This window comes from Canis lupus, chromosome 30 (assembly GCF_003254725.2).
Source record: "Canis lupus dingo isolate Sandy chromosome 30, ASM325472v2, whole genome shotgun sequence".
Taxonomy (NCBI): Eukaryota; Metazoa; Chordata; class Mammalia; order Carnivora; family Canidae; genus Canis; species Canis lupus.
This window is the reverse complement of record NC_064272.1, coordinates 12,850,392-12,969,149: the sequence shown is the minus strand read 5'-3', so window position 1 is coordinate 12,969,149 and position 118,758 is coordinate 12,850,392. Positions and strand designations below refer to the sequence as shown.

Genomic DNA, 118,758 nt, shown 5'->3' with positions numbered 1-118,758 from the left:
GGAGCCTGATGTGGGACTCAATACCAGGACCCCAGGATGACTACCTGAGCCAAAGGCAGATGCTCAACCACTGAGCCACCCAGGCATCCCCATTGTACATTTCTGCCAGCAAAACGTAAGAGCTCCAGTTGTTCCAGGTTCTTACAATATCAGGGTTGTTAGTCTTTTACTTTTTAGCCATTTTACTGGGTATTTACTAATATGACATTTTTATTTCCATTTCCCTGATATCAATCATGCCAAGCACCTTCTTATATATTTTTTGACCATTTGTGTTACTAATTAACACAATTTGTGATGTATCTTTTCACATCTTTTGTTCATATTTTTATTGGGTTAACATTTATTTTATTATTGAGTCATGGAAATTCTTAGTATATTATGGATACAGTCCTTTGTCAGATACGTTTTATGAATAGATATCTTTTAAAACTTTTCTCTGATATTACAGCTTGCCTATTCATGTTCTTAATGTTTTTAATAATGATAAAAAATATTCTTATATACTATCTTCTAAAAGTTTTAGATTCAATTTTTATGTGCCTATCATTAGGCACAAATTAATTTTTGTGTGTAGTGTGAATTGTTTTTTGTTTCCACATGAATATTCACTTGTCCTGGGACCATTTGTTGAGAAGATTGTTCTTTCTTCATTTAAGTGACTTGGCACCTTCCTTGCAAGTCAGTTTTCTATATTAATATGTGTTCACTTGGATCCTCTATTCCATTCTGCTGATCTATTTGTCTGTCTTTAATGACAATGACATGCTTTCTTGATTAGTATAATTTATAATAAGTCTTGAAGTCTGGTAATGCAAACCTTCCAACTTTTTTTCTTTTTTTTTTTTTTTTTTTTAAAGATTTTATTTATTTTTTTTTTAATTATGATAGTCACAGAGAGAGAGAGAGAGGCAGAGACACAGGCAGATGGAGAAGCAGGCCCCATGCACCGGGAGCCCGATGTGGGATTCGATCCCGGGTCTCCAGGATCGCGCCCTGGGCCAAAGTCAGGCGCCAAACCGCTGCGCCACCCAGGGATCCCCAACTTTTTTTCTTTTTAGTTTTCAAGATCATTTAAAAAATTCTAGGCCCTTTGCATATTCATATAAATTTTAATACAGGATTATCAGTTTCTATAAAAATACCTGTTGGGTTTCTTATTGAGATTAATACAGTCTGTAGATTAATTTGGGGGAAATAGCCTACCATATATTAAAGATATTAGGTCTTGGGGCATCTGGTGGCTTAGTTGGTTAAGCATCTTCCTTTGGCTCAGATTATGATCTCAGGGTCCCAAAATTGAACCTTGAGTTGGACTTCCTTGCTCAGCAGGGAGTCTGCTTCTCCCTCTCTGCCAGCTCCTCCTCCCTGCTTGTGTTCTTGCTCTCTCTCAAAAACATAAATAAAATATTTTAAAAAATATTGGATCTCTCAAGCTATGGGTATGCATCTCCATTTCTCTCAGTAATGTTCTGTGTTTTTAAAAATGGAGGTTTTGCCTGACTTTAAAATTTTATTCCTATGTACTTTATGAATATTTTTATATGAAACAAATTTTGAAATTAACTTGTAGATGGTCTCAATTGTTTTTTGTTTCCATGTGAATATTCACTTGTCTTGGGACCATTTGTAAAGTGAATTTTGAAACTTTTCTTCTCCAATTGTTGGCTCCTAGTATATAATAAATATAATTTTTTGTATATAAATCTTATATCCTCAGGTTTTATGAACCTCACTTATTGGTTTAAGAAGTTGATATTGTTTTTAATTCCTTATTTTTTTTTCCTACCCAAAGTAGTCATGTTATTTCTTAAGAGGGATGGTTTAACTAATTCCATTCCAATCTACATGCATTTTATTTATTTTTTCTTCACTTATTGCAATGGCCAGGTCCTACAATAAAACATTGACTAGAAGTGTTAAGAGCAGACCATACATAAATCCCAATCTTAGGTACAATATTTGGTATGATGTAAGTTGTAGATTTTTCATAGATGCCATTTATCAGGATGAGGAAGTTCTCTCATTCCAAGCTTGCTAAGAGATTTTTTTTTCTGTATCATAAATGGGTTTTATAATTAGTCATATGTTTTGGCTTTATATATTAAAATAATGATATTCAACACATCATAGTGTTTTTCCTCCTTCATTTGGCCCTATAGTGGATTATACTGGTTGAAATTTAAATAATAAAACAATCTTGAGTTACTTGGAAAAATACCATTTGGCCATGATGCATTATCATTTTTAGAAATTGCTGCATTTGCTTTGCTAATGTTTTGTTAAGGATTTTTACACCATGTTTATGCGGGTTATTGCTCCATTGGTAATATTTGTTCTTTGTCAGATTTTCTTATTAGAATTGTGATGTCCTCATCAGATTAGTTAGGAGATATTCTCTCCTCTTTTATTAACTAAAATAATTTAAAATTATTTTTTGGTTTTTGGATTTTTTTTTACTAAATATTTAATAGGATTCATTAGTGGATTTATTAGTGAAATTTTGGTACAGAGAGAGTGGTTCTAGAGAAACAGACTTTTAGGAATGAGTTTTTCTAAATTGGTTCTGGGGTTTCTGGAATTGGCTCTGTAGTCTGATTAAATTTAAAAATGTTAATGACTCTATTCCCAATAGTGAAGAGAGCACTGATAGCCCAAAGTGTTATCTGATAATAGAGATACACAAATACCACCATTGGATACTGCTAATCATCCACCTATAAGAAGCAAGGATCTGGATAGCTGTGCATGTGATACTTTTAAACATTTTGGTCCAACTAACAAATAACAAATATAATGAGATTGTCTTATTGCTCCTAATGTTGTTAGACAAAGCAGAGAAAGAAAAGGATGAAGTCAGAGATTCAAATTCCCAACTCAAGTGCCGTATAAATGACCTAAAAGTTTCTGTGTTCCCTGAAGGAAACCTTTATCTCCTGAGGTTGAAGACTGAAATTGCTGAAAATCAAACCAGAATCTCATCCAGCACCTGGCTAGATTATAATACAAGTGTCTACTATTAAAGTGAGGGCATTGATTGAGAAGGAATGGGAAACTAAGGGTTGTATTGGGGATATATGAGAAGATGCTGATAAAACTGGAAACATTGAACTTCACATTCTGATACATTTTCTTTGCCAGTGGAAATAGCCTTTTCACCCACTCTGAGGGGATTAATTCTGCATTGCCTGAGGAACCAGTAGTGGCTTCCCCTGAGGTAATTCCCATGCAAAATAATGCTAATTCTCCCTGGGATGAACCCTTCTTTGCTTCTAGACCTAACTACACTCAAATCCCAACAGGTCCCTTAAGGTCAAGTACAGAGTGTGACCTGTGAGGAGGTACACTACACTCCAAAAGAACTACTTGAGTTATCTAACTTAAACGCACAAAAATTGGAGTAAATGTGTGAGACTGAGTACTAAAGGTGTGCGATAATGATAGAAGGAACACAAAGTTGGACCAGGGAGAATTTATTAATAGAGGCTCACTAAGCAGAGATTCTGCATCTAATGTTACATCTCAGCGAATTAGAAAGGGTTCTAACAGTTTGGTTTGACTAATACATGGACTAAAAGGTACCCACAGTGAACAAGTTAGAAATGCCAGGCTTGCCTTGGTTTAATGTAGCTGTAGAGATTCAAAAGCTTAGGGAGATTGGAATGTTAGAGTGGATTTGTCATTTGAAACCTATTCATCCACCCTGGGAGGGTATAGAAGACAAACCTTTTACAAGACTATGAGAAATAAATTTGGGAGGGAGTCCCAGCATTTTTGAAGAGCTTTGTGATTCATCTTCTCTGTACAATGCCAACTGTAGTTACTGAATTGTGAATTGTGAAACTTAAATGCTTAAACTTAAATGTTGGGACTAATTAGATCATGGGGTGGCAGCACTCAAACACCAAAGGCAAGGTGGTTGTGCTTATCTTAATGGACAGCAAGGTCAGAGCAGCAATCAGAATAGTCTGACTCATGCAAACTTATGGGGTTGACTAGTCCGTGATGGTGTTACTAGAAGTAAAATAGATAAGAAACCTGCTAAATTCTTACTTGATGTGTATAAGTAGAAAAGTTCTAGGTCAAGTGCATGAAAGTCTAATCAGAATCATAAAAATACAGAGTCATGGCTCCCCAGTCAATTCCCAGATTTGAGCCTTGAATGAAGGGGGGGCCATGTTCCCTTAAGGACAGACAAATTCAGGTACATTGCCAAAAATGTATACTATTACTCTTTCTCCCAGTCTTCCCCAAAGGCACCTAAAGCTTCTCACTGAGGAAATTGAACATTTGAGAAAAGGACATAGGGACTACTGGATGCTGGTTCTGAACTGACATTATTTCTAGGAGACCCAAAATATTACTATGATCTGCCAGTCAGAGTAAGAACTGATGGAGGTCAGGTGATCAATGGATTTTTAGCTTAGGTCCATTTCACAGTGGGTCCAGTGGGTCCATGAACTCATCCTGCAGTTATTTTCCCAGTTCCAGAGTGCATAATTGGAATAGATATGCTCATCAGATGCCAGAATCCCCACAATGGCTCCCTAATTTGTGGAGTGAGGGCTATCATGGGAAAAGCCAAGTGGAAACTCCCAGAATGCCTCTACCTAGGAAAACAGTAACCCAAAAGCAATAGTTTATTTCTAAAAGAAATCAAGGGATTAGTGCCATCATTAGTATAGGGGTGGTAATTCCCACCACATCCTCATTCACCTCACCTATTTGGCCTGTGCAGAAGACAGATGCATTTTGGAGAATAACTGTAGATTATTGTAAGCTTAATCAGATGGTGACTCCACTTACAGCTGCTGCACCAGATGTGATTTTATTTCTTGAACAAATTAACACATCCCCTAGTACCTGATATGTAGCTAATGATCTAGAAAATGCTTTTTTAACCTCATACCTGTTAGTAAAGACCACCAGAAGCAGACTGCTTTCAACTGGCAAGACCAGCAATATGCACTTACTGTCCTACCTTAGGGGTACACCAACTCTTCAGTTTTACATTCATAATTTAGTTCACAAGAATCTTGATTGCTTTTCTCTTCCATAGGATATCACACTGGTCCATTATGTTGATTTGGCTGAGGGAACAAGAAGTGGCAATGACTCTAGACTTATTGGTAAGATACTTGCATGTCAGGGAGTAGGATATAAACCCAACAAAAATTTAGGGGCCTTATATCTCGGTGAAATTCCTTGCTGTGGGGCCTGTCGAGATACTCCTCTCAAGATGAATGATAAGTTGTTGCATCTGGTACTTCCAACAACCACACACACACACAAACACACACACAAAGCACAATGCCTAGTGGGCCCCTTTGGATTTTGGAGGCAACCTATTTCTCATTGAAATGTGGATCCATGCTCCAAACACTGGGTGTCCCCACCATCCTGAAGCAGCCTGGCTTGACAGCATGAAGGAATGGCCTATTGAAGACTCATTTATAGCACCAGCCAGGTGGCAATACCTTGCAGGGCAGGGGCAAGGTTCTCCAAAAGACTGTATATGCTTTGAATCAGTAACCAATATATGGCGCTGTTTCTCCCATAGTAGGACTCATAAGTCCAGGAATTAAATTGGTGATATTTATAAAGAATTGGCTCATGCTATTCTGGTGACTGGCAAATCCCATGATCTGGAGCATAATTGACAGAGAAGACAACTCAGGAGAACTAATGGTTTAGTTCCAGTCAAAGTCAAAGGCCTTAAAATCTTTTTTTTTTTTTTTTTTTTAAAAAAAAAGGCAGCTCCAGGTAACTCAGTGGTTTAGCACCTGCCTTAGGCCCAGGGTGTGATCCTGGAGACCCAAGATCAAGTCCTGCATTGGGCTCCCTGCATGGATCCTGGAGCCTGCTTCTCCCTCTGTCTGTATATCTGCCTCTCTCTGTGTGTGTGTCATGAATAAATAAATAAAATCTTTTAAAAAAAGAAAAGGCCTGAGAACCAGGAGAGTTGATGGTTGTAGTTCATTTCTGAAGGGCAGTAGGCTGAAGACCCAGCAAGAGCTGATATTTCAGTTTAAGTTTGAAGGCAGGAAAATGGCTAAGGTGTGAAGGGAGTTAGGCAGGGAGAATTCTCTCTTATTAAGGGGAGGGTCAGTCTTTTTGTTCTAGTCAAGACTTCAGTTTAAATGGATGAGGCCCACACACTTTAGGAGGACAATCTGCTTCATTCATTCTACAGATTTCATTATTGATCTCATCCAAAAGCACCATCATAGAAACATCCAGAATAATGTTTGACCTATTTTGTTCTAACTGGGCTATCATAACACAAGAATTACAAGGGTCACTAATATTTAATAAAATGCTTGTAGTAAGTGTTTAAGACATATTTAGCAAATCATGAACAACACAGAAAGAGCCCCAGGGACCTAGTCATCTCTCTTTCATGAGTTTTCTTTAATTACAAACAGAAGATACTTTATCTATTATTCTGTGTATTTTTCCCTAGACATTTGACTAAAGAATTAGGACAAATCTGATTTGACTTTTTTCAATTTTGATAGAAAAAGATGATTATGGCCAATGTATGAAATCCTGTCAAACACTAGTTTTTCCCCACTTCTCTCTTTCCCAGGTATAGGGAGCTAAAAGAAACAAGTTTATATAAAATTCAAGTCTGCTATTGTAATCTACAGGAATGACCTATTTCACCACTTTAAGTCCCCCAGTATGTGAAAACTGACATAAAAAGAATTGGGACCAGCTGTTCCTTCTTTGTACTGAGGCCCTAAAAGGAAGAAATAGATAAACTGCTGCATTGGAGATTAAGATCAGCTATATAAAAAAATATTTCTCAATGTTGAAAGTGATTAAGCTCCTCAATGGGTAACCAACTGTGGTGTCTGAGGGAGTTTGTGGGAGTGTGTGTGTATTTGTCTACATGCACATGCACGTGTGTGACATGTGATTGTATCTTTCCTGTGTTTAAAAATGATAGTGTATGCTTTGATCTTTGTGAGTTTTTCATCAAGGCATTGTCATAAAGGGTTGTGTCAAATATTTAAAAGATACCACTTAAAAATTGGCCTCATTTTCCAGAATGTATAAGGAGTACCCAGCATAATAATGTAGCAAGATGCTGCATTTCAATAATTTTGGACTCTGGAGCCCCCAAAAGAAAAAAACAGTAAAGTTCAATTAAGTGTCAATACTACTTAAGATCCTTCTCCCCTTACTCCAAAGCACAATACTTACTAGTCATATTAGTATTTAGTAAGTACTCGAATGCCAGAATTCTCTAAGATTTGTTAAGCCTGTGTGGTGAGAAACTCCATGGGCATCAGGAGAGCTTGTTTCAAGATCCAACTCTACCATAGAAAGGCAGGGCTATTCAAAGGTTATTCTTGGGATGCCTGGGTGGCTCAGCAGTTGAGTGTCTGCCTTTGGCCCAGGGTGTGATCACAGAGTCACAGGATAGAGTCCCACATCGGGCTCCCTGCATGGAGCCTGCTTCTCCCTCTGCCTGTGTCTCTGCCTCTCTCTCTCTCTGTTCTCTCATGAATAAATTAAAATCTTTAAATAAATAAAAGGTTATTCTTCATACTATTACCACACTGAGCCAAACCATGGGTGGACCCAGAGATATCCATGGCTATGGGTTACTACAATATCTAGTAGTTCCTACATTTGAAGAACACTGAATTTCATGCAGATAGTTTTGTAAAACTCACCCTTCTTCTGCTAAGACACTCATCATAGGCTTTCAGCCTTTTTAGTAAATAACCAAGATGAAATTACGTGTGGAAATAGGATCTAGGTCTATGACTTTGACCACTTTCAAGATATGTGTCATAAGGGCATATTAAGACCTGTTTTTATCCTCAATGCAAACTTATTTGAGCCAAATAAACAGGAATGGGCTACACTGAAAATAGCTAATACCTGTGTTTTCACTCTCTGGCTCTTGAATTAGAACAATACCACAGATTGGGTGACTTAAACAATTGAAACTAATTTTCCAACAGTACTAGAGGCTGGAAGTCCAAGATCAAAGTGCCAGTAGGCTTGGTTTCTTCTGAGGTCACCCTGGCTTGCAGATGGCCACTCACTACCTTTTCACATGGTTTTTCCTCTGTGCAGGTTCCTGTGCTTTTGGGGTCTGTCTCTGTGTTCAAATTTCCTTTTCTTAAAAGGTTATCAGTCAGGTTGGATTAGGGTCCACCCTCAGGGCCTCACTTTAACTTAGTCACATCTTTGAAGACTCTGTCTCTGTACAGTCTTATCCTGAGGTTAAGGGTTAGCACTTCAACATGAATTTGGTAGAGGTGTTGGGGGGCACAAGATAGCCTATAACAGGAATGAAACCTATCATTTGCCATTTTGGCATAATCACGAACATAACTAAAGACCTATCAAATAATAAGCACTTATGCAATTGAAACCACTGAGAAACTACACAATAGAATTTATACTTATCATATACCTATCCCCTGCTATATATTCTGAATTTTCTCTGCTCACTCTTTACAAAGGAGAATTTCCAAACCCAAGTCTGCAATATTGGAATGAATGAACAACATCACAGATGACCCAAATGACAGAATGTCATTAGTGTTTAAAAATCAAATAAAAAAATCATGTAGGAAAATGCAAGGAAAACAATATCAACTACAATAAATAGGAGAGAAAGCTTTTTACATATTATACTCCTATTAACTACATCATAAGGTTTATATCAGGATTAAGTTAGCTAATATATTAAAGCACTTAGGAGATTTTGTGGCATGAGGTAAATGTTCCATAGATAACAACTTTTATTATTTTTTATATTATCATGTGGAAGAATTTAAGATTTTCACTGTTCACCTGGTTGCCTTCTTCTGTGCTGCAGTACATGACCTTTTGCTGTCATTCATATTCCAGATTCCCTTGTATAAGCTTCCTCTTTGGTATTCAACGTCTCTATTGAAGCAAGAATGTCACCAGTGAGTCTGATGTTTTAAGTCTAGCCTACTTACCAGACTTGAGAACTTCCTTAGAGGTTACTTGTGATTGAAATTGAGAGAAATACTTTTCTTCAGCAGACATTATTGACCGGTCTGTCAAAAACACATGAGATACAAAGGACTTGAATTACACAATTGTTTGGGGAAGGCTACTGCAGCCTGTACTATCATTAGTCAGTAGGAAGTGGTTCTTGTATTAATCAGGCCCCCTAAGGATGTTGACAAGGATAATAATTCTTTCCCAATGCGTGGATATAATTCTGAATTGTTTCATATTAAAACAAGAGAGGAAAAAGGCTTTGGGAAAGAATACACATTTTTAATAGGAGCTATAATTCTGTATGAAGGGTTATCTGAATAGTTTGCACAAGAAATGAAATTATAGCACTTATTCCACAGATATAGCCATTGAGGGAATGAAGCCAAAGTCTCATCATCCTTTGCAACAGAGATTTTTAAGGACTCAGTTAACCCTATGAAACTTCTGTTCATAAGTTCATGGTCTTTTGCTTTGCTCTGAAAAGAACAAACTGATATTATTAACCTTTGCTTAATCTGACTACATAGCTTTATATAAAAAAATAAAAAGCATTAAAAAGCATCATAGCCACTGAATCCTTCCAGGTATTAACACATATTTAAATTAAATGACAAGTCACAAACATAAAAAGGATATAGCCTCATGGATAACCCTAGCTGTATTGGGTACAGACGGTTAATGATACATCTTAGTATAGTTAATTCTGTTTACTTAGCATCATCTGGGCTCTATGAAATATATAAAATTCTACCCTAGTTTATTTAAGCATATCACAAATGTCCAACTTTCCTGGATAATTTTTAGTCTCTCCATCCTCTAGAAAATTACCAGAGGCTTGAGGAGGGCTGAGGCTTGTTCTAGTTAGAGCCCTCCAGGGAGCAGAACTATATCTCCTTGTTTAACTATAACTTCTTTTGAGTACCTAGCCACTGCTGAATCTCATAGGGAAAATGTAAAATCCCCAATCAATTTAGAAGCAAATTTAGACCCAGAAGATAGCCAATTAATGCATCTCAACTTTTTGGGAAGCCTGAGTACAAGCCAGGAGCTCCCCAGGCCCTAGGTAATGATTGCTATTTCCATCTTCGTCCAGGAGGAAAAAAAAAAAAAGCTGAAAACAGCCTCCATTCCTAGAGTGTTGTGGGCCACTGATTTTTATCACACAGGTAAGAATCATTTGCAATTAACACATAGAGCACTGTCTCTTAGAGCTATAAGGATCCATAGAGAAAACCCAATCTAATGCTTTCATTTTACAGATGAACAGACTGAGGCCTATAGAGGTTTAGGGGTTTGTCTGAGGTCACATGCTTGTTAACAGCTCTTCTGGGATATTGATCAAGTGTTCTAGTTCTTTTTTTTTTTTTTTAAGTGTTCTATTTCTAAAAGACTTAATGGTGCTTGAAAAACAGTTGACTCTCTTAAATAGCATAAACATTTCCCCTTCAAAGGTACTTACACTGTTGTTTGTAGGAAGTACACAATTATATTTTAGCCCAACTCCCACTTGGAATAAATGAAAATGAAAATTAAAACCCAAATATTTTTGTTTAGATTTTGATTCTGCTCTAAGCGAAGCAGGGCTTAAAACACCTCTGTTGGTGAATGTCTCATTGCTTACTTCTAGGGGTAGGAAGGGTAGGAGTAGGCAAACAGATGTTTGCCAAGTTCATGGATAAAAGAGATTGCTGGGTCTTGAGAGTTTATCCCTCAAAGGCAGAGAGAGCCCCTTTCTCATTTTGAAGAGCATTACTATTACTTAGCTTCTTGGACATGGGGGGACTTTCTCCCTAATCTTCTGACTGGTAGATTTGGGAGGCTATGGCTATCACCCAGCATCCTAGCCACTTCTTGTTTGCACTCCTGTTTACATTGGAGAATAGGAAAGAAGCACCGGGATAGGAAAAAAAAAAAAAAAAAAGGTTAACTTGTCTGTTACCACTTAATAAATTACTATGGTATCTGGAGTCATACCAACAAAATATTCAGGCAAAATTAAATATATGTAGATAGAGATTGTAAAAAACAGCATCGCTGACACAGAGCAGAGTTATAAATTAGTTGAGCCATTTTGATTACTGGAGTCATGTTAGTAATAAGACTCGCTGGATATTCTGCAGATTTAGAGGGTGTCGATGAAGTGGGAACCTTATAGAAAATCAATGTGCTACAGAGTAATAGAGGTCTTGGCTTCTCTGTACCGTCCTTAATTGAATTAGGAATTTCATTTGAGAAGGGAGGGCTAGAGTCACAGTCTCACATTTGGTCCCAAGTAAGCATGGAAGCTGGAATATTTGGCAGGTTTTCATCATCATTGTGGCCATTGTCCACTGTCCCTGGAGCACATACTGTCATAGGCCAAAGAGAGAGAAGCTTAACAATGGTGAGAGGTCAGCAGTTTGCAGGGCATGGGGCTGTGTACAGGAGGTGAAAAATTACTACAGCTGTTCCATTGCATTGCTTTCCTGGCTGTAAATGAGGCTTCTCATTAATGAATCATGCATACAGACTGCCAGGGTCTCAGCATTAATTGACACTAATGGGAACATCTTATGGTTGAAGGGAGAGCTATGGGAGCCATTTTCAGTCTGATTTGATTTGGAAGGAAGCTTGGACAATTTACATTTTCCATGAAATGCTAGAGCAGCCTCACACACCACATTTGCACCCCAAACCACAAATAGGTTGCTGAGTATCTGCAGAAAAGTCTATCAAACTCTTCATGAGGGAGAAGCAATATCAACAAGTGCTTCAATGAGATTTTCCTTTTTCTGCCAGGCATGGTACCTACAGAGAATGTTTGAATCTGCTTTTGGCTTGTAGTATGCATGCTAAGGCCTAATGCAGTGTACGTAATTTGCTTTAGTCCTTTGAGATCATTCAGCAGGGACTCAGTGCAAGTTAGCCCTGAGGAAATTTCAGTCAATAATTTTTGTTTAAAAAATGTGTCCTCCCATGATAATGTAACTATATTCCATCAAAACAGGTAGATGCCAAAGTTTAATCTGAGCTGCCTACAATGTTTTACCCCTTAAGTGGAACTGATATAATCATTCCTTTTTTAGCCCCAAAGAGAAATTTCCCTGTAATTAGTTTTTGATACATGTTCAGCATTAGGAAATGGATGTTCATAGTGTTGGTATAGTTCAAACCTTTTCATATCATGGAACATATGGGTGAATTCCGCCTCCCAGAACACCCAAAGCCCATACTACACCTTAGAGTGAATTAGAAAGTCATGCCTGCTTTCAAGTGATGCATCCACACAAAGGCACACTGCTTGCAGCCCCACTTGCTACTTTGGTTTGGCGCTCTTGTGCAGTCAGTGCATAGCCTGTACAAGGTACATAATAACCTTAGTGCTATTCTAGTGAATGTTAACATTTCTCTAAACCAACAATGACTCTGTGGTAGGGTCCTGGAATAAGCAAGTTGATCTTCTAAAGAAAAATATAGGGCTTAGAGAAGAAGATATTGAACAGGCCTATGGGGAAGACACAATAATGACATAATTTTTAGTAGAGGAGAATATAATAATTTGAGATCCACATCTCTAAAAACTGTTTTTATTCTTAGTCAATATGACCTCAGGGTAACTTCTGATCCACTATCAGAAGTAAATATTTTCTTTAGGATCACGTAATTTGTTGCTGAAAAAGGATGTAGGAATCATTGAGTCCTACCCCTTCATTTTAAAGATTTTACTTATTTATTTTATTTGAGAGTGAGAGAGAGTTAGGGAAGGGGCAGAGGGAGAAAATTTCAAGCAGACTCCATGCTCAGTGGGGCTTGGGGCTTGATTCACAACCCCAAAATCAGGACCTGATCTGAAACCCAGAGTCAGACACCTAACTGCCTGAGCCACCCAGGATCTCCCTACCCCTTCATTTTATACATGAGAAGTCTCATGTGCAGCTCAGTGCTATATAGCTAGCTAATAATGTAACCTAGATTTAAATCCAGATCTCATGACAAGAAGTCCAATTCACATTCCATCACTGCCAAGCAAAATGTCACAAGCACACAGCCATCTCTTGGGTTCAAGTACATTTAAGTCTGATATTCTGCTCACAGGAGACTATAACCATGTTTACCATATCCATAGCCTTCCCCTGTTAGTGTTTTTATTTCTTTCCTCTTGGTCTTCATCTTTCAAAATGAGGAATGATTATCTTCTGATGTAGCCTTTTGATGATAGTTGATACTCCCTGAGGACAATGGAAATGGCATTCCATGTGGGTTAAAAAGTTGTGTTAACTGACCTCTAAGTTTCCTTCCATCTTAGGATCTAGTTTTATTAGTATGGCAACCTCTTTCTCGTTTGCTTATTTAGTTACCCTCCCCTTTCTCTACTCTTATGTCTTTCTTGAACGGCAGCACCAAGACCTGTCTGTTAAGGTATGAAAGCAAGATTAAAATAATGTTTCCAGTCTACCACTCTGCTTGGACATCCTTGCCCTTATCCTACTATACACATCATACACACACACACACACACGTGCATGTGCAAGTGAGTGCACATGCACATGCACACATTTTTGGTTACATGTAATATTGTGTTGATACTTTAAATGTAACAGTACATTGGAATTAGTCTACTATGACTCCTTAAATTAAGCCAGTAGATCCAATTAGAATTTAATAAAGTTGTGCTTAAAATTACTCTACTGATGAAGGCTTCATGCTTATCTATGGGAGCAAATTCTATATGTAATTGGACCACTCATAAGATTTTGAGCAATTGCCAGATCCACAGGTCCCTTCTGGGAAAAGCTGCCAAGGCAGATCCTTAGGCAAAAGTAGCTAAGCTTTCTAAAATGTAACTTTAACAATCTGATCACAATTTATTGGACCAAGGATTGTTAGTCAAAAAAATATATTTATAGACTTAATATTAGATTATCAGCCTACAAGATGGCCAATAGGTTTCTCTATATTTGCTAGTGAATCATAAGGTTTTCTGTCTAGAAGGGAGTTAACGCAAGATACATAGGGAGAAAGTATTAGATACAAGTATTAGAGGAAAAACAAAGAAAGCAGCAAAGTCACATAAACAACCTATATGCCACAACTACTTTGTATCCTAGTCATTATGTTAAAGTAGGAACTATTTGGGGTTTCAAGTTAGACAGATATGGATTGAAATCCTTTATTCATTCTTTGAGCCTCAACTCCCTTATTTTAAAAATGGTAATAGTAATACCTGCTTCATAGGATCATTAAAATTATTAAATGAGAAGGTGTTTTAAAATATAGACGGTGTATGTCACATAGGTAAATAACCGACAAATGTCAGCAAAAGAGAATAGCTTGTGAATTTCTTGAAAGGATTAAATTAGGTAATATATGTTATGCTCCAGACACAGCATAGGCATCTATTTATAATAAATGTTCCCTCTGTCCCGTATGATTCCAGAAAATATAAATATTTCCTTTAAATATCTAAGTAGATTTAAATTTGCTGGTCTTCATTTGTTCATGTACTCAAAAAATATTTAGTAAACATCTGTTGTATGCCAGATAAGAAAAGAAAAATAAGTCAGAAAGAGTTCCTGATAACTGAGAATGTGTGGTATGGTTTTCAGAGGGACAGGAAAGTAGATAAATGGCATGTTAGTGTAGTAAGTACTATTATAGGGTGTTATGGAAGCATGCATTATTATCCAAATCCTTGAAGATTTTAATAGATCAAGCAGCATAATTGCCCCTCCTAGAAACCAATCAGAAAGGCATACTATTCCTAGAAATGCCAAATCAGCTACTACATCCAAAAGGTGCATGAATGAAGGCCACAATGTCTGTGAATACAGAGAAGTGAGGAAATGTGTCTTGCTAGCAAAATTCAAAGGAGATGCCCATCAAGAAGAAAACAAAAAGCTTTCCTCTGACACCATCTGGCATAAGAAAGGTCTGAGTTAATAGTAAAATAGCATCTTGTGCATTTTAGCTTTCATTCTGATGTTTCGTATGTTTCCCCTCTTTTTAGATGAGACTGAAATGAGAATATTAGCTGCATTCATCTCTCCATTCATCCAAATCCTCACTCCCTATAAAGCATGCCATATGTGAAAGAAAAGCTTTAAAAATACATAATGCTTCTATTTTCATCTACTTCCATAAATAAGCACTATAAATTATGCCCAGCCACCAAGTAATATTATTGAGCATCTGTTCATGGCATTTAAATGTCTAAAGGGGCTAAGGTTGTTTAGCCGAGAAAGGAGAAAACCAGAAGTAGCGTTTGTGACAGTCTATTATTCAAAGGGCAGTAAACAACTATTTATCATAGCCTCTTAGGGTTGAATAAGAGAAAAGAAGCTCGCCAGTATAAGAACTTCTTGAATTTGAAGTTTCCAATATAATAGTGAAGTAGCTATTTCTACATCTCTAGATTTATATCTATATGCCCATATACATATAAAATTATAGAACCAGGATACCCCAAATTTTATGAGAAGGCAAAAATTTTGGGAGGACAATCAGAAAGCCAAGAACTTGTTACTTTATAAACATATATGTTTAAAAGTTATCTGCAAACTCATTTTCCTTAATCAGAAAATATCCATTGAATAAATAACGTATCAGGCCAAGAGCTTTGAAGAATTACAAAAAGTCTGAATTGTAATGCCTGAATTGGAGTTTATAGTTTGGTTGGGAGACAAAATGAGTGGATAAAGCAGTAGACAATACAATGTTATTCATAATGATATCCCATATTGCTTGTTGTAATGTGGGTGGGACTATTACAGGTGTTCTACAGATAACAGGCTTACACTAGTTTGGAAGTCTTAAATTAGCCTGGGGGCAGAGAAATTTCAACTGATCTTTGAATATCAGATTTTTTAGGAATAAAGGAGGGGAAAAGAAAAAAAGAGAGAACAGTGTGAGAAAAGGCAGTAAAGTAGAAATTAATAAGGTTTTTCATGGAGTCAATAAAAGTATAGACCTAACCCAAGGAGAAGGAATGTGATAGAAGTTAATGGGGAATAAGTTCTAGCAGATAGACTGGGACAACCCACCAAATTACTTTCCATTCATGGCCAGGAGCATGTCTACCTATACTACTTGTCATGTGCCTTCTAGTCATTTGCAGTCCAACTGAACACCCTATCCTAATCAGCCTTCTTACTTACTTTCATTTTTTCAGTACAGCAAACATATCCAGTCAAATGGTCAAGACAAGATGGCACTAGAACAAAATCAGTGCAATTTTCCCACAAGATATGCTTTGTACTCTCAGATTAAGTGCAGATGAGCTCTTTCCAATAGTACATTCCTTCTCATCATTATTGCTTCTCATCTCTGCTTTCTATTTCTTTTCATTGTTTGTTATTCATTTTTTTTCTTTAATTCAACAAACATTATTGAGTTTCTACTCTGCCTCATGCTAGACACTGGGAATACAGAAATATGTAGCATATTGTCTTTATCTGCAAGAAGCCTTTAGTCTAGAGAGAGGTATAGACAAATCCAATAGAGTTGAATGCATGTTATGTATTATAATACATATGATAATATGTATTATAATATTTCACCTAACTCCCTAGGGAAGGTCACCTAAACTGAACCCCCAGGAGGACATGCAGGTTAAGGTAGGTGGAGAAAGAGGTTGGCTCCAGTCAGAAAGAACAGTGTGTGAAACCGCAAGTGAGAAAACACAGCACACAGGGAGGACCACAGAAGTATGACATGGGCTACAACTCAATAGATAAGAGATCAGTGGTGGAGAGGGCACCCTGGAATCTGAGCCCCGTTATCATAAATCCTTAATAATCCCATTCAGTCACTGACTCATTGGGAACACACTTATGAACACTCATGTGTCAGGAATTGTGCTGGAGACAAGACATAGAAGATGTAAGGCACAGAGCTACCTCAGAGGAGCTTCAATCTAGCTGAGATGTCATAGCAATAAACTGACAGTTTATGAGGGTTGGGATGGATGTAGAGAAGAGGATTCATCCCAAACTCATTCTGTAACATTCTCTCTGCCTCTGATGTCTTTTACTTCTCTTCCAAACTAACTTTTTTTTAAAGTATGTGTGAGGTTTGTTCAGTTCTGCTGATTTACTCTTTATTTCATTCTTATTCCTTTCATTGCTTGAACTGAAATGGACATATTCCCATTAATATTCAAAAATATGTTCTTCCAAATAAATCACATAGAAGTATGTGCTGAGATTCATTGTATTCTTAAATTTGCTGAGAAATCTTTATTTTAGCCTAGTTTTTATTTAAACCTTTTATATTTTATATTTATTTTTTAAAAGATTTTATTTATTTATTCATTCATGAGAGACAGAGAGAGAAAGAGAAAGAGAGAGGCAGAGACACAGGCAGAGGGAGAAGCAGGCTCTACGCAGGGAGCCCGACGTGGGACTCGATCCCGGGCCTCCAGCATCACACCCTGGGCCAAAGGCAGGCACTAAACCACTAAGCCACCCAGGGATCCCCTAAACCTTTTATATTTTTTAATAAAATAGAAGCAAGAGTTGGAAATAAATGTGAAAAGTTATATAGCTGTTGTTCCCCTTCTGTCTATATCCGTTCATCTAGCCAAAGTAAAATGTAGAAATATAAAGAAATAAATATGGAATTAAGAAAATAAACTTAATAATAGAAAAAAATCACAAGAGCACAAAAACAGTTTATCTCTATAATCTAATTCAACATTTCTTCAAGGAGACAGGAATTTGTCATTAAGCAAAGTGTCGCTAATGGTTAAGTTCCTAGAGAAAGACGAAGAGCTGACAGAAACAAATAAAACAGTAATAACACAACTGAGAAGAGGTAAATAGGATGTTGGAGCAAACAGTAAAAAAGGAATAAGATAGGGAAGAATAAGTAATCAAAATGCTGAGAAAGCAACGTTTCAGGATTGAACGTAACAAAATTAAACTCAGAGAGAGATAGAGGATAAGAAAGAGAATAAGCACAGTTTTCTATTGCCTGCTTTTCTATCCAAGAGAAATAACTGTCAGATACAGGTCATAAAGTTTTATAGACTAATGACCTCTGACCTCTGACCCTGCGATCTATTTCCTCTGAGCAGATGTGCAACCCCTCCTCTTTCTGAGAATAATTAGGCAACATGGCTGGGTGACTTCTCTCATCCACCAGGCAATGAAATGTGTCTTTGGGTCTCAATTTTCCATCAGTACTCTTGCTCCAGGCCAACTCAAGACTGGTTTACAGACCAATACAAAGAGTAAGCAGACACATTTTATAAAAAGAGAAATACAGACAGACATACACACACATTCAATTTATAAATCCTTTCTACTGAACCACAGAAAGCAGGAAATCCCAATTTAATTAACAGACAAATTACCAAGAGTCAGCAGAACCAGTTCATAATTGGCCAGAGCTGATCTGCACAATTTGCAATAAAGAAAGAAGAAAGAAGAAAGAAAGAAAGAAAGAAAGAAGAAAGAAAGAAAGAAAGAAAGAAAGAAAGAAAGAAAGAAAGAAGAAAAGAGAAAGAAAAAGAAAGAAAGAAAGAAAGAAAGAAGAAAGAAAGAAAGAAAGAAAGAAAGTCCATTCAATGTAAAGGAAGAAGAATTCTATCATTTGCATTGGCCTCTTCTTACTTGGGAAGTAGAGGTATCCTTTTTTAAATGAGCACATTTCCACACAGAGAGCATCAAAAAGGTATTTCCAGAAGGGCAGTGATAATTAAGCAGAGTACACACACCCTCTCTGATGCCATTTGAATCAGCAAGGAGACTGATTGGAGTCAGGGAGGGGACCTGGGTTAAGTTGTTCTTTTATGAAGCCAAGACTGCTGGTAGCCAGAGTTGGCTCTAGCTTTTGGGGGAAAGGACACTGAGTCATCTCCCTTCATGGAACAGATTTGTTGAAAGGGCACAAGAAGTTCCCATGGATTTCATGCTGCTTTGAAATAACCTGCATTTCAAATGGATGAGAAAGGGGTGGGGGAAGTGGGTTTTGTTGCTAGGTCTCCCAAAGCCTTGCCAAAATTTTGCCTGTTTCATTGTGAACCTGGTAACCACCCCAGCTGGGCACCCCATCTTTCTAAACAGGAAATAGATGAATATGCCCATCCTTTTCAGCTTGCAAATGTGCACTAGTAAAGGCAAACATGGCCTTGTTTGTTCTCCCTGGGGAACAAGTCAGGCATGAAGTCCCTTTTGTTAGGCTAAGAACAACTTCCCCTCTTTCCCAAATCCCAGAGGGACTAGCAACTTAATCTGGAAATGTGAAATGAACCTTACCTGGGAAGAGCTGGGCTCTTTGAAGATGCCCAGGAGTTAGGATCTGTCTGAGGCCCCAGGGGACATACAGAATGATTCACAGGAGAGGCCCCCATTAGTAGTGTACAATTCTATAGAGGGATTCTCCTCAGTATACAGAAGAGCATGGAGCTGATCCAGCCATGTCTCTAGTCTTAGTTTACAAAAGGGTTATGAGCTGAAAGACTGAGACATGTCTTAGTTGACATAGGAATATAAAAGTATAGCCATAATTAGTGCATTAGTGTATGTTTCCTGATAAATATATGCAAAGAAAGATAACAGAGGAATGGACATTTCGCTATTCTTCATGGAGTTAGTGAGTATATAAACCTTATGAAATATATATATATCTTATATATATGTATAAATGCAGGTATATATATATCACAACATAAACCTTATGAAATATATATATCTGATATATATATAAATGCAGATATATATATGAGGACATAAGAAAGAGAATAAGCACAGTTTTCTCTCTCTATATTCAATATATATTCTCAATATATATTCTTAATATATATTCAATATATATTACCATATACAAAGGGAGCAATAGCTGGTGCTGAAGTAGCGTGATAACAAAAATAAGTAAGCCATCGTCCTTCAACAAATTTACAGGAAGAGAAAAAAGAGTATAGAGTCATATGATTATAATAAAGGTTGAGTACAGCTTTGTTACTGATGCATACTATATGAGAGAAACAAGAATTGCTGGAGACTTAAGAGTAGGAGAGATCATATTTCATCAGGTGAAATTAGAAAAAGCTTTATGGTGGAGGCAGTCTCTAGATGAATCTTGATGCATGGGACAGCTTCCAACATATGAAGAAAAAGAATGGAAAGGAGGACACTAATGGAGGATAGTGTAATCAAAAGAGCCCAGGAAGAAATATATAGGACTTACTGATGGAATACTGTGGTTTGAATGAAGTATCACATTCTTTTAGGAAAATCGTAAGAAATAAGGATGAAAAGCCAGATTAGGGCCATACTGATGAACGCCTTAAATGTTAGGCTGAGTTAGGTTTTTAACTAAATAGAGAATAGGGAATCTTTAAAGATTGTGAACAAGGAAGGGATATAATTGGAACTACACTTTACAGAAATTAATCTAATAATGGGATAGGTTGGAAGGAGATTAGAGACAAACCCATGAGACTATCTATTTTAGTCTTCTAGTCAAAATGTAACAGATCTTTTATATAAGGATTGTGGAAGTGGGAATAGTAAAAGAGAGAGATTGGAGAGACTTTGAAAAAGTAGAATCCACAGGCTTGACAACTCACTGATGTGGCTGGCAAAGGAAAGAGAGGAGTCAGAGATGATGCCAGGGTTTTGAGCCCAAGGGACTGGAATAATAATAGTGTTGCCATGGAAAGAAAAAAAGTCTAGAGTTTTGAAGGAAGTGGAGTTCAATTTGAGGTGTATTGAAATGAAGGTAGTAGCTGGAAACTGAGTTAGAAATTCTCAGTAGGCAGCTAAATTATAGGAAATAGGCCAGGTTTAATACAGAATTGGCAGTCATTGATTTAGCTAATTGTTATGAGGAACCTGATGTATGCCAGGCACTGTATGAGGCATTGGGGTTTCAGAAATAAACAAGGTCAATGGCTTCTGATATCACAGAGTCTACAGTCCAGTGAGGAAAAGACAGGTAAATGCACAAATCCTCTTCAAATGAGAGCTGTTAAAGGGAAGGTAAAGAAGCAAAGGATGCTATGGCACCCAGAAAAGTTCCAAAACACTTTACCTAGACTTTGGGGGTCAGGGTAAAATCTTAGCAGAAAGTGACCTCTAAGTGACAGGATATTGGGGGCAGGGAATTAAGATAAGCATTTCCATGCAACAGGAAAGTCCAACTTGGAGTGAGAACAAGGTACACGAGAGCAGAAACACAAGACGGAGAAGAGCAAGAGAGGAGGCTGGAAAAATAAGGCCAATTATTTTGGGTGTGAGGGTCACATTAACTTCCTATGAGTATCCAGAGAGTCATAGGAAGCAGCTGATGGATTTTAAGTTGAGGAACTATCAGGTTTTAATTTTTGTAAATATCACTTAGGTAGTCATGTGGTAATAGAGAAAAAAGGAGAAAACAGGGCAGTGAGATTCAGAAGACCTCATCCTAAACAGTATCCATGTGGGTTGAGAACTGCAAATTGATTCCAAAGGTAGAGGTAGAAGATTTATTGAATGGTTTGATGGGATAGAGGAGTGGAAGAGAAGAGGCAAGAAAAATATCCAGATTATTCTTGGCCACAAGGCAGTTAGTACTACCATACACTAAGTGAAAAACACAAAAGGGCCTAAAACAGGTTCCTGAATAATATCAATATTTAAGAGATAGGTGAGAGAAGGAACAACAGTGAAGGCTGAGAAACATTTGCCATAGAAGTAGGAAGAAAACTCAGAAAAGATCTGTGTTTTAGAAAACAAGGGAAGAGTGCATCAACTGTAAGAGGTCAGCTATACTGAAGACCAAATGAAACACTGCGAAGGGGATCCCTGTGTGGTTCAGTGGTTTGGCGCCTGCCTTTGGCCCAGGGCGCGATCCTGGAGTCCTGGGATCGAGTCCCACGTCGGGCTCCCGGCATGGAGCCTGCTTCTCCCTCCTCCTGTGTCTCTGCCTCTCTCTCACTCTCTCTCTCTCTCTCTCTCTATATATATATATATATATATATATATATATCATAAATAAATAAATCTTTAAAAAAAAGAAACACTGCAAAGAAGTCAACTGAGAAAGCATTATTGGATATCATAGAAGGGAGTGATGGGTGTCTCAGGAAAGAGCAGTTTCACTGGAAAGGGGGAACAGAGGTCAAAACATAGTGGGTTGCCGAGCCAAAAATCTGAAATGTATGAGTTGACTAAGCAAGTCAGTGCAATTAATTGGTCTATGCTGGAGACTTGAGTGATGGGAACAGAGGCCAGAGAGCAAGGCTGAGGAATGAGTAAGGTGATGGGGTGGAGGAAGGAGTAGAGGCCACTCATTCTAGAAATTTGTTGAGGAATACACAGATAAAAACCTATAGCTGAAAGGTCTACCAGCCATGTTTGCAGGCAAAGGAGGAAGGTTTAATGAGAACCTGGTTCCTTGCTCCCTCATCCTCACAAAACTACAGGGACAAACGAATCGATGCCAAAGTGTGGTGATGCCCTAGGAGATAGCTCTTTTTTATCTTCTAAATAGATTTTTAGAGAAAAACAAGCAGCAGTGTTCTGCAGAGTAGAAAGGAAGTAGCAGAGAGTTGAGTCTAAAATATGCTCGCATAATATTGCAGCTGGAAAAGCATTAGCAAACACATCTTTGAGAACACACATGTTTCTTTGAAGGGTTAAGATCCTTGGGCTATGAATTATTTACATTTTCGTGTAAATAACATCGGTTCTGATGAAAGAAATTCTTTTGGTGTCTTAGTCTGTTTGGGCTGCTATAACAAAATACCATAGCCTGAGTGGTTTATAAACACCAGAACTTTATTTCTAACAGTCAGAAGACTAGAAATAGGAGATCAGTTTTGCAGCAGAGTTAAGCTCTGGTGAGGACCCTCATTCTGCTTGCCAACTGGCTACTTTTCATTGTAACCTCACAACATGGTGTGACTCTTAGGAAAGCACTAATCCCAAATGTGAAGGCGCCACCCTCATGACCTCAACTAATCCTAATCATTTCCCAAAGGCCCTTCTAATACAATCACATTGTTGGGGAGGGTTTCAAGGTATGAATTTGGGGAGGAACCCAAATATTTTGTTCATAATATTGGGTCATGGTTGTGGGAATGGGGGCCATGGGAGGCAGAAGGGGGATTTAGGAGAAGTGGGAGATGGGTAAAAATGGAAGCAACAGATCAGTGCAGGTCAGGACTGCCTCTCACATGGATGAGCCCCCTCTCCTTCTCAAACTCCTCATGCCTTCTGGTCTCTCTTCCCATTTTCATTGTTGTTAACTGACAAGCACTCAGGTTCTTAGAAACAGTATCTATTTACAACAAGTTTTAAACAGCCTAGTAGCAGAAAGCAGCTCAGCAGCCAGCACCATAAATAGGATCTAACATTGAGATAAGCCTCCCTAAAAGTAGGTAGGACAAGACATTTTATGTAGATCATGGCAAAGCAACCAGAAAGACGCACAGCTCCAAGCTAGTCTCACAGAGTAACTGCCGGGCTTCAGCATGGACATTATGGTGAATAAGGAGGTTAAATACCTTGATTTTTTTTTTCTGGAGAATAAAGGGTACGCCGTTGTCCTTCCTTTGAATATAAATAAATATCTAATTAGTTCTAATGGTTTCTTTTACTCTCATGATTAGTTACAGGGACAAGAAACAAGATATCTAAGTTTTCAGAACCTTTCACAGTTTGAATACTCAGTAAATACTAACAAAGCAATCCAATATGTGAAAATAAAAAGGCAGAATAAATCTGCCTCCTTTCTTGAATGCTGAACCTTTAAGCACTCAACAGGGAGAAAGCATTTTTCCTAATATAGAGATAGAGAGTTATTTGTTACAGAAAGGGGAAAAAATCCAATTAAAAAGTGGGATTTGTGAGTCCTCTGCTTTGGCATGAACCTCATAGCAGAGTTGATACATCAGCTCTAATGCCAAAGGCGTAGATGCCTGATATTGGAGATGATAAGCCAATTTCCAGTCTGTTGACTTTCTCATCATAGAAGGTAGTTTAATGTTCTGATTTCAGTAATAAATATTACTGAATTAAGTAGTAAGGCCTAAACTTCTTTTGCCTTAAATGCTTATGCAAAAATGTTTAAAACTTCCTAAAGTGTTCAACCAAAAAGTGAAAAATTAAGTCATACTGGTTGTTTTATATCTTGCAGAATGAAAATGATCATTTGGCTAAATCATCTACAATTTAAGCCAAAAACCTATTATGTTCAGTAAGACCATTTCCAATGACATTCATGTTGCTCTTTAAGGAAAATGAAATAATGTAATGAATGCTTTTGGAGCAGGTATTATCAGCCCTTTGCTCATTCCCCCTCTGATCCCTTTTCTCTTCTCATGTATACCCACCATTGTAGTGTTCAGGCTCCTCCTTAGGCAGCCAGCACCTGCCTCTCTTTGTTGGAGAGCTGCTCTGAGCTGCTGGTCCTGCTTTGCCTGAAGAAATTGGGACCCCTAAGTACCCTACTAATAATACACAATGTTTACAGAGTGCTTACTACATACTGGTCCTTATATTAAGCGCTTTATCTGAATTACCCCATTAAATTCTCACAGTAACTGTACAAGAGTATAAATGAAGAAATTTTTGACTCAATAATTTTCCTTCTATGAAGTTGTTGCATTAGTATTACTATACTTATGTAATATGTTGTATGTACAAAGATACTTACTATAGGAATGTTTTCTTAAAAAAAAAAAACAAAAACACTGTAAACCTAAATTTTTATCATCAAGAGACTGGTCAAAGAAATGCTGGCACATCCCTATGCATCCAGGCAAAACAATGAGGCAGCTCTGTGTTCACTTTAATGGGACAAATACTAAGACATATTGTTATTAAAAAACTAAGATGCCAAATACTCATATATACATAGATGTGTAGGAGTGTGCATCGATTATTTCTGTAAAGAGAATAAGAAATTGGAAGAATTTAGTAGAAAGATGTACCTCTGGAGAGGAAGACTGGGGGTTTGGGACAGGAGGGACACTTATTTTTGTTTTATACTCTTATTTAACTGTGTACTTATAATACCTTTTTCGTTTGAAAGTAAATAAATCCAAAATTAAGTGGAGAATTTCAGAGAGAGAGGGAAAGGCTGGTAAGTAAGCTCTCTCAACATTTGTTCAGAGATCAAATGTTTCAAAGGCATAGATTTATCAATCTTACCTACAGGATCTCAAAAGTAGGTGTTATTATGTCCATTTGAAGGAAAGGAAACTTACGGAATGAACTAAATTGTTCAAGTACACACAGCTAGTGAATAATAGAGCCAGGATTTGAATTCAAGATGGTTTGATTTCTAAACCATTATTTTTTATTCTATATTATTTTCTTTCAAAATCCAAAATGAAAAAAATTAAAAAAAAAAAAACAAAATCCAAAAATAGATAATTAAACTATTTTAACAACTTTACAAAAATGAAGTAAATTTGATCAATGAAAATATCTCAATTTTAATTTCTTTTTAATTATAAAATTTGCTTGCTTCAAGCAAAGATTTAATAATAATATAAATATAGCCACAGAAAAAAATTTTTCTCTTTAAATACTAGTAAAATTATAATTAATTAATTTCTAATGAAAATATATCATAAATTGACCAGAAATTAATGGAACAGTAGCACAAAAATTTTATATCTATTTTCCCAAAAGAAATAAGAAACTTATTTACCAGATAAAAGAATCCTTTCTCTGAAAGTGAACTATTAGGATTCACTTAGAAACTGTTTATAAAGTCAAGTAGTAAAACCAAAGAGATACAAAAAGACCTAATTAGTGATGCTCTGCAGACACTCATATTGGCTCATGAGAGCCAATCACTAAGTTGATTGTTAAAGGCAGCCATTAATTAACAAATAGTTATATAAACCTATAAGTAATTAAATTATATTAAAAACAGGTAATATACGACTGAAAAGTCGTCACTTCCTAATTAATATTAACTATGTTCTTGAGGTTATCTACATCTAATCAATCTGTACGGTGGAAATACATATAATGGTGCACTGCTGTGACTCTTTTTCCAATTCCTGTTTATTGACATCACACTGGTAGTTGGAAAAGAGCCCTGGAAGGAGTATTACACTATAGAATCAGCAAATGCAAAAAATGGATTTTTTTCTTCCATAAAGCCAATATATTTTTTTAAGATTTTATTTATTTATTCAGGAGAGACAGACACAGAGAGAGAGAGAGAGAGGCAGAGACACAGGCAGAGAGAGAAGCAGGCTCCATGCAGGGAGCCCGACGTCAGACTCGATCCCAGGTCTCCAGGATCAGGCCTGGGGCTAAAGGCAGGCGCTAAACCGCTGAGCCACCCAGGCTGCCCCCATAACGCCAATCTTTAAACACTTAAGAGCACAACCATAGACTGATCTTCAATATTAGCATAAATTTATAAAATTCACAATTTATAGCCTTTTAGGGGGAAAATGGCTTCTACAGTAAAAGATGACCATTAAAACATTTAATGATGAAAATTGGCCATTCACATGGTTGATCCTAGAAACCATCATTTATGAAATGTATGCATCCAGGTTCTTTAAAAAAGACGTAATAAAAGACTATAAAAGGCAAAATATTTCCTTCTTTCAGGAGGAATTTTGGTTCTAGATTCATAATCTCTTCTTTAGAAATTGCATATGGGGTCCACAGAATGGATGGATTTATTCTCTGTTATCCATGTATATAGATTTTTTTAAAATTTAGTGGTGTCCTACTCATAATAAAGACATTTTTTCATATTTTCCGTAACACAATGATAGATAGAGATGCCAAAGATTAAAATGATTTGAAACCCATGAAGCTACAATTATGGAAACCAATCTAAATGGAATTGAAATGAATGTCTGCAAAGACAGTACTCTAAAAGAGGCTGTAATACATGACTGTCATATTTGCAAGGACGTGGGGAAGCTTTCTAATGGGCTACTGGGTAAAGATTTGAGATCTTAAAATATCTTTAAAAGACAAAAAAAATGCCTAAAACTTACTAAAAAAATAAAATCAGTACCTCATAAGTACAAGATAAATGATCTTATGGATAACCATCAGGTTTCAACATTATAGTTAGAATAAAAATGAAGTTTAGTCAGTGGAAAGGCCTGGCTTCCTCTCCATAGAACTAGCTTGCAAATCCTTGCCACTAAGTCATTTGTTTTAAGAGGGAAGTGTTACATATACATACTTATATATATTTTAAACCATTTTGACTTTTCACACACACAAAAAGAGAATTCTAGTAAAGGTATTTGAGGGCTCTCCAAGGACAATAATATGTCTTGAGAAGCATAATTAGAAGATACTAGAATAAGTTATCTAAGGATAACTCCCTTATCACACACTTTCTAGAAGTTATTCTACTGACTAGGGCTCAATGATCTCCTTATTAAACAGAATTTTAACTTCTTTATTTGTAAGACAACTTAAAGGGAGCAGAACTGAAGCTTTTTAATTGGAAAAAGCACTTGTTTACTATTACGAGGCAGGCCCGCTTAAGATCCATTAGCTTTGTCCTAGGTATACAAAACCTGCTTCCACCATCTCAGCAGTATAGGTAGCCAACCATATTATGTGGCTATAAGGAACCCAAAAGAGTCCCCTTGTTTAAAAAAAAAAAAAAAAAAAACGTGTTACATACTTTAGCCTGTTATTCCCAAAACCCCACTGTTTAAATTACGGCATTGGATGAATCATTGCCTCCAGGGGAAAGTTTTGATGACCAAAGAGAGCAAAGCCTTAAATGCATATTTAAGAAAGAAAAAATAAAGGAAGCCTGGAAAAACTGAGTTCAGAAATCACATTAAGAAACTGGAGAATCAAAAAAAAAAAAAAAAGAAACTGGAGAATCGGGCTCCCGGTGCATGGAGCCTGCTTCTCCCTCTGCCTGTGTCTCTGACTCTCTCTCTCTCATTCTGTGTGACTATCATAAATAAATAAATAAAAAAAAAAAAAAGAAACTGGAGAAAATAGGGATCGCTGGATGGCTCAGCGGCTTAGTGCCTGCTTCGGCCCAGGGCGCCATCCTGGAGTCGGGGATCGAGTCCCGCGCGGGCTCCCGGCATGGGGCCTGCTTCTCCCTATGCCTGTGTCTCTGCCTCTCTCTCTTTCTCTCTATGTCTATCATAAATAAATGAATAAATAAAATCTAAAAAAAAAAAGGAAAAAAAAAGAAACTGAAAAAAATAGGAAAAAGGGTTAAACATAAATAAAATAGCAAAGTTACAAATAGAACAGCAAAAATTAATGAGAAGAAAAGATTGGAGAGAAAAAAAGATTAGAGAGACACTGTCACCAAAGCATAAAAAGAACATATGATAAGCTGAAAAAAATATTTGGAACTCATATCACAACGGGCTTATTGGCAATCAGCAAAGTGCAAATTAAAACAAAAAATTGAGTTACCACTTCACATCTTTCACATTGACAAAATTTAAAAACCTGATAACAAGTTTTGGTGAGGATGTGGGATAACATGAAGTTTCATATACCATGATTTAAATTATATGAACACAATGGAAAGCAATTTGATGATCTCCGAAGGTCAAAGATACTCTTCCCAGAAATTCAACAATCCTAACTCTCTTCAGGTTCCGGAGCATATTTCTTGCAAATGTGCTCAAGGGAACATGTACAGGAATAATCATTATCTGATGGAGTAGAAGAACAACATATTTACAAATAACTTAAATGCCTATCAATTTGGGAATGGACAAAAATAATGTTTTATACTTTTACAGTGAACCCTACCTAGCTGTTAAAATGAATTCACTAGAGCTATCAATATAAATATGTATCAATGTAAGTAAATCTCAAAAACATATCTTAAGCAAAGAAAGATAAATATGGAATGACATTTACAATAGGATATTATTTCCATAAAGTATAAAAGTGTACAGATAATATGTTATATGCTTAACATGATTAAATAGTAAAAGTATAAAATAATGAATAGAAAGGTTATAAGTCTTCAGGATAGTGGTTACTTTGGGGGGGGGGAGGAGGAGTAGTTACTTCCAAGAATGGAAATGAGTTTGTAAGAGAGTCCACAGAACCTTTACTTAAAGTAACATTATTTTTTTTTAAGTTGATATAGCCAGATGATAGATTTAACTAACTGGTGGTAGTTCAAGGCGCTTGTTTTATTTTCTCCAGACATTTTGTGAGCTTTAAATAGATCATAATTGGGAGTGCCTGGGTATCTCAGTGGTTGAGAGTCTGCCTTTGGCTCAGGTGGTGATCCCGGGGTCCTAGGATCATGTCCTGCATCAGGCTCCCAGTGAGGAGCCTGCTTCTCCCTCTGCCTATGTCTCTGCCTCTCTCTCTGTCTCTCGTAAATAAATGGATAAAATCTGTTAAATAAATAAATAAATCATGATTTAAAAAATTAACAAAATAATAAAATGCACTCTGTAGAATTTCTTCTAGTTATTATAATTAGAAATCTCTTCTTGCTACTTTAAAAAAATGAGAGAATTTTACTCAATTTTGTCATGAATTTCTATGCTTTGTTAAATTCTTATTTATTTATTTTCAAGAATGAGAGAGTGAGAGTGAGGAGGGGGAGGAGCAGAGGGATAGAATCTCAAGCAGACTCCCCACTGAGCCAGAAACCCCACGCAGGGCTCAGTCTCATAACCCGTGAGATCACGACCTGAACTGAAACTAAGAGTTGTTCACTTAACTGACTGAGCCACCCAGACACCCCTGTTAAATTCCTATTTTTTCAAAAAAAATGTTTGATGTGATAACAGATCCCCCTTTTGTCCTTAAAAAATATTTAAGCAGGTTGCCTTTTTTTCAGAAAATATATATTTATCTATTTCATTTATAATAAATAAGAGCACACTTGAAAATGCACATACATACACATACAGCCTCGCATCTAACACATACATAGAAACGCATAGGCACACACATATGCTCATACATATATTCATTCACACACACATACATACTTCTAATTTCCCATATTGATGTGGTGTTACTGATCTTAATAAAATTGATTATCACCCTCTTATTTTTATACTTATCTGAGTTTCCTCATATTTAGCTGAAAATCACATTGTAAAACAGAAGTACGCTGAGGTCTGTCTCTGGCATTGCTGGATTATGTACTCACAGTTAAAACAACATTGGCTTTTTTCACATTTCTACAAATGTTTGTGTACTTTGTATGAATCTAGAATCTCTTGGATCTGAAAGTTTTGGAGGTCACTTGAGTGGCCACTTTTTCTGGATAAGTGCTTTCTCTTCTAATGAAATTATTTCCTTTTAGCCATCCCTACCTACAGTTCCTTTTTAGGGTGGAAGTACATAAACTACCTCCAATGATTTATGACTTAGAAATTTGCATATGCTGCATTAGGAATCAGTTTTAATGACAATTTTCATGATACTGTTCCATTTATGGTTAATATAAAATATGGCAATAGTTCAATGTCTGTATGTAAACAAAATTTGAAATGTAACGGAAAATTAAAGTATTGGAAAATGAGCTTTACTCCTTTTTTTAAATGGCCATCTAATAAGATCCATTTGTTGAACTTATCGTTGTTTCTAGTGATTAAGTTAAGTTTTAGTATTGCCTGAAGTGTTTCTCTTGTGGCAAATGATTGAGAAAATAATTATAATGGTCTATGTCTTTGACAGAGTCTATAAACACTGGGATGGCAGCACATGATTAAATTTATGTTTAGATTGTGGAAATCGTTGCTGCTTAAGAAGAGAACAAGCATATTGATCTTAAAGAGTGAAATAAGGCAAGATGAAAGGAATAATTAAATCTGCCAGTATTGGTGTTCCCATCCATAGCACTACAATTATACAAATTACATCTTTCCTCACCTTGCCCCTCCTTCATCTCCTCTTTAGGTTTAACTCAAGACCCCCTGAGCAGATGTCATGAAAAGGATTTTGTTTTCTTTTGCCTTGCTAGAGCCTGTTTTCAATATGAGAAAGACTCTGGGCTGGTTCCTAAATAAGGTTATCTTGTAATCCCTGTTTGGGATGGAAATGTGTACAGTGCTTAAACCTATTTCAGTCTTTGAGCATAGATCCTCTTTGGCCCTAAAACTCTATGAGTAATCTAGGTGTTTGGGAAGGTAATAATGAACTAGTTTGGACAAGAAGGGATTAATTTAATGCCAAGGCAGTCATTGAGCCACTGTATGGTAGGGTAGAAACAAATGGAGCTATGATCCTTCAAGATGGAAAAACTAAATCCTTATGGGTTCAAGCCAAGCCTTGTTTGAGATGAAAAACTCCACATCCCTACTGGATTTCACCTAAATTGTCAAGGAGTGACTTAGAATGAATGTATAAGGAATTCTGAGAGTTTAATACTTTCTTTCCTAGAATTGCTTTTAATTGGAAAAATAACTAAATTTAGAGAGAATCACTATTCCTCCTAAGAGCCTCTGTACTTGAGACCTTCTGTTTGGATACTAGGATCTCACCTCCAACACTGTACTTGGCGTGCTCTTCGGGCTTTTGCTCTGATCATTACTTACCCCCTTACATTTGCTGATATGTTACATTCTCATTTTCATTCCACCTGCTCAACATGGCAATCCAGTGCAATGTCTGTCTACTTCTACGTATAGGTCAACACATCAAGCTGTGATACCTGTGTTATGCTAAGTTAATATTAAGAATAGCCACACAAGCTTCACGTTTGCTCAAATCTCATAGCTTGATGACATTTTCCCTCTCCTCACTCATATCTTGCATCTGGTGATATCTCCATTAGTCTCCTCCATCAATGAGTTTTTCTCAAAATGTATTTCATGAAATACATTCCCTCCACATGTTCCATGAAAACTAAGCCATAGAAAAGCAAGTTTGAGAAGTACTGCATAGTCCAGCCCTGTACTATCAAATGTGGTAGCCACTCACTATACAAGTCTGTTGAGCTCTTGAAATGTAGCTAGTCTAAATTGTGATGTGCTACAAGCTGAAAATACACACTGGATTTCAAACACATATGGGGGGAGAGAATAGTGTAGAATATCTCATTAATAATTTTATATAGGTTGTATGTTTAAATGATATCATTTTGGATATGTTGGATTAAGAAAATATGTGATTAAAACTAATTTTACCTCTTTCATTCTAATGTGACTTCTGGAAAATTAAAGAATACATCTGTGGGTCTCATTATATTTCCTTTGGATAACGCTGTTCTAGCCCCTCTTAGAAATCTACAATTTGTAAGTACACAGTAAAATTTCTGAGAGGTCTTATAGTAGGGAATCCTGTTTAATTTTGCTAAAACCAGGGGCACCTAGGTGGCTCAGTGGTTGAGTGTCTGCCTTTGGCTCAGGTGGTGATCCTGGGGTCCTGGGATCAAGTTCCACATTGGGATCCCTGCCAGGAGCCTGCTTCTCCCTCTGCCTATATCTCTTCCTCTCTCTGTGTGTCTCTCATGACTAAATGGATAAAATCTTAAAAAAAAACACAAACATTTGTTAAAACCTGTCAACAGGTACATAAAGATGTTCATTACCACTAGTCATCAAAATCAAATCAAAACCACAATGAGATAACATCTCTCACCTATTAAAATGGCTATTACCAAGAGACTAGAGATACATGTTGGCAAGGTAGAAAAAGGAAACCCCTGTATACGTTGGTGGGAATGTAAATTGGTACAGTCATTATAGAAAACATTATGGAGGTTCTTCAAAAGCTTTAAAAATAAAATTACCATTGGATCCAGCAACCCTACTTCTGAGTATGTAGCTGAAAGAAATGAAATCACTCTCTCAAAGATATATGTGCAGCCCCTGTTTTCATTGCATTATTATTTACAATAGCCAAGACATAGAAACAGCCTAAGTGTCCATTGGCAGATGAATGAATTAAAAAGTTACATATATAATAGAATATTATGCAGCAAAAAAGAAGGAGATCTTCCCATTTGTGACAACATGAATGGACCTTGAGTGCTAAGTGAAATAACTAGGACAAAGAAAGAGAAATACTGGCCTTTCTCACTTATCGGTGAAATATAAACAAGCTGAACCCATAGAAACAGTATACTGGTGGTCACCAGGGGCTGGAAGAGTGGGAGAAATAAGAAGATGTTGGTCAAAGGGTACAAAATTCCAGTTATAAGATGAATAGGTTCTGGGGATTTCATTTACAGCATGATAACTATAGGTAACAGTACTATATTGTATACTTGAAAATTGCCAAGAGAGTAGATCCTACATGCTTTCAACACACACACACACACACACACGTAATTATGTGAGGTGTTGGATGTGTTAACTAATCTTATTGTGGTAATCATTTCAAAATACAATCATGCATCAAATTATCACATTATACACCTTAAGTTTATACGATATCATATGTCAATTATATCTCAACAAATCATATATTCCTTGAACCTCTTTGAGCCCATTTTCATATAAGAACTATTTATGATCTTCAAGAACTAGTAGTTTTCAAAATCCACTTTGGAAAATATGGCATGAGGTACAAGATAGAAGAAATTTTTATCCTTTTTTTTTAACATATGGCATTCTTCCTGATTATTAGTAAAAAAACATAAAGTATAGATTATATAGGACAAATATCTATTGCATCCAGTTACCACAAATATTCCTGGTATCCCTGACAGTAATATAAATTAATTACTTGCATTTCCAGTGATTATTTTTGCAATAAAGCTAACTGGAATTCAAATTCTTTAATTTTCAAAGGTTGTTCTCTGCCAAGAACATTCACTTTCATTCAGGATTTGGCAATATTAAGTATATACATAAATGTAATAATATGATGGCATTAGAGAATAGATTTCCTATTATCTCCATATCATGAGCAAGAACTTAAAACTTGGTCTGTAGCCATCCTGAATCATGGGAAAGAAGTCAGAAAATCAAGATCGTAGTACAGAGACTACAAAGAGAACCAAAAGAAGCCCACCATTCTATTACGCTTATCTAAAGACTCTGATATTTGGAGGGTATCATACAAATATTTGAAGTAATAATAATGAAAAATAGCTAATTTGGGAGCATTTTTCATAACCCAGCACTTCATTGAGCACTTTATTGCTCTCACCTCACTTAATCCTCCTTGCAATAACTTCATTAGTTAGAGACATATTCTCTCCATTTTACATACAAGGAAATTGAAGTTTGGAAAGGTTAAGTAACTTGCTCAGGGTTTCATAGCCAATAACTTATGGAGCTCTGAATTCAGAGCCTACACTATTAACCACTAGGATATACTGTATGGTGGTATGTGCATGCATAAACCTCCTTCCAGGGCATATCCCAAGAACTGAAAGAGGACAAAGAGGAAAGAGTCCTTCCAATTTCTTTTTCTCCTTTACAAAATTTGTACAATACTGCCACAAATCTCTCTATATACAATGAGTAGGAGAGGTTAAAAATATTTGTTTGTACTCCTTGGAAATTTTTCTGGAGTCTCTCCCACTAATATAAATAATATATATCTTCACAGTTTGCATTTTCCCAGTAGACCGGAGATCCTGAAAATTAGATGAGATACAAGGTTGATTTCAAAACTTGTAGTACTATGAATATGTCTTGTACTCTTGCACCTTACTGCTTTGGTAAATGCTGATCCCTTGGCTAAGAATGCCATTGTTTTTTGGTTTCTGTGTTTTTTGGGTCTTTTTTCCCCTTAATTCAGGCTTATTGCTCAAATCCCATCCCAGATGTCTCTGCCTTCAGGGATCCTTACTTTAATCATCCTGCAACCCAGGGTAACTTAAATGAGTTACCATCACCACCATGAACATCTTTAACCCAATATGTTTTCCTCTACTACAAAGCCTATCATACTTTTCCAAAATGCAATAGTTAGAATGTCTAGTAGTAGTCATTTGCTACCTGTATCTAAGCTCTTTTTCAATATTTAGAAAGTGCTTCACTTTATAAGACTTGATGGAAATCAGAGCTCTGTAATGATGCAGTTTAACTGTGCTCATGGTGTCTTTGGAAGATTTAAATGTGCCTAGAGCAAGTTTCCCCGAAAATAAAATTTCAGGAAGGGTCCTCAGGATTTGAGAATGAAGCCACACTTATTTGGGAAAGGGAGTAGACTCTTTAGAGTTAGCTGTTACTCTTGTAACTAAACACATGATCATGTATTAACTAGTGACAGTATGATCTGAATAATTCATTGTAAACTGATTTTTATATAATACACTAGCCATAAAATCAGGCAGGCTTTTAATCACTGCATCATCAGGTTGCAGTGGTACCTAGAAGTTCTGGCGTAAGCAAGTCCTGAAAGCACAATTATTTTACATGAGCATGAAGTTTTCATTTCAGTGCAACTAATCTTTCCACATATTGAAACATCCTTCAACCTCTACCTATGGATCAGTTTCTAGACTCGTTGCCTGAGAAGGAAAACATGCCATCCTGATTTATACATGGTATCACAGGTTAGGTTCTTGAGGAATAGATACTGAAATGGAGTTTGAAATGGAGAACATTTATTTGGAATCAACACCTGAGAAAGGAACAGTGGAAAAGCAGCATTGATCAGAGGAAGAAGTTGGAGGGTGTTGGTGGACCAACAAACCTGGTCAACCTCATGGAGAACTCTGGAGCATATTCATCAGCATTGTCCTGCAGATTTCAAATGGCCAGGCACTTACACTTCTACCTCAGTCAGTCATTGGATAGGTAGTGCCTTGGGAAAGTTATGCCCTTGGGCAAGGTAGCTTTTGCAACTGATGCACTCTGTGGGAGCTGACTGCTGGAGCCTAATCACAGAGGAGGCAACTAATCCTTCCTTAAAGGATTAAAAGATCCTCCTAAGTCAGAACTTTAAGTTATGTATCTGATTATTTACTTTTCTTTGAAGGAAATATGACCTGAATGAGTCTCTTTATCCTTAGATAACAAAATTGGAATATTGGTGTCAAAGAGGTTTGATGAAGCATGGATAGACCTCTTGGAATAGGCTCAAAACAGGAGAACCTTGTTTTGAGGGTGAATATTATCAAAAATATTCCTTAGGAAGGAAGCTTTTCAGTAATGACTGAAAAGATGACAAAGATGACTCTCTTTGTCAATGAATGTTGGCAAACCTCTTTCCATAGTCACCCCAACCCTTGCTAGATAGTCTCAAAAACAATGTAACCTTGGTGTCAAGGATGAAGATTTTGTAGAAACTCACCATTATGGACCACAACTCTCCAAAGCTGACCTATTTATATCCATTGATGAGTAATTAGTCAATAAGCAACAGGAACCAACATTGAGTGACACTGCCTCCTAACTTGGGATAGTATCTCAGGGGAACCAGCCATCCAGTTGAACTTTAATTATACTGGATCCTTACCATCATGGAAGAAATGGTAATCGGATATTTTTAGCTGGCGATGGTTTTGCATTTTCTGCTCACCATGCTTATATCAGCATCACCATCTTAGGAATCACAGAATGCCTTATTAAAAACATCACAGTGCACTACAAACATGTTTCTAACTAAAGAGTACTCACTTTATAGGAAGAGAGGCAAAGACAATGGACTTAGAGCCACATTCTTTAAAAACTGCTGGACATGTAAAATGATGTGATGGCCTACTAAAGATTCAGGCACTGCACCAGCAGCAAATTCTCTGAACTGTTGCCCAAGATATAATGCTAATTTTCCCATCACCCAAACAAACATATGGGTCTTGAAAACAAAGATTGTTAGTGGGCGAACCTCCTGATTGTATTAAACCTAGGGTCTAAGGATCCGCTTGAAAATGTTTGCTTCTCTTGCTCTGTGACATTGGTTTAGAGTTCTCAATCTCTAATGAAGGGAGTTTTTCATCAGCAAATGGAGCACTTATCTTGGTTTGCTGCTACAAAATGCGAAAGGAGGGAGAATGGATAGGACCTGTAGAATGTCCCATAATTCTCTTTCCAGTGGTAAGATTTAATGGAAGATAATAGCAAATCTGTACTGCAGTACCATAAAGCTCCCAGATCCTTCAGTGATAGCACCTTAGTCAGAGAACCCTAACCAAGAGGTGGTGGCTGAGATCAAAAGGCAAACAGAATTGTTAATAAAACAGAATAATCATGGCCAATCATTGCCTCTAAACCAGCTTCAAAGGTAAAAGCTATAGCTCTTACCCATACTTATTTTTCTGTTCTGTGTTTTATGCAATTATAAATTTTAACTTATTTTCTTCTTTCTTTTTAAATCTCCCTTTCCCCACTATCTTGTTTAGGTATGCTAAGTGGTGGTGAAGCTTCCAATCTAGCCCATACATTACAGTGGGCCACGTGACTGAACTAAAGGAAATTTTACTAGCACAAAAAATTGTGAGTTTTATCCCTCTTGGGGAGGAGGTAAGAGCGCTTGTGGAATTATAAAAGATTTTTGCATCACATTAATAAAGGGACTATTTTTTCAAGTTTAAGTGCTTATCCTGTAAATGGTCTACATGTTCCTGGAAACCTCATCTCCTAGAAAATCATTTTCAAATAATTACAGGGGCTTATCAGAAACAGTAGATTGAGACAAACACTCAAAACTCATGCAATTTTGTAACTAGAGCAATAACAAATACAATAACTATTCTAGTCCAGTACAAATACAATAACTATTCTAGTCCAGTTTTTAAAAGATGTTTAAATACCTAATAAATACTATGGAATATCTTGAATTTTATTATTAAGTGGGTTGTATATAAAGAAAGATTTGAGGCTACTATTCTATGGAGATAGAAGCGAAATACACAAAGATTGGAGAGAATCACACAATGAGCTTGTTGAGCAGAGCACATGCCCAAAATCAAGGAGGAAGAAGAGCATGAATGGGCACCGTATACAGTACTGTGCTCCTCCTCAGCTTACTGTGTTTAGCTGTGTAAGCATTCACTAGTTGTTACCTAATGTCACAAAACATTTGTATACTGAGAAAAATCACAAATGAACCAACACAACTTCTGTGTTAGATTGACATCATTCCCTTGCCAATCAATCATGTGAGCTCATTTTTTATAGACACACACAGTATCAGAATAGCTGTGTAAGTAAGGAAAGAAGAGTACATATTAATTGGAGGTAACCAAAAGTAGGGACTGTAGTGAACATTTGTCACTATGGCTATCCTATATGCCCATACCCTTCTTAAATTTGGAGAATTCTGCTATAGAAGCTGAAAATATCAGAAACACTTCCCTGGCCTCTCTCTTACCTAGACTTGGGCACCTAACTCAGGCTCACCAGTTTATAGACCCATAGGAACTTTTAAACCAACGCTATTAATGCAAAGAAGCAGAGGCTAGGAGGAGGTCTTCGGGGTGATGATGACAGCAACTGCAGTTAAGATCAGGTCTGGAGTGGCTGCAGGGACAGAGGCAAAAGTGTCAGCCGCCACCAGGTGTTTTTCCAGGGCAAGCTGTAGGGTCTAATGCTTGTGCTGGCAGCACAGATGCCCTCACTGCTTCTATTGTGATATCATTTTGGACTTTGTCTCTGACTATTTAGACATGAATCTGATTCTTTTATTTTCTGGGTGATTTTTTGAGCTTCTTCATGTCCTTTCATGAAATTCTATTCCTGCTTAACTCATGTAGCGTAACTCCTGTAGCTTGTAGCTAAGAGCTCTGACTGTCAAAGTCAACTAGACTGTGAAAACTTCAGAGGATGGACTCTGCCTCTTATCACTGAACCCAGAGAGCATAACCTTGGACCTGGAAGGCAGGAATGCTCAATAAATGCTTCTTTATGTGAATAACTAAAGAGATGTGGTTATGAGAAATATATTTGCCCTAAAAGCAATGAGATCCAAGTAATTAAAATAATAACAAATATATTAAAACTAGAATTGCATTAAAATACTAATATGATCTTAATAGTAAATATTATAAATATTGTAATTATTAAGATATAAAATTATAAATGGGGTAATAAATATTATAAATGGGAGTACTGCCATTTTATTTTAGATAATTATTTCATGTTAGACTTCTATTAAGAAAAGATAACTTACCTACTCAGTTATGGTTTTCTACCCCCTGCCTTGTGCTAAGGTAGTTAGTTACCTTCATTATGCTTTCAGCTGCTTAGTGTTTCCTGATGCCAACACTGGGAATTTTTACTAATTATTCAGACTATAACCTTTCTCAACTAAAAAAGTGACTCACTCCAAATTGTATAGCATTCAGAGCAAAACATAGCTGATGTCTAAAGCTCTTTATACTTCAACTTTGCTTTTTATATTTTCAGAAAAGTAAAACAACTTTAAAAATACAGGAATTCATAACAATAACAGAATGAAGAGGAAGTTAAGAAATTATAGATTATAGAGAGTTGATATTTACATTCAGGATTTCCTTGTCTTTTAAGTTTAATGATTAATAATTAAGCAGATTTCATCCAAGGTATCTAATGGTTCCAGCAGCCCTTCCTCAGTATTCCAATCAGAAAAACTTGTAAATGCATTTAGAGGCCAGCCTTTCTGATCTCTGGCCCAGAAGAGGTCAAGGTAAGAAGACAAGGTTAGAAGGGAATGTAAATGGAGTTGGGCTATAGGATATATGCTGACCTACTCTTTTTCATTGCAGCCAACAGCAAATGACTAGATAGCCACTGATCAGCTTTTTGTTTCACAAAAAGGAAATTGTTGTTATTTTTACTGCTTTAATCTTGACAGAAGACAAAAGAGCAATTAGCAACACACTTTTAGCAACATACTTTTCTCTAAGCTTTTTTCTCCCCTTTCTCCAAAAAAGAGGTAAAAGTGATATAAAAGAGGAAATACATGTATAAATGAAACATATTCATTTCGGATTTGGATTCAAAATTTGAGCATCACTTTGTTCCTACCAGCTTAGGCTGAAAGGCATTTTAGTGAAGCAATTTCCCAGGCCTCGTTCTACATGTAAATGTCTTCGATTGCTACCCATCTATGAAAAATAGAGAAACAAAAGCAGAAAAAGGCCTACTGTCTCTTCAAATGGCTGACAATTTTCTACTATAGTTTTCATTTTAAAATGTTCTTATAGAGTCAGTTTCCATGCATTAACCTGGGAGAGCTATTACATTTGAATGAGTTCCATGCTGGCAAACTGCATTTTGGAGTCACCAAGGGTCTCTTGATGCTTTATCATCAGCTGACTAAATTAGTCTCCATGCCTATGGTTTTACACTTGGATTGATGGATGCATTACCTCACACTCTGGAACTCGAGGACTGTTATAGATTCTGAGGAATAGTGTAGGACTCACACTAGCAGTAAAATAGGCCCCCAGGCCCACTTAGGCAGATACTCATACTGTGAGGCTCTTTCCTGGACTTTGGTCGGTTCTTCAGATATGAAGGAATCTCAAGATGGTGAATTGGTTTGAAAGTCTTCCTAGACGTCAAGATCCAAACTCCAGCTTCTCTGTGCTTTACTTCTAATAGTTTCCACCTGCATCTGTCTTTGGAGCACAAGCCTTGGGCTACTGGAGCAGCTTTGCCTACAGGAACAGAGAAGTTCCTACGTTCTTTCCTGAGAACAGTTCTTAATAAACCACTTGCTTGAGAATCCTTGTCAAAAGGCTTGCTGCTGAAGAATATGACCTAATACACCTCATGGAGGAGTCAGAACTTGCTTGTGCCTGAAGGAGAGATTACATTTGGAAGTGAAGAGGGAGAGGTTCTCTTCCCTCCACAGGCAGAATGAACAACATGAGAAAAGGACCAGCCTGGGGTCAGGGACTGGCATGGCGTGTTGGAGTACAATGAAGGAGAATATGGTTAGATTAAAATACTCTACAAGGAAAAGGAGAAAGTGTCCCTTCTCTTCATCTTTACATTCCCTATAAGAGTGAGCTTTTTAAAAACAGTATTTCCCTACCCAGAAGTCACAATGTAATTTGTTTTTTTCCTCTCAGAAAACCTGGGAGAGAAAATCATAAGTACTCATCTCAAGTTTAAAGATGTGCAAAATTAATCATCTTAGGAAACAGGGAGAAGAGAATTTCTTTTTGGCTCTAACTGCAATGTGGATTGCTCTATACAGATGCACTGAGTATATGGGTAAAAGGAATTCTAGCGGAGTAGGCAGAGCAGAGACAGATCCTGGCAGAATGGCATTCCTTCCCTGCTGCAGCCAGACCAGTTTGTTCTCTAAGGTTCTTCAAAAGTTATTTTGTCTGCCACTCACACAGTGAATCTGTGGGGTTTTTTTTTTTTTTTTTTTTTGGATATCCCTTGGTGCCTAGCCTATTACTTTGCACATAGAATGGAAACATTTTTCCCCAAGTGATCTTGGACTTGGGCAAATTAAAACTCTAGATTTGTCATGCACATATCTGAGAGTAAATGCTTAAAAAAAAGTTAATTAAAAAATATACACCAAAACCATAATCATCGTCTAATCCTTAGCATGGCTGCAAGAACCTTCATAATATAGCCCCATGCTACATTTCAAGCCTTCTACGCTCTCCTGCATGTACATAACTGGTTAGTCCTTCACTGAGCTCCTTCCTGTTATTCAAACACACACCATACTGCTTCATTCTCTTATGCTTTGTCCTGCTCCTTGAAATATCCTTCTACTTTTTCTCTGCCCCATAAATGTCTGCTCATATTTCAATACCTAACTCAAATTTGACATTCTTTATAAACTTATCCTACCTTTTCAGGAAGTTTATCATTTTTGTCTCTGTTTTGATCATACTTGGAGTATGCCTTCAATATAAGTGCTTAGAATATTACCTTCAAATGCAAACAAGTCCATGGGACTCTGGAGAAATGTGTTTATTTCATCTTTGTTTCTCTTCCCCACTGTCGTGCCTGGCACACTTATAGCTCTCCATAAATATCTGTGGATTTTGAAATGAATTGAATAAATTTGGATTAATAAGGAAAAACCAAATTACAAAAACTCTTGGATGATAAACTGACTTGAATTGTAGCTTAAATATAGGGTGGAACATTTGGAATTATTTGAGTAAGGGAATGAAAAACTGTGCTAAATGTCTGGTGAGATAATAAAACCATCACTATTTGCTGCCGCCTCCAGCCTCTCCTAACACCCAACCAGATTGTGCGTTATGTTTCCAGCAACATGAGCCAAGTGAGAGAATGCCCAAACTGATCAATACCATTGTGATTAGTTTAAACATTTCTTATTTCATATATTCACCAACATATTTGAGAAGAGAAGGGATTTCCTAAGAGCTTAATGGTCAAGAACAAGGGATTTCCTAAGAGCTTAATGGTCAAGAACAAAATGAGAAATTTAGATTAAAATAGTGACATTGCCTATTACAACTGTGAGACTTTTGGCGAGTTATTTTTCATTAGTGAAATAAGGATAAAGGTATTGGTCTCTTACAGTTGTAAAGAATAGCGCTGTGCCTCAAAAATTAGGTTTTATAAAGAGTAGTATTATTGCAGTTTTCTCTGACAATTACTCCCATTTTCATTAGGGAGCTTTTCCCCCAGGATGCCTCATTCAAAATATACCAGCATTAAGTTATTCCATAGGTGGTTAAGAGGAGAGTGGAAATTCCAGATTGAGGGACCAGCCATGTAGAGGCATAAGAGCACGTGGCATGTTTAGGTAGTGAGTATCATGGCTGTTTTCTTATCCTACCCTCACTCATCTTCTCACAGACTTAAGCACTGTCTAACCTAAGTTGGTAATCCTCAAACCTCAATGTCTCTTTGAAATATTATGGGCTTTCTGGACCTGGCTTAGTTATCAGAAAATGTCTTAAAACACTGGTTTTCAGTTCTCACTCTACCTTCTACTGCATAGATCTGACCATAGGTCCTCAGCTTCCCCTGGGCAGCAACATCCTGCTGGGTCCCTTTGTGACTTCGGTAACATCTAGGTCTCTGTGAACACCATAGGATCATATGTGTTTCTTTTCTGAAGATTACAGTCTCAGTACACAGAGTCTCATCTCTTCTATTTTAAATTTTGATTATCTACAGGGACTAATACTACAAAGCATAGCCAGGAATTTTAAAATCTGAGGGAATCTCAGACTCTTTCACATTAGGAAAGAAGCTCTAGCAGAGCCTAAACTTTTAGATTCCTCTTTCACTCTTTTCATATATTTTCCATTAACCTAAGGTTAAAGCTCTTGGTTGATAAGAAAACAGTCTTTTTCTGGTTCCTGAGGCTCTCCCTTTTTTATGCAAAATTTGTTTTCTATAAAAGCCCAGCAACATGGTAGGGTGGTTTCACATACTTCTGATCATAGAATTCACTTGTGATCATGGAAGTCTATCTCAATTTTTTCAACTCTTTTTCAGCATGCCCATTCTATACCACTAGGCTTGCACTTATCATTGCTAAAGGGGCCAACTTTACTTCCTAGACTCCCCATCTAGGATCTCCAACTTCTTCTGAGCAACATTGACATCAACCTACTCCTCAGTAAGTGGCCCCTCTGGACATTCAGTTCCTAATTCATTCTTCCTCTCTTCCTCTCCCTCTCCCTCTCTAACACACACACACACACACACACACACACACACACACATACCACTACACCTTCATACAAACACAAATATCAACCACATGGATTGACCCCCCTGTATATAGCCTATGCTTCCCGTTCTATCATAACCATAGAGCAAGATTCATAATACTTTTCTTTTCATATGAAAAACTCTGTACTACTTGGGGTAATAAGAAATACATATTCAAAATCCATAGGGGTTATGGGAGTACCTATGGAGTAGTTGTAATATAACATGTATGCAGCACTTCACCAAAAATTTAATCATTAGATATTTCTATGTCTAGCCCCAAGGTCACTTGCTTGTCTATGATTACTTACTATGATTACTTCTCTGTCTCACAATAGCTTCCATAGCTTCCATAGCTCCCTGGACCACAGTCATATGCACTTCCTTCCTTCCTGGCCTTCTATAGCAAGTACCATTTCTTACACACATGTTTTCTCCCACCAAACAAGTTCTCTTTTAATAAAATCTTTAAGTTTGCAAAAGATCGTCTGGTTACTAGGATTGACCTGCCTTAGAAAACAGGTAAGGAGGGCACCTGGGTGGCTCAGTGGTTGAGCATCTGCCTTTGGCTTAGGTAGTGATCCTGGGGTCCTGGGATCAAGTCCCACAGGGTTCCCACAGGGAACCTGCTTCTCTCTCTGCCTCTTTCCACGTCTCTCAGGAATAAATAAAATCTTTTAAAAAGAGAAAAAGAAAACAGGTAAGGAATTATAAATTGCACATTTCTGTGTTAAAATTATTCTTTCCAATAACACAAAGGCAGATTAATAAGATTTTAGTATACATGCAGATAAACTAATGGGTAAAGTAACAAGAGGTTCAGGGAGTTTATGTCAGCAAATCCCTGAGGTGTTTTTTCTCTCTCTCCCTCTCTTTCTCTCTCAATTTCTACATTTTCTCCAAATTTTCTCCAATTGACTTGATCACTTCCACTTACAAGTAGCTTCATAACGTTCAATGACAATATGCCTAAAAGTGAATTTACATTTTTCACCCAGTCAGCTCTCATGATCAGCTTCCATTTATAACACTTCCATTTTCTATAGTCATTCAGGCTTGAAAGCTGACAATCTTTGGCTTACCTCTATTCTTTATTTTTTATATCTAACCTATCACTGGTTAATTATTCTTCCTCAATGTGTTTCAATATGAAGTCCTTTCCATTTTCACAATGTTTGGCTATTCAAAATCCTTAACACCTTCTGTCTGAGAATTATATACCCTATGAATGAGTATACCACCCCCTAATGCTAATTCTTGCTACTCACCATTGACCCATAGATTAATCTTTCTAAAAGATCACTTTTCTGGATGCAGTTCTCTGCTTAAAAATCTCCAGTGATTCCCCAGTTACTACTTGTTGAACAAGTAAGAGCAATTAGTATCATTAATTATTCTCCTATGACTCTGATTCAAACAAGCAAGGAGTGGGAGTGGAAGTAGGTCTGACTTATCACAGGCATCTTAAAGTATCAATATGTTGTCAACAAAATTAAATGTCTTCTAGAACTACTTAGCCCAACAAGAAGAAAATGGGAAAAAAAAGAATATCTGAGGGAGAAGGAAAAGGAGGGAGGAAAGAAGAAAAGAAAGGGAGGAAAAATGGAAGAAAAAGGAAGATAGAAAATAGATGAGAGGAAGAAACTCACCTAAGAATAATGCATAATTTCTTCTTTCCAGATTTTTTTTTTTTTTGCTTTCAACATCTGGATTTCTCTTTTCATGTAAGGCTAGTTTTTAATAGAAAACAAGTTTGTTCTAAGTCAAGGGAAAAAAGTAAAACTCATGAAACTAAAGAAAAAACACATGATTTGCCTTGATTTTTATGCTTTCCTAGAAGATATTAAACCAAGATAGCTCTCTATTCCAATTTTCCAATTTAGAAAAGGAAAGTAGAAAAAATATCTTTGTGGCTTCCTCTCATAAAAGTCAGAACATCCTGTATATTTGAACCTTGCATGGCTCAGATCTGGCGCTTAACATTTTTCTTCTTTTAAGATTTTTTTTTCTGCCACCTTTGCTTATGTGATGATTAGTTTGCCAAAGAGAATATTGAGGCTGAGAAACGGTAGTCTATGCTTAGACTACAGTAAGGTGCTTTACTGGCACAACATATAGAAAATAAACAACTTTAAAACTGTCAAGCAAGTTTCTCAATTAATCTGTGCTTTTAAGAGTGAATACAGAAGCAAAACTGAGAGAATGAAATTAATGATAAAGGTATCCTTCAAAAAAAAAGTATCCTTCAACCAGAAATAACTCTGTTTTAAAGAAGGAATAATAAGTAATAGCTGCTTCTAATTTTAATATTGAGTTTGGTTCTTTAAGTCACCCTGTAGAAAATCCATTGGGAGGTAGACCCTAATGTGAAAGAGTGGAGTTAAGGTCTTTTAATTAAATTTAAAGATTTTTCTACCCATGGGAAAGGGCATAATTAGCTGTTTTCTAATGCATTTGACCTGAAGATGCTTGAATCAGCAGATAATTGAATGTATTAAAAGAAGTCGCAAATTCTAATTATGAGACTTAGTTGTTGGAGTAGGAGAAAAAAGAAGTGATTCATTATTTATTCAAGAGAGTTTATACAAATGTAGAAAGAGGTAAAGAAACAGGCAATTACCAAATGTCTCAGGCCCAAGACTGTGCATCTTCACATGGTGACTCTTAGGAGGGGAATTGGGCAACTTAGAACTTCAGTCTAATTTGTTATTTCCACACAGGATCTCAATCTGAATGCCAAATAAATCACCACTTATAGAGTGAAGTGCTCACAGCAGTAGAACGTACCAGCTGGACTGATGCCTGCATCACAGATTAACTGTGATATATTGGGCTTTGGTATGTTGCTGTAATGTTTCTGAGGGCACATACATCCAAATCTATAGGCTAACAAGCTGTGCTCAAATGGAGTGCTACTGAATAATTACTTGGGTCATAGGATGCTTACAAAATTTGAGTAAGGCATGGTCTCCTTTCAAAGGAAAACTGTGGGGCAGCCCTGGTGGCTCAGTGGTTTAGTGCCACCTTCAGCCCAGGGCATGATCCTAGAGTTCCGGGATCGAGTCTCACGTCAGGCTTCCTGCATGGAGCCTGCTTCTCCCTCTGCCTGTGTCTCTGCCTCTCTCTCTGTGTCTCTCATGAATAAACAAATAAAATCTTTAAAAAGAATAAAGAAGAAATCTTCTAAAAAAATAAAATAAAGGAAAACAGTATTATAAATCCCGTGTGAAATTCTTTTATCATATCACTTAAATATTGATACATGTTAAAACTATGAACTTAAATATATATTCTTACATGTACTAATTTGGGTACAACTTAAAAAACAAAACCGTCTATAAAATAAATACAAACAAACTAATAAAAGTCAAATTAAAATTTTAATGTGATAGATAATAGTGTTTTGTTGAAAATGAGTCTCCATTCAAAACCCAGATGCCCATGACACAGATTCTGTTGTGTTTGTTATGCCTAACTATTCTGTGTCTTGTGGTGATTCAATTCTTCATCACTCTTCCTTATTTAAACTAATGAAAAACTGATCTTCCTATTATATGCCATGATGATATTTGGCTTTCACTGGCATTAATAAATCATTTAAGTGTTAAGTCAACCTTTTATCTCTCTTATTAGGTCCTATATAATTACTGTAGTAATATCACTCTGAATAAAACTAAAACAAACATAAATTCAGATGCTAAATATATTGTGTAAAGCAATATTTCATGATTTTGCTCTCTTAGCAGATACAGAGGGTATTGTTTCATTTCTATGCATTCATTATTTTGCTCTCTTAGCAGATACAGAGGGTATTGTTTCATTTTTATGCATTCATGCATTCATTTATTCAACAAATAATGCTTGCTATGTATTAGCCACTACAAACGATGATGATGATGATGATGATGATGACGATGACAGTGATGAGAGTGGTGATGATGACGATTAGTGTTGCCCAATCTCTGGTCAAGAAAATAAAAAACCTTAAAATTAGATATTCAGTGATAAATCATATATCCAAAGAGCTATAATTTCAGGCTAAGTTAAAGCCAGTATAGAAGTGCATGAATATGGTTAAGAAGTTTGAAAGTAGCAAATCATATCTCATTGGAATGAGAAATATGGCTCAAAATTAGAAATGACTACAACAACAATAACAATGATGATGATGATGATGATGATACTTTATACATACTATTGAGTTTCTATCAGTCACTGGTTAGTCATTATCTTATTTAATCTTCATAGCAACCTAATGAGATACCTATTATATTTAGCATTTTCTAAATAAAGTAATTGATACCTAGAAACACAAAGTTAGTAGTGATAGAAGTAAGACTTTAAAACAGGCAGAATAATTCTAAAGTGTGTTTATATTTCTACATGAAACAGTTGGTATTTGAATTGGACATTTTTCATTATTAACAAAATGAATTGAGTATATACAATATATTGTATGGCCTGGGATGCCAAGTTAAGTAGTTCACATAATAATGGTCTTTAATAAATTATATGTCACATATGTATATATTAAAAAACCATTAATAATAAAATATAGTGTTATGCATTTAATAATAGTATGATAAATTATATGTGTCAACTTGATTAGGTCACAGGGTACCCAGGTATTTGTTCAAATGACATTCTGAATGTTTCTATGAGTTGAATAGCAAACTAAAAACTTGAAAGGCATCCAGTTTACTCATAGAAATATTTCCTAAGTTCCACTGCTGAATTCCACTGTGGGCATCTGGTTAGCTGGGCCATATTTTCTAGAAGAGAGAGTGAAATCTGCTGCTACTGCTACTTTTTCTTTCTAAATCCCACTGACCCTAGAGACATTTATCATATTTGAAAGCTCATTGCACAGGAAGCTAAAGAACTTGGGTGAGAATTTGTGAAAGGCAGATCTACATTCCTAAAGTCTTTAGAACTGAGAAGACTTACAGGAAAGACACTTAATACATGTCTCATGAGGGACATGCCTAGAGTAGAGGATGAACAAGAATAGTGTGAGTCTTTCTAATCCTACAACCAAGTTTTGACCCAGCTCAATTTCTTGTTGAATTGAGATGATCTGCTGTTAATCTCATCTGTGGAACATGGGAAGAGAGAAACCATGACTGGTGCAATATAACATCCCAGATTCTCTAAAGCTCTTTGGTACACAATGTCTAGTACATAATTTTTAAAAATTAGAAATAAGAAGAGACTAGGAAATATCACAGGAAAAGAAGACAAATGTATCTGAAAGTAATAACTATGTTAGATGGATTTAACAGAAGATTGGAGACAGCAGGATTAGTAAAATGAAAAACATTGGACAGTAAGATAGACACATGGGAACATGTCAAAGGCACTGATAGTTGAAGGCCCAAAAGGAAAAGTGAAAGAATAAGGCAGGAATGATATTTGAAGAGAAAATGATTGAATATTCTAATGAGGAATTCAAAGGCAGAAAAACATGCAGAATATCAAGGATAAAAAGGAAATCCTAAGAAGTGAGAGAGAGTTTTTAAAAACATTACTTTTAAAGTAGTAACTATACGAATGGGAACTAAATTCTCAACAGAATGAGTGCATACCAGGAACAATAGAATATCACTTCTAAGTGTGGAAAGGATAACTGCCAACTTAAGATTCTATATGTAATAAAAAATTTACTTCAAAAATGAAGGTAAAATAAAGCCATTTTTAGATAAAAATTCTTTTTCTTTTCTTTTCCTTTTTTTTTTTTTTTTTTTGTGTGTGTGTGTGTGCTAGAGAACCCACACTAAAAGAAAATCTAAAGGGAATTCTTCAGACAAAAAATCATCCCAGTTGAAAACTTGACAAAGCAGAAAAGAAAGAAAAATATTATTGGGTCATTTTGAAGGAATATTAACTATACAAAATTATACTGTCTTTTCCAGTTGTAATACATGTAGAAATAAAATACTAGCAAAAATTACTTAAAAGAGGGAATAAATAGAGCTTAAAGGTCCTGAGGTTCAAGCATTATCAGGTTTGGGATAAAAGTAATAATTTGTATTAGATTTTAATAAGTCAAGAATGAATTATTATGTATTGGACATCTATCAATATAATATAAAACTAGTTTGTCAATAGAAGTGAAAATGCTGTTACCAGTTATTTCATAATTTTAATACAATTGAGAAAATATTAATGGTAATAGATATACTTGGGCCTAATCAGATACCTATTGGGCCTTAGATTATCAATTACATATTTAATTATATCTCAAAAGAATAAAATTTAAAAAGTCAAGGAAGTCTCAGTATATATCATTGGAAATTATCTCTAAAACATAAGATGTAATGAGATTTTATAATGTAGTTAGCAATCTGTGAACAAAAGTACATCTCATCCTTTCAACATAGAGTCACCTTTCAATACTCAACTTCCATGTGCAGATTCAAAGATCCACAAAAAATCAGGGTACTCCCAGTAGTCAGGATCCCAAATGCATAATGAAAATAATAAATAGAAGATTTTATAAAAGGGAGTATGCCATGCTAGAATTATCAAGGAAATCTTCAAGAAACAGGTAGAATCTAAAGTAGGCCCTAAAATATAAAAAACACATTTCATTTCTTGATAAAAATGTACTGCGAAGAAGAGAACAAAATGCATCTCCCATAACCTTTGGCTAGAAATGGAAAATGAAATCGAATACTAATAATAAAGATCTAAAAAATAATAAAAATCTAAATTTGGATATTTACCTCATAGTAATATTAGTTCTGAGAATGGGCAATTGGACAGGATGAATGACATGGGATGGAAGATAATTTTGTTTGGAAAAGAGACCTTCTTAAAGTTTCCTCTCACTTTATACTTTGCCGCAAATAGAGGATCCAAGTTGGGAAATCTACATGGATTCTTTCTCCTGAGAAACAAGAACATAAGAGAACTGAATGCCAATTTGCACAGTGAAATGATTAAAAGAGTAAAAAAGAAACCACACAGAGGTCCTCAAGTATCAGAGCTATGTCTTCACAAAAATGGCTTTTTATTCTTGTAAAATTTTGAAAGTTAATTATCTTACTCAACCTGAGAAGTAAAACTAGAATTATTTTAAGCAGTGATTCTTAATGTTGATGATTAATAAGAAAGCATACAATTGTTTTTAGGTGTCTTTATTTTTTCTAGTCTTGTCCTTAAAACACTATCACTATTCATTATAGATTGGCTCATAGTTCTAATATGTTGTTTTAACATGCAATTTTTTGTTGTACTTGTAAAAATTGTAAATGAAAGGAAGCATGAGTTCTAACACCAGTCTCAATTAACCATGGCTATAACCATATTCATTAATTTGAACCATGAATTTATTACACAGTTATCTCTATGCAACTGTTGATAATTTATCTAGATATAGTTTATGGATAAAAAATGATTCTGTTTGTTTGCTTGGAAAAATCCAAACTATGAGGAAATATTCATTGTCCCTGATAATGCCATGCAAATACTATGGCTAGATGTGCAGCATGATAATATAAGTAAATAGGTGATTACTCATGATCCCCATGGCTTAAGGGCTGGGGAAATAAATCTAGAGGTAAGATATACATTGCTGAATTGGATCCTCCAGAGAACATATAACAACTCTAGCATAATTATGCAGTGAGACTTGGAGTGGCAGCTATGGAATAACTAGCACTTCCATTTTCAACATTTGGCTATCTTTAAACCTAACTTTCTCTTATACCAAATGTCTGAAAGTCTCTACAAAATGTTTAGCATATTTTAAATACAGTAACTTTACAAATACTTGATAATTTTAACTAACTTATAAACTTCAGATACACTTTGTAACTCCATGAAAACAGTTTTGTTCCTGAAACAAATCCTCTGTGGCTCTAAGTCCCTAATTATATCTGGTTTTGTTTTAGATCTCAACTAAATTTTTTAAAAATACTTTCATCATATTTGAAGTAAAATAATTAATGAAATGTACACAAACGGTAATCTCTGAGGCATTGCTAACCAACCAGCACACAAAATGTATCTTAGAAGTTGCATGACAACACATTATTCTAAATTTGGTTACTCCCAGAGTCTAAAGGAACATTATCAAAAGATATGGCTCAATGATTATGTAGCCTCAAGTAACTGAATAATTAAGTTATGATTTAACCCAATAATATCATTGTCTTAATTTACTGTATATTTTGCAGCTTTTCTTTCTATGTGGAGCATATAAGGTACATGAAACAAATCTGAAGCAGTATTCCCTAAAGTATACTGTCCCAGACCTAAAAGCCCAATTCCTCCAAAATTCAGTATTTATTCTGATAAGGTAAATCCAATATGCTGACATCCTCTATTTTAAAAAATCCTATAACTAAAGATCAATAAGCACATATGATAAATTACAAGATAGCAAAATAGTAGTGCCAAGGTAAATTATTAAAGTAAGTTATAGATATTTGTAATATCAATACTCACTCTTGGGGTTTTTTTGCTAGCCTTGCACATTATTGAGTGATTGTTTTATGGCTAATGTGTTAACCCTAAATGTCCTGAAAAGTCATTAAGAATTGGCACTTACAACTTAATCAGTGGTACCTGGAATATCAGACGTAGTGTTACCAGAGAAATGGGACTCAAATATCAAGGGAACCAACAGTGAAACTAAATTCATATTGAACCAATGAACAGCTTCTATAGGGTTTATATGTTGCTCCTACCCAAGCCCAGGATTGTCCCTAAAGTCTACATGGGAAACAGTAAAGGACACCCAATTGCCAAGGTTACAGAAATGTGCCCAAGAGGAGTTAGGCATTTGCAAGAACCAAATCTATGAGTTCTCCACTCTTTCAACTGATCCCGTCCTCACCCCTTAGCACTGATATGCTTCATTCTGCTCAATCCTTAGGTGAGAGTAGCAAGAAGTTGTAACTGCATAACAGAAACAAAATTATTAAAAATGAATAAAGATTCATAGCCTCAACCCCCTCTTACCACCAGTTAGGAAAAATCCTGGCTTTGCCTCTTTGGCATTTTCTTCTTCTCTGATTTTAATCACAGAGGTGAATGAATATTAAGAAGAATGTTCAGAATGTGAGTGATGGAAAAAGAGTTTTGGAGAGGTTGAGGAGGTTTAAAGACACAGAAGAAAGGAATGGGGTGTGGAGACATGCGGTACAGAGGATGAAGGATTGGATATTCTTTGACATTCTGCAAGGGAGGAAGCAAGAAGTGATCACTGGAACTGTATGAAATTACTTTTGGTCACTTAACTGTGATTCCTTAAATGTGAGACTTCACCAAGACTGGAATTTTCAGGCAAAGCCCCCCGCCATTAGCAAAACAATGGGAGGTAAAGACAGAAGCAGAACCCTAATGTTCCCCTGACCAACAGCCACAGGATTGGGTAGAGCCTATGAGAACAACTGAGGAGAAATAGGTTGGCTGGAGAATAGAATAAATATAAACAAAGAAAAATTCAAAATAATGACCAGTGTTCAGAAACTGTTCAGTTTTACATTGGGATTGGGACAATAATTATGCAAAATTTTTATACATTTTCCCCTCTTATATATCACTGAAACCATGGTGTACCTTAAAATTAATACATAGTTTAATGTAGCTTTTTCCTTGTAAAGCTGTTATTGAATCAATGGTGAATCATAATCTACTGTAAGCTCCATGAATATAAGAGAACTATTCTGTATCATCATATTATAACTCTTTATTCAGCTCAAACTACTGTACACTATTGTGCACAAAGCTGTAACATAATAAATGCTCAACAAATATTTATTGAATGATATTTCCTAGAAATTTTTCATTTTAATGTGTGTCACACATTTCATATAAATCTGTTATAAATGTTACTGCATTTAATCCTTTACCCCTGCATTATAGATATTATCATGTTAATTTCACAGGTGCTGGAAACTGCATCTCAGAGAGGTTAAGAAACTCTGTGAAAGTTCCAAATTTGGAAAGAGATGGAGCTGCTTTCAAATCCATGTCTAAGGCCTCAAAAACACAGTCTTAATGTTATACTATGTTGTTTCAAGAGAAGAATTCAGTAGACAAATTTAATGAAAGTTCAAAGGAGGAGAGAAACAAGCAGAATCCAAGAACAGAGTCTGAGTGGAAGGGTTATAGTTAGAGTCAGAGAGCAATGAGAAAAGATAAGGGACCACATGAGGAGCTGTCCCTGCCCTAAGCTAAATACCAGACAAAATGGGTCCCTGACTACTAAAAAAATCTGCATTGTCAACACCATTCTTTAACCATATAATACTCAATTCTATTCCTCCTGAGGAATGCACAATACCCCTACTCCAAGTTTCAGATCTGTGTAAACTCACCAACTAGAACTTACTATATAATTTAAGGCATTAATTTTTCAAATAGTGATTTATTGATCCAATGACCAAAATAAGTTCCCAAAAGTGTTTAACATACTCCAGAGGAGTAATTTGTTATACTGGAGGAAAGTAAACCTTCCTTCTCAATCACTGTGACTTACAGAGATACATACTTTGCATTTATATTACACGAGCTAAAAGTATTATGTTGAAGCTCACAGATGCCATTCATATAAGCAAAGGGAATTGATTCCAGTCAACTCCTGCTAATGTACAATAAGCACAGAATAACAAAGAGGACTATGGCCCATATTCAGTAGCCCCCTAGCCAGTTGTAAAGAGGCATCATCTAAAGTGGTAAGCAGTGATATCACTTCCTTCTGCACACTGTTCTGTTCTGCAATTTCATCCATTCCATGGGTCCTCCCCTTGTAAACTATGAGCCTTCTTTCTCCTGACTACAATGCATCCTACAGTTGATAACAAATTGCAGCTGTCCACTAGCTTATTACGTCTTCTCAATGACCAAAATAAATCCATATTCGTGTAAATGTGCCTTTTCCCTCGTAGAAGTTGAAACCGGTTACACATAGTTAATCATACTAGTGTTACCTCTACGGTCAGAAACCGTCATTAAGTCTCTCCTTAGCCTGCTTCCAAACTCAGTAATCCCAATGAGTTCAATTTTTCCCAATCAACCCTCTAATCATTTTCATTTTTATTCTCATTTCCTCTGGAACCTATCCAAATTCTCTATATCTCAGATCAATAATATGATTGAAATTAATCTCACCACAATAGCAGTTAAGACTAAAACCACATGAACTATACTGGGAGAATCACTTCATATTTCCAATGCTTGCCTTTTAGAGCTTGATGTGAAATGTGCTATTAACTTTGCTACTTCATAATATATGCCTTATTCCACTATATTTATAGAATCTAACTGAATCACATCAGCTCATGTTCAAGTTCTACTTACCGCCTCAAGATGGTGTTCTGGATTTCACTTATTTTTTCCTGAGTGAATGATATTGAACATGTCAATTAAAATATTAAGCTTAACAATTTATCCAATTTCTAATGACATTTTAATTTTAATTTCAATAGGCCTAGTCTAAGTTATACTGTCCATATTGAAGTATGTTTATATATAATATATATACATATATAAAATATTACAATCCTTTAGAAAGGATTTCTAAGAGTAGCTAATCATAAAATCATGTAATCTTAGAGGTAGAAGAACATTATGTCAGATTCTGTTCCTTCAGAGGCACAAGACTAGTTGCCTTGATTTTCAGAAAAGGGAGATGGCAAATTCTGTGGTCATATGGTATACATTCCATCCCACCATCAAGAATGTGAATTCTAATGAGCTTGACATAGATACTATCATAAGGAAATAACATAAAATACAAAGATTATTTAAAAGATGCATCAAAGATGCTCATCAGAGAATTGACAGAGGAAATAATTATGAATTATAAATTATAATTATATTATTATAAATTCCCTAAATAAAATTGCCAACACTAAGAATATGATTAAATGCTTCTACTAGAATTAGTCATTTTTAACTTAATTAACAGAGGGAAATAAATCCTCCATATATAATTTTAGTGTACCTTTTTTTTTTTTTTTAAAGATTTTATTTATTTATTCATGAGAGACACAGAGAAAGACAGAGAGGCAGAGACACAGGTAGAGGGAGAAGCAGGCTCCATGCAGGGAGCCTGACGTGGGACTCGATCCCAGGTCTCTAGGATCAGGCCCTGGGCTGAAGGCGGCACTAAACCACTGAACCACCGGGCTGCCCTAGTGTACCTTTTTTGATGAGTTTGCTTCCAGAACACAGATATCATGAAAACTACTGCTAAATCTAAGCCAAAACAGGGAAAGAAATTAACATCAACATCATTAGACATGTAGATCCAGGCAAGCCCACCACTATGGCCATCTGATCTACAAATGTGAGGAGACTGAAAAAAAAAAATTGAAAAATTTGAGAAGAAGGCTACTGACATGGGAGAGGGTTCCTTCAACTATGCCTGGGTTTTGGATAAGCTGAAAGCTGAATGTGAGCACGGGATCACCATTGATAACTCCATGTGGAAAATTGAGACCAGTAAGTATTATGTTTTTGTCATTGATGCCCCAGGATACAGGTACTTTATCAAAAACATGATTCTAGATACATATCAGGCTGTGCCTAAAATTTTCTGCCTGATTGTTGTTGCTGGTGCTGGAAAATTTGAAGCAGGTATATCCGAAAATGGTCAGACCTATAAGCATGCACTTCTGGCTTACACACTAGCTGTGAAACAACTAATTATTGGTGTTAAAAAAAAAAAAAAAAAAAAGGATCCCGGGACACTTGGGTGGCTCAGCAGATAAGAGTCTGCCTTCAGCCCAGGGTGTGGTCCTGGAGACCCGGGATCGAGTCCCACATCAGGCTCCCTTGCATGGAGCCTGCTTCTCCCTCTGCCTGTGTCTCTGCCTCCTTCTCTCTGTATCTCTCATGAATAAATAAATAAAATCTTTAAAAAATAAATAAAATAAATAAAATAAAATAAATGGATTCCACTGAGACATTCTTCATCCAGAGAAATTTCAAGGAAATCATTAAGGAAATCAGCACCTATATTTGGAAAACTGGCTGCGGGCCAGACACAGTAGCATTTGAGCCAGTTTCTGGTTGGTATAGTGACAACATGCTGGAGCCAAGTACAAACATGGCTTGATTCAAGTGATGGAAAGTCACCAGTAAAGATGGCAATGCCAGTGGAACAATACTGCTTGAAGCTCTGGATTGTATTCTGCCACCAATCCATCCAATTGACAACCCTTGGGTTTGTTCTTCTAGGATGTCAACAGAATTGGTGATGTTGTTACTGTCTCTGTGAGACTGTGTTCTCAAACATGGCATTATGGTCATTTTTGTTATCATCCATGTTACAACTGAAGAAAAGTCTGTTAAAATGTACCACAAAGTTTATTTTTTTTAAGATTTTACTTATTTATTCATAAGAGACATAGAAAGAGAGCAGAGACGTAGAGGGAGAAGCTGGCTCCCCATGGGGAGCCTGACGTGGGACTCAATCCCAGGACTCCAGGATCAGGACCTGAGCTGAAGGTTCAACCACCAAGCCACCCAGGTACCCTGTACCATGAAGTTTAAATGAAGCTCTTCCTTGGGAGAGTGTGGAGTTCAGTGTCCAGAATGTGTCTGTCAGAAATGTTCATCATTGCAGTTGGGTGGTGATAACAAAAATAACCCACCAATGAAAGTAACTGGCCTCACTGCTCAGGTGATTACCCTGAATCACCCACACCAAATCAGTGCTGGCTATGAACCTGTGCTGGATTGTCACGCAGCTCACGTTGCTTGCAAAGTTTGTTGAGCTGAAGGAGAAGATCAATCACCATTCTGGTAAGAAGCTGGAAGATGGCCTTAAATTTTTGAGATCTGGTGATGTTGTCATGGTTGATATGCTTTTTGGAAAGCTTATATGATGAGAGCTTCTCTGACTATTCTCAGGATCATTTGGCCATTTGTTATTTCTAATGGACCATTGCTGTGGTTATCATCAAATCTGTGGAGAGAAAAGTTGCTGGAGCTGGTAAGGTCATCAAGTCTTCCCATAAAACTCAGTAGGCTAAATGAATATTATCTCTAATAACTGCAACCTCAGTCTTAATCAGTGGTGGAAGGTCTAGAACTGCTTGTCTCAATTGGCCAATTAAGTTAAACGGTAAAATCTCGTCAATGATAAAAATGCAATGTAAAAACTTACAGGGAAAAGAGGATGTTTTATGTATCATTTGTTTTTTTTCTATAGCAATTTTAAGTTAGTTTTTAAAATCAGTACTGACTTTTTAATGGAAACCATTTGACCAAAAATCTGTCACAGAATTTTGAGACCTATTAAAAATAAAGTTTAATGAGAAAAAAATTCAGTGTAAAAAAAAAATACAAAACTATACAAATAAAATCATACCCCTAAATCAAAAGAAAATGAAGATATATAGATACCTGGATAAATATATACACATATAGAAATGTAAAAAAATGGCTAAAGGTATTCAATCAATAGCAGTAATTGTCTCTTGATATTTACAGGTGATTTTTGTTTATTTCTTTCCTAAAATTCCGTTTTCCCACTTGTATGTATCTGGTCTTTTTTATTTATTTTATTTAGTTAGTTTTAGTATAATTGACAAAAGATGTTAAGTCTCACGTGTAAAATTTAGTAGTTTGACAAGTAAATACATTATGCTATGTTCATCACAAGTGTAGCTATACATCAGTATTACAATATTATTAACTCTATTCCTTATGCTGTGCCTTTTATTCCCCTGACTTATTGGTTTCATAACTGGAAGCTGTATTTCCCTCTCCCCCCACCCATTTTGCTCAACTTCCCACCCTATTCCCCTCTGGCAACCATTAGTTCTATGTATCTATAGGTCTGATTCTGCTTTTTGTTTGTTTATTCATTTGTTTTTTTTAGATTCGACTGCATCTGCATTACATCTTTAACTTGCAATTAAACTACTTTTATTTTGGAATTTTGTAAATCCACAAAATTAATCATAAGTCTTCTTTTTGCAATTTTTAGCTTTATTGCTGGTAAGCCAAGGAATTTAATTTCATGGCTAACCCAAATCACCAATTTAAAATAATAAAATAAAACACACTCCACTCCCAAAATTGTATTTCTCCATGGGTGACAACAAACTAATATCTGGGCCACAATAAAAGACAAAAGGATCTATAGAAAATCTTGGAAATATGAGGAAGGTGAGTTGGTTCAGGCATAGAAAAGTCTAAACTTAAAACAGAAAGTCCAGGAAAACTTCTGTACAATTCTGATTTCAAAGTAGAGGGTAAATAAAAATCACAGAAATTACAGTGGAGAAACCTGAAAAACATTATCTGAGTCAATTGATCAAGATCAATATCATTAGTAGTAACTCATGTTGATTGCATGAGTATGTGACTCTTGATATAATGTGATAAAAGTGGTACTTTACCGCTTTGGTCTTTTTCCTTCAAACCCATAACCTCAGTCTAATAAGGACGAAAGCATCATACAAATCCCAGTTGAGAGACTTTCTTCAAAATACCTGACTAGTACTCCTCAAAACTGTCAAAGTCACCAAAAATAAGAAAAGTCTGAGAAACTGTTGCAACCAAGAGGAGCCTAAAGAAACATGGTGGTTAAATGTAATGCATTCTGTATGGGGTCTAGAACACTAGAACAGAGAAAAGATAGTAAATAAGTAAATACAAATAAATAAGAAATCTGATATAGCATGGCATTTAGTTAATAATAATGTATCAATGTTGGTTCATTAGCTACATAATAGGTACCATAATGTAAGGTATTAACAAGAGAGAAAACTGGGTGTGGGATATATTGGAAGTCTCTATATTATTTTCATGACTTTTCTGTAAACCTAAATCTATTCAAAAATGGAAAGTCGATTTAAAAATTATACATACAGGGGATCCCTGGGTGGCTCAGCGGTTTAGCAGCCTGCCTTTGGCCCAGGGCGCAATCCTGGAGTCCTGGGATCGAGTCCCACATCGGGCTCGTGGCATGGAGCCTGCTTCTCCCTCCTCCTGTGTCTCTGCCTCTCTCTCTCTCTCTTTATGTCTATCATAAATAAATAAATAAATAAATAAATCTTTAAAAAAAATTATACATACATACAAAGCAACCTTGTATGCACAGAGTATTCTACTAGTGCTGACATCATTGACACCCCTCCTCAACTACAAGCTCTTGAAACAAGGTACTGTTTTATCCACCTTTGTATTTCCTACAATGCTGAAAGCCTGTCTTTTATACAAGTACAGGATAAATGTCCACAAAATTGAAAGACAAGAAGATCCAATGTCTGGGGTCCTGCTAACTGCATAGTAATAAAGCAAAATTTTATGTTAAGATGCGCTTTTTCCACTCCTAGCAACTATTGCAGAATTTAATCTTACTTTGAGAGAAAGACTCATAATAGTGGCCTGAAATTGAAAGAAAGGCAAATAAACACAGATTAGTAGCCTCGGGACTACTAACTACATATAAGGAATCTCATAGAACCTATAGGTGTCTTCATTTACAAAATTACCTAACAATGTTGTTGCTTAAAGCTTGAAACTCAAAACAGGGAGACCATATCAAAGAAGAAAATACATAAGACCTGAATTTTGAAGGTTGTTCTGAGAATTAGCTGAAAAAAATACATGTGAACGCCCTTTGAAAATCACCACACAAATAGAAGTTCTTAAATTTCCTCAGGTGTGGAGCACCTGAAAGTCATAGTGCTCCTTGGAGATCACAATGAATACTAATGTTTTGAATTGCAGTAGAGGAACCATTTTAGTGGCAGAAAAGAGAACAATGTGATGCAGAATGAGATCACAACTATATGTACACGCAATACACACAAACATGCACAAATACACACACACAAATGGTTAGACTCAGCTTAACGGTGCCTTAATGATTTCTTCCATTATTATTCATTTGATATTTTGTTCTTTCTTTTTTCTGTATCTGCTTGTTAATTGTACGTATGTCTTCAACACCAAACTATAAGCCAGCACATATGTCTTGCTAGTTCTTGTATATCATAGAGTTTGGCACATAATAGACACTTATTCAACACGTTTCTTGAGCACTTACTAGAAGTTGTGAAATAAGAGTTAAAGGCCAAGATTGCTGTTCGCATGGTAATTCTAATAGGTTAAATGGGGAGAAAGTAGACCTGGGAAAGAGGGAATGGGAGTTGGAAACAGCAGTATAAAGCAGAGTGATTGCAACTGAGAAAATGAGATTTGAGAAAAAAATGGAAAGAAGTAATGGTTGCAGCCAAGCAGATATCTGGCAACAAACCATCCTGGGCAGAAAAATAGAGTATGGCTTCTAGGGTACTAGTTTACCTGGCATGTTGAAAAAACAGCCAGCAGGCCAGAGTGCATGGAGCCTTGTGAATGAAAGGAAGAAGGGTAGGCAAAGTCAGAGAGGGCCAGGCCACACTGGGCCTCATAGGACATGATAGAGATTTGTGCCTTACTCGGTAGTGAAATAGGGAACCATTGCTGAGTTTTTAGCAAAAGACATATCACCTGACCTACATTTTCAAAGGCTCACTCTGGCTCCTGGGTAGAAAATAGACTAGGTAGTATCAAAAGCAGAAGCAAACAGACCTCTTGGGAGGTCAGTGCCGTAATCTTTGGTGGCTCAGACCAAAGCAGTAGGTGTGGCCATGATGAAAACTAGTTGAATGCTGGCTACATCAAAGTAGAATCAATAGGATTTTATGATGGATTCAACAAATGGTTTAGATAGATAGATACTGGGCAATATTCATTTTTAGGCAAACACTATCATGTGTCAAAATCTTAATAAGCATTTATGGACAAAGGAGCTTAAAATAAAACAAAATCATATCTGCTGTATTGACATTATGTCTATTACATTTCTATTATTTTGACAATGACTAATTATTGGTCTTTAGCCTTGGAATATTGACACCCGGCTTCCAGACTCCGAGGGCTTTTGAGGGGCAAAGTTTGAGAACTATGAAGCTGCACAAAAGTGAGGAATGATGATGCTGATATTGAGATTACTTCTCATGGGATTCTGGGAGAGGCATCTAATCTGTTAAAAAAAGGATGTCATCATCTGACTGCAACCCGACGTTGGGGAGTACATCTGGAGCCATGCGGGTGGAAAGGTTCACAGTACTGAGTCCTGGATCTGACTCTGCTTACCAATCAATACCACTTTCTGGTGTTCATTATTTTGATAAAGTTATTAGCAAAGCAACAGTAAAAATTGAAGTGCTCCATAATCCTCAGCACCCACCATTAACTTCTGAAATATTATTGCACGTTAGCTTTTACTGTTACTTTACAAAAGCACTTACTGAAAGGCAGGGGAAGCCAAAAAAAAAAAAAAAAAAATCTGCTAATCTGCTGCTGGTAGTAAAGGGGAGGATGATCACCTCTTCACAGATTGTGAAAATTCCTCCCCCAGAGCAGTAGGGAGGAATTTCAGAGATCTTCTGAATCTCCCTTTTTTTTTTTTTTGACTTGGCCAGAAATTGATAGATATCTTCTAGACTATATAGGGGACAGAACATGCCCCTCCAGAGATCAAGAAATGGGTGAGATGTGCTTCCTGCTTTCCTTCCTAATTCTTCCTGTGCCTTTCTTCTCTCTGCTTCCAGGCCTCCCAGGGATCCTAGCCTGCTCATAGAAAACCAACTGCACACATTTCACAGGCTCTCTGGTGAAGGGATGCTCACTACAGGCATATGTTGCAGAATGTCACTTCGTCCACCTCTCAGCTATCAGGTGGGGGCATTATTTTATTTACTCAGAAGATACCGGAAGCAGATTTCCTCAGAGGGAGGGGGAGGATTTTGGCGCTTGGGGTACATTCAGTTTCCCCAGATCGGCCACCAGCAGCAGCAGCAGCATCGTCCTCTAATTCTGTGCCTGATTCTCAGTCATGCTGAGAATGTAAGGCCCCAGTTTTTCTCTTAACAAAATGGTATCACTCTATATAAACTCTTCCTCACAGGGCCTTTCTGAAGACAAATGAAATAATGTCATCTGTTCAATACAAGCCTGTCCCCCCACAACTCAATGAAAGATGCTATGTGTGATGACCAAGCTTTCCCGTCAGCTGAATTCAGAGACTGCAGCTCACAGTGCTTCCTATGTTTATTCACGGTGCTCTCACATGGGAAAGTAGAGGCCTGGGCATTTGCATTTCTCCTGTGGTTCCACTCTCCTGGCCAAGAAACGCATGAAGAAGGGGCTTCACTGGCCCAGAGCCCCTGCTAGGATTCCATTCACGCCCACCCCTCCCTGACAGAGAGAGGCCCGCACAAGAAGGCTGGGCTCTCATAAGAGGGCTGCCAGGTTCAGGAAGACGCGGCTGTTTGTTCGGCACCACAGGACCCTGTGTGACACTCCACGGCCTGGGCGAGGGACTGTCACAGCAGCCTTTCACAATTCAAAGAGGAAAGGAAAATAGCCTGCCTTTGAGCGTCAGAGATGTGGGAGAGGCAGGAATCAAATCATGAATAAATAAATAAAAACACCAACAGCTGTGATATTTAAAACAGACAATCACTATAACAGCAAATGACAACCCTGCAGCCTGCAGAATCTGCTAATAAACTGTCTGCTGTGACTGTTATTAAAGATAAACTTATGAGCCATGATTATTCAACCATTAAACCTAAGTGGAAATCAAAGAAAGAACTGTGTCAGATGATATATTTGGTGCTGCGTGGCCTAGGAAAATTACTCATCAGATTTGAATCCTGATGTCTCTGTCCTCTAAGGATTGGTCCCTTGAAATTTTGGCACTGTTTATGCAGAAGCTTTCTTCTCTTTTTCCTTTAATTATAATTTTAGTTTGCTAATGTGTGACATTTTGTTTTCAATAAATTGCTGTGATAAACACATCTCATCTCATTATCCATAGAATAATGGGAATGCCATTCAATTCAGCAAGGGCACAGCTACTAGAAGGCAAGACTGTAAGACCTTCCTCAGAGCCATCTACTGATTGGAGCACCTTCGATGCTGAGAACCTTGTTTTAAAAAGCTGCCAAGAAGTCTGGATGGTGAGTAGCTTTGTCGAGAGGTATTAGCTAATGTAACTTCACAAGAATCCAGCAGAAGTCAGCTGATTCCCGTTTCACTTGAATCTCAATCACTGTCATGGCTATTACAGTCAGTGACACGGTTAATGGGAAGAGGGGCTTATTTTGGCAGAAACGACATTATAGAATAAGATTATTATATGAGCGTGCCATTTTGAAGACATAAAAGGATGGCCCAGATTGAAAATAATCTTCAGTTAATGTCCTATATTATTACTATACACAGGATGCAGCAGAGCATAACAGTGGAATCTGAGCTATTCAATCTGGTAGGATTTTCAAAGGTTGCCTTTTAAATCTCTGTTTGATATTAATATTTCCTAAGAGCTTTGAATGAGGAATTTGAAGTAATCCTCAATAATCAGGGTAATAGTAATTTTATTTTTTAAATAAGAAACACAACACCAGCTACTAAATTTGTACAACCTAGAGAGATACAAAGTGTGTGATAGGTCAGGGGATAGAGAGACAAAAAAAAAAAAAAAAAACACCTTCACCTTTTTTATATCCTGCAGTTTTGATCTTTTTTTTGACCTTTCCACCTCACCCACCCACCTGAGTCTCCATTTGATATCCCCCTTCCTCAGAGAGACTTGCTGTGGTTGGAGGTCCCCCTCCTCTGCACTCACATATGAAATAAATGTGCTTGCTGGGCACATATGTGATATCTCAGCAGATCTTGAAAGAATAAATTAATAAATGGCCTAAGCACTTAGGTACATGCCTAATTCTGAAATTATTCCAGGTTAAGGAATCAACTGGGAAAATAAATAAACATGGTATTTATAGCACATATGAAATAGAAGTCAAGAGGCAAACTATCAGCTCTAAGTACCATGAGGATGAAATAGGCCCACATAAACTAGGACTAAAAATGGACTAGGGAAGCAAAATGTTGGTGCTGGAACTACTTGATCACACGAGTTACATTTATCCCAAATTCACAGAGGCCTTCAGGAAACTATAAGACAGTAATTCTCATACATGGTTGGACTTTAGAATCATCTGGAAAGGGTTTTTTTTCTCCTTTTCAATTCAAATTCCCAGATCATTTCCCCAACCAGATAAAAATATCCAAGGGAGGGCACCCATGAATCTCTGTTTATATTTGATAACAACTTCTGAATAGGTGACTTAGCCTCCACCTGAACCTTACCTACTCTGTGAGCCACTTTGTGAGAGGAATGAGTTCCTTGAAGTAGCTTTGCTGCCATTATTTTATCGAAACCAAGCTTAACCCAAACATCTACCTAGTAACATAACAAGTAATACACAGAACAATAGAACTCAATCATATGCTAAATCCCTGAATATCACAAAATAAAAATGGAGCTGAAATAAGCCTCTTTAGATTCAATAGGTAAATGCTACAGTATGATCTAGGAAATAACCAAAAGCTTATCTTTTATACAATGGGCATCTTGATAATGAAACTTTGCTCAGGAGAAGTAGAGCCACATGCTGCCTCTAAAGAGACTCTCCTGCTCCCAAAGACCCAGCAACAATCTAAAATGCTGTTTTCATTTTGTGATGTGAGAGCAGAATGTGCCTTGTTCTCATGACAGATGGGTTTCTTAAAAGTTGTGTAAACTTGGAGTTTTTTTAGGTAGTTGAGCTGACGAGCTCACTATTTAAAGAAAACATGAAATGAATTTTGTTTGCATTAAAAATATTTTTTAAGTTTTTATTTAAATTCTGTTTCGGTAACATACCATGTGCATTGAAAAATATTTAGAGCTCCTAAAACTACCTCTGAATGTGTGTTTTATCTGAGTTTTTAATACTTTAGAACTGTGTAATAACTAACTGTTATTATGTGGGCTTAGACATTATGCTGTCCTCTGAGACACAAAACCACATGTAACAAAACTCTGCCATAACCTAGAAATCATTAGAAAACCAGTCATAGTGAAATTTTGGAAAAAAGGACACATCTGCTCTATCAGAAAACTATGTTTCTAAAAACATAATTTAATGGTTGATATTACACTCTAAGGTCAACAGTTTTTAAAGTGGGCACATCAATATTTTAAAAATGGAAAAGATTATGATGTGCTATACTTGATACCAAATTTTCAGAAATATGAAAGTTCCTTAATGTGAGTCATGCCATTGAAACTTGCACTTACATGAAACTTTAATTTTCCAACTTTATTTGCATGATCCATTTAATTGTATCATCCTCACTAGAGAAAAAGACTTTTTAAAAATTATGTATGGGAAATTAAGCCATAAAGCAAATATCCACTATTATTTTTATCCCCATTTTACAGATAGAAAAAATAGACTCAGGGAAATTAAGAGTTCTGTCCAAGGTCACACAAGGAGTCAATGACAGAAATGGAAATTCAATTCACAATTTCTGGCTCCCAAGTCATTTTCATCAGACCATGAATACAAAGAAGCAGCTTGCAAATGTTAATGAACAATTCCCTTTGGCTCCATATAAAGTAGAGCCAAGAATGTCATTTCATAGGGACCAGAAATGAATTCTTGGCCCCAAATAGAATTGCCATATTTCTATCCAAAATTTAGCATATATTTAGACCAAAGCCAGCAATAATGGCATTTTCACCAATAGTGGTTTAAAAAAAAAAAACAAATAGGAAAAAAGAAAAAAGTTTCTCAACAAAGCTATCCTTTGCTTTGAGCAAGATATATGAGTCAGTTGGTCTTTGGGCAAAAGGAAATGAAAAATTCATCACCTGGGATGACTGTTCATATAAAAGGCCTTACAATCAAGAAGCAATTATAGTCTGTATGTGGTAAACCTTCATCTTAAAGCTATAAGTAAAATGATAAATATCAGATTCTTCTCACTGGGAATACCTTGGGAAAGTGAAATGGGGAGAGAGGCAGGAAAGATTTAAAACCTGCACCAGAGCAAGGCACTTTGCCAGGGGTATATGGTACATGACTGGGGAAAATGCTTATTCTCCTCCCCTTTATGTTTCTTTTCATACAGATCACTATGTGTTAGCATTGCAATCCTGGTCTCTCTATATCCCTTCATTCACTCTGCTCTCATTTAATGTGTTCAGAAAGAGAAACTGTGCAGGCATACCTAGTCTTCCTCTTTTTGTCTTTTGACAAAAGATCTGTCCACAAAGATCATGGACTTCTAATTGAACTCTACTATAGATAGGACCTCTCTATTCAGATGCCCTGTCCGGCCCCCCTCTCTTTTTTTAGCATTCCAGAATAGCCCTGTCCCCTTAATAGAGATGTCTCAGGTGAATTCTCTGAGAAGCAGACTCTGAAACAGAGAGTAGTCTCAGGATTTGAGTAGGAATCCCCTTTTATAATTTGGAGACAAGACCAAATTTTTATGTCAATTGCTAAGGCCACCAAACTTACAAGAAATTAATCTATCTATATTTCTTATAATTGTTCACTTGGAAAATAGTATATTTAATCTAAAATTTAATGAAATAATTTAATAAAGGATAAGTAAGTATGTGTTCAAACATGTATAGTAACCATTAGAACACATTCATGTCTGTGGTGCCAAGACAATTCGATAGAAAAAGAATAATCTATCCAAAAATGGTGCTGGGAAAACTAGATTTCGACATGCAAAAGAATGAAGTTGGATCTCAACCTTACACCAATATACAAAACTTACATGAAAATGGATCAGAGATCTAAATATAAGAGCTAAAACTATAAAGATCCCAGAAGAAAATATAATCAATCTTTTCTACCTTAGGCAAGGCCATGGTTTCTTAGATGTGACACCAAAAGCACAATAAGAAGAAAAAAATAGATAAATTATCCATCAGCAAAAATGCAAAACTTTTGTGCTTCAAAGGACATCATAGAGAAAGTGAGAATGTAACCCACAGAACTGAGGCAAATATCTGTAAATCACATATCTGATAAGGGTACATGCAAAATATACAAGGAAATCATACAGCTCAAAAATAAAAAGACAACCCAATTTTTAAAAATTAACAAATGATTTGGAAAGATTTATTGAAAGAATATGCAAAATGGCAAAAATAAGCACATCCAAAGATACTTAACATTATTAGCATTAGAGAAATGCAAATAAAAACTATGACAAGGTAGTACTTTACATATACTAGGAAGACTAAAATAAAACCAGCAGCAATAGCAAGTGCTGGTAAAGATATGAAGAAAATTAAACCCTCATATATTGTGCATTATTGGTGGGACTATATAATAGTGCAGCCACTTTGGAAAACAGTGGAAAGTTCCTCAAAATGTTAAAGACAGAGTTACCATGACATAGTTCTCCACTCCTAGATATATACCCAAGGGAAATGAAACATATTCAAACAAAAATGTGTCCATGAATATTTTGAACAGCATCATTCATAATAGGGAAAAAGTGAAAACAAACCAAGTTATCTATTAACTGACGAATAGATAAGCAAATTGTGATACGTCCGGCCAATGAAATATTATTCAACTCTGAAAAGGAAAGAAGTACTGATACTTCTACAACATGGATGAACATTGAAAACATCATGTTAAGTGGAAGAAGGCAGACACGAAAGGCTACTGTGATTGTTAATTGTATGTGTCAACTTGACACGGCTAAAGGATGTCCAGATAGCTGGTAAAATATTTTTTCTGGATGTGTCTGAGAGGGAGTTCTGGAAGAGATTGGCATTTGATTCAGTAGACAGAGCGACAAGATCCACTCCCACCAATGTGGGTAGGCATCCTCACTCAAATGGAACCAGAAACATTAAGAAAGGGTGACTCTCTTCTAAAGAGGGGATATCCATCTTCTTCTGCTCAACATAAGTTGCTTTTAGCTCTTGACCCTCTGGATTCTGGAAGTAACACTATTGGCTGCCCTGGTTCTTGGGTCTTTGGACTTGTACTGAATTTTACCACTAGCTTGCTTGTTTATAGGTAGCAGATTGTGGGAGGGATTTCTCAGCCTCCATTACCACATGAGTCAATTCCTGTAATATATTTCTTCTCATATATAAGCATATATACATCCTGTTCTGTTTCTCTGGAAAACCCTGACCAATACAGCCACATATTGTATAATTCTATTTACATGAAATGTCCACATTAGGCAAAGCAATAGAGACAGAATATAGATTAATGGTTTCTTGGGACTGGGGGTAGGAAGAATGGAGAATTGATACCTACTGGGTATGGAGTTTCTTTTTAGGGTGATAAAATGTTCTAAAATTAAATATCGGTAACAATAACATAACAACTCTGTAAATGTGCTAAGACCTGCTGCATTGTACAATTTAAAAGAGTAAATCTTATGGTATGTGAATTATATTTCAATAAATCTGTTATAGAAATGTTTGTATTCACAAGCAGTTATAGAGTGTCATATATAGACACTCTGCTGAATATAGAGCACCTGTTGAATAGGACATTAATCATCAAGGAAAAAAATAATTTGCCCACATGCATTTAAGAAGACTAAGAATTCAAGAAAAGCTGATCAGAGAGATCTCCAAGGATTTTGCTGAAGACTCGGAGACCTAGGTCATTTGCACTCAAAAGTGACTTTGACATAGCCTCTGGTCTGGGCAGACTGCAAGGCAAAACAGCATATTTTGCATGAAAGGTGTACAAAAGCCTTAGTCTGGCATTCAGAGCCTCACAGTGTTACATCAATCTAACTCAAGCTTATCTATCAGTTTTCCTATTCAAAGTCTATTTAAAACTACTCAGCATTTCCCCCAAATCCATCTCATTCTTTACCACCTGCTTGTGCTCTTAAGATCCCTAAAATGCCCTACCACCTTATCTCCCTCCTTACAGGTTGATTCTATCTTTCAAAATCCTCCTTAAAGGTTGTCTTCTCTATGGAGCCATTGCTAATTTTCTCCAATTATTATTTTTTTTTTTTGCTAATTTTCTCCAATTAAATGTACTTCTCTGATGCTTTGTTTCCGGGTTTACTCTGCCTTGTATTAGTTATCTATAAATTTGTATTATTTTGTCTCCTCCTAAGGCCATTGCAATGGATGTCCACTGAGTAAGTTTGTGAGAGCAGGGGCTATATATCACTCCATCCAATGGCATCTTCAGCATTCACTACTAGTGGCAGAGATACAAATATTTGTTGATTTAAAGAGGCTGTCTATTTCACAGTTTTTCAATTTTATTTGTGGGTATAGAGATAAAACATGACATTTGATTACTTGACATTTAAATAATTAGAACTTTAACCTGATAAAACTGTCTCTTTATACTGAATATTCTAACACAGAAACATCATATACATTTATATATTTATATTGTGATTTTATCTTAAAATTTAAAAAGATGAAAGATGAAATTTGTTTCCTAATATAGTAACATCCAATTTATTCAGCATCATAATGAAAGAGAGTTTTCCAGGTGATAAAAGCTTACCTCTTCAAGTTCCAGAATTGTAAATAATTTTTATGTATTTAGGAGTGAATATTTTACTAAATTATACTGCATATATTAGAATATGGCAAGAGAACTACTTAATTGGAATATTTTTACCTTAAACTGCACTTTTATGGAGGAGTCATCCTCAAAATCATGATGTTATATTAAGCATAGAACCTCTATTATCAGCACCTAAGTTGACTAACGAACAAAGTAACTTTCAATTGAAAACTGAGGCAGGTCCGGTGAGCTGGATGCCCATGACCTATGTGTCCTTATATCCCAATTGCCATATATTTCTTCTTCATAGAATGTCATGTCTCTGAAAAAAGAGGCTGTGTCTTCCACTTCTGTGTCAATTTATTGTGTTTCCATGTGTGCAGAACACCAGATATTGCTGGCTTTCATTTTGTAAAAAGAAATAGATTACCCATTAAAAGGAAAATCCTTCTTTTCAAAAGGTTGAATAAGAGAGTAGTTTTTTAAAACTTTAAATGAAAATCCAGCTGGTTAAACTAAAATCATTGAAAAGAAGCTTAATTAAGGAATATTTTTTTGGCTCTAAGCCCACTATCTTTTCATTTGATTGTAAGTTAGATACAATTTTATTCACTTCAAGCTCCTGTCTTTCAGTATTTTATTCCACTGAGACCAGTAAATAAGTGTTAATGGCCATGTTGAACTCCATTTGATTACTTTCTCTCTTAAATTATCCATTTTGGTTGTATTATTGCCAGCCAGACTTTTGTTGTTGATGTTTTTATTGAATGATTGTACAAGGAGTGTTGATATCTTCATATATTGTTTTGACCCTTCACTAATCCTCTTTATCTGTCATTTCTTTCATCTGAAATATCTTCTTCTTCCCCCCACACTTTTATTATCCATCCATCAAAGCATACCCTTTTTTTTCTTGTAAAATAATGCAGACTTGTGTCCTTCAGGAATCTTTCCAGAGGATGTGTCTTCTTATATTTTAAGAGTCACATAAGCCAGAAGGACATTGAATTTCCATCATGGCAGAGTTTTATGTTCTTTCTTTTCCAGAATGTTGTGTTGTTTTTTGAAGACAGAGGACAAAATTGGTGAGGTATGGAAACATTTGAAAGCAATGAAAGACTGCTTGAGACCTTCTGGATAATTTATGCTTTGTTAGTACAAAGCATTTGCTAATAAGTAAAGCAGCTGTCAAATAATGACAACAATCGAGACCTGATTCTCATGCCCACATTCTTTTCCTCACAATTCCAATAGCATTTCTACCTAAGTTTATGACCTTGGAGTCATACTCAAAATCCAGGTCCTTCATTGCTCTTACCTAGTCTTTTTTAAAATTTTATTTATTTATTCATGAGAGACATAGAAAGAGAGAGGCAGAGAGACAGGCAGAGGGAGAAGCAGGCTCCCTTTGGGGAGCCAGATGCGGGACTCCATCCCAGGACCCCGGGACCACGCCCTGAGCCAAAGGCAGCCGCCCAACCGCTGAGCCACCCAGGTGTCCCACCTAGCCTTTATTCATATGAAATATTCACATACTAATATATTTGAGCATGTGCTGTGTGGCTAAAACATGGAGATATAGTCATGAAAGTGTTGAAGCATATTCAGTAGGCTGAATAAAAAGAAAACATAGCATACAAGTGGGTTAGGTTAAAGAGAGGAAAATTCTCTCTTTTGAGCTTGAGGTATTCAGAGATGGAATTAGCCAAAATGCAGATGAATATACATATTTTAGGTGTGAATAGGATGAATAGATATTGGCAGACATCTAATAGCTAACATTTATTGAGCACACATTTTACCACTATGTATTTTTTCTACCCTCCCACCTTTATTTCCCTATGCACCAAAATACCTCTCACCTCTACTGCAAACCATACTCATCTCCTTCAGATAGCCTTTTATATAATCCCCTGCTTAACCCACTTCCATCTTACTCCCATTATAAATCAGCATGATTGCTCAATATGCATAAGCAATTATGTGCAGATGTTGCTAGAAACAAATGTTTATCTGTTTCTCTAATTTTGTTTATAAAAGATCAGAGAATGGGGTACTCTAGTTCATCACAGCTTCCAGTTACTAGAGATATGTAATATATATGTTGCATGAATGGCCAATTGTCTAGTAGTCAAATTTAATAATAGCCTCAAGCCTAAACTATACTGAAAATACTTTAATCTTTCTTTAATGATTCTGAAAGCACTTCAGGGTTTTGCAGAGTCTCAAGGTTAACATTATCATTGTCCTATATATGTAGAGAAGTAATAAAGAGTTCCAGTTCAGAGGTTATCAGATTGATCAGTTTTTACTGCATTTCTTTAGGTTTGCTTCACCTCCCCATTATATTACATGATCTTTAAGAACCAGAATCATATATTCTATTTATTTTGCATTTCACATAGGATTTTATAAAATGGGTGCAAAATTCATATTTTTATTATCTGTATTAGAGATTAGAGTGCACAGAGAGAACCTTATTTTAATAATTATCTTTTCCTTATACTATATATGTCAGGACTTATTTTTCCATTGCTATTTTTCCATGTTTATTTTTCCATGACAGTGACCCATAGTCTTTTGACTATACCTCTCTCACAAAGCATACATGTACACATGTGTAAATACTGTAGGAGTCAGCATTTTTTACCAATACCAGCTTTCCTCAATTTACCAGCCACAAAAGTAAGCCATACACCTTTCTTGGGCAGTGAAATATGAGTGGAAGTGACAGGTGTCATTTCCTGGTAAAGTGTTTAATTCTGATGCTCTATTCTCTAGCTCTCTCTTCCTCTGTCATGATGATTCTCAAATCACCTGTTAATGTGAGATTGTCAGGAGACCGCAGTAGCTAGAACAATAAACCAACATATGGAGGCACTCAGACCCACAGCAGGCAATGCATTAGAGAGAAATAAAAATGTGTTGTGCAAAGCCACTTAGATTTGGGTGTTGTGGTTTGATCACTGCCTAACCTGATATAGCACTTACCTTATAAATGTTTATTATGTATTTATTTCCATAAACAGTATATTGCTTGAAGGTAGGGACCATGTCTGAATATTTACTTACCCTCAGTATTCTGCCAAGGTAAGTTTTTAGTAAATTGTCAAATAGTATTTGTAGAATGAATAAGTGAAAAGTAAATAATCTTTATTTTTATAACAAATATAATAATATTTTCCATCTGACCACTTTTTTACTCCTGTCTTTTCGAGTTAGAGCTTAGCCTGAGGAATATGAAGTTCTATTGTCTGTCAATCTGGTTTCTTCCAGCCGTCAAGTGAACATAAATTACCCCTAGGTAACAGTCCTCCCCAAACCTAAAAGGTCTTCTCAGACCTATCTTGATTCACTTTGTACCTCTTTCTTTTTTTTTTCTGAAGCTAACTTTCTCCTTTTTAAGGATGTTGTCTGCACAATTGTTTAGGTTATTCCCCTCCAAGACTAGCTTCACAATAGATGACCATTTTCTCAGCTCCTCCTGCCATCTTGACCCGTTCAACCAACCTGGTGGAACATCTCACAGGAAAAGGTTCACACTAACTCTATGTAGAAATAGTCTGGGGGAGCTGGATACACTTAATGTGGCAAAATTACATACAAGTTTCTAAAGCTCTGATTTTATTTATTAAAGATCAGAGAATGGGGTACTAGTCCATCACAGTTTAATGTTTCTAAAGCTCTCATGTCTGAAGTTTCTAAAGCTCTCATGACTCCTATTTTATAATTATTAATCTTCCTATTAAGTGATTCAAGGAAAACTTCTCAGGATTCTTCTGAAATCCAATATAAGTAATTTCAAGTGTAATCCAGGGTAGATTTGAGATAACCCCTACCCATCTCTTACCTAGCTAAGAAGGAAGGAACCAGGCAAAGGTCAATGCATTGGGCCAACATCAATTGATCCAGGTTATAAGACCAAATGCGTCACTTTCTCAGCTCAACAAGCCAGAAGTTCTTGAAAATTAGGCATTCCTTAAGCATACTAAGTAGATGCAGACAGGTGATATCATGTATTGGAAATAATAGAGGACTTGGAAATATAACAAAACTAGATTCAAATTTAAAATCTAACATTCCATGGCTGTGTGACACAGTGGAAAAACCGCTTATATAAAACAAGGAGAATTTTCCCTTTTGAATTTGTTTGCTTCACACACACAAGCACACACACATGCACATGTAATATATGCACAAAACACATGATTTCAGTTGAACATATACATGATATATCTTTTTATTTGTTTTAGCATTTTGATTTCTCTCTGCATGGCTTTATAGTTCTTACTATACAAATCTTATACATATTTTGTTAAATTTATTCCCAAATATTTTATATTTTGATGCTATTACAAATGTTATTTTAAAATTTCAATTGTTGGACTAAATATTTCAACAAAAAGTAGGTATTGTCAGACTAGTTCAAAAACCAAAACCAATTATATTCTATCTATAAAAAATGCCTGGTAAATACAAGGACACAAGTTGAAAATAAAGGAAGAAAGCAAATGTGTACTGTCAAGATAAGAATGTCAAGGTGGCTACATTAATATTAGACAAAATAAGGAAAGGAGAACCTTTTTATTTTTATTTATTTATTTATTTATTTATTTATTTATTTTCCTGAGAACCTTTTTAATAAATGATGTTGGAACAACTAGATATCCTTATAGGAAAAAAAGATCATCAATCCTTACCTCACAACATAAACAAAAACTACTAAAAATAGAATTAAATGTAAAACTAAAACTCTAAAACTTATACAAGAAATCATAGGGGAAAATCTATGGTATTAAAACAGCATATTTAGATAACACTCAAAAATCATGAACCATAAATTGGATAAATTCAACTTCACAGAAATTAAAACCTTCTGTTTTTTTAATATGGTGGTTAAGAAACTGTAAGACAATGGAGCACCTGGGTGGCTCAGTTGGTTAAGCTCAGGTCATGATCTCTGGGTCCTAAGATCAGGCCCCACTTCAGGCTCCCAGCTCAGTCAGGGGCCTAGTTCTCCCTTTCCCTACTGTTTGTGCTCTCTCTCTCTCTCTCTCTCTCTCTCTCTCACTATCTCTCTCTCTCAAATAAATAAATTAAAATTTATTTTATTTTTTTTTTAATTTTTTTTTTAATTTATTTATGATAGTCACAGAGAGAGAGAGAGAGGCAGAGACACAGGCAGAGGGAGAAGCAGGCTCCATGCACCGGGAGCCCGACGTGGGATTCGATCCCGGGTCTCCAGGATCACGCCCTGGGCCAAAGACAGGCGCTAAACCGCAGCGCCACCCAGGGATCCCATAAATTAAAATTTAAATTAAAAAAATAAATTGAAAGACAAGCAAAAGGATGGAGATTTTATATATATATAAATATGGAATTATATATAAACATATATTTATTTATAAATATATACACACATATATAAAATGATGAATGGACCGGTATCCAGAACATATAAAAAATTCTTTCAATTCAATAATAAGAAAACAAAAAATTAAAGATGAGTAAAAAATATTTGAACAGATACTTTAGGAAAAAAGAAATTCAGATGGCCAATAAGCACAGGAAAATGTTCAACATCACCAGTGATAATGGCAATGCAAATTAAAACCAAAATGAAACACCACTGTCAACCTTTTTAAATGAATAATACTAAAAAGACTGATAATACTAAGTGTTGATAAAGATATGGACCAACTAGAATTCTCATATAATTTTGGAAAGAATAAAAATAATAAACTACTTCTTAAAAAGTTTGGCAACATCATCTAAGGTACACTTACTATATGATCTAGAAAGTCTCTTCCTATGTATTTCCTTTTTTTTTTTTTAAAGATTTTATTTATTTATTCATGAGAGACAGACAGAGAGAGAGAGAGAGAGAGAGAGGCAGAGACACAGGCAGAGGGATAAGCAGGCTCCATGCAGGTAGCCTGACATGGGACTGGATCCCGGGACTCCAAGATCATGCCCTGGGCTGAAGGCAGCACTAAACCACTGAGCCACCTGGGCTGCCCAAGTATTTTCTGAATAAAAATAAAAATATGTCTATACAAAGACACATGCAAGAATATTCATAGCAACTTATTTATAATTGCCAAAACTTGGAAACTACATAAATGGCAATAAACTAAATGATAGATAAACAAGTTGTGATACATTTACATAACAGAATAATATTCAAAGGAAGAATAAGTTTCTGATATATAAAATAAAATTATGAATCTTTAAAAAGAAAAATAATTCCTGAGTAAAAAATGTCCAGATGCCAAAGAGTAAATACTCTATGATCTATTTTTATAAAAGTATAGAAAACATAAAAATAATCTATAGTGACATTAAATAGATTAGTGGTTGACTGGGGCCAAAGAGTGGAGAAATTGCCAGGGAAAAGACATAAGAGAGCTCTTCAAGAAATAAAGTCATGGAAAATATTCTATATCTTGATTGTAGGAGTTGATACCCAGTAAATAAGTTTGTGAAAACTCACCAAAATATAGTTAAAATATATGCATTTTATTATATACAAAGTGTACCTCTATAAAGTTAAAGAAATAAAAATAAATATTGATATTTTAGATATCAATAAGTTGAAATATCTAAATATATCCCTCTGAATTGAAGATGAGAATGAAGTGGTTCTTCATTACCCCTATTCATGAACTAGGAAAATATTTTCATCCCAAACCCACAACTTTGAGTCTGCTAGTCCAGAGGGATTAGTTCCCAAAGGAAGAATGCTTGCACCAGAGAATACAGCCATGACTCCATTAAAACTGGAAGTTAATACTGTCACCAGCTACTTTGAGCTCCTCAATGCTCAACAGACAAAGAAGGAAATAACCTTGTCAGCTGGAATGATTGATCTTGACTTTCAAGGGGCAAGTTGGACTGCTATTCTACAATGAGAATACGAATGAGTATGTTTGGAATACAGGTGATACCCTGAGGAACATATTAATTGCAATAGTTACTATGTCTAAGCACTATGGCTGCTCTTGTACACTTTCACTTTATAAGGCTCACTTTGTGGACCTGGGCAGCACCCAAACCTACAACTCCTCAATCTCTGCCCCCCCGCCAGATCATTTTTCTTAGCTTCTCCAAGTCCTGGTCCAGACATCTGTGTAACACTGTGTCAAGATACACCAGCATTACTGAGGCTGAAAGTAGAGAAAAACAGGAGTTCCAGTGTGCCCTCGTGGGTTCCTGCTTCTCTTTCTCTCTCCACTGCACATCCAGCTTTCCTTCCTAATTGCCACCCAGCTGACCTAAAACTATACCATCAGGATGCAAATGTAAAATTTTGATTAATTTAATTACATAGTGAAAGCATCTTTTTATATCTGGGAAGATATTTCACAGTTCTCTGATATCAATTATCATTTGAAAAGTTGGCATGCATTTCATGTTTTGTGATATAATCTGTGTGTAGAACAATTTTTAAAGTAAGAATTAGAGAAACAGAGTGTGTGGATGAGTAATTGAGTAATTGATATCTTCCTCTAAAGATGGGAGACAAGTGTCACTAGAGAAGAGTGGCTACCAAGCCAGGACTATGGTGAAACAAATAGATATCAAATCAAAAAGAAATATATATAAATGCTATGTAAATTAGTATTGCATTCACCATGTTGAGATAGCTAATGGCATTTACCAATACATGACCCAATTATTATTTGAGAAGATGTACTCAAAAAATATAGTTCAGACCAAAGTCCAAGGGAAAAAAAAATGTTTCTTCTCAAAAACTGATATTTCTTTCTCCTTATTAAGAATAAAATTATATAATCAATCATATTTCCATTTCTTTTGCTCTGGCCACTTGGAAGCTCTAAGTCACTTGTTAAAAATTAATTTTAGAAAGTATTTTTCTACCTGTTATGTATTTCCTGGTCTTTCTTGGGGCAATGAATTATATTTTTTTCCAAATTATAATTTACAGTAGTCTTATAAGCTGCTAGAAGCATTTATTTTAAAAAATTGAAAAAGAAATTAATGCATGAATAGATAAATAAATGAAAAGCAAACAAATTTAGTAGACACTTCCCAAGTGAACATTTCAATATAAATGATAGGATTCATAGTTATTAATACTAAATATATATATGCTTACTTCATTTATTATTAGTTGAATCTGTCATTTAAGACTATTTTCTCTTATCTAAAATTATATTGGATGCTATATATATTTAGCACTCGATTTTTTTTCTATGTCAACAGTCTACATCTCTTTCCTAAAAGAACATCATAGAATTGTTTCAACTAATATATTCTCTTCATGAAGGACAATTCTAAGCACAAATGGAAAGCTTATGATGCAGTAGCCTTCTCCTAATTGGCAGGGAATTTAACATATTAATTTTTAGATATTACTCAGCTTTGGCTTATTACATGATACAGTTTAAGGCAGTATCTGAAATTGAAGAAAATATTAATATGTAATTAGGTCGTACAGTCAGTTCCTGTCAAGCCATGCATCATGGAGTTATCTGTTCCACTATGACAATACTTTCATGTTTTCCACATCAGTGTTACTTTAGCACATAAGATCTAACGAGGGCGATAGCACAGTCATTTCAGACTCCGCATGTCCCAGTGCCATTAGCATTCATGCTAAATGAATGCCATTTCATTTAATAAGAAGTCCATTTCCTCTGTCCATTTACTGTCCCTTTAAGTGCCTATTTTCCTATCTAAACCTGCCACAAGGCATGCACGCAACCAGTAAATTGAGGATTTAAAAAGATCTTTACTTTGTATGCCTTGAACTGAATTGCTCTTTATTGGCAATCTAAAAGTAGATGGGATCTATGGCTGTGTCACACTCTCTGTCTTCTTTCCTCACCTCTTTGTAGCTTCCATAATGTTCCCACAAAGTGGCTTATTCAGTAATCTAATAATATTAGTATCAACCGTTCAGTCCCATTTATTTTTTTTTGATGAATTATTTGGATTTTCTTTTTAAGAATGAATGTTTGGGCATCGTTCTTATGCCTGAAAGATTAATAGAGCCTTATTAATTTCAGGTAGATGTTATATTTAAGTGTTTGAATTTGAATGCCTTTTTATATTTAGATGATTGAAGTTCACAATAAGAGAGCACAAATTCTAAGAAATTATGTGGCTATTGAAGTGGAGCTGCCATTTCTCTAAAGTATAACACCCATTTGTTATAAGAATTTTTATTCAAGATGCTGAACTGCAAACACAGAGAATGAGATATTGGCAAAGGAGATGCTATAGAAAGAACAACAACAAAAAAAATCCTGATAGATTCCTTAATCATATAAGTCACTAGTGAACAATAAAGCACTGTTAAGATTGCTTTAGAAATTAGGTCTTGACCTGACTTTTTGAAAAATAGTACAAAGTAAATTGAAAACATAAATGGATATGTGTTTCTGAGAGAGGTTGGGAGAACTTCAGTATAATGAAGATGAAGGATGTTTGTTCTATCAAAGACAAACATTAAAATTAATGATACCAAGCTTAAAAAGGATGAATTATTCAATTTTAGAGTATATAGTATATATCCATGTCATAGGTATGTATACAAAGGGTGTATCTCTACTCATAAAATAATTTGACTAGGATGAGGAAAATCAGGCCAGGAAAAGATGCAGTTCATTCAGAGGTGCATGTCACTGCCCTGCCAGTTTCAGGACACACCGGAGCTATGGTATGTCCATGACAGTTTGCAGACAGAACAACGTTATCCTCTTGGGTCCTACCACACAGTGTGTTATTCTCCCCAGTCTTTGTTCTCCTTTTCTTCACTTCACTGAACTTTCTTTCCCTAATGCTGGCCCTCCTCCTTTTCAACCCTTTTCACTACCTGTCTGGTTCCAGATTTATGGACGTTTACTTTCAGAGCCAGCCAGAGACTGCTAAGCTAGCATCATGCTTATCCCTAGGCAAGACACTCTGGCCTTCAGTTCAGTTATTAAGATTCAGCACTGCTCACCACAAGGGCCAACTTCTGCATTATTTATTATTGTTTTTGACCATTTTTTGCTTATTGTTATGTAACGTTTCAGAAGCCAAAGTGAAAACAACACCTGACCCCTTGGGTGCTGTCATCAACAGGTGCTAGGAGGAGCCAGGAGCTTCAGTAGCAGAAATAGAGTAGCCTGGGGACTCCAGCATGTGCATGAACTAGATTTACAATGAAAACATTAGTTTAAAAAAAGCATAGTTTCAGTCAACTAACAAAAGTCACTGAATCTAAAGTGTCTATCTTGCAGGGTTACTTTAAGTATTTTAGATAACAATAAACTAGCATATACTAGGCCCCAGTAATTTGCATATATATTATATATATAATACTTCCCATTATAAAGCTAAAATTATTATAGAAACATACATAAGTATGCATATATGTAACATTAGTAGGATTTCTCTAATATATATACATATATATGTGTATATATAGTACATAAATACTATAATTGGTGATATTTTAAAAATACTTCAAATATAACAATGAGCTTTCCTCACAAAGCCACAGTCTCTGATACTCTAGCACTTTGCCTTCTTTCCTCCTTCTCCTCTCAGCCCATAGTACCTTCTGTATATTCCATTTACTAAGAAAGCTACAAGTCTCTCAGGTCCCTCAATTCTTAGGAAGGAGGAGGAGACAGGGAAATCTCCACATTGTTAAATACATCCTGTGAAGAATAAGTATTTTTCAAAATATGTACCACCCCTTCCAGTCTGTTTTTATTCAACCTAAAGTGATACTAACCTAGATAAATTGGAGATAGGTATGTTTCCACTTAAAAACCAGCTTTCACCCCTGACTATTCCTCGCTTAAAACACTGTTGTCTCTTTCTAGTTCTGTTTCAATTTTCCCTCTGCCTTTATACCTTTAGGCAGATTGTGCTGCACCAGGTACAACTGTGCCCATGTCAGTTTGTGCCCCACTGGCTAAATTCCTTTGATGAAATAGCCCCATCATAAAACTGGAATAATCAGATAGAAGTTATCCTTGCTTTCCTTGCATTCATTGATGTGTTTATTTCCAAGCTAATTGTTCATTGTACCCTCTCTTCATCTTCTGTAAGAAGCCCCCTGTCCCTCAAATTCCCTGTATGTGTTTGAGTTTCCTGCTCAACTAACAACACTTCCAACGCTTTTTTTAGTTAAAAACTTTAATGCTTTTAACTATTTTTGTTACTTAATATACTGGGTGTCAGCATATTTGCACAGTTTGAAGGCCTGCAAATAGACCTCAATAGTATAAAGATGGTTATGCAAATTGACTTGTTTAAGATAGTCTGTCTAGGATGACCTTGACATTTCTCAGACAAAGAGGTATATTTCCATATATAAAAATCCTCTTCGGGAGGCCTGGGTGGCTCAGTGGGTAAGCTTGAGTGTCTGCCCTTGGCTCAGGGCCTGAGTCCCAGATGGAGTCTGCATCGGGCTTCCTGCATGGAGCCTACTTCTCCCTCTTCCTGTGTCTCTGCCTCTCTCTCTCTCTCTCTCTCTCTCATAAATAAATAAAATTTTTTTTAAAGATTTATTTATTTATTCATTCAGAGAGAGCAAAGAGAGAGGCAGAGACAGGCAGAGGGAGAAGCAGGCTCCATGCAGGAAGCCTGATGTGGGACTCGATCCTGGGTCTCTAGGATCACACCCCAGGCTGCAGGCAGCGCTAAACCACTGCGCCACCGGGGCTGCCCAAAATATTTTTTAAAAATCCTCTTAGATCCAGATAGAATCAGAAAAAGTAGGAAGCTTGGCTATTTCAAATGAGAATTTTAGCTTCAGGAATTGAAGTTCTGTATGTGTGTATGAGAGAGAGAGAGAGAAAGAGAGAGAGAAAGAGAAAGAGAGAGAGAAATGTGGAAACAAGGCTCTAAAAGTTAAATAAGTTGCCTTGGGTCAAATAATTAACACATAGTGCAGTAAGAATTTGAACTGAGGGCCGTGTAGGGCCAAAACCCTCATTAATCCTATAAAATAGTATTTCTCCAGGGAACATCACAGAAAAGGTGATTATTTTCATCAAGAGGAGTCAAAAGTGGGAAAGGGGCTTTTAAGGAGGTACAATATTGACATTCACAAATGGAGAAAAAATATATTAAAAAACAGCACATGAGCACAAAAACCACCATGGAAACATTTGAGCCATGAATGAAGACTAGCAAACTATTGTTTGATTATTTTGTCTAATGTGAGGGAGAGAATTAGAGATCTGTTTGGAAAAGGAGGCTGGAGACAACCTGAAGGCCTTGAACCCCAGGCTGAGGCGTTTGGACTCCTTGCATGGGCCATGGGGCACTCGTGGAGGCATTTGAGAAGAGGGATGTATTTCAAGAAAAGTGACATGAAAGCATTCCACAAGGAAGAAACACTAGGGAAGGAGACTCAAGCTGGAGAGACAAGTTATCCAGTGATCAGAATGCTTCCTGAATCATAGTGAGGGTTCTAATTTATGGGGTTGAGCCCTGGGAAAGAATGGAGAGAACAGTTGGAATATTAAGGGAGGATTAAACATGCTGTGGGAGATTATTCTGAAGGACCCACCCCACCTGTGTTTTTATCAATGGTTCATGATTTGCATGCAAGGCCTCTTTAATATCCAGCAGTTATGAAAAAAATAGAAACTGTAAATTTTGGATCAGAAAGCAATTGGGAAGTTTGGTTCAACACTCTGAAGAAATGGCACAATTCTAACTCAAAACCACTGGCACTAAAAGTAAATATTATTATCCTAGAAAGACAGGGTAAACTAAGAGAAGATGAAGTTGACAGGTGAATCTACATAATTAGCTTCACATATTTTATGTTGAAATTTCATTATGAGGAAGAAAAAATAAAGCACAGAGGAAAACTTAAAGGACTATTTAATGAGATATTTAGTAGGATAAAGGAATTCAATCACTCTCCCTTAGGTTAGGGACTGTCCTTCAGCTAGTTACCTCTTTGCTTTTCTCTTGCCAGTAAAGATAAAACAAAGTGTAAATAAAATTGAAAACAGGTATAAAGCAAATACATACAATTTAGATACAAGAAGATAACAGTATAAAACAAACAAGATAGCAAACTAAAAATTCAGACTAGATAAAAAGATAATAAAACAAAGATGAAAGAAGTTTAAATAAGTAAATATTGAATAAAAGAGTACACTAAGAAACTAGACTATTTAAGTTCAAAGAATTCAAATTTAAAAAAAAATCTTTTTTAAAAGAATAGAGAAATAAAGTCCTCAGAGCTCAGAGTTACCCCTTGAGACACATTGAACTATCAATTTCCAGTAGTCAGGGTACCACACATCTTCCTCCTGAGGCTGGGCTTCACTCCAGAAGGTCCACCATTAAGAGTGGAGGACCCGGGGGCAAATGTACTCCTGTAAGGAAATCCTGAGAGATTTGTCCTTTAGAAAGAAGGCTTTCATTTCTAACACCTGGCCTTCTTTACATATTTGACAAACTGTTCCAATGGCACAACTCCAGCCAATTTTTCTACCTAGCTCCCACAAATTAGCAAAATCTTTCCTATACAAGATAAGAAAATGAACGGAGAATATTCAGTAGCTGGCTGAATGTGGGAAAACAAAGGAATGGAAGAAACAAAGAAGGTTCCAATGTTACAAATTTCCATCTAAGGCTACAGAAGGCATCAAGAGATTTTAAAAAATGTGACATACATTCCTCTTTATGTATGAAGCTATCAATACTGAAAGGGAGCAGCTCACCGATAAATCACATGGAGACAAATCAGCAAGAACCACTATCAGAGAAATGTTTGTGCCTCTACTTAATTGGATTATTGAAAAGAATCAGACTTAATCAATCTGACTAATCTCATAGAGTCATTGATGGCCAGTAGCTCAAAAATTCTGGTTAGTGAGACGCCTGGGTGGCTCAGCAGTTGAGAGTCTGCCTTTGGCTCAGGTCATGATTCCGGGGTCCTGGGATCAAGTCCTGCATCAGGCTCCCCAGGGAGCCTGCTTCTCCCTCTGCCTATGTCTCTGCCTCTCTGTATGTCTCTTATGAATAAATAAATAAAATCTTAAAAAATAATGGCTCTGCCATTTCATAGCTGGGCAATCTCTGACAAGATACTTCAACCCTTATGAACTTCAAGTTCTTCATCTGTCAAATGGGGATAATGCTATAGGGTTGTTATGAGGAACCAAAGTATTAATCCATATAAAGCACTTAGAAGTCTGCCTGGGATTTAAATGGTCTCAGTAAATATTTGCTATTACTATTATTATTCTAATAGCATGGGCTGGATGTTTGGAAAAGATGATAGCCAGGCTATCATGAATTCTTAAAAGAAACTTCAAAATACAGTGCAGCAACTGAGTAGCAGCTGTAAAACTAGGACAAATTTTAAAAATCTCAATCTTCAGACAAAATTTCTAACACCAACACCTAACCTTTCTTAAGAAAGTTTTGACAAAATGTCAGTTAAAGGGTACAGAAATAATAAGATCTAGCAATTATTACATACTTAGTATGAGCCAAGCACTGTTCTAAGTGTTTTACATTTATTAGTGACTCCTAATAATAATGAGTCAAGTACTACTATAGCCAACCCAGTTTCCTGAGGAAAAATATCACAGTTAAGCAACTTGCCTAGGGTCATACAACTAGTTTGTAGAGGAGCCAGGATCCAAACATAGGCATAGAGCTAGAGAGCCTGCTTATTTAACAACTAAACCCTCTAAAAGAATTCTGTTTTTCCAATAAGTAACATTAAATTTCTCCTCTTCTCAGAAAGTGACATTTATTCATTCATTCATTCACTCATCCATGAGAGACACAGAAAGTCAAAGACATAGGCAGAGGGAGAGGCAGGCTCCCTGTGTGTGGGGAGCCTGATCAGAACTCGATCCCAGGATGCTGGGATCACACCCTGAACCAAAGTCACATGCTCAACCACTGAGCCACCCAGGTGACTTGAAAGCCACATTTATTAAGTGGATAGTCTTCCCTATAACCTATTTTCCTTTGGGATTCTTTGATTGAAACTTTTGTTTCTATGACCTTTATTGTGTGAACCTTGGTTTCTTTCCCCCCTCTCCCATTCTTTCTCCTGGGTTGTGTGTGAATCACAAATAGAGACACCTAAGTGAGAGCGAGAGCCAAATTTGGATTCAGATTTATGTACCAAACAAGTGACCATTTTTATAGCAAAGCCTGTTAGATTGAAGTTTTTGTTTACTTTGAAATGCATTTGGATTACCCATATATACATATATTTGGATTATATGTTTATATATGTGTATATATATATATATATATGAAAAGTGTTTTTATGTAGTATATATACTATGCTACACAGTATAGCGTAGTATATATACATATAGTATATATACTATATATGTAGGTTAAATAGCTTACATTTTTATATTTGGTTGTGGTTTTCATTATGCTAGCTGGATGTCCTTGTTGTTACTGTTAAAGGTTTAAATAATCTCTATTGAATTATTCCAAAAAAATCCTAAAGAGTCCCTTTGTATCTGGAGTATTTTGAAATATATGTATATTCTTCACTTAAAATTCATTAAACTTGTATATATAGTATATATTGAATATATATTAAAACTAGATGTAATCACTTTTCATTGTTGATTCTTGAAAAAGATTATTCTGAAATCAAAATCATTATGTTTACAATGTTTTCAGTATTGTTCAAAAACAAATTCTGAGTAGGCAACCACAAACTTCACTTGACATTTGTTTTTCTCTTATTTAATTGATATATAATTGACATATAACATTAAATTAAAGTATATGACATAATGGTTTAATATTTGTATATACTGCAAAATGATCACCAAAGTCTAATTAATATCCGTTACTATGCATAGTTACATTTTTTTCTTGGAACGAGAACTTTTAAGATCTATTCTTCTCTTTTTAATTGACATATCTAATAGTCCAACCCATTTGCCTTCCCTACTTCTCTTACCATCCCATTCTGTGGGTATAAAACTGTAAAACAAAACCCTCTGGAATAAAACCCTGGGGGAGATAATGGCCTCAAATTAGGCAACCAGCTATGAGCAAGATACCTTTGAGAAATGTAAAGAAAAACCAGATGAGTGGAGAATGCACCAATTGGGAATGAGACAAAATGGTGATGATATTACACAGAGGAGCTACAGCACAGAAATAGCAACAGAATATTTTAATTATCATCCCTGCACACTGATTTATAGAGCCAGGGTTCCAGGGGCCCCACAGCATGAGTATCCCAAAGGCACAATGCAGCACTACCTAATCAATTCATGGATGACCCCACAGCATCAGTCAGTGGAGGTTAGTGGTCATTTAAAATTCACCGTGAAAGAAGAGCTTTTAAGGAAGCCCTTAATCAAATGTAATTAGTCTAGAGGGTGATAAAGGACCCATTTAGACATGCCTGTGTGGAGTAATATAAAGTAACTCTAAGTAGGGTTGGCCTTAGGGCATCTTATTTACCAAATCAAATTTAGTTTGATTTTATGCTTTGTTCAAAATGGCATCTGAGCAATTTCTTTCCATTACTTACAGAACCTGATCCTGGCCCATTGTGATAACCAAAAAAGTCCCTGTGGTTTATCTCTCCTCACTCTACCTTATAGTTGCAAAGAGAAGCACAGTTATTCTCACGGACATGTGTCATTGTCTTTCTGATTCATTATGATAAAAATAAATTTGAAAAATGCAGACTCACATGGAAAAAAGATCAACACTCATCAATAACTACTGTTAATATTGTGATATGTGGCCTTCCAGTTATTTTTTCTTTGTCTTTTTGTAGATTGATAATATCCTGAGCTTTCCTTTCCTGTACTTTTGATTTTGAGCATTCCCTTAGTCAGAGAAATCCACATGACCTCCAGGAGAATTGGGGTTCCCATGCAGGAAAGCAAAAAGATAGTAAACTAGCAAATTTTAGTCTGCTTGACCTATAAAAGCGGCAGTTACAATGCAAGCCGAAGAGCCAGATGGGAGGGACCCTGCACATGGACCCCTGCACATGCCCACAGGGCAGTCAAGTGAAGATCAAGAGACTGCTGAGAGGCCTCCGGTCCCGGCATCTCTGAGAAGCCGAGGCAAGGTCTACAGTCTTCTCAAGCAGTTATCATTCATCATATTTGCTGTTAGCCAGTCTTTAATTTGAGGGAAGGCCTCCCAGTCACAGCAGAGAGCAGCTAACCAACAGGATCCCCAAAAAGAAACAGGGAAGCATGTATTTTCAACCCCCCAGACAAGGATAAATAACTTGCATTTTTGTATTTGATTATGGTTTTTGTTAGGCTACCTGAATGTCCTTGCTGTCCCTGCGAAAAGGCTTTAATCTCCTTTGAGTTACTCAGGAAAACAAATCCTAAGGAGTCCCATTCTATCTGAGGTATTTTGAAATATATGCCTAGACCTAAGATCACTGGATTATGATTTTAATTAGCATGACAAAAATGACTCAGAACTTCATAGCTTTTTGCCACCATGATCATACTGTACCCAAGCATATTCTGAGAGCCGCAAAGAAGATTTTGAATGTGTTTGACATATAGTAGAGAACAGTGGGCTGCCAAGGCATATGGTAAAGATAGATGTATGGTACATATGGAGAGGGTCAATGGCATCACTTTTTCAGCCCCAAGCCCCCCTGGGGAACAGTCAGTTCAGTTCTCCTTTCAGCTCAGGCACATCGGTGCTTAGCGTGAAGGAAGAAGAGCTTCCTCTACCCTGATCCATGTTGCTATAGCAATGACGTCCACCAGCTCCCATACATGTCCCTGTTGGATTCTCGTGGGAGTGGAGGGGACTTGCCTATTGCAACTCTGCTGCTTCCCAGAGGGCTGGGCTGGCAACAAGTTGCTACCTAACTGAGAGAGAGCTTGCCTCTAGGGAGGTAAGCAAACTTTTTCTCTAGTTTGAAAAAGAGAGAGCCAGATTTTATTTTTCTGATTTGTACTGGGGAACAAATGCGACTTTTCCTACTTCATCAGTGTTGGAGGGATAGCACCAGGTTTCCAGGCTTGTCCATAGCCTACAGAGCATTGGAGTCTGAATTCAGAAATTCTCAAAGCCTACTTTCCAGTGGACATGTTGGAGTTTCCTGCCAGTTAGATCCATGGGTCCCATCTGTTGTTTCCTTCTTTTGCATTCTATTCCTCTTTATAACTCTTAGACATGGCAGCTGACTAAATAACAAATCAAAGTATGGCCCTGGACCTACCACTGTCTCTCTGGGACTTATTTCTCATCAGTAAATGAGGGGTTGGACTAGGTAATTTCTAAGCTCCAAAGCTCCAAAATATCCTAAGATTATGCCACTAGCATTTTACTTGTACTGTTTTTTTGTTTTTGTTTTTGTTTTGTTTTGTTTTCCAGAGCTGTTATCTTCCCTGGACCAGAATGGACCATACTCTTAAATGGTTCATGAGCCCCCAAACCTGGGGCTTCTTCTATAATTTTATACATCCAAAGAAAGAATTCGTGAGCTATAGGAGGGGGCCAGTGCAGAAAACGCATGTCTGAGAGAGCATTATGGCTGTGTAAGCTAGGCCAGAGTAGGGGAGACAGCCTCTGGTTCACATGAGCGATCCAGTACAATGATGGGACACTGTGGGGTAGGGTGTTTCCTCAAGGCTCACTGTGGCTCACACAAAAAAGCCACTCCTTGTGCAATCACTCTCTATTTTCCAAGTCATTTTCTGATTTGAATCTGACTTTCCAATACTAAGAAAGAGGCTAGGCTACTCTAAGCAATGGAAGAGTGTATTTATATTATTTGTTAACATCTTCATTAAACACTATGGTTGGCTGAATACTGCCCCTCCCAAATACTAAGCCCTGATTCCTGGACCCCACAAATGTTACTTTCTGTGGAAAAAAAAGTGGCCTTGGAGATGTGACTAAGCTAAGGATCCTGAGATGAGGAGATGAGCCTTCATTATCTGAGTGGATCTAAATGTCATCACAAGTGTACTTATATGAGGGAATTGGAGAAAGATTTGATACAGAAGAGGAGAACAACATGATAACCACAGGAGCAAGATGCTTATGCTGCTGGCTTCAAAGATGGAAGAAAGGGCCAGGAGCCAGAGAGGGCAATGGATGCCAGTGGCAGCCTCTGGAAGCTGGAAGAGACTAAGAACAGTCTATGTGCTGGATCCTCCAGAAAAAAAACAGCCCTGCTGAAACCTTGACTTTGGCCCAGTGAACACAGTTGACCCAGTTTGGACTTTGACCTCCAGAATTGTAAAAGAATACATTTATATTGTCTTAAGTGAGTGAATTTGTGGCAACTTGTTATAACAGCAATAAGAAACTCATACAAACAGAAACCCTCTTGCAATGTTAGTATTAATGGTCCCCTGTCTAAAAGTTGAATTGCTTTTATTTACCTTAAAAACATTTTTACTTTTTAAAAGTTAAAAAATAAAAATCTAGTTTCTGGTCATGAGGTCCTTGGGTCACATATAGCAAAAATATTCTAGAAACCTCCTGCTCACCTCAGACAATGCCTTCAACTTTGATTTCTTTCAGTCTGCAGTAGGGTACAGTTTGCCCTGGAAAAAGGTATCGGTTGGTTGATTTTTGTATGTAACTATAAGGAATCGAATATAGTTCAAGAAAAGTAAACCCAAAGAAAGTACCATTACATTATCTATTGGTAAGAATGCCACCTACTGTCATTCAAATGCAGACATTTCCCCTGACTTTCTTATTACAGGATGCCCTTATTAATCTTCTATAGGCATCAGTGCCACCCAACCCTGTCTGGACTTGCAGCTAGATTGGTATCTCTCAAACTTTAAAATATGCATAATATGCATAGGAATCACCTTGTTAAATCTTGTTAAAATCTTGTTAAAATGCAAATTCTGATTCAGGTCTGAGGTGGGATCTGAAATTCTAAATTCTAATAAGCTCCCAAGTGATGCCAATGCTGCTGGTCTGCAGACCACACTTTAAGCACTATGGTGCTAAACTACATTCTGGAAGTTTTGGCCCAAGGTGTATTCAAATAGGCATTACCAATAATAACAAAATCTTGTGGCATTTTCAAGCCCTTGCAGAACTGGCTGGGAAATGCTTCCTCTAAAGGTGTTGTTCCAGCTCACCTGCCCTGTATGCTAAATTCTCCATGTGTGCCTCGATCTACATAACACCCCTAGGTCCTGGCCTGTCCTTCTAAAGATTTTTTTCCTTAGAGCGTAAGCACTGACCTTGCAGGGACCTCTTATGCCCTCCTTGAATGTCAGGACTTTTCCAGTTCCCTGAAATCTTTACCCCAAATAGTCTTCTCTGTGCAGTTCACATGCATCCCTAGGTTGTAACAGTATGCTCAGCCTTTCAAGCATTTTCTCTTGATCTGGATTTGTACCTAGACCTAGACTCACCAGGGCCCTGGGTCTCATGAGCAGTCATTGAACCACCATCACCCCACAGGCTGCCTTGCCTTCATAGGCTCCCTGCAATATCTCAGAGCCTATTTTCATCTCTTCCTGTTTTAAAACTGCCACTCCCTATTGCATCCCCTATCGATTTCAGTTTTTCGTCTGAATAATGACTCTGGTCTTTGGTTAATTTATGGACCACAGACAACTGGCATACCCTGCGCCTCCTAAAGGATCACATATTTCCTCCTTCACCTGCTTCTGGCTTGCTCTCAGCCTGCTTCCTGGGGCCTCTACCAAAGGTCTCTCCAGCTCTCTGCTGCCCTCTCCTGGTGTCCTGTAGCACTGTGAGCGCTTCAACCCCTGGAGGGCACAAAGCAATTCCCTGTCATCACAGAGCCTGAATGACCTAAGGGCCCTAGGAAGCAGAGCAAACTAGTAAGATAAACTGGGCATCTACTACCTTTATCAGTGTTTTGTTTTTAAAGTAAGGATTTCAACAGAGATATCAAGGGAGAACATCCCTAACAGAACGAAAATCCCACGAACAAGCATAGAGGAAGCATCATTAAAGAAAGAGAACCCCAGTTTAACTAAATCAACGCAAGCTCCCCCTCCTGGCTGGAAGGATAGCAAGAAATCTTTTCCTCTGGGTCCCTAAATAAGAATCTCTGAGGGTAGCCCTGATTACCTAGACCTAGACTCACTTTTAATAACCTCACTCCGTGATTCCGGTGAATATTAAGAGTCCCTTGCTTAGACTACAAAGTGTAAGAGAATTGGGAATGAAAACGTGAGTCATAGTATGGAATATACTAAATGACATAATTTGTAGACAATTTTCTAATCCCCCCCCCCTTTTCTAAAGAAGCTGTCCCCAGCCGACCTCCTATACACACATATAAGAGTATCTTGATATTTACCTTCAATTTAAAGACCAGTTCCTCAACCACCCGACTGGGCCTCTTTCTCAGGCCTGACCCTGTCATCTCTATATTTGCTGAGCCTTTCCACCGCGTTAGGTGTCATGCTCTGTGTCTTCAGTGTCAGCTCACAGAGGATCAATGACTCCTCCTCACTAGGCATGGCCCCTGCATCCCAGCAATGCAGTCTCAGACCAGCTCAGTGAAGCCTCCTCCAGCTTAAAGTACTCCAAGGAGTGCATGTATCCACCGCCACCACCACCACAACCAGTGCCCCAGCTCCATGGGCAGACTTAAGCCGTGAAGGTTTGGGCTGGGAAGACACGTGGAATTACACTAACGAGGGACACAACAAGATTCTCTGACATTGCCGTCACCACTGATGTTGCTCCTATATTGTTCTGAGTCTGTAAAAGCAATGGTCTCTCACCTCATCCATGATCTTTCCTGTCCTTCATTTCTATCCCACTCAACGAAACCACTGTCCTTTCCCAAAAGACTTTCTGACCACCCCACTAGTCCAGGTCCCCTAGCACTTCCCCTGTGCACCATTATTTCCCACAAATATGCTACGGTTTTCTTCAAGGTGTGTACATCCTCTATCTTACTTCACTTTTTGCATGTGTAGTTGTTATATTGCAAGGTTATGCCATCTTCTTTATACATCTTTATTACCTTGGAAATGAGCATCCCGGTGTCCAGTTAGAATCTGCTCATTGGATTTCCTCCAAGTGTCACTGACTCAATCCATGGAAATAAAAAACCTAAACTCTGCTAAGCATCCTTCTGGGGAACCTGACTAGCCCCCTCCACCCATTGAGTCACCAGGGCTTACCCAGTCTCTCTTTATTCTTCAGAGGCCGGACTCCACATTCCTTACTTCCTTCAGCACACACGATCATTTCAATTATCTAACCAACCTTAAGCTGCCTTTTCTCCTTCCCTGTTTACTCTGCTTAGCTAGAAGATCGCTGGCAAATTCAAATTTGCATTTTTAATCAGGCATTGCATCAGATTTTTGTTCTATTATTCTGGATTCCTCTTACATTTAAGCTACTGCTGGGTGTAGGGGTGACAGCATAAATGTAAATAAGAAAGTAATTTGCTTTTCTTCATCTTTAAAAAAAACCTGCCTAAACCTTAGAGAATCTCATATGAAGCAATATTGCTTTTTTTTTCCTTACATGGAAATGCTAGTTATTTTTAAGGTAAAAACAAAGGTTCTCCTAGGGCAAAATCCTCCTGATTCCAAGCCCCCTCTAGGAACAAGCGTTATTTAAATTGAGTTAGAGCTTTTACCCAGGGTACACTTGGAGAAGGGATGAAAGGAGCACACTTCCCTTTGCTCTTTTCTGCTCTGCTCCACAATGTTCCTCCCCTGAAATACTTGTCCAGCATAGCTGTCCCTGATCTTGGAATGGAGTGTCTTGTCACACAGAGTTGTTACAGTCTTCCAGGCTTCTCTGGTACTTTTATTTCCTATGCAACTGGGTTCCCCCACTCTCAGTTGTCCGCTTCCTCTATTACTGAAGTGAACCACACAACTGACTGAACATCCTCAAACATTTCCTGCATCAGGCTCTTTGTTGCCCTCTTTGAATGTTTGACACTGATATACCATCCTATGAACACCCAAAGTGAGCCTTTGTAGCTCCCAAGACTGACGGCCCTTGAATGATCTTAGGGTGAACCTGAGAATCTGATCATCTTAGATGGAATACAAATGATCTCTGCTCTTCAAATTAACTGAAAATATGAAGTGAACCCCAAAACCATAAACAGAAAGGCAGTGGGATACCCAACAATGTAGGAAGTTGATGGGGTCTGCAGGGAGCCGCTCTGCAGGAGCTGAGAGAGGAGATGAATATTAACACATAAACTCTACCCAGCTCTGCCAGTGACTAGTAACATTTCCTTGAGCCAAGTTATTTAGCCACTTATGCTCCATTTTTTTCCATCCAAAAAATGAATATACTATTGCCTCTGGGCTATTTTAGTAAGCAAATAACAAAAATAGTTAGCACTCATATTGTGTCAGGCACTGTGTTGAGTGTTACGTATATTTTATCTTTCAATCTTCATAGTATTCACAGGAGGTAGAGAGGTAGATTCTTTCCTTATCCCACTTTACAGATAGAAAGACCAGCATGATTGGCTATGGAGGCACTTTTTCCAAAATGGCAGTGCATCATATTTGACTAAAATATTGACTTAGAAGCATAGAAAGTGAAGCCAAGCAAGAATAGCCATGTAGTGAATATATTACAGGGGAAATAAAGAGAACAAAGCCAACAGAACCAGGGCTTGAGTCAGCAGATCCTAAAAAGTTGGGGGAGGGAAGTGCCAGACAGTTGGGCAGATGGAAACTCAGAACAGGAAACTGTGGGAGTCATGTGGAGAAGGGCATGAGTATTGAGATGAAGAACACAGCTGCAGCCTCAGGCTTCAGTTTTTTTTTTTTTTTAAGATTTTATTTATTTATTCATGAGAGAGAGAGAGAGAGAGGAGGGAGGCAAAGACATAGGCAGAGGGAGAAGCAGGCTCCATGCAGGAAGCCCGACGTGGGACTCGATCCTGGAACTCCAGGATCAGGCTCTGAGCTGAAGGCAGAAGCTCAACCGCTGAGCCATCCAGGCGTCCCAGGCCTCAGGCTTCCTATAGCTAAATCTTATTTTGGCCAATTATCAGCTACCTTCATGCACTTGACCTTTATAAGATGGAGAAAACAAAGCCTACTTTGTTAGGTTATTATGGATAAAATGCTTACTAGAATGCCAGTATACAGTAAGTGCTCAATAAGGGCTAGTTGCTATTAATGGCTTAATCGTGTGACTCTACACAATTTATCTCTCAGCAGGGAAGATCAAGAGTCACAGCACCAGCAAGCTATTGACATGTCAATGAAACCAGGTGGTAGGGTTATGACATTTGTAAGAATCCAAAGGAAATAGCAGATGGACAGAAGCACAGGTCAGAGATCCTAGAATGTAGGCTGACATATTAACAGACATTTGCAGATGGTCCCAAGGGTGACATTAGACTAGGAGGGAAAGTCCAGGGGAGGAAACTACAGTTCCCTTTCTTTTCTCTCCTTTTACTACATGCACACACACACACACACACACACACACACATATGAGTGTGTACTTAAGTTTTCTCCTTCTATGACTGAACAGATTTGCTTCTCACCTCCTCCCCTGGGCTTTCACATTCCACACAGCGCTCTCACCTTTTCCTCTACTGCAGAACATGTCTGGATTGCTGCCTTGCAACCCTGGCAAAGCAGAAGGTCCCAAACAGCTGATAAACAACAAGCAGAGCCGCTTTGCTGGTAGACATTAGTGCCAATAATCAGTAGTTGCAATGGTGCAGAACGCTGGATGGGAACCATCTGTCTAGCAGGTAGGGTTTAATAGGACTGATTCTTTTTGTTTTTTTTTAAGATTTTATTTATTCATGATAAACACACACAGACACAGAGAGAGAGAGAGAGAGAGAGAGAGAGGCAGGCTCCATGCAGGGAGCCCGATGTGGGACTCGATCCCAGCACTCCAGGATCACGCCCTCGGCCAAAGGCAGGTGCTGAACCGATGAGCCACCCAGGGATCCCCGGGACTGATTCTTTAAGCACAACTTAGCATGTCTCTGATGGCCCAAAGCTGACTAGCTCCCTCTGCTTCCCATTTCAGAACAGGGACAAAGACAATAAGGATTTGAAGATTTCTTGAAAATTAATGCTGTCAGTGCAGTTATTTTTGTTACTCCCCAGGTGTTTTTCTGTAGTATTTTGCAATAAAATCCTCAACAGAAAAAGGACACGCTGTTTATTTCAAACATGTAAGGGAAGAGAGAGGGAGGGTGGTGCATTTTTATCTACTTCACATACTGTCTACTGGTTAAGGGAATTCCTTAGATCACCCCTAGCTTCACAAACCAAGGAGTGCTTGGTGACCTTGTCCCAGGACTTTGCTTACCTGAGGAAGAAGATGAAGGTGGATCTAAGGTGCAAAGGAGGAACTTTTCTGAATTCTAACAGGGAAGATGAAGTTAGTGGAACTTTCTCCAAGGCGCAGCTCAAACTGGCTCCCAAATTGGGCTGTCTCTATTTTTCCTGCCAACTTTTTTTTTGTTTTTTTGAATTCCAGATACAAGACACTAAAGTCCGGAAGAAATAGTTTCTCTTCAACCCAGATCTCCGCTGGATTGAAGCTGTACAGACAGCTAGAAATTTGCATCTCTATCACTCCTCTCTGATGCCTTCTTCAAAAACTCTTGGACTCATTGCCTCTGGCTGACTTCTTACATTTCAGCTGGAACTTCATTTTAGGAAAGACCATCGTTTCTTATGAACACCAAACTTTGTTCTTTAGGTGTATGTGCCTTTTTACCTTTCCTGGTGAACGATCTGTCAGTGACAGGAAGAGACTTCATTTTCCCTCCAGCTACGTTAAATCATTAGGAGCAACTTCAAATTTAGAAAACCCTGATTCCTTACCATTTTGAAAATGATTTATTTTTTTCTGTGTGTTCTGAGTAAAATCATTTTTTAAAGTCACTCAAAAGTTATATTCATTCAAAACTGTTTCCTCTGGTTTTATAGTTTTTAAACTATTTTGGATGAAATACACACCTCCAGGAGTTGGGAAGTCTTAAATATTAAGAGCAATTTTCTACCTCCCGTAAGGGGAGAGCCCTAAGCCAGAGCGTTGCCTCTCTGACTTTGTGCCTAGAGGCCCAGAGGCCACCTTTATTCCCAGAATTACCTGTGATTGAGGTCTAGGCTGGAGTTAAGATTGCCTGTAAGAAGAGTACAGGGGTTAGGATCTTCTAGGGGTGAACTATTCTAGTGGGTTATGAACTGAGGAATCACAAGGCTCTCTGAGGGGACAAGATGATGGCCAACCACAAAAGGAAGTCTTGCTCAGAGGTTTGGAAGGATCCCTTTCATGCTGATGAGTCCATTTGTATTCAACCTTTGATGAAGGCACATGGTGATTCAAAAATACAAATTATTGAATATTCAGTTACTTTAAACAGATGTGATCATTCCTTTAAAAGATAACCTGAGGCACAGTAAAAAAAAATTTTTTTTAAGATTTATTTATTTACTTATGATAGACATAGAGAGAGACAGAGAGGTGCAGAGATACAGGAGGAGGGAGAAGCAGGCTCCATGCCGGGAGCCCGACGTGGGAGCCCGACGTGGGACTCGATCCTGGGACTCCAGGATCGCACCCTGGGCCAAAGGTAGGTGCCAAACCGCTGAGCCACCCAGGGATCCTGGCACAGTAAAATTTTCAAGAGTTGACTTGAACTTGCATTGGTTCAAATCAGAGCACCAAACTGAAAGTGGTGAGGAGTGCTCCACCAGCAGGAGCTGAGAGAGAGGTTTCTATAGAGAAGAACTGTAGGAAGCAAGGAAATTATTTGACTATAGTTTAAGCACTTGCCTTATTTGGGAAAGCCTAGTTGGCTGTTTTTAAGTGGTTGTTCTTAAGTGCACTGGTGCTAGCTGGCTTTTTGATTTGCTTACACAGGCCACTAAGGCATTAGAGCCACCTCAGCCTAATGGCCTCATTGTTTAATTACTTTAAAACTATATAGAGATGATGTGAAGCTCAGGGATGCTTGTTGTGCCTATTTTTCAGTAATTAGAAAAGATAACTTTTTAAAATGGTGGCTAGAAATTGGTTCTCTTAAAATACCTTGACTTGCTTTGCTTTTGGAACTACCTACCAGAGTGAACCAACAGGGACCAAGCCTATGTGGAAACAGATGGAATACGACCAGTGATGAAGGGGAAGAAGAAGACAAAATAGGCAGCTCAGGGCAGGTCAGCCTGCCTGCATTTGCCCTTGTTAAATCATCTGTCAGAAGAGGATGTTCCCACTTCTTTAATTTTTATACCACATCTCATTCCGAGCTCTTTTCCTACAGCTCTGACCACTTCTCCGTCTTCTTGAATGGTTCCTCTTCTTCTTCCCAGAACATAAACAATGAAGTCCCCAGGATGGTGTTCTCATGTTGCTTCTTGCTCACTGTGCAGACTTCATAAGGCAATCTTAAACACCGCAGGGATTGTTCTATCAAGCACACACCTGTCATTCCCAATTCTTTGTCTCTCAACCCTCTATCTAGACTAATATTTCTAATTCCTAGTAGAGATCTCCACCTGAATCATTTTAAAAGAACTCTTTCTCCAAACTCATATTATCATTCTCCCTTAACATATTTCTTCTTCGTTGTCCTCAGTATTTGCTAAAGTATTTGTTCCCCAAAGTCTGTGAGCTCTTGACCCATTTGGGCACTTTTTCCCCCCTTTCCATCTCTAGAATTCTCAAATCTAACCCTTCACCTCTTTTCCTACTTCCATGGTATAAGTTTTTATCTTTGTTATCTCTCACTTCAGATAGTATGAGATACCTCAGTGGCTACCTCAACAAGTTCCATGCTGTAAAAATATATATATTATATAATATATATATTATATTATATATATATTAAATTATATATATATTTCTTTTAAAAGAATAACTTTTGGTCTTACTTTTGTTATAAGAGTAATGAAAGTAAACTGTTGGCATTTTAAAAAACAAAGATTAAAAATGAAAGGAAAAAACCACCTAAGATTCCACCACACAGAAACAACCTCTAGCTATTTTGATATTCATACGGAAAGAGATATACACAACACAAGCTGGTGCCTTAAGCTGCATTACCCCAGAAGTTGGGTCTGAGTGAAAGATTTGTGTATGAGGATTTTGGTTCGGAGAGGAGCACCAGTATGAGCCAAGGAATGTGAGGCAGGGAAAAAAAAATAGAGCCATAATGGGCACAGTAAGGAACAAATTACTGGTATGGGCATTAGGGCTCCATTCTACCAGAGAGGTCTGGGGAACATATAAAACATATTTGAGTTGCTTCACCCCAGAGGCAAGAAAGCCGGGGTATTTATCCACCAACTCATTTGTTCATATTTAGCTGCTTCTGAGAGGTTAACTCTCTGGAACTCTGACCTCTTCTGTACTTGAGCCACACACTCCGGCAGCCTGAGAAAGCCTTTGGGCTGAGAGTGGCAGGTGCTATTAGCATATAGAGAATCGATGTTGCAGTAGGAAATAGGCAGGACTTTAAACAGCAGCTGCTGCATACTCCTCCTCTGCTTAAAATCTTTTGGTAGTTTTCCACGATTTATCCCCTAGCTCACAACCTCTGCCCTCTATCCTTGGAAAATTATCCTCTTCCTCTGAATCTCTGTCAGCCACACACACACTGTGTCACAGTCTCTCTCACCTCCACTCACCTGTTTGTGCATCACTCCCACCTGGGTTACATCCCTTATTAGGCTTAACAAACATACCTTCTCCTGTAACACTCAGTTCATGATATATCTCTTCCCTGATCCTTTCCAGCAGTCACGTCTGTATGCTCTCACTGAACATTACATATCCTCCATTACAAACTTCTTCTTTTGTGTTTTTCTAAAAAAAAAAAAAAAAAAAAAGTATGTATAATTATAAAATTGATACTTCTCAAATTTAAACAGGAAAAGAAATTAAGGACAAAAATGCAATGAAACTCCACCTGGAGGGCAGCCCGGGTGGCTCAGCGGTTTAGCGCCGCCTTCAGTCCAGGTTGTGATCCTGGAAACCTGGGATCGAGTCCCATGACAGGCTTCCTGCATGAAGCTTTCTTCTCTCCCTCCCTCTGCTTGTGTCTCTGCCTCTCTCTCTCTGTGTCTCTCATGAATAAATAAATAAAATCTTTAAAAAAAGAGAAAGAAACTCCACCTGGAGAAACATCTTTAGTATTTTGACAAACATCTTACCAGACAATTATTTATTTTTTCACAAACACACATGAATCACATATTTTTATATAAATAGGACCATTCTCTACTATTTGTTTAGTCTACCTTTTTTCCCCTTAACAGCATATCATACCCATTTCTCCAAGCCAGTAAATGTAGATCCATACCTTCATGTGTAATGTTTGATTGGAAATATGTACTCTCATTTATTTATCTAAGTCTCTATTTGTGAGTCATTTCAGCTGTTTTTAATACTTTGCTATTATAAGCCTATAATTAAGAAATATGTTTTTTATCATGAATCAGAACATACTTGTATATAAACAAAAATTCACAGAATAATACTCTTAGAGTGTGGTATGTCTCATATTTTCTGTTCTATTTAATTTTAAGCATTATTTTAAATTAATATGCTATTGTATTTATTTCTTTAAACACAGAGGCGGTCCTCTAAATTGATTTCATGAGTCATGAATGGGTTGTGACCCAGTGTGTAAAACACTCATGGAGGGTACCAGCAGGACTGCTGAGGTGTGCTGGTCCTGCTGCCATTTTTTTCCCTCACAGCTTCACTGTAAGCGTGCAACTATGAAACAATATTTTCTTCTCTTTTCTGCCTGAAGTTTTGTGTTTTAAACTCCAATCTCCACTATCCATGAAGCCACCTACAATCCATTGTCACTGACAGAAATGGCTTCCAGTAATGAAGCTCCTAGCATAATGGTTCCATACATATACCAGTCAAAATTATGGCATTGTATGTACATACACACACACACACACACACACACACACACACACACACACGGTGGTCCGGGCGAGGCAGAAACTGAAGCATGGGAAATAGAGTTGCTACTCATGAAGCAAGTACAATCTAATGGGAAAGAAAGAATACATCAATTTCCGAAAGCTTGAAACCCCAGCTACTCCTGAATCAGGGAGTGTGATTTGTGCTGATGTCAGAGGCTTCAAGTCAGGCTTTCAAGGTCCTAGGTCAGCAAAACTTCCTCCCACCCAGCACAAAGGGCAACCACTGCTCAGGTCCAGTTTTCTGTTGTTATGTAGAATCTACCTCAATTTCCTGTCACCCCGAAGGTATGAAAGCTCATCCTCTATCAGGTGCTCTTTATGAGGACCAAGGGGCCTCCATGGGATGCTCCTTGCCACCTTCCCCACCAACCAGGTGAACTTCTAATGGGACCCTCTCCCCCCTGGTTAGCAACTTCTCCACTCTCCCTTCTTACCTTGAGCTACCCATCCACAATGGGTAGGTCAGAAGAGGCATCTGAAAGAGTTGTAAGGGTGACATCCCACATCCTTGCTGGTCCTATCCTTTAGTTTTCATTTTGAATGAGAGCCTATGGAAGCAGGGGTTACAGATGAATAACCCCTGGGCATCTATAGAGTCTCAAAAAGAGCAAAGATTCAGATGTTGGGTGCCTGAAGAGGAAGTGAAGCCCTGGAGGGAAAATACTGTCCCATTACAGGAGCTTTGAAAAATATTTTCAGTTGTTTTTAATTTTTTGCTGATTTCTGCATCTTTTGCTTTTAGCAATTTTAATCAGGTACATGGCTGGTGTGTATGTATAAACTGATCTTTTAATGTAATCAATTGATAATTGAGCATCTGCTGTGCTTCTAGTAGTTACAGGGCATTATTCAAGGTTCTGGGAAAAATACATAGAAGTGAAGAATGTGTTCCTGGCCCTCAGGAAAAAGTGGTTCTGGGACGCCTGGGTGGCTCAGCCCTTAAGCCGTTAAGCCGTTAAGAGTCTGCCTTCAGCTCAGGGTGTGATCCTGGAGTCCTGGGATCAAGTTTCACACCAGGCTCCCTGCATGGAGCCTGCTTCTCCCTCTGCCTATGTCTCTGCTTATCTCTCTCTCTCTCTCTCTCTCTCTCTCTCTCTCTCTCTGTGTGTGTCTTGAATAAATAAATAAAATCTTAAAAAAAAAAGAAAAGGGGTTCTATGGGAAGGGAAGTGCACATAAATGTAAAAAAAAATGTGCAACAGTTAAAATTAAAGGCAATGTAAGTGATTTAAGAAATCATTTCTTTCAGAATCCAAAAGTAGGTGTTATAAATGTGGGTTCTGTCTGGGGAGGTAAAATTTGAGGTGGATCTGAAAGATGGGTAACGTTCAAATAGTTGATGGCCTGGAGGACATGTCTTGGCAGCACATATAAGTGAAACAGCAAAGAGGAAAGATGGTGGTATTGGGGAAGCAGTGGTTAAATCCTTCAGGCAGCTGCAGATTCCATAACTACCCTGAAGGTCAAGTGGGGAGGCGGGGCCATAGCAATCTGTTCAAGGCCTAATTTTGCTTCATACTTAGGTTATAAAGACCTAAATAAATCCTTTGGATTTGCAATTTGTCATCCTGTCCCCCATTTTTGATGAATTTTTGAGTGCTGTCTCTAAGCATGTATTTCCAAAAGCTCTCCAGACAGCAATCCATGTTCAGTTGGCTCAGCGTGGAGCATTCCATGGAATCCACAGCTAATGAGAGTGGAGAGCAAACGTGAACAGGGCTTGAATGGCAGTCACGTCCAGGTTCACTTGATGCTGCTTCAGGGACCTGTGGTGTTGTTTTTAAATCCCTTAGCTTTCCCCGATAAATTAGTTACACTATTTATAATATGCAGCCAATAGTCTAATTATAAGAACGTTTATCTCTTGCATGTGGAAGGCAGCATAATGTAAAGGAAAGCACATTTGCATAGGAATTGGAACAGACCAGGGTTTTACAGTTAACTCCCTGTGCAACCTTGGGCAAGTCACTTTCCCTGAGCCAAATAATCTCATATATAAAATGAGAGTAATGCTCTCTAACAGTGACCATTTGGGGATCAATTTGAGGAAAACATAGGCAAAAGGATTTTGTAAACTCTAAATCACTAAGTGTTGATATGATTGCTTTTGCTTCATTGCTACCAGGCTCGTTTGTTCAACTGCTAATTGGTGATGTTACAGAATTTGGTTAATATTTTGTTAAAATTTTTTTTTGTTCGGTCTAAAACAGTGAATCTGAACTTTATTTGGTTATAAATATAACTGAAAATATTAAAAACAACAAGATAGCAATGACGTATTAGTGTTAACTGTATGGCAGGCATTAGTTATGAGAGTTTTACACAATTATGTCATTAATCCTCCTAACTCCATCAGGTGGGTACTACTATAATCCCCACTTTGCAGATTAGAAAAGTGAGGCTCACCGGAGTTGGGTAATTTGTCCAGTAAGTAGAAGAGCCACAATTCCAACCTAGGAAATCTGACTCTGAAGTCCCTATCATCAACCACATCCCTTCCCTAAGTAAACAGAGACACTCACATTCCATAGTTTCCCTAAAGGTTTATATCACAAATGTAAAACTCCCCCTATGGAGGAAACAATGGCTCACATTTAGCATTCTTAAAAATGGAAGATTCAGGGGTGTCCAGGTGGCTCAGTTGGTTAAGTGTCTGACTTTTTATTCCAACTCAGGTCCTGATCTCAGGGTCATAAGGTCTGGCTCAGCACTCAATGGGGAGTCTGCTTGAGATTCTCTTTCCCACTGCTCCCTGCCCATCCCTGCCCATTCACTCTCTCTAAAATACATAAATAAAGATTTATTTGTTAGAGAGAGCACAGAGGGAGAGGGAGAAGCAGACTCCCCACTGAGCCTCTGCTTCCTGACATGCTGCTCCACTCCAGGACCCTGAGATCATGACCTGAGACAAAGGCAGACACTTAACTGATGGAGTCCCCCTCCAGGTACCCCAATAAATAGATCCTTAAAACAAAATAAAATAGATGATTCATTTATAGATTTCCCCCTAACATTATAGCTACATTTTAAGCTACATACAGAGACCCAAAATGGAATGTCCTATTCCTCATTTATACCCTCATATCCTTTTTATCCTAATTCTATATGACTGTTTAAAAATGTTAAGGCAACAGATCAATGTGTTCTACTCTGCCTTACCTTCCGTCACCCTGGCCAAGCAACTCCTTGCTGAGAACAGCATGAATGTTCAAGATGTACTGCTGTTCAGTCCTTAAAAGTGGATATTGTTTGGATGAATGTTGTCCAACTTCAGAAATCAAAGCATCTCTCCAGAGTTGGCAGTGCAGAGCTCTTAGAAAGGCTATTTAAACCACTTCCATAACCCACAGGGAAACTTGCTGTGGAAAGAGCTACCCCTGGAGTAAATGTAAAGTGTTGTTCAAAATGGCCATCAGACAGCAATTTTCAGTGGGCCGACACTCCTTACCAGAGTGTTCCCTCCACAAATAAGATACTTTAGAAGGCAGATCTGCAAAAACACAACTTCATGCCCAAGGTCAGTGCCCTAGAAGATGCATGAAGTTGCTGGGAGGGGTTCTAAGATCCCAACTTGCATTGCAGAAGATTTTGGATTACATGTGGCTCCTTCTCTTGTAGATTTTATGGAATGCAAAAAGGGAGGATTTCAGCAGCACACAACTCCTATTCCTCAAAAAGCCATTATGGAAGAATTACCACACTCCACAGAGTATCAGCTTTTTACCGTGACAACATCTCCCCAGGTAACATTAAAAATATGTCATCTGTAAAATCAAATGACATTTGTTTTAAATGTTCTTTCCTGTTTCACTTTTTTTTTTTTCATGAGAAATAGAGTACGTTTAATTGTTTGGGGGAAGGGATGTGTCATGTCTACACGTGAGCAATAGAAGTATGTGAGGGAGGTGAGGCAGAGGCAGTAAATACCCGCATCCGGGCTAAGAGTCAGGAAAGCTGCCATTCCTGTGGTCATCATCATCTTCATGTTAACATCTGCATACATTATATCATTTCATCTTTACCATAACTTTATCAAGTGAACACTATTATGTTCTAATCCCAAACTGAATCACTAAATACCCCCCCTTTTTTTTAGAAAGAGAGAGGGAATGTATACATGTGTGCATGGTGAGGGTGGGCAGAGGAAGAGAGGGTCTTAAACTGAGCATGGAGACCATTGCAGGGCTTGATCTCACAACACTGAGATCATGACCTGAGCTGAAATCAGAGTTGGATGTTCAACCAACTGAGCCACCCAGGTGCCCCTGAATTACTAAATATCTTGTCTAAAGTCACATAGCTAGTTATTAAGAGTGTTGAACCCAGGCAATTTGACTTATAGCTACTATACTTTCAAATCAACCCACTGTTTTTTAATGGCTATTTAACTACTTATTCTGAGCATGTTAAATGGAGGAGGGATGAAGCAAGTTCTTATTACACACCTACAACATCAACTTAAATTTAATGACAGCTTTATCCCTATTTTTATCCCTATTATGTTGTTTTATTTATAGAAATAAAAGGCAAAGTTTAAGTAATGTGTCCAAGGTCACTCTGTTAGGAAGTAATGGAGCCAGTATCCAGGGACCATCTGCAACATTGACACCAACAAGAACACAAGAGATAGATACCAATAGAAGGAGCTTCTTGATTCCTCCTTGCTGCCTTTTTTTTTTTTTTTTAAATAGATGGTGGATAGCCTTGGAGAAGGCAGAGGTTCAGATAGCTGTGGCAAACATCTTGGAGGATTCCTTAAGGCCCTCTGTCACATTTCTTTATTTTTATTGCAACCTTAAGTTTGTCTCTGAACTTGGGACTGGTTTGGGCTTCCCACCTTCTCCCCATCTTCCCAACTTCTCCCCGTCTTCCCAACCAGCCCAGCCCTCAGAATTGCCAATCCAGGTTTTCTTGCACTCATTTCCTAGTTCCCAGGTATCTGTGCTCTTGCTGCCCACTCAGGCTCCAGTCTAGCTCTGGGCCACTGTTCCTTCCTCATGCTCCTCTCTCAATTTAAAGGCAGGGCAGAGATCATGGGTCCTAAAAGTTGATCTCTTCCCCTTCAAAAGCTTGCTGTGTAACCTAGAATTCAAAATATACATTTGTGAAACAACACACAACAGTAGCAAGATAGCCTGTAAGCAAAAGGTATGTGTAAAGACTGAACAAAGAAATAAAGGAACAGCATAAATCAGGGCTATTTTCTAAGAATGCTGGTAAATAGTTGAACTGTCCTCTGGCTACAGTGTCCCAGGGTAAGGCAATCTCCCCGTGGCTAGACTTTAAACTTTCAGGGGAGATAGCCAAACAACTACCAGTGAACAGATGCATATGCTTTTAGCAGGTGGTATACAAAAGCCTCCCACAGTGCACCCCCTGTGATCTGTCCAGGGAGGAGAGTAGTGTTTCCTTCTATAGCTGAGGAGTCCATGATGTAGCTTTTAATTCAAACCTACCCCTACCACCCCACCCTGCTTCCCTTTCTTACAATTATTACCCTAAAATGAATTTTCACTTTAGAAAGTGACCTTGCTGAGCTGAAGCTTGTAGTTTTAAAAGCCCCCTAAGATTTCATTTTGAAGTCATCATGGACTTTAGATTGACTTTCTCTTGAAGGCAGCTTAAACCTTGTTCATTTGGGAACAAAAAAGAGAAAGTTTAGGAATCCCAAGGCTTCAATTGCCAGCTGTCTCATTTCTCTGCTCACATTTTTTTTCTGCTCTCCTGCAAGATTAAGATGAGTGAAATAATTTCTTTCTTTTTAGATATCATTGTAACATTCAAATTTTCCATTACTGTCAATTTCTTGAAAGTTGTCTCATTAGCATTTTCAGAACAGTTAAAAAATTTTTTTTTCATCAAGGAAAGAATGTGCATGATCTCTAAATGCAAGTAAGTTGTCACGGGATTTCATTGACATAAATTTGTCCTCTCTTGTCTTCATTCCTGTTTTCTCAGTTCGTGGTTTAATATCTCAGAGCCTGAGAACCATATCCAAGTTTCTTTGATTTGAAGAGTTGCAAAGAAGTGGCCTAAATTACAAAGTAAATGTCTTGGTCACAATGTTTACGGAGGGATTGTTGAGACTATTTGCTTGCCCCCCATAGAACTTCTGAGAACAAAGGGAATGAGATGCCAAAAGCCCAAAGTAATATAAAAAACATTCTAAAGGAAACCAACCCATGACTCCAGGGTTTTCTGAAAGCTCCACATGTTTTTCATGCTTTTCAAAGCAAGGAAAGAGAGAAGGTTAGTGAGCAAACCTGAGGAGTCTTGGGTCTCCTTATCACCAATACAACCAGCAGGTAAGCACTCCCTGGTGTTACATCCAGTGATAAGGACCTAATCAAGTCTTTATTTCTCCTAACCTGATGGCACTTTTGTAAATGCACATGGATTAGCACTAAGGAGCTAATTATTTTGAGAGTTGAGATCACTTTTTCAAAAAGAAAAAAAAAAATCTCCCAGGATCAGGGGCGGCAGCCTCTTTATAAGCATTTCCTGGAAACGAGGCCATAGACTTGGAAGCTGCCTCGACGAATTGAGCGTGCAGTCGGTTGTGAGAACCAGCACATCGTGAGGTAGGAAATACGGGTCTTATGTGGGGCAGCAGGCAGAGAGCAAGGAGACATGCAGACCTGAGAGTGTTTAAACCAGAAATGCAGAGTTGGCAAAAGTTCGCGCTGCGTGTTCCTTATCTGTAGGTGGTGTCTGCTGCAAATTCGCTTTTTTGGAAATTGTATAGTACCTGCAGGAAGTGGGAGGTTTTTTTGTTTTGTTTTGTTTTGTTTTTTAAGGGAAACAACATTTCTACAGGCAATTTCAGCCCAGACCCCTCACCCCTCAGTATAAGGGAAGGGGCAAATCCCAGGGTGGGTGTACTTAGAATCTGAGAAGGGTGACTTTAAAAGCAAAGCTTTCTGAATATGGGAAAAAGAGCACTGAAAAGAGTGCTCCATCACTTCAAAACCCTTTACTTACAAACTCAACTAGTTGTATGTTGCTTATATATTCTCTGTTAATCAACATCTTTTTAATTGGATTTTAAGTAAAATCCCCTTTGAAGTTTACCTTATTTCACAAAAGGAATTCTTTTGCCTGACAAGGTCAAAAAACTTCATCTTCTCAAATTCATCATATACCTTTCAATGTTCTCCCTTACCAAGTCAACACATACTCATCAAGGGCCTCCTGTGATCCAGGCATGGCTCCTCCAAGCTAAGGAGTCCTTCATTAACAAAATTAACCAAATCTCTGCCTTCACAGAGCTTCTAGGCAAGGTCAAATTAAAAAAAGTCTATTACCAGCTGATAAAGGTTACGAGAATGATTGAAGCAACAAGGGAGTTGGGGAAGGGGGCGGGGTGCTTCCCTTCAAATGGTGTGATCAGAAACTGCCTCATTATCATGGTGACATATGAAGGAGAAGTTAGGAGCCACACAGGTACCTGGAGGGGTTCGATGGGGAATGCTGGAAAATGATCCAAGCAGAGGGAATAGTAAAAGATAATTATATTTTATTAAATCATCTTTTTAACAGGGGGCCAGGTCACATAGGGCTTTGTAGGTCATTGTGAAGACACTGACTTTTATCTGGGGCGGGATGGGAACTCTTGCAGGGGAGTGACAGACTGATTAATATTTCTAAAAGTCAATTATAGCTCACTAATCTTGAGACTAGACTCTAGAGAGATGGAGGTGAAAGCAAGATTTTGTATTTTGGGGACAATTAAAATAGAATACATTAAGTAATCTATCTTCTGCCCTCCAACACCTGCCTTTTAAAAGGATGCAAATCCTTTACCAAATCATTTTTTTCCTCTTAAAGTTCCCAGAGTTTGAATCTAGATCATTTTTTATCAGACTGTTCTAGTTGGACTTTTTATTGCTCTGGAAGAAATTAAAAGAACCTGTATCCTCAAGGCCTTTTCTTACTGCAAAAAAATTGCTTTAGCTAAATGTTTCCTCAAGTGCCTAAGAGAAGCACTTTGAGAATGCTCAATATTCTAATTACCTCTATGAGAGAAAGTATCTTAAAGAGTTCTTGGTACAAGCCATTACTAAGAACCTAATTTTCTAACATACATAGTGTTAGGGAACCTGGTAGTCACCATTTCATTTTACAAATAAGAAATAGGTCCAAAGTCCCACAACTAGAAGGGGCACAGCTGGTACTTCAACTCAGCTCTGTCTAGCTAAAATTCCCTTCACTAATGGTTTCTGGCTCAATTGACCGTGTTGTGGCTTATCCTATAGGAAGATTTTAAAGCCTATCAGGAATCTGAATTACCTTCTACTACATTCTACACTTTCTTAGCAAACTTCTGTTACCCTCTTTAAAAAAAAAATGATAGGGTGTTGGTTGGCTATAATTATGGGAAAAACAGATGGAAGTACAAAAATGCATTCAGCTGGGAGTCCAAGTGAAAATCCTAGAGATCTTGCCTGCCCTCTTGAATTATCCAGTCACAGTGTGGGCAAGGGGCCCACATGCCAAATCACATCACCTGACCATGAACCCAGGCCTAAGGGGGCAGCCCTGTTTGCTTACCCTGATGCTGGGAGTTATTAAAGTGATTTGTTTAGCCTCAGGTGTAATAAACTGAAAACTCCTTCATCCTGATCTAAGAAGTCATAAAAACTAAGACAGCTGTGGGTAGGGAGACATAGGCTGTCGAAATAAATCAAACATTTACCAACAACTCAAACTATAATTTCCCTCTGAAGATGCAGATATCCTTCTGGGTAAAATCGGTCAAACCTGACCTTTAAAAACAGAATGATTGGCTAATTATCATCAATTTTTTTTTTTAAAGTCAATCTGTCAGACTGAATAAAACAACCTTTAGGGTATTCTGAAAAAATGAGTTTTGATAGAAAGGAACAGTTATTTCAAAGATCAATACTAGGAGACACGGTGGCCCTTGCTGTACCTGTAGTAACCTTGTGTGAGAATCACTCATGAGCCTGATTGTCCCACTTAGGACACAAAGAATGCAAGCCCAGGCAGGCAGCTGCTTATTTGAAACCAGGGAAACAAAGCAAGCTGAGAAGCTGTCAGCAGCTAGGTTTGCTAGAGAACTCTAAGAGAGAAACAAACAATCAGGACTGCCGGGGGTTTTGCTTGAGAGGCAACCAGACACCTGGGAGGGATAGGGAGCAAGAGGCACCTGACCTGGAAACAGAGCTTTGAGGCTGTGGGGAGACGGGTTCCAGTCCTATGGAGAGGAAGCCGTTCCTCAGAGAGCTGAGACTGTACATCCTATCCTGGGGGAGCTGAAGTCACAGAGGCAACCTCCTCTTGCTACTGCCACAGCAGCCTTGCCTTCAAAGGGATACTTTGCACTGTCTGCACATAAAAACTATTCTGCATAGTCCTCTATACGCACAAAATATTTTATGTGTACACAGAATATTTTGACCTTACAGGAAAAAAAAAATCCCAAGGGCAAGATAGTTTTCACATTTTCAAGATAACATGTTTTCTTACATCTCTCCCCCAGCTTTCTGTTGTTGTTAAGCTGGAAAACTAGTGAGCAGAAATGAACTAGGTTATTCCCAGCACGGAGAGGATTAAAGGGAGCAGTTTATCAGAGTTTATATGGTACACTGGGTGGCCTCTGGGCATCTCCAGAAAAAGGCATTTTCAAGATGAGGTATATTAGATGTTTGGTTTTTGGGTTTTTTTTTTTTTTTATTATTATTAGATGTTTAAAAAACATTTCCCTAAACACCAGAGGGGAAGTGATTGCTAGGGGCAGGGCAGAGGAGAGAAGTAAAGAGGGGGAGGGGGAGAGAAAGAACTACATTTTTTTCAGTTGACAAACATTTATTTTTATCAACCATCTCAGGAGATTAGCCTTTCTGTATTTATTTCCAATAATAGAATAATATGTGTAACTTAGAAAATAGATGTTCTTAAATTCATATTACAAATAAACTTTTAAGATAACCTTTTGCTTTTAACATCCTTTGACAAGTTTATAAATATAAAATATTAATAGTAATACCAGATAATGGTGAATATACAGACCAATTTCACTGATGGAAATATAAATTGGTACAATCTTGTAGAGTATATCAACAACCTTAAAAATATGCATCCCCTTAGTCCAGCAATGCTACACTGGCAGTATATTCTATGAAAATAACTTTAAACATACAGAAAACATTACTTAAAATGTGTTCATATTATCTATTTTCAAAAAAATAGAGTAAAAAAAATTAGATAACTGTCTACCTCTAAGGGTTTCTATTACAGTAATGCATACAAATATCACATTGAACACTTTTGATGCAATGTTGGTGATCTTAAAAAAAAAAGTGACTTCTGATTTGACTTCTGAGTTTGGCAGTAACGGTACATTAGATTTTCTTCATTATTACCACCAAAAACAACAAAAATGCTAAATATTCTTTTAATGAAACTTCAGATGTAAAAAATTAGTGAATCAAAAAGATTAGTGAAAGATACAATTATTTCTAGATAAGCTCATGTGTAGCCCAGTATTTATTCTAACGGCCTTTGCCAAATCCTAGTGAACTTGAGCTTCTGATATAATACATGCTCAGGGTCACCTAGCATGAGAGACAGGAAATAAAGCTGAAGACTCCCCTGAAGAGGAAAATCTAATGGGAGCTTCCAATATTAAGCTAGGAGCCCAAAGGTCTACATTCTCAGTGTAAGAGTAAATGAGAAAAAAAATCACTATGCAATTTTTAAAAAATAGCAATATTGGGGGTAAATAACTCTTCCTTGAGAATCTATAACCACAAGCCAATTTCCACACAGATTTATAGTCAGAAAAACTCAAGGTGAGAAATAGGAGTTATTCGAGTCACAGGTTGGTAGTAATCCCAGGCAACATCAGAAGCAAAGATAACTCTTCTCTGGAGAGACTCAACTTCAGACCACTCTTCAGATAATTCCTACAAATGATGTTCCAAGGAACATGCTCTTACAGTCAAATATCAAAACATATTATGAGGAACCATAAGCCAGAGACAACTAAAGCACAATTCCGTGTTGCAAATAATTTAGATGTCATCAGAGTATATAAAGCCATGTTTCACATATCTCAAGAAATAAGAGAGGCCAAAAATGTGAATACAAAACAAAAATATTGTAGAAATCAATAAAACAGATGTGAAAAGAACTAAATAGAATTTCCAGAAATAAAAATATAATTGAAATTTTAAAAAATCAATGGATGGGTTAACTATTGGATGTTACTGAGGGGACAAAATCAGTGGAATGAAATACAGAAGGCACTATAGTGTTAAATATGAAGGAAGATTAGAGACAGGGTAAAGTGAGAAGTTCTAACAGGTCTAATTGAAGTTTCAGAAGGAAACAAGAGAATGCATTAAAAGCAATAATTCAAGAGATGATAGCCTAAAGTTTCCAGAAGTTTAAAAAAGAAATAGATTTGGGGAGTCAAAAAATTCCAGGGAATATAAGTAAAAAATTCTCCTCTAAATATAAATTCTAGTGAAACTGTCAAACATTAAAGGCAGTGATCTGTAAAGCATCTAGAAAGTAGTCTCTAACAAAGTCATTGTAAATATCCTGAGAGTGATTTTTCTACAACAATAATGAAATCCAAAAGACAATGAGATTTTAAAATGCTAAGAAAAAAATAATTACCAACTTACAATGGAATGTGTGCTGAAATTATCTTTCAAGAGTAGGAGGGAGAATAATATATCCAGGCTAAAAGAAAACATTATTGAGGTCAATAGTGAGCTCCAAGTAGAATATCAAATGGAAGACCACAGATGCAGAAAGGAAGGATAAGCAAAGATTTCTGTAAATACATAGGTAAAACTAAAATATTGACTATATAAAATACCAGCTACTTTGTCAAATTAAAACTAAAACCAAATACTAGGCAATACTAGCCCTATAACTTGAGAAAAGACTGATTCTACCTGAAGCATTCTGATGTCTTTTTATTTGAGAAAAGGGTAAAGATATTAACATTAGACATTTTACATATATCGGGTTAAAGTATCTGGGATAACCTCTAAAAGAAAGGACATAGGAAATATAACCTCCAAAGGAAAAGAAGACGAAATAAAAAAAAAAAAAAGTAATCACTCATAAAAAACCTAATTAGGAACATCTCTAATTCATCATATAATTATCATTTCTCCTAGTGTTAAAAACAATTCATATCTAGTTTCTTAGCAAGTTTAATACAGTTCTGCCATTTGTAATCCTTACACTGTATATCAGATCTTCAGAACTTATTAAATATAAGTATATATGTATCCTTGAACAACATCTGTCCCATTCCTTCAGTCTCCAGCCCTTGATAATCACTATTCCACTGTTTTTTGAGTTTTGTTTTTTTTTTTTTTGAGATTCCACATCTAAGGAACATCATACAGCATTTGTCATTCTGACTTATCTTACTTAGCATAACATCAAGTTTCATCCATCTTGTCCCAAATGGCAAGATTTCCTTTTTTCTCATGACTGAATAGTATTTCATTGTGGGGGATGTGTGCGCGCGTGCGTGCATGTGCGCGTGCGTGAGAGAGAGAGAGAGAGAGAAGCAGATCTCACATATTTATCCATTATCCATCAATGGACATTTAGGTTGTTTCCATGTCTTGGCTATTATGAATGCTGCAATAAATATGTGAGTTCATATATCTTTTTGGTAACCTGTTTTTCCTTCTTTTAGATAAAATCCAGAAATTCTACTTCTAGGTATGTATGGTAGGTTTTTTTTTTTTTTTTTTAATTTTCTTAAGAACCTCCATATAGTTCTCCCCAGTGAATGCACCACCTTATAATCCCAACAGTATGCGTGGATTCCCCTTTTTCCACGTCCTTACCAATACTTAGTGTCTCTTGTCTTCTTATTGATAGCCATTCTTCTAGGTGTGGGGTGATATTTATTGTGGTTGTGATTTGCATTTTCCTGATGATTAGTAATGTCAGATACCTTTATATGTGCCTATTGGCAATTTGGGTGTCTTTGGAAAAATGTCTCTGGTGCCTCTGCCCATTTTTTGATTGAATTGTTACTGAGTCCTGCAGTTTCTTTATAATGTTTGGATATTAACCTCTCATATGATGTTTGCAAATATTTTGTCTTATTCCATATATTGCTTTTTCATTTTGTTTGTTTCTTTTGCTGTGCAGAAGCTTTAAATTTGATGTAGTCCCACTTTTTGATTTTCTTTTCATTTTTTGTGATTTTGTTGTCTTATCCAAAAAAAAAAAAAAAATCCTCACTAATACTGCTGCCAACAAACTTCTATTTTCTTAAAGGAGTTTTACCATATCAGGTCTTATGTTTAAGTCTTTGATCCATTTTGAGTTAATTTTTGTGAGTGGTGTAAGATAATAGTGCAATCTCACATTCCTGCATGCCATTACCCAGTTTTCCCAGCACCATTTGTTAAAGAGACGGTCCTTTCCCCATTAAATACTCTTAGCTCCCTTATAAAATACTAATTGACTGTATATCCAGCAGCATAATTTTGGGCTCCCGGTTCTGTCCTAGTGGTCTATGCCTCTATTTTTATGCCACTATCATACTGTTTTAATTATAATGACTTGGCAGTATAGTTTGAAATCAGGAAGTGTGATGCCCCCAGTTTTGTTCTTCTCTCTCATGATTACTTTAGCTATTCAGCCCTTTGTGTTTCCATATTATATTAGGACTTTGTCCTGTTTCTGTGAAAAATGCCATTGGGATTTTGATAGGGATTATGTTGAGTGTATAGATGGCTTTAAGTAGCATGGATATTTTAACAATATTAACTCTTCAGTCGATGAACACAAATGTCCTTCCATTTGTGTCGTCTCGGATTTCTTTCAACAAAGTCTTGTCATTTTCATTACATTTTATTGCTTAAATTTATTTCTAGATATTTTATTGCTTTAAATGCTATTGTTAATAAGATATTTTTTTCTTTTTCAGATGTTCTATTGTTAGTATTTAGAAATGCAACTGATTTCTGCATATTGATTTTTTTTTTTTTTTTATCCTGCAACTTCAATGAATTCATTGATTAGATCCAGTGATATTTCTTTTCAATATATAAACTCCTATCATCTGTTGGGGTACCTAGGTGGCTCAGTTGGTTACAAATCTGCCTTCAGCTCAGGTCATTATCCTAGGGTCCTGGGATGGAGACCCATGTCTAGCTCCCTGCTCAGTGGGAAGTCTGCTTCTCCCTCTTTCTCTCCCTCTCCCCTTCCTTATCCCTGCCCCCACCTGTGCATGCTCACTCTCTGTCAAATAAATAAAAATCCTTAAAGGATCATATCATCTGTTTATAACAGAAATTTTCATTCTTTTCTCATTTGGATGCCTTTTATCTGTCTATAGTATAGTTCAAGTCCATCATTTCCTTGTTATTTTCTGGCTGCGTTACCTATCCATTGTTGAAAGTGGGGTATTGAAGTCCCCTACTATTATTGTATTGATGCCTGTTTCTCTCTTCATACCAGTTAGTATTTGCTTAATGTATTTAGATGCTCCAACGTTGGATGCATATATATTTCTGATTAAGTCTTCTTGTTGGATTAAACCCTTTATCATTATGTAATGATCTTCCTTATCTCTTGTTTCTGTTTTTGACTGAAAATAATTTTGTCCAAGCATGGTGACTTCCACTTTTTTTGTTGCCTCTTATATGGAGTATCTTTTTCCATCCCTTCACTTTTAGTTATGTATGTCCTTAAAGCTGAAGTAGATCTCTTTTAGGCAGTATATGGTTGGGTCTTATTTTTTCGTTTTTTTAATTCATCCAGCTACTCTGCCTTTTGTTTGGTGAATTCAATCCATTTACATTTAGTTATTGATACATAGGGACTTAACTCTGTCATTTTATTAATGCTTTCTGGTTATTTTGTATTTTCATTGTTCTTGTTTCTGCTTACTTTTGTTAATTTGTTATTTTCCATGGTGGTATGCTCTGTTGCCTTTGTCTTTTGTGGAGCTAGGTTTTTGCTTTGTGGTTACCATAGGGCTTACATAAAACATAGACAAAACTGCCCATTTTAGGCTTGTAGTAACATATCTTTGTCTATAATAACTCTACCTTTTTACTCCTCCCTTTTATATTATCTATGCTATGATTTACCTCTTTTTATATTGTTTATTCATTAACAATTTACAATAGCTAGTTATTTTTACTACTCTTTTCTATTTACCTTCATACTATTGTTTGTTGGTTAACACACCATCCTAATAAAGAGTTATAATTTTCTAAATCTGACCATTTTTCACCTTTACCAGTGTGTTGTGTTCTTTCCTGTATTGCTGATTAGCATCTTTTTATTTCAGATTGAAGCAACTCCTTTCAGGCACATTTTTTTTTTAAGACTTTTTATTTATTTATTCATGATAGAGAGGCAGAGACACAGGCAGAGGGAGAAGCAGGCTCCACGACAGGAGCCCGAGGCGGAACTTGTTCCCGGGACTCCAGGATCGTGCCCTGTGCCAAAGGCAGGCGCTAAACAGCTGAGCCACCCAGGGATCCCCCTTTCAGGCACATCTAATGGTGATAATCTAATGGTGGTAAACTCAGTCAGCTCTTGTTTATCTAGAAAGGCCTCTATTTCTCCTTCATGTATAAAGGATAACTTTGCCAGAGAAGTATTCTTGGCTGGCAATTTTTATCTTTCAACACTTTGTACAGGTCAGAAGAGTGGAATGACATATTCAGTTTCTGCTGAGACTCCACTGATAGATTAATGGGGGTTCTTTTGTAGATTTTATTCTTTTTTTCCTTTGGCTACCATTAGGATTCTTTTATCTTTTATTTTTGACAGTTTCATTATAATGTGTCCTGGAAGTCTTTTTTTCATTGAAGTAATAGGGTGGTCTATTGGAACTTCTATGTCCAAGTCTTTCCCCAGGTTTGAGAAGTTCTTAGCTATTATTTTTTTCAAATAAATTCTGACCTCCTTCTCCCTCTCTTCTCCTTTTGGATTTCAGATTATTCTGATATTTGCCTTTTGTTGAAATCCAACAGCTCATGTAATATAAAACTATTTTCTTAAACAAAGGAACATTAGATACAAAGGTTAGGACAATGTTCTCTCTAAATGGAGTAAGTGGGCCCGAATCCAAGAGGAACACACAGAATTGTTCTCGGATTAGCAGTGACTTCTGTCTCTTAGTCTAGGTGGTGGGTACATAGCCTTCGGATTACCATCCTTTATAACATTCAGAAAATTCATAAGTAGCATTTTAAGGTATTCAATATTTAACACAAATCACAGTATGAAAATTGTATAGAGAATTCCATATGCAATACAATTAGAGTTATATAATCAAAAATATGTAAAGATTAAAGACAAATATGCCAAAATGCTTTTTTAAAATGCATTTAAGGAATAAGACCAACTAGAAAATTTTCACTTAATCTATTTTTCTATATTTTATTACTTTTATTCAATAAGTAGCAATTAATTTTATAATTAAAATGATTGTTTTGGATCATTCTATGTATGATGTCACTAAATCTAATATTTAAAAAACATTCTTTTTTCAAAACCTCAAAAAATTATGCACAAGAATAAGAAATGAGTAGCACCTCTGCTCCTTCCCTATTGAGGATAAATGACTACTAGTATTCCATGAAATGTTGACCTTGAGAGTTGATGCTACTCATGTGCCACAACCAACTCACTTGAGAAGTCTAATAGTTCATCTTTCATGATATCTCTTATAACCATTCCTCCTCTCATTCTTAATAAATCCTATTTAGAGTAATCAGGTTGCTCTTCTCTTTTACCTCCTTGAAATTATGCTGTGTTCCCTTATACAAATTCTTCTCAACTCTGAAAATTGTTTTATTCACTGACTCCAAAAGCATGCATGGCACCTCTCCACCCCAGTGTCTAAGCTATGTTTTTCCTACTAACTCTTCTCCACCTATCCATCCTTCCAGGACTAAACTCCAATTCTTAGACTACCAGGATTTTTCATCCTCAGAACTTCCATTTTTGGCCTTTATTCTTTGCTGCTTTATGTTAAAAGTGCCAATACTTAATATAAGGTCTTTAAAATAGACTTGACTTTTAAGAGCAGTTTTAGGTTCAAGGCAAAATTGAGTTATTTTCATCTATTCCCTTTCCTCACACAAGTAGAGTCTCTCCCATTATGAACATTCCCCACTATAGTGGTGCATTTGTTATAATTGATGAACCTACATGAACACATCATCATCACTCACAGTCCATAGTTTACAGTTCACCCTTCGTGTTGTACATTCTATGGGTTTGGACAAATTTATAATGACATGTATCTACAATTATAGTATCATACAAAGCTACCCTAAAAATTCTGTGTGAGACTGATTCATCCTTTCCTCCCCATGGCCCTTGACATCCACCAGTCTTTTACTATCTCCATAGTTTTATGTTTTTCAGAATGTCATATAGTTGTAGTCACACAGTGTGTAGCCTTTTCACATGGCTTTTATCACTTGCAAAATGCAAGTTTCTTCCATGTCTTTTCATGGGTTGGTAGCTTATTTTTTTAGCTCTAAATAATATTTCATTATCCAGATGTACCAGTTTATTTACCCATTCACGTACTGAAGAATATCTTGGATGCTTTCAAGTTTTGGCAATTTATGAACAAAGCTGCTATAAACATTCATGTACATGTTTTTGTGTGGTCATAGTGTAACTCTTTTTGGATAAATACCAAGAAGTGTGATAACTGGAATATATGATAAAAGCATATTTAGTTTTGTAATAAGCTGCTAAACTATCTTCCAAATAGACTGTACCATGTTTGCATTTCCTCCAGCAGTTAGTTTATATTGCTCCACATGCTGGCCAAAATTTGGTGTCGCCAGAATTCTGGATTTCGACTATTCTAATAGGTGTGTAGTGGCATCCTATTGTGTTTCAATTTGCATTTCTCTAACGACCTATGATATGGAGCATCTTTTTACATGCTTACTTACCATCCATATAGCTTCTTCTTTGCCACTTTTAAAGTACTTCTTTGTACCTAATTTTGTCTGTCAATGTCTAAGCATTAAATTGCATCCATCCACCCACAATTCCCAGCCCAGCTAACCCATAGGTGCCTGCCTTTCATGCTTTAGAATAGCATTTCTACACCCATCGGGGGATTTTTTTGATATTCTGAGGTTTCCTGTAAGATGTAATTCAATTCCAGGTTAGCCTTTCAGAGTCAGTTATACATCATTTGTTCTATTACTGGAAACAGAATGAATACAGGTATAGGGAATATAGCCTTGGCTGATCCAGGGAGTAAGGACCATAGAACAGCCCAAAGGATGGTGCAACAGAAAAAAAAAAAAAAGTGTGGGAGAATTAAAATTAGATTTCAGGATAAAATCTGAAATGTAGGATGCTGCAAATTAATGGCTTAAATACATCTGCTGTTCCTAAGTGACCCTGTGCCTGATAAAAAGCACCTCAGCATCCTCCTTTTACTGTTCTGCCACATGAGAAAGGTGGAGCTGAGGAATCATTTGCTGTCACACATGTCATTGTATCTGAAACAGCCTGGAGCTGTCAAGCTCTCCATCATGGTACTGCAGAGGGGTCACAGCTGTCTTTGTCCATTAGAAATAATTCTAGCCCCTGTTTGTAGTTTAGAATTTTTTTTTCGTTTTTTGATATAATATATAACCTTGTCAAATTGTTCTACATAAACCAAGCTGCTTTTTAAAATGTGGAAGACTAGAAGATAAATGGCTTTGCTAATCTGTCTACGTCTCTGTGTAACACACAAAGCATGCCTACTTCCTGTGAGGAAAAGTACTGGGCCCAAGTGCTCTGACTTCTGGAGGGTACTATGCCTCAATTGCTGCAGAAGGCATGCATTCTTACTGAAGCAGAGTCAGAAGAGGAAGGGTATCACACTAGGATCAGGTGTAAGAACCTGGTGTCCATTTTTGCATGCCCTCTAATTCTCACCAAAAGCACTGTTTATGAATTCATGAGATGGATTTACCAAGCAGAAGAAGGGGAATAGGTTAATGGAAACATAAAGTTGTCCTTTCTAACATTAGTCTCAAGTAATGTGTGT

At 37.0% G+C, this 118,758-nt stretch overlaps 1 long non-coding RNA gene across 5 annotated transcripts; it reads left to right on the top strand.

Moving 5' to 3' along the window:
• Positions 1-2,488: 2,488 nt before the first annotated feature.
• Positions 2,489-103,456, top strand: LOC112675984 (uncharacterized). 5 transcript variants are annotated; one of them, XR_007407402.1, is made up of 7 exons: positions 2,489-3,217; positions 5,060-5,129; positions 10,094-10,166; positions 37,165-37,258; positions 61,987-62,113; positions 63,258-63,399; positions 103,332-103,456. It is a non-coding gene; the product is annotated as an uncharacterized LOC112675984 (long non-coding RNA). The 5 variants fall into 5 exon arrangements; XR_007407401.1 differs by having other exon boundaries at positions 37,165-37,285; XR_003146224.3 differs by lacking the exon at positions 10,094-10,166.
• Positions 103,457-118,758: the final 15,302 nt, after the last annotated feature.